Genomic DNA, 144,179 nt, shown 5'->3' with positions numbered 1-144,179 from the left:
TGAAATTATGCAACAATTTAAAGTTCAAAGAAAACTATTACAACGTCTTAAAAAGAGAACACAATGAAAAAATAACAGTAAATCTCTGTTTTGACTCTACTTTTCTTCTTAGCGTGATGAAAACATTGTGACACAAAGAATTTAAGCAAAAGATTATCTCCATGTCTCTCTACCCGGTGTATGGAAAGCTGGCTGGGGTGCCTGGGTGGCGCAGCTGGTTAGGGGATAAGCATCTGACTCTTGGTTTCTGCTCAGGTCTGTGATCTCCGGGTTGTGATCTTGGGGTCTTGGGATGGAGCCCCGCATGGGCTCCGTGCTCAAGGGGAGTCTGCTTGAGATTCTCTCCCTCTGCCTTTCCCCTTCTCACTCATGTTCTCTCTCAAATAAATAAATAATATATATATATTTATATATATAAAGAAAAGCTGAGTGTTACTGAGATTTTGGTAACTTTAATTATTTTAAGTGTTGTCTATTTAAGAGAATTGGGACTATCCGTGAAGGAAAGAAATTTGAGTCTTTTAAGACTCCATAGACAATTTCAGACTTCCAACAGCATAAATACCACAAGGCAGTGGTATCCCTCAAGTTTTTTTGAAAACTGGGTTAAAACTAGAGGCCCTTGCGTTCCTGCCGATAGCCTAACTTCATTGTTGTTATTGTTATTGTTCCTTACTGTTTTGTGTTGCCTAATATTCCATAAGTTATATGTATTATATATATCTTGGATGACAGCCTCCAGCAAACACTGTAGGCTCTGTGGAAATGGTAGAAGGATTATGTATGAGATCAAGAGTGGATTCCTGCTGAACTGAGCAGGGACTTTTGCACATACTGGAGGAACTGGGCGTGTGTTTAAGTAGAGGAGAACCTTGATGGGGTTAGGGTTGGCCTTCCTGTGGTATAACTCTGAGGGCACTGCAGACCAGTGGAGGGGGGTGCAAAAACGTCAACGAAAGAGGAAAAAACATTGTCGTTATGGTAAACCCCACATTCAGACAAGAAGAGGAAACACACTTTCCCTTTGTTTCCCCTTTTCTCACCACTTTGTGTTTGCTGCATTCTCTCCACGGCCATCTATTTCCAGACCTTAAGATAGGTCTATTTGAACTGTTCTTCTGCTATGTTATTTCAAATAGATGTTTAATATGCCGTAAAAATCTAAAAGTATATTAACCATTTGCACCAATTACTATAGCTCTTAAAAGATATTTATGTGGTTCTAAGCAACTGATTTAGAGCTAACTTTGGGAACAAAGACTGTAAACTAAGAAATGTGTTATGCATTTTTACTTTTGAATTAAAACAACTTTGATTTTTGCACATACTCAATTAGGTACAGCTACAGAAGAGGAAAACTGATCTTGGCTGGGAATTGGGAGTTTTGAGTCTCATGTATCCTTGGCAACAGCATTTGACTGAGTGTGTTCCCAGCAAGTCTTTGCCTTCCCCGTGCTTGATACAATAGGTCTAAGCAGCCTGTTCTTCCAGTCCTGACAAAGGTTCCTATTCAATTATTTAGCATTATTTCTATCCCAGTAGTTAAACCAACTTCATTCCTGCTATCCTTAATGTTCAACTTTGAGCTTTATTAGTTTTTCTGGGAAAGAAATAAAAGGTATAGCATCGATTTTCTAATTTTTTAAAGATTTAGTTATTATTTGAGAGAGAGAGAGAGGGCACACGCATGGGGTGGGGGCAGAGGGAGAAGGAGAGAATCTCAAGCAGACTCCTCACCGAGCGTGGAGCCCAAGTCGGGGCTGGGGACCCTCAGATCATGACCTGGGCTGAAACCAAGAGTTGGATGCTTAACCAACTATGCCACTCAGGTGCCCCCCCCCCCAATTTTCTATCTTAGCCAATCATGAGGATCCTTAAGAAGCTTGTTAAGACACAGCTCAGCAGCTTCCTACCTGAAGGTCTGGAGTGGACTTTCATTAGCTGGTATCCAAACACGTGATGAGCCTTATTCTGTTGTCCCTAATGTCTTTTCTTTTGGTAATCTTTTACCTAAGTTCTCTCCCTCCCACCCGCCATGACAAAGTTGTAAATGAAGCAAACGTTTGAAGAGAGGAAAGCAGCTAATATTTACCGATCACCTATTGTAACAAAAGCAATACTAGATACACTATTGTTTTCAATCCTCAAAACTCTTCTATCAGATTGTATGATTATCCGCATTTTCCCAGAAATGGGAGAGGGACTCAAGTAAGTTCATCATTTTGCTAAAGTTCTACTGATGGTGAGTGGCAGAGCTAGGATTTGAATTTAGATGCATGTGACTACTGATAAGTGTTGCTAAAATGCCATTTTCTGGGGAGCAATGTACATTCAGACCGTCTTTTCTTTCTGTGGTAGCAACAAAATAAACACATATGACAAGCTTGAAATTATGCAAGAACTGAGCATAAAATATTCACTATGCTTTATTTACCAGGGCAGGAAGAACGAAGACATCAAACTTTTTTTTTTTTTCTGATTAACCTTAAACTAGTTTACCACATTCATTGAGTTAAATTAGTTTCTAGAGTGTGGAATTACTTCTGATAATTACTATTGAATTTGAGTACCCTATGGCTTGCCAGATTTTCTTAAAAACAGAAAAAAGAATAAAGAGGCTATCCAGGGGCTCTGATACTGAACAACCTAAGAATCCCTCTAGTAGTTCTTTTCATATTTTACAAAATATATGAAACAAAGTAATGTAACTAGAAAGTGAGTGCCATGGATTGGGTGGTCAGAGACTCTCAGAGATCTGAGTGGCAAGAAGGAAGCAGCCATTCAACCCTCCAAACTTCTTTGGAGGTGGGAAGGTGGTTTCTCCACTTATTTCTTGGTCCTAAGTTCGATTGCTGTGACGGAGGGGCTGCTGTAATGGGACTGGTGACCTGAAATGCACAAATGAGTCTGTGAAAAGGAGAAAGGTGCTGTCTAATACCTTGGAGGTGTACTCCAAATTCTGAATTCTTACATTAATCTAAGAGACTGTGTTCTCTATGATAAAAAAGACAACCCAACTAAAAATAGGCAAAAATTTGAATAGACATTTCTTTAAAGATATACAAACGGTCAATAAACCACAAGAGGCTCAGCATCATTACCTATTAGGGAAATGTAAATCTAAACCATAATGAGATACCACTGCATACCCACTAGAAAGGCTATAATTAAAATAAAAAAGGAAAATAACAAGTGTTGGCAAAAATGTGGAGAAATTGGAATCCTTACACATTGCTGGTGGGAATGTAAAATGGCATAGTCACCAAAACAATGGGAAACAGTTTGATAATACCTCAGAAAGTTACATATAAGTTTTCATATGCTGTAACAATTCTACTCCTAGGCATAAACCAAATAGAATTGAAGACATATTTTCACACACCAACCCCCCCCCCCCAAAAAAAAACTGGTACACAAACATTTATAGCAGCATTATTCATATTACCTAATAAGTGGAAACTATCCAAATATCTGTCAACTGATGAATGGATTAAAAAATGTGGTACATCCATACAGGAGTGTATTACTCAATCATAACAAGAAATGAGATTCTGATATATTTATGGATGAACCTTAAAGACATTAAGCTTAGTAAAACAAGCCAGCCACAAAGACCTCTTATTGAATGATTTAATTTACATGGAACAGACAAGTCCAAAGAGAGATAAAATTGATTAGTGGTTGTCAGGGGCTGGGGCAGGGCTAGAAGCAGGGAGAAGAGGGAGGGTCTATTAACGGTTCAAGGATTTTTTGGGGGGGTGGTGAAAATGTCCTGGAATGAGTGGTGATGGTTGTACAACTCTATAAATATATTAAAAATAACTTCAAAATGGTGAATTTTATGGTTTGTGAATTATGTCTCAATAAGGAATATGTTTTAAAAAGTCTGTGTTACTCAGCTGAGATGTAAATATCGAGGTTGCCATCTATAAATCAAGTAACTGAGGTTTTTTTTTTTTTTTTTTTTTTTTTTTTTACCCGGAGGGGGTTTGTTGTTGTTGTTGTTGTTTTGAGAGAGGAAGAGAGAGCGTGGAGGGGCAGAGGGAGAAGAAGAAAGAGAATCCCAAGCAGGCTCTGTGCCCAGGGCAGAGCCCGACCTGGGGCTTGATCTCATATCTGAGATCACGGCCGGAGCTGAAACCAAGACTCAGATGCTTAATCAACTGAGCCCCCCAGGGACCCCCAGAATGTAATTGTTGAACAAGGAAGGTATCTATTTACACTAGCAACACGAGTAATTCAAATTTATTATTTGAAAGTTGTTAAAATAAGTTAAAGATAATTCATAAAGACATAGAACTTAAAAATCAAGGCACTCGACTTGGATTAAAGTTTTTTAGTCGTCCATTCCTGCCTCACTGTTACTTTAGGGAATATCGGCAAGCTCAGAACTAATCAGATCATCACACTGAGGAATAAATCGATTCACTGGGGAGTCTTCATCCTGATCTCTAAAGAGCAGGTGTACCAACACCAAAGAGGTCAGAGGTCAGTGCTCCTCTGAAGCTGGCTGGCTCAGGGAGAGGCAGGACTGACCCTGAAGGAACCTCATCATTCAAGAATACAAGGACTTGAGGAAGGAAGTATATATACCAAGGTGGTGAAACGCAATTTATGTGGCTTATTGGGGGGGGTTGTCTACTAGCTTGCTTTGTCCATAGGAGTAAGGACAGAGGAAGAAGAGGAACATGGGGGAGAGGCTGTGCTAGAGCGAGAAGGACTCCTTGAACGCCAGGATAGAGTGGAGACAACTAAGAGATGCCACTTTTATCCTGGACTTTCCCCAAGTCTGGGTGGAGTTGGATAATTTACGTCACTCTTTCTGTTCTAGGTTCCTGTTCTTTATAGAAAAAGAGGCATTGAAGTTGATTTCTATACCAGGTGTCTTATTTGGGTTAACGTCGTATTTCATGGATCACTGTACTGGTTCCCTATTACTGCTGTAACAAACGACCACGAATTCAGCGGCTTAAGGCGATATGAATTTATTATTTTACAGTTCTAGAGATCAGAAGGCTAAAATCAAGAGGCTTGATTTCTAGAGGCTTCAGGAGACAATCTGAGAATCTGTTTCCTTGCCTTTTTCAGCTTCCGGAGACTGTACATATTCTTTGGCTCATGGCTCCTTTCTCCATCGTCAAGGCACGTCCCTGCAACCACTGGTCCCGATGTGACATCGCCCATTTTTGACTTTGACTCTCCTGCCTCCCTCTGATTAGGGCCCTTGGGATGACACCAGGCCCACAGAGATCACCAAGGTAATCTTCCCATCTCAAGATCCTTAACCTCATCACATCTGCGAAGATTCTTTTGTCATTTAAGGCAATTTATTCACAGGCTCTGAAGGTTACAATTGGGACATCTCTAAAGGACCATTATTAAGCCTACCACAAGCACCTGTCAGTTTGTCGGAATCCCTAAAACACACAGATTTCGAATGAGTCCCTTTCTAGACCTCCAGGAGTGGGGTCCAGGAATATGCATTTTAAACAAGACTCTCCAAGCTTGTGAATCGTTGCTGTTGAGAAAGGCATGTCACTTAAGATTTTTGAGGTTGAGTAGAGGAGGGAAATGAGTAAAACAGTATTTTAACGTAAACGTTGAGCTCTTTAAAATCATGTGAGAGTTACGTGTGCTGAGGGCTACTGAATGTTGGTGTACAATTGCTTTTTTCTTTTTAGCAGAAAATTCTGCTTAGAACTTGGATCCAATTAAAACAAAAGGCAGTTGGTTGGATTAATTGTGAGAGCGTGGGCAAGCCTGCTTTTCTAGTCTCTGAACCACCTTAGTTACTAAACTCCTTTGCTCTTTGGGAGAATCCTGCTTCAGATCACCCGCATTCCTGGCGTTGCCTGCCAGCCGGGGAGCCTTTAAACCCCGTAGGGAGCTGAACGCAGACACGCATCGCGGCAGCTCCCACACACATGGAATCAGAACCAAGCCGGCATGTCCTTCCTTCTCCCGTCAGATCATTACTCTCTTTGCACTACTTTCCTTCCAGTTTCGCATGTGACAGAGGCTTTGGAGCCTTGCGGCTTCGAGTGAAAAACTCCCCATTTCATGGTTAGACAGTGGACGGAAGGAGTTTGCTTGTGCGAGATGGCTTTCCCGTCTTAACTCGATAGCTTCCTCCAGCATGAGTCCTTGGGATGAAACATACTGACCAAGACACCGAAGGGCTTTCTCCTGGGGGCAGATCCACAAAGCCCTAGCAGGTGGCTCGGGAGAGCCGTGTTTCTGCCCCTTCACATCTGATACGTCAGTGCTCAGCCCCTACCGTACATTGGAATCACTTGAGGGTCTTTCATTATTATTATTATTATTATTTAAAGATTTTATTTATTTATTTATTTCATAGAGAGTGCAAGCACGGCGGGGGGGGGGGGATGGCGGCAGAGGCAGGGGGAGAAGCAGACTCTCTGCTGAGCAGCGAGCCCGATGTGGGACTCGATTCCAGGACCCTGGGGTCATGCATGATCTGAACCTGAGGCAGATGCTTAACCGACTGAGCCACCCAGGTGCCCCTCACCTGAGGGTCTTAAAACAAATAATTCTTGGGACCTATTCCTCCTGGAGATTCTGATTTTATTGGTTTGAGAAAGATTCCTGGCATTAGTATTTTTAAAAACTCTCCAAATAATTCTAATGTGAAGCCAGGGTTCAAAACCACCAAATTAGGGCACCGTACATGGGTCCAGGTGAGGAAGTCGCTAATAGGTAGAGTCATTATTGTGTTTTTAAAAATGGAGTACAGTCAAGAATTCTACATTTAGTTGTATGCAAAGTTCATTCACTATGTTAAGTACATGGCACTCACTTCAGTGATAAGAACTAGGAGTGCTGGTAGACCTATTCTGAGGAGATTCCTAGGCAGAGCCTGGGCTTTGGAGACAGACTCAAGGTTGAATGACTTTTGGTTCTTCCAGTTACTACTAGGAAGTGTTGACCCCTTACCCTCCTAAGTTTCAATTTCCTCCTCTGTGGAATGTACATAATAATCCCTACTTACAAATTTGTTAAAAGGAATAAATAAGACTTAAATAAAGCCTCTGTCATATTAGTAAACACATGGTGAATATTATGGTCTCCCTTTTCATACGGAAAAGGATTTTGGGGCCAAAAAACCCCTCTGCTGCGTGTTTTTTCTAAGTAACACAGTTAACTAGCACACAGCCTGGGAGTAGAACTGATGACTTCTAGTTAGGATCTGGTTCTTTTGCAGAATCACTGTAATGTGGCTAATATATTATGTAGAAACAGTAACATCTTTCCCCTTAAGAGTTGCTTCTAGATGATTATTACCTGTAATGGCCCAAATAATCACGTCTCCTTCCCCTCCTCTTTCTTTAGCTGCATAATTAAATTTACAAGAGGCGGTTAGTGCAGGCCAAGGCACACCTTATGTGGCAATAACAATAATATGCTTTAGAGCAGATAATAAACACACTACTTCAAATGCGAGGACGCTGCTGAGGGTCGTTCCTCCCTGACCAGCCATAGGCGGCACAACTCACCGGGCTTAAATATGATTCCAGAACTGTGCTGTTCAGTACAGTAGTCCTAGTCTGACGAACATGTAGCTATTTCAATTAAAATTAAAAGGAATTAAATTAAAGAAATTTAAAAATTTACTCAGTTATACTGTCTACGCTTTAAGTGCTCAGTAGCCATATGTGACCAGGGCAGCTGCATTGAAGGGTATGGATTTGGAACATTTCCATCATCACAGAAAGTTCTATCGGTCAGTGCTGTGTGAGAGGCCCTACTCATTTCTTTGGATTTGCCATTGTATCTAAATTTGTGAATTGCTCTATTAATAACTGTTACTTACATAACAATAACATGAGAGAAAGAAAGGTGGGTGTGATACGAAAATAAGCTGAGAGGAAGAGGACAGGAAAATAGTTTGTCTTTCTAAATTGACATCTGGCGAGTGACAGTTCAAGCAAGAATAAACCGTCCCCTAGGCTTGTAAGCAGAAACACCCTGGCTAAAGAGTTCATTATGCTGATTCTGAAAGGCTGGGGATAGTACAGGGTCGGATACAAAGGTCTGGCCGCCAGTGTGCCTACTGGGCTCCCAGTGGGTTCCCGCTGCAGCTGTCACCATGGCAACACTCAAGCTAGAGGTGGGAGCCCTGACCGCAGCTGCTCTCACGCTGCTGCCCCACGCCTCCCAGCCATCCTGAGTGGCCCTACCCGCAGTCTCATTAATCACCGTGAAATCCCCAGAGAGCTCTATTTAAGCGCGACTTATTGCAGAAAAAAGTAGGACTCGGAAAGAAATTCAGATGTTAAACCTAATCGGCAAATACAATGTTAGGCCTCTTGCTGTTAACAAAAAAGAAAATCAAAGTATAAATTTTAAATTTTACTCTATCATGTTGCTGTATTTGATTCTCAGCTAGGAAGCACTGGCCCCTCTTTCTGTGTTGAGATCAAGTTCCTCATTTGGTGAACGCTATCGGTAGTTAGTGGGGCCGGTCACCAGTTTCCGTTCTTCCAAGCACGTAGTAGGAGGCATTACCCAACCCCTCCCCTTTCTTAATCATTACAGTACCTTCGTTGGGAATCAGGTAAGACGATAGAAAGTAAAATGCAATCCCCTTCTCGTATGATTTATTTTGACCAGTGCAGTGGCAGGGGAAGTGGGATGTGTTACTTCCAGCTAGAAACCTTAGAGAAGCAGCGCGTGACTAGCTACACTCCCTCCCGGAGGCCGCTGATGCAGAGCGTGGAGCCTTCCCCAGTCTCAGTACCCGGCGACGGCAGCCTAGCGCGGAGCGCCTCACCCAGTTCACATGGACCTGACTTGAGACCAGGTTTCAAACCATCGAGATTTAGAGGCTTGTTTGCCTCTAAACATAGCATACTTTCGAATCTTTTAATCAATACAGTGGATATGCTAAAATAAAAGTAAATAAAAATAAAACGGAAAGAGTGGGAATGTGTTAATTTCAAGAATATCCTTTCTATTGTAGGATCAGCTTAAATAAAATAATCAGTTTAAGGGTTTGGGTCCCCCCCCCCCCCCAGCCCATGCCAGTATTTTTCTGTCTTGCAAGCAAGCTTTGTTAATCTTGGCTTAGATCAAAGCAAAAAATTAGCCCTGTACTAGTGACTGAATTAGTCTTCTTAGCCTTCTTCTTCTCTTTTCTTTTCTTTTCTTTCTTTCTTGCTTTCTTCTTTCTTTCTTTCTTTTTTTTTTTTTTTAAGATTTTACCTATTTATTTGTCAGAGAGAGACAGAGAGCACACAAGCAAGGGGAGCAGCAGGCAGAGGGAGAAGCAGGCTCTCTGCTGAGCAAGGAGCTCCATCCCAGGATGCTGGGATCATGACCTGAGCCGTAGGCTGACGCCTAACCAACTGAGCCACCCAGGTGTCCCAGTCTTCTTAGATTTCTTGATGGCAAAATGTACATAAAAACTTCTGATGATACCTATATATAAAATTGTTTTTAAAAATTTTAATAAAATACACCGGTTCTTATATTCAAATAAATAGCCACATACAAAAACTATGAGAAAGGTAGCTGATAGATACTTAGTACCATTATCTGACATTTTTAATATCATTTGGGGGGGAATCCTGGGGAACAATTTGGAAGACATACATTTTATTCTTATTATTTTATTTTATTTCAGTAGGTTTCACACCCAGCATGGAGCCCATTGTGGGGCTTGAACTCCAACCCTGAGATCAAGACATGAGCTGAAATCAAGAGTCAGATGCTTAACCGGCTGAGCCACCCAGCACCCCTATTTTAATTATTTTAGATAAATGGTTTAACTTTACTAGTTCATCAGTGTTTCAACTTGTTTCTGAATGATGTGGATTTAAAAAAACGCCAAATAGATTTCTAAAGTATTAAGATTTGTCACAATTAAAGCTGTATTCCAATTTTTTTAAATGAAATTCAAGATAGCTTTGAACAATGGCAGCCTCCCTACCGTGTCTCCTCAAAAGAGGCAGCTTATTTAGAAATATCAATCCTGACGTGTGTCCGCGTGTGTGTTCACTGTGTATCTCATCTATTACCTCAAATAGATGTGATATAAAAGTTAAAAAAATTAAAAGGTTGAAAGCAGTCATAGTATTTTATAATCACAAATCCTGACACCGAACCCTTTAAACATCCACTAAAGCCAAATAACGAGAAAAATCAGAAAATAATTCTGCTGGATTTTATACATTCCGTGGCTGAGATTTTCCTTTGTTTACCCTGATACTCAGAAAAGAAAGTCTACTTTAGCAACTTTTTTTTTTCTTTTTTAAGTGCAGGCAACTTAGAAGTTAAGTAGGATGCCTCCGTGGTATGCCTTCTCACTCGTTCAGGATCTAGGACGTTCTGCCAGTTGGCCAGTAAGGGGAGCCATCACAAAGTAATTACAGACACGTGCCAACCTTTTCTCCTAGAATTCAAGTTTGTGAGGGGTTTTCTAATGTGTATCTTGTTCTGCAGTGAATTTTCTAGGTCACCACTGACCGTGCTGTTGAAACGGCAGGCCACCAGATAGTAAATGCTGCAGAAAAGCTCGGATGCTGCGCTGTTTCTTTGGAATCTCTCTTTCCCCATGTCCCATGCTGTTAGAAAAAGCTTCTATTACATAGGAGCCAGGCCAAAGGCTGTGATCTGAGTCCTGCTGCTGCTCTAATGTCTGCCCCTCCTCAGGTCTCTTTATTAACTCCTCTTGCCCCTCCAATAATAAATGGAAATTACATGTTTCTTTCAAGTCCACCTACCCACGCCTTTCAGGAAAAGCCATTTGTTCCCATGCACCTGGAGCTAATTCTCACTTCCTGCATCTTATCCACTGAGCCCACCTCCTGCCCGCTGCCTCCTCCCAGACTCCCCCTAGATGCCATTTTACCGCTTCTGGGGGTCTGAGCTGGTGTGCTTTGGGGCTTGCCCAAGATGAAAGACTTCAAGCTTTGAGTTTTTCCAGGTATGGTAGTTACTGTGTATTGTTTCACGAGGGCAAGCATTTGAGTGTGGCACCTAGCCAAGCATAGTTGTTTCAAGAAAAGTCAATAATGCATATTACAAACATGTTTTGGTGACCAAACACAGCCTCCCAGCTATAGGTCTCCCCTAGAAAAGTGAGGCAATTATCTCAATCAGTCAAGTGAAAAGGTCTATTTATGCTTCAATTCTCTGGCTAATTCAGGCAAAAGTAAAATTTTCATCTGAATGATCTCAGTAATTGGCTTGCTGCTTTGCTTTACCAGTGAAAACTTGACAAAGAAGCAGAGGCTGTTCCATACTGACAGCGTGGTGGTAATCATATAGGGAGCTGGTGCGTGGAAAACATTGATGAGAAAGTACCTTAGTGGAGACTTTGTTGAGAGAGTCCAACAAAAGAGCTCCTAACCATGGTACTGGTAAAGATATGTGTTCACCTTTTTCCATCTAAGTTCACAACTCTGTGTTGATCTCTTAACTGTTACATGACTTCACTTCTTCTTTTGATGTGACGGATGTGGAGATGTACCACCCAAATTCGTGCAGGGCAAACTCGTCTCTCTTCCAGGAATGGCCTCAGCCGCAGAGAGATATCTTGCTCAAAAGCATGACCTACCTGGGGTATTCACACCCAATGACTGCGCATGGTGGAGACATAAAGACCTGACATTGTCGGTTTTCTAGGGGACGACTCCAGTGGGCCATAGCGGCTCTGGAGCTCCCTGTGAGTTGGCCTGAGGCCTTGTCAGACTTGCAGCACAGTTCAACTTATCCCTCTGTCCAATTGCTTTTTCTCCTTGCTTCCACAGGTGTTGATACCTCAATAAATATCCTACATGTCCATCTCCATTTTAGTGTCGGCTTCTAGAAAACCCAGTCTGACGTTTGGTACTAGGAATGGTCCAGATAATCAGTTAATAAGAAGTTTTGGAGCTGCACTTACCACTTGGCTAGTAATGTGGATTCTCTTACTGATGGCATATGGAGCATGGACCTTTCCTGACCTAAAGTAGTAGGCCAATGGTGATGGTAGAACTCTAAAACAATAGAGGACAGGCGATGACGCATGAGTACTAAAACAAGGAGAATGCAAATATAATAAACAGCAAAGTTAGAGCGGCAGCCAAAGGGATCCTGACCCACAGTGAGTTATGGAAACAGCTAGTAGAGACTAATATGACTAGAGACAAAGTCAATGGACAGCCAACATGGGTACTTCTCAGTTTATACCAAGGCATACTTTCTCCATGGGGTGAAGGCAGAAGTGGACCCATTTAACATGATCTGCTGGGGAAATCTGTGCTTCCTACCCCACTACTCTGAAGGATCCACCAGATTAAATGTCCTAGTTGTCAGGACACACTTCTATCAGGGGCTCAAGATTCCCATAGAACTTAAGCGCCTGCTGCTGCCTGGGAATTGTGGGCAGGGAGAAGAGTCAGCATCCTGGTAGAGGCAATTGACCTCGATCATCAGTAAGAGATGGGGCTGATGTTACACGCTGGGAGCAAGAACAACCGCTTAGATGCCTCCTGGGTCTGGGTCATACCACCGGTCATACCATCAAGACTAACAGATGTGGTTGCTGAAGCAGAAGAGAATGTAGAATTTATAGTGAAAGAGGGCGATGATGGGTATCAGTTGTGGTTCATGACCGGCTAGGGTGGCAGGGGCTGGAGTGTACTCTACTCAGCAAACCCTTCCAAGTTTTCCAGAATTCTAAAAGGCCTGCTCCCTGAAATTTAAGTGAAGTAGTGGATCTGAGGGATGGAATGGGGAACACACGGAGCTATGCTACCTTCAAGGGTTTTTCTACAAGGAAGGATTCTCCCAGCTTCCGAGAGGGCTCCTCTGCTCTGGAGTGCCACGTTTCCCCAGAGCACCCCCTTCCCGGGGTGGACTACACACGAAGACTGGTCGTGGCTGGCTATAAAGGCCCAGCTGTCTTCAGCCCACCAAGGTCAGAGGAGCCATTTTTACTCCGGAGCACCCCCGGGGTGGGGGGTGGCCTGGTTGGGGCTCTGTGAGGTCTGCATCAGAGCTTGATTTCTCCCTCTTCCTGATCTGCTTCCTCCCGTTGGCTTCCATGGGTATTGAGCCCAAATAAAAAGCTAGCTAACCTGCATCTCAGCTTCTGCTGCTGGAGAACAGCCTGCACGACCGGCCTCACAAATGCTCAGTCCCCTCCATTCTACTCCTCGTTTTCTCCTCAAATAACTGACCTTTTCTTTGCCGGAATCACCCAGAGCCCTGTCCTCGCTGGTCTGGAGGGACCCTGCCTGTCTTGTGCATCACTGCGCCCTCACTCTCTAGCACTGAGCTCTGAACAGAGCAAGCCCTCAGCAATTATTATTATTTTTTGAAAGAATAGCGATTGCAATGGCTACAGAGATTTTTACTCTGGCATTCTCATCTTCCCAAACCGTCTCTGTACTGCAACTACTCTGATTCGTGATGTCTTGGGGATCTCCCTCTTTCCCTAAGGATACAAGTCAGATTCTTTGGACTAGCTCTCAGAGCTTTGCAGCATCTGAATTGATTCTCATCTGATTGCTCACTTGTTCCAAGGGTAAATCATCTGCTCTTAGCAACATCCCTCTGCTCTGCGTGACTTGGTCCTGACTCAGGCTCTCCTCGAGCTGATCCATAAAGTGGAATATGGAATGTCCCCTACCAGCTGAAACTCTCCCTCCCCTTGAATCTGACTTCTTCTCCTTCCTTTCAGACAGCCATCTTTCCCTCATCTGACTTCCTGTAAGTGCAGCCTTCAGTATCTCACTGCAAATATATCAGCAAACATCTTATGTGTCTACTATGTTCAGGGCTCTAAGCTGGATGCCGAGGCTATGGAGAGTAGAGACACATTTTCTGTTCTCAGGGAGTCCTGTAGAGGGAGTAGGTACATAAACAAGTGAGTGCAGCAGAAAGTAAAGGGAAATGTCCTCCCTGGCTCTGAAATAGCGGGTAATCCAGTTTCAGGAGAATCAGAAAGGCAACATAAAGGAAGAGATATTTGAGTTTTCTTTTGAAAAACAAGCAGATGGTTAGTAGAATTGTGCTGTCAGGACAGGGTTGTGGGGTGTGTGTTCTGGACAAGAGGGGCCTGCTGAACAGAGGCAGTGAAAAACGGAGTAGTGGACAAGGTCTAAGCTGTCTGTCTTGGGGGCAAAGGAGGACGTGCGAAGCAAAGAGAGAGCTTGATGAGCGAAAAGGATGGAAATGTTTGTTGTGCCCAGATCTTGGGCGATCTCGTAGGACACCCCAAAGAGTTTGGATTTTATCTTGTTGGCAGTGAGGAAGGCCTATCAGAGAAGGTATTTTAAGTGAGTGAGCAACATGATCGAATTTGAGTTATAGGTTGTTCACACAATCACGTATTATGATTGCACTTTCAAAAATATAAATCTAGTGTCGGAGAGTAAGAAAACCCATTGTTTGAGGACAGTGACTTGCATATAATAGGAGATGAGGAAGGATCCATTTTCTCTTTGCCAACAAAAAGTCACTTAATTCAGCATTACCAAGCAGGTAAGCATTTACATGCACTATGTGTGCACAAATATTCTAAACACCAAATCACACAGAGTCTGCTTTAAGCAAAGCCAAACAAAAATACTACTAATCAAGTGTATTACAGGATGCTACTTACAAGAGATTGGATTTGTCTTTATCAAAATATCTCCCCAAATTTCATTTGCATAGGGAATTCCTCTCTGGCCCTCACATTTGTTCACACGTCATTACTTGATGAAGGAGTTGAATAGTTGAAGAAAAATGTTAGCAGCGTCTCCACTTAGGGATCGATCATAATAAAGTTAACACCTCTTTGAGATGATAATGTAATAAGCCATTCACAGGAACTGGTTTCACACAACGTTTCAAAACTCTGTCTGTTACACAGAGGGAGGTATTCTTGTGTGTTTTGGTGTTTTGCGACAGCTCAGTATGTAAGAACAAAGGATTTACACAAAACGCAAAAGAATGCAACAGTAGATACAACTTAGAAACCGGTTTTACTCTGCTGCAAACAAATGGACAAGATATTGTACAATATATAATAAAAAGGACAGCATAATACAAGTGCCACTAATAAGAGAAACTTAAGGATAAGACTTAAAAATGCTTATTTGTGATTTATATATATACACACTGCAATAAAAAGCCACAATAAATACACGAATTTCCATGTCATTCATAATAAATACTGAAAATATAAATACAGAAGACTACATCTAATATGAATAAATTATTACAACATAAGATCCAGGTTAAGTTCTGTTGACTATTATTGTAGCTTATTTTATATACCCTTTGGCATCTTTGATGTTATAACTTATACACAAGAGAAATCAATCTAGAAACTGTGTGACACACAATATGATGGTTTAATGTAAAGCGATTGTATGTATGAACTGTTGTTTGCTTTTCTTCCCTTTCAACCTTTCTGAGCGATTAAATTGAACATAACAGTAAGAAAATGTCTATTGAAATACTGTTGAAATTGAGTAAAAGTAATAACAGAAATCAACTAAGAGATAAAACCAATCACAATGTCAAAAAACGTGACAGTGAGTTTATCTCACTGAGTTTTTAAATTACTTTTTTTGTCAGCAAAAAACAAACAAAAAAACAAAACCAAACCAAAACAAAAAAACACTCTCAAAAGACTTCCCTTGTGTAAAGACCATTCCCAATGTCCGAATGGTTCAACATAGACTGAAGGATAACACTCAAGTCCTTTGGATTCTTTGATCTACCATTACATTCAGCTCACTCGATTTCACCAGAATTTGCAAATGTTCCGAATTCTATGGCAGCTGGAAAGTGGAGACACAGTTGACATCTAAGACTATGATCAAGATAAAGATACTGCAAAAGGTGCCATTTGTCTATGCAACCAATTATACATATATATTTTAAATGGGGAAAATGCATTTTTGACCAATGTCAAATGACCTTTTCCTATCAAATTGATATACCCTGTGACATTGAGGGAAACACACTGAAATAACAAAGTGCCATTTTCTGCATTAACAGGCATTAACCAATACATATGTATTAATAGTTCTATCTTAAGAGGCTATTACACCAGAAATGCAATAAACTAAAATGAAAGCAGATCAACTTTACTAAGACACAATAAAGGCTGAGGTTCTTAGGAACAGAGTTGTAATCTACAGGTTTTTAATTTTTTAAACTATGTCTGTACTGTAAATGTCTAGCATTTATTTTACATCAAACACTTTTGAAACATGTTTCACAAACTACGCCTCAGACTTATTTCCATAGAAGTGTCTAGAGTCAATTAAAACATGGGCCAAATTATCCAACATTCTTTACATAAACATTCTATACCTTTTTTTTTTTTTTAAAGCAAAAAGGGTTATTTCCCCTAGTGTTATTTGTGGGGAACAACCGCACCGATGTGGCTGTCATTTCACAAGAGCATCCGAGTTGGGGAGATAAGCAGCTGTATCTAGATTGGAAAAAAATCCCATGGAGAAAGGAAACATTGATTTCAGGGGTGCTCCTCATCTTCCGGTTAGTTCTGACTCTGAGTTGGAAGCAACTCTGAGCAAACAGAAAATGCTCTGAAAGCTGCAGGGGGTGCTTGGGTCAAGTGATGTAATCAGGAAAAAAAAAAATCACCATCCTCCCAGACTCCCTTCGATTTCAGGCCTTGTCAAGATGACAAATTTTTAAATCATTCTGCTGATCCCTGAGAAGGCAGGCAGCCATTGTTTAAATAACACGGGGACAAAGGCTGGGATCAAATGGTGGCTGAGTAATTCTCTGGAGTCATTTAATTCCACAAAAGACTCTCCAAAACTAGTCACATCTTCCCCCAGAAGGAGTGGAAAAGCTTGAGATTCTCATTTGTCATTTTAGGGTAAAGAAAGATTCACGAGAAGGTACTTATTTAGAAGCAAGAAGGTAGAAAATGCTCACTTGATGTCACTGCAACTTCTCAGAAAATTGAGCAAGTCAAGTCACTTGATCCTAACTCTGATGTCTGTCACTGGGGATCTGAAACAGTCACCTTTCTTGACATTACCTCCTGACATTACAGCATTGGTGAACACAAACGAAAAAGAAGAAAAAAAAAAAACTACTGTCATATTTGTTGAAAGCAGGTTATGTTATTGAACGTGGTCTCAATACTCACATCTTTATTTTTTAAAAATCTGATTTCTTAGGAGACGTATGGAGTCATCAAATACAATAATCATCAAAGTAAGGGGAAACCCAATGTCCTTCGAGTCTGCCAGGACAATGGCCCAAATCACCACAACTGTTGCCAGGTGCCTAGCCCACAAAGACTGGCCAAGATATTTTCTTATTGTGAGAAAAACCTAACAGAACTGGATTGTGTTGCCAAGGAAACAGCTTTCCCTAGAGATGTTAAGAATAGATGGGTATCTATCCTGTTGGGCATGCCTGAATGACAGTCTTCCCCGGAGAGAGATGGATGAGGCGGATGACCTCTGGAGATCTCTTCTAGTCTCGGGACTATAAAATTTGAAGAATACACAAGAATCTCAAACTTTTCATTATTCACACACAGTTGGCCATTGTGAGTATCCGTGAAAAGATTAAACTAGTCTAAGATACCCGTTTGGCATGACTAGAGCCTAATGAATCACGATTCAGAGCATAACCTTTGGCAGGGGACCCTATTTAATTATGGTACAAAGGAAATGACTGTGCCAACTACTAAAATTTAAAGTCTATCAAGTTCAGATATTATTTGGGTATCATTAAAGCATCCAAGGATCAACACTTAATTAAAAAAACAATAACCTCTGGCAATTTATTTCTTAGGCTTAGATATTTAGGTTTTTCCCCTTTAGGGGAATTCAGATTTTGATTTTATTTACTTCCTTCCTTTCTTTTATATTTAAATAAAATTTCAAAAAATAAATAAGTAAAATTTCAAATTCCTTTGAATTTGTTTTAGAGGTGGGGGGCTTTCTTTACAGCTAAGGGGAAAAGCTTGCTGACCAACATTAAAAAGGAGAAGCAAAATAAAATTGGATAAATTATGTTACAAAGTTTAAAATTCTTATCTAATTTTTAATAGGTTTCCTATGTAGAGAAAACAGCAAAACCATATTTGGAAGACACATCCCTGATGAGGGGGTTTCTGGTCTTACATAGCATGGCTATAAGACTTGATAAAGATCTCTGGTGATAGAAGCGCTTAGATACTTTTTAAAGAGATATTTTCTAAGTCAATGTCCTTCCAAATATTCATCGATAAATAACTTTTAAGATACCCCCAAGCCAGATAAAAATATTAGAAGAAAGCAAAAGTAAAAAGAAAGGCATACCTAACAAAACAGTTATTCCAAAATTACCACTAAAACCTTTCAATCAGGCCACATAAATTCACGTAGACAAAGGCAAGGCTAATTTCTACCATAAATTTGTCTTTTTCTAAATTCGTCGAATCAATATACATTATCTTAAAATATTGAAATGGCCTCATACATGTCACCAAAATGAGAGTTACTGAACTGATTTGATTATCACCATGGTAATGAGTAATGTGAAGAAAGGAATGTCATCATCGGCACATTAAATGCAAGTATTGTCCAAAATAAATTCTATCATATTTCTTGAAACTTGAGTTCTGCCAGAAACTTATGAGATGAAATAAAATGACACACTAGAGTTGACTTTTCTTGAATTATAAGCAAGTGTAAAGTAGCAACTAAGAAGCAATTACCCTGTATAGTGATATATTTATCACGAGTGAAAGAAAGTAGTCAACAACATGACTTAAATCTTTGAAATTACTTCATTTTCCATGAATGTAACACGTACCTGTATTTACTAAAATTCCAGGCTGTGTATTAATTAGATTACAATAATTGCATATAGAGAATGAACTGGTTTAGGCTTTGAATCTGGTTGTATTCACCTTCCTGCTTCCAATAATTCTGTCTGAATTACTACTGTCAGAGATCAAAACCCAAGATATTCCATTTACTCTCCAGACAGCCCAAAGTTAGATTAACCGCAGGGCCACTCACCAGGTACAACCCAGGTCATATCAAGCTTTAAGTTTGAATTTCTAAGGAAGAAAATAAACAAAAAACCCCACCTGCATTGGTTGGTTGGAAGGGGGTCTCATAGTCTAGTTTGAAAGCTGAGAGGAGTTGAAGTAAAACTTAGAAGTGACTATATTAAAAAGTCACATTAAATATGCAGATTTGACAGGTAGAATATTAAAGAGCTCTTTTATTTCCGTATTCATCACTTTTGACAATAGTCTGTCAGTCACCTTAATATAAAATATGTTTAAATCTTAAAAATAGTTTCTTTAGTATGTTGGAGCTCCGTGTTTTTTTATTTTTTAAAGCCAAGCATCAGATGATTTTTAGAGAGTAAGACATAATCGATGTGGATGGTGGGCAGCAGATGTGAACACCAACTGGGCTCCGAGTTTCGACATTGTCACTGCCCCTTCTAGGTTTCGGGCTGCCATTTGTGAATCTAGTTTTTCCGGTGAAAATTCTAGTTGTTCAGCTCTGCTGAAACGTTACGGTTCCCAGGAGACACTACCACTTATTACGCATAGATTCCGTCCTCACCCCACCCTGTCACCTCCATAATTTTAGTGGGCTTTTTCGATTGCTGATATTCAGTTAAATTAAGTCAATTAAATTCTTTAATGCGACAGAAAACATCTGTTGGACTGTGCTATTTGTGCGAAGCTGTGACATGTGGCTTAGGCATTTAAGTTACTTGAGCACAAGTTAGCAGATCTCAGAATAATATAATCAGAAGTTGCAAATTTGTATTAGAACGGAGAGCGATTAAGGCTTTAAACTTCCCGTGTTGGTTGTGGTAAGGATATACAGATAGTTCTGGTTTCAAATTACACTCCAATCTTGCGTTTGAAAGTAAGAAGGTACTTCCCACTTAAATTTGGTATTTTATACACTGGCTACAGTAATAACACTCTAAACTCTCTGCGAGAGAATAAGGAGCAGATGCCATTTTTAAAGAGGAAGGTGAAGTCGTATTTGGGGAAGTGGAAGGCTTTGTGGCACTTTTTACAAAAGCAGTCTCTATCTGACTTCTGAGAATGTCCATTTTCCACTTGCTTGTTTGATGGTTTTGTAACCCCAGCGAAAAGTGAGGTGGCCCGAATGACCTCTGTTTTCTACAGGCTACAAGGCAATGCCTTTGGAACTTGAAACTATGGTTTTGCTAAATTTCTAGGCTGTTTGTTTATAAATAGAAGTAAGAGTGATTATGTTCCACATCATTGTTTCAAAGTTTTCCTGAAATGTTTCCTGGTTTATATGAGTCAACCAGCTTTGGAAACTATCTGGTAGGAGTTTGCTAGTATAAATTTAGCATCACTTGTATAGATCTAACACTGAAGAAGCAATTAGCTGAAAATCTCTTTTTCATTCGATTTGGTTCCCCTAGCTGAGTCTAGATTTAATTCAGAAATTTTGGATAGGGGGTAGAGGAAAAAAAGAGCATCCAGTGAACTCCATTAATTTAGGGAAAAGAAGTATCCTTTGAGTTACGGTTTGCATGTAATGAGACAAGAATTGATGTCGCTTTTTCTAAAATCATAACGTAAAATCACCAGTTAAAAGAATTAACAGTGAGTCTTGATTATTTCATGCTGCTCCTCCGTTAGAATCCCTTATAATTCCTTAGAGTGTGTAGTGTTTTATGTCCTCTTTTTACCACTTAGAAAACTTCCTCTAACAGAGTAGGTGTTCTATAAATATTTGTCGATAGAGTTGATACTTAGTAAATTCTAAATATCAAGACCAAAGAATTATAAACTTGTACAATATCAGAAGTTTAGTCAGAGAACCAATGATCTATCAATTTATAGGAAATAAATCATGATCTATTTCCCTGTTTTATGATATACCAAACCAGAATTTTGCCAAAACGTCATCTGTTAGAGTGTAAAAATATAAAGAACATAATCACTTATAATCTCTTTGCTTCTTGATTATTTTGTGGCCAGTGTTTCTGTAATTCATAGTGGTTTGTTTTTGTTTTTGTTTTGCGGGGGATGGGGGTTACTGCTGGGCTATAGATGATTGTGATTTTATGACTCGAATAACATTAATTTCACATTTTATATGTGGCTGGTACACTGGGAAAAATATAGTTTCATCACAAAGAAAAGATTGACTTTTAAAAAGTAACTATATTATTCAGCTAACAAAAGACATGAGTTGAACAAGTTTTACCTATGTCATAATAATCAATGATTAAACAATGGGGGGGATAACTTAAGTAAATCTCTTTCGTTGACTTCTTTCTCCCAAAGGAAACCTAGAATGACAAAGGAAGGGCAAGCTGCTCCAGCCACTTGACTTGCAAATTAATCTGCTCTGGATTATAACTGGGAATTAAGTCCAATAAAAAGTATAGGGCTGGTGCTGAAACAACAGGGACCAAAGCACGAAGCTTTGCCATTGGCAGTGAACGACTAAAAAGCCCTGTGTCAGAAAAAGACAATAATTTGGTTAAACTATGGGGGCAATACAACAGCTGCAGGTCCGGTGTCACTCTGTCTCAAAATAAAGATCTTAAGTATCCCAACTGGCTGCATCTCGCTTGATCCCCATTTTAAAAAGCTTAGAAAAACTGTAGCTCTCTCCTGGCATGTGGGCAGTTTTTGTTGAATAGAAGGGCTATTAACGGAAAAAAAGTCAGATGGAACACTGTGCTCTCTCAGTGTTTTTGGGAAAGGAAATAACAATGAAATGAATCCATCATTAATATTATTTGCAACTTTGACCCAACATTTTCAAACTATAGCTTTACACATTAACCCCTTTTCTAGACCTTCTTTTTTGATCATAAAACCCCATCAAATCCTAGGGTGGGGAAAAATACAGTATTTTTTATTGGCCATTGCCTAAAATCTGTCATTCTCCAGGGTGTGGTATACAGTATGTATGTGTGTGTGTGTGTGTGTGTGTGTGTGTGTGTGTGTGTGATGGGAGTGTTTTAATAGGTAATTTGTGTATGTAGTTTATGGGACACGTTTAGGAGTTAGGTTATATACATGAAAATTTGGAATGGAATTCATGCTTGGAAGGTTAATCCTTCTGTGCACAGTGACTTTCAACCCCAATTGGACAGATAGGGGAAAAGGCTCTGAAATTTTTTGTTTGCCTGTTTCTAGGCTAAGCATCCTTTTGGAAATGAAGCTACAAAACAGAGACCTAGCCGAACAAACAAGTAGGCTTCAACCTTCTTACAAAAATAAAGCTGGACCAAATTAAATATCTATCCTTTCAGAAACTGGACTGACATTCTACCCTTCAACTTTGCCCCAGCCAGAGTCGCTTCTGCCCCCCTCTGCCACAGTCTGGGTTCCAAGAATATGCTGACTGCTTCACGAGTAAATACTTCAAGGGCTTGTAGTGGTCCAGCAAATAGGGCACATGTGATTTTTTTCACATGCCTAAATGAAGGAACAGTAGCCTCTTGTCATTTTTCTTTGGGCCTGTGCTCTTTCGATTGTATTAGTAAGGGAAACAATTTTGGAAATCAAGCACTAGAAAGTGTAGCTTTGTAGACAACGGGACATATACTACGGAGATTTGAGCAAAACCCCGATCTGATTAACCCAAAGGGCTTATCCTTCAAGAGTCACATCCCTGCCCTCATCACTGCTACTTCCATAAGGACAAACCCAAAGCTCCTTTAATGTTAACATTAATGGTTATAAATTTGGCCCCCTGGAGGGGTAGAGATAGGGCAGAAACCAACTGCCAAGTAAACATGTGTTCCCCAAATCAAGTTTGAGTAGAGACTTTTCCACTGGAGGACTTTCTCGAGATCAAACATTTTTAAGTTCACTGAAATAAAATAGTATTTTTTTAAGGAATTGAGATCTACAATATATTTATATCCATATTTCTAAACACCTAAGTCTAAAAGACATAAAAATTAGCGATGCAGTCACTGAATAGCAAGGCATGTCCACATTTCAAAGAGGCATAAAATGTGAAATGATAGAACAACAGAAGGTCAAAAATATGAAACAGACTTAGCATAGTCATATTGCATTGGGGGGAAAAAGGCAGAACACACTACTTAGGTACCTAAATTAATGTACAGGAAAACGGGATCTTAGAAGTCCTCCGACGAACCAAGTGCAGATAACCTAAAGGTGGGGAGTGCATGTTTTAATTTCTATCTGTCCCCTTTAATAAGAGAACGTGAGGTAATTAGAGTATTCAATGCATTCTGGACTGTTCTGCTAATTGTCCCAGGCAAGAGAAATCAAAACGCTTCAGAAAAGTAAGGCCTAGTTGAGTATTTGGGTAGAGGCCCCCCCTTCAATCAGCTAGTCACTAAAAGGAAATCTCCTTATATACTCATTTTGTCGAGATGGATTGATCATGCTGTAGACAAGGCTGGTTGCTGAGGATGTGTTTCTTCCGGGTTTCCTCTGCCTCCTCTGCTTTTACCGAGTTAGGTCTTCAGAGTGGCGAAGGAAAATAGGTCATTTTTCCTTCATAAAGTATCATTGGATGATTCCTCTATATTAATTATATGAACCTTAAATAGTTGCAGATTAAAAAAAAAATTTTTTTTTTTTAATTTTTCATCTCAAAGAGTTCTCAGTCCCCACCCCTCACAAGGTACCATGAAGGGGCACTAAAGTGCATTTGGATGTAGGGGAGTAGAGTTTAAAGGTGCTGTCCAAGCTAAGAACCAAGATGATGCTGTTTAAAAAAGAAAGGCAATTCCTTCTACCTCCATCTCTGGAGTCAACTGAGGGAGGGCAATGACTAGACCCTCACCAGAGGATTGTCCTAACTCTTAACTTTAGAGAAAACTGTGTAAGGACCTGCACATATAGACTCATTTATTTGTCCAAAATAGCAAAAATAGGCCTATTTCACCCTTAAGAAAGTATTTGCAAATCTGATCAGTCATGATCATAAAAACGTGAATGGATTCCAGATGCAATCCGTGTGGGCATGCTCGGCGGGCTAACTATGCATCTTCAGCTTAAAAGAACATGTCGCTGTTCGTTTTCATCAAAACATGACTTCTAACTACCATAAACAAAACACACATGGAACGATTAAATCTTTTTCTTACAATAATTACTTTTACATTAAAAAGTCACCATCATCTTCAGATTTATCGAAAATTAGGACTCTAAATCTTATTATTTCCCAGTCTTAGTTAACAATCTTGCACAGGCCCGATAATCCAAAACTTGGAGCTCTGATCTACACAGCTTGGCAGGTTTCACACAGTTTGACAGGTAGGCAACTGTGAGATAGGCTTTTTTTAAAATTAGCATTTTTCTATCAAAACAGTCTGAAATCTTTTAAAATCCTCAAGAGACTGTATTTGTGCAATGCCACAGTCATGTAGCTAGAAAGGAGAAAACAAAATACAGTCTGGAAGATTCACCACAGTCCGGGGTTGCTTGGTCCTCAGTTTAAACCACCACGGGCCCAGGAAATCCAATTAAATACAGTGCTTTAAATACAAGAAGAGTTGGTCCTAGAAGAACTTCAGCTACTAAACAGGGACGGTCTCAACCACGGGTGATTTGATGCACTCTTCGTGCAATCTGCTCTTTTCTGCCAGACTCAAAGAATTTTCCGCCGGGTGCTCTGAAATGTGACTGTCACCATTCAACGTGGAGACAAACCCTTCCTGGGAGGGGCCTTTCAAGTACGAGTGGAATTCCACCTGGGGATGATTGGACCTGTGTTCGGAGTATAAGCTGTTGCAGGGCACACCGCTGTCGTTTTCCGCAGAGGAGCAGCAGACGATGACAGAGGGGTTGGCAGCTGGGTAGTGGGAGGCGCCGTAGGCCTCTTCGGCTTGGCGGGCATAGTCAACGAACTGCTCCGGGGTCATGGTGTAAGGCACCAGCGAGAGGGTACCGTTCTTCACAGGATCTCGTTCGGAATAGCTCTCAGAGATCTGGGTAGGCGTTCCTGGAATGTGGCTGTCGATTTGGTAATACAGAGTTGAAGAGTTGGCGTAAAAAGAAGCGTTTTTCGCGTGGCTCTCGTGGACGGCCGAGCCGTCGGAATAACAGAGGACGGAAGGGAGAGGGACGACTTCCGCATGGGTCCCCAACCCTTCCACGAAGCTGTCCCCTTTCTCGTCGTCGTCGTCGTCGTCCTCCTCCTCCTCTTCCTCCTCCTCCTCCTCTTCCTCCTCGTCATCTGACTCACTAGGCGCCAGGCTCTGCGTGCTGGAATCCGTGACTCCGCTGCAGAAGCTGCTGCCGTCCTCCTCCTCCTCCTCCTCCTCCTCGTCTCCTTGGCAGTCTAATTCCTCGGCCGACTGCAGGTGCAGCACGGCGGCCTGCGGCTCGGTCTCAATCTCGAAATTGTCTGCGATGGAATACTCCACGGAGTGCGCCACGGGGCCCATGGAGCTACTGTGAGCGCTTATCTCGCCGTGGCAGCCGTTCAGCGTGGGGATTTGCTGCTCTCGGTTTTTCTCCAGTTCAAGTTTCATTATTGTGTGCAAAAAGTGAGTCCGGACACGGATCGGATTAAATTCAATTCTACCTGCTGTGTTACTACATCCTTCTTTAGTGCAGCCACATGGGAAAGACATTCGATCCACCTTGGAAGGAAGAACACAGATTAGCCCCGTGGAACTCTTACAGACCAAAGAAAAATCCAGCACCTCTCCGCAACCCCTTTGAATCTGGGATCACTTCATCCCACTTTCGCCAGAACAAATGACAAGCACACTGCAAAGAAACGAAGAGGGGAAGTGAAGACTTCAAACGTTAGGAGTCAAACCTGGGTTTAAAACCTGTATTCAAAATAAAAATGAGTCACAGCTGTAAGTGTGGCATTTTAGTTCATTGACCCCTCCCCATGCTTTCTTCTTTCTCCATTCTCCCCTCCCCACCCCTCTCTCTGTCTGGCCTATTACTTTTGCACCCATCTTTTCAAAGTCGCTCCTTTCCCCAGACTCCCTGCACTTCCACTGCACGCAAGCTCACATGCCCAATTTTAAATGACACAAACTTACTGCTGCTATCCTTACCTGCTATTTTTAATCTGAATTAGATGACATTTTCCATACTAGCCGTCCCCCTCTTCTTGGCTTATTATAAAATGAACGTTTCTGCCTGACATGGCCAGATTGACAGCATTTAGTCTCATGCAGCCTGATAGTTCGTTTTTGTTGGTTTTTCTTCTCATTTGTTTGGGTCCCTGGTCTATGGTGCATGTATGTGTCCTGCAGGGCTGGGACAGTTGTGACCATTTTTTGACTCTGGCTGGGGGACCCATGCATTTAGGTTCTCGCTCTCCCCTGCCCCTCCCCACTCCAGGAGACTATAAGCTTCTTGAGGGAAAGGGATGTTCATGTCATCGATACCCCAGAATTAGAGCGATTGGGCTCTAGGGTGTTTGGGTTCATCAAGTGTCATGGGACTGACCTCGTCACTCGGGTGATAATAGGAGGAATTCTCGGCAATCCAAGGGCACTCCTAAGACATTTGCTAATTTCTACCAATTAACCTGTATGCAGACCAGAGCACGGGCACCCGGAAAGAACTTACCCTGCTTGCCACCTTATCCAGGCGCAGGGCATTTTCTCTGCCACAGAGGAGAAGCAGACTCCAGCAGTCATCCTGCTTTCAGTAAAAAGCAGTGGCAGAGGGCAGAGCCAGATCTATCACTGTTTTCTTACTCGTGGATCCCTTCTCTATTAATCCACTTAAGCAACTGTTTAGCAGATGAGAACTATCTTCTCTTTTGGCCTGCCTGAGTGGCCGTCCTTATTAAAAAAGGCAAGTTTCCTCATAAAATAATAACACCCTACTAATCATGGAGCATAAATCATATAGATGTATGGGGACTTGAGGATCATCTAGCCCCGAGGTTGGTAAACTCTTCCTTTCTTTCCTTTTCTTTCTTTTCTTTTTTTTTTTTTTTGGTAAAGGGCCAAAGAAGAACTATTTTAGGCTCTGTGGGCCCTACGGCGTTTCTGGCAAATACTCATTGCTGCTGTGAAAGCATGACAGCAGTCATAGACGACACGAAAACAGACAAACAAAGAGACGCAGAATGTCTGGGCTTTGCTAAAATGTTATTTACAGAAACAGGTGGCAGGCCAGATTTGTCCCTCGAACCACAGTTTGCCAACCGCTGATCCAGTCCAGCCCTTTCATTTTTGAGATAAGGAAACTGAGCCCAGAAAGCTTACCTGACTTGCCAATTTCACACAGCTGGCATAAAGCAGAGCCAGGAGTAGAACTCCATTTTCTTAAGTCCCAGTCTTGTCATTTTCCCACCAGTGCGTGCCACCTCTAACCTATCATCATTTTGTAACCCGTAGATGGATCAGAAAACACAAACTCCTATGTCAGAGATGTCACGATCTCTCTGAGTGCTTGTAAAAACCCACGATAAGCTGGTACAACAAATGGATCCAAGAGGAAATAATTCTGATGGACTAAGCTACAGCTAGGGTTGCCTCTCACATAATATTTTATATGTAACAGCGTATTATGTATACCCAGACATGTCCCGGACTTCATATTTCTCTTTTCTTGAACCATAGGTCTTGCCTTACTGCAAAGTTTCTTCCTGTGTGGGAGAAACTTCTTTCTCTGTCACATGTGGGGTGGTATATGAGGTCTCCTCTTTGGAGTCCTTGAAATCCAGGTCCTTACCTGACACTTAATGCCTGCCAGGCTGCAGGTACACGTTTCTGGATCACAGAACACTCGGCAGTCGCAGCCACAGTCCTCTCTCGACAGGCGGATGGCGCGGAGCTCGTGCTTTTCTTCCACATCAATCTTTTTCACCCCGGAGGCCCGCAGCAGTGCTCTTCTTTTTTTTGTCGGCAGCGGTTGTAGAAAGAAGTACTCGTCTACCTCTGTGTTGTCTAAATCAATATCATCATCGGAAATGTCATCCACGGTAAGAGTGCTAGCTTCTTCCGATTCTACTGTGCCATTCTTCGTCATCTAGAAACACAAAGCAGCAAACAGACTTAGCATCGGCAGGGTCTCCAATCCCTACTTTTACACTTGGAAGAATAAAACTATTATAAAAACATCATGTCCCCATAATCCAGAGTGATTGTGGGTCATATTGTTCCCTTTCATTTTTCTCTTCAGAGAAGTCACAGGAAAGGTAAAGGAAGGCATCCCAAATGATGGGCTTTCAAATGTACTGGTAACAGGAGACTTAATTGGAACTCTTAACCTCCTAATGTAAGGAGTTAGAGTTTTTAGCTCGTGCGATGTGAAAAAGGCCAAAGGTTACACATGCCCATCAGTGAAAGCTATCTTTAGACTCAGTTCGTGATGGGCAGCTCTGATGGTGGAATAAATGTGTCCTTGTTCAGAGGTGATAGCATCTTAGTGGAAACCACTGCCACCTAAATCAGCAAACATGTCCTTGAAATCACCACTCTGTCTTTTGTGGCGCTAGCAAAACCATGAACTAGGAAATAACATCGTGCTGCACTGTGCTATTGGGATTACAAACATGGTTACCCTACAGAACATTCCAAGAATGAGGGCTGGATATGAAGTAATCAGTCAGGTCAGTGTGCTCTCAGGAAGACAAGGAGCAGAGGGCAGTGCCGGCAGGCTCTGGCCAACAGACAACCGGAACAATAAACTCAGCCCTCGAAGGACTTCACGTGAACCCATGCCCAAAGCAATAGCCGCTGTGTCATAGCTCATGTGGACAGCGATGTCTCATCCGCTCATAACCATTCCGCTTCTATTTCTATTTCTGTTCTAAATTAATTTCATCCATCAGTAAACCCTGAATCAGTATTTCACTTCTTACCGTTATACCAGCGCGTAGTATGTTTCCTTCATAAAAAAGCACTTAAGAGACATTTTCTCTGACTATGAGTGAGAAACGTATCCTGAGAAGCAGCACAGGAATAAATGTAGAAACTCCATAAGGGCTTACTCTAAATATAGAAGCTATTTTGATTCTTTAATTTTTAAATTTGTGACTTCATAAACTTCATTAATTGTAATTATTACCATGCTATTTTAAAATTTTATTTATTTGAAAGAGAGAGAGAGTGGAGGCAGGAGGAGGCAGAGGCAGAGGGAGAAGCAGACTCCCCACTGAGCAGGGAGCCCCACATGGGGCTCGATCCCAGGACCACGAGATTATGACCTGAGATGAAGGCAGATGCTTAACCGGCTGAGCCACCCGGGTGCCCCCATGCTATTTTTCATCTGTTTATTTATTTTTTTTAAGATTTTATTTATTTGACAGGGAGAGAGGCAGCGAGAGAGGGAACACAAGCAGGGGGAGGGAGAAGCAGGCTTCCCACTGAGCAGGGAGACTGATGTGGGGCTCTATCCCAGAACGCTGGGATCATGACCTGAGCCGAGGGCAGACACTTAAGACTGAGCCACCCAGGCGCTGCTGTTTTTTCTCTTAACAACAGTTCAGTTATTCCACAGCTAAAATACTCAGACATCAGACTTCATTTTTTTATCTTTGTAGGAGAAAGTCCAACATTTAGACAAAAATATTTATTATTGACCAAAAACTGCAAACTGGAAAACTCTGAATACATTGGATAACAAATGGAAGACTGGTTGGTCTTTGCCCTCAAGAAGAGGAAACAATACAGTAGCAAGTGTATATTAAAATACATTACACAAAGCCTCTGAACTGCATTTTCAAAAGCCACTAAATTATATTTTTTGAATATTTCAGAGCTTAAATCTGTGTTCTTGCAACAATGGGCCTCCCCCATGATGGGGTTTTGCTTCTCAGTGGGATCTGCACTGCATTTCCTTTGTTGGCATTTCTTTATGCCATATTGGCTAAAATTTCCACATTTTTTGTGATGTCCACAACTAGGATGGTACTTTGATTGATTGTTTTTATCATTTTTGTTAATTCTTATTTGCTAATAGAAGCATAAGCATCTTTCTATCTGTGAAGATCTGATTTCCTAGGAAATTCAAGTGTGTAATAGTCTGCACGTACTCAATCCTCTGTGACCGGTAAAGCTGCATTAACAAATAGGAAGCATTACCCTTCCCATCTTGTCACCTTTGTGGCATTTAGATTTGTTGTCCTTAATTCTTGGCCTGTTTGTGAGCTGTGTGAAGGTCTGACTCCACAGCTCACGCAGAACACCCAGGACTTGGTGAGCATGATTCATTTTACTATTTCTTTCCTACTGAATCTCTGTGTTCTATATTTATCCCTCGTGCAACTGGTAACATCACAAAACAATGAAAAACCCTCCATTTTATATCAACAGGTCCTGATTTTTAAAAAAATAAGAATTGTTAGGGGAATATGAATTACCAGTTGGCATCTAAAAATTTTTTAAAAAGTTATCTCAAATAAAGTAGAGATGGTGCTTATTCCAAATATAAGTGCTCTTAGAAATACATTCTGTGACTCTTATTCCCATATATTTAAATTACAATAAACAATTTCATTTCAAGATAAAAGTTCAATTAAGAATCTAAAAACTCTTCACACAGAGCTACTGTTTTCACTCTTGTTTAGGACCCCGCAGGGGGCTTAATCTAGATTTCAAAATCTCACGTTAACATTGAGGTGATCTGTCAAGGTTTTCTCCTCACCTTCCCACAATCATCTTTGCCATTTCCTTTTTTTTTTAAAGTTTTATTTATTTATTTTATTTCAGAGAGAGAGAGAGAGAGAGAACAAGCAGGGGGAGGAGCAGAGGGAGAGAGAGAATTCCAAACAGATGCCCTGCTGAGCGCAGTGCCCCTTGTGGGGCTGGATCTCAGGACGCTGAGATCATGACTTGAGCTAAAACCAAGAGCGAGATGCTTAACCAACCAAGCTACCTAGGCACCCCTCATATGTGCCATTTCTAATGAAGATTGGAAATATCTGAGTTCATCCTAGTCAGTTGCCTTTTCTCCCCTTCCTCACAGTTTCTGGTGTGGTAGCCATTGAGAGATACTCTCTACCTTCCCAGCCCCTCCTGCGGTCTGTGCCCATTGGCTCCTTTAAAACCCAGGCCAAACCTACTATGTTTAAATGCTCTTTAAAATTGGTGTTATCCATAAATTATTTTCAAGAGCATCTTCTCATATTACAGCAATAGGGAAAAAGTCGGTGAGCTCCCTGTTTTGGGACATAACTCATGTCCATCACGCTCTCAAGATCTGGTGCAAGGAAACCAGACAGTCTTCAAGATTGCCTCACCTACTTTCCCTGACTTCTTTACTACCCATCTTCACAAGAATATTCATTTTGTACATTTCTTTCTCTACCACCCCCCCAGTTTTACTGAAACACAATTGACATATGACACTGTGTAAGCTTCAGGTGTACGTGTCGATTTAATGCACTTATATATTGCACAATGATTACCACCGTAGCATTAGCTGATATTGCCATCACATCGCATAATTACCACTGCTTTTTTGTGATGGGACCATTTCAGATGTACTCTCTGGGCAGCTTTCAACTGTGTACCACAGCACAGTGAGCCACAATCACCATGCTGTACCTGAGATTTCCAGAACATATTTGTCTTACAACTGGAAGTTTATAGCCTTTGACCAACATCTCCCTATTTCCCTTACTTTCCAGCTCCTGGCAACCACTATTCTACTCTCTATTTCTATGAGTTCTGCTTTTTTAGGTTCCACATATAAGTGCTATTATACCGCATTTGTCTTTCTCTGTCTGAGTTACTCCACTTAGCACAATGCCCTCAAGGTCCATCCATTTGTCGCAAATGGCAGGATTTCTCATGGCTGGGTAAGATTCCGTTGCATATATATAACATTTCTTTCTGTCAACAAGAGTGCTAACTTTAAATGTCTTTACTCTATCTCAAAATAGATTCATTGAATTTTCAGGCTTTAGTTCATCAGACACAGCCTCCTTATTTTATGCAGTAATGAGGCCCAGATTAATTTTGATCTCTCCAAAACACACGTATAGTACCTAATTCCCTGACCCCTATTTAGTAAGCTTTCCCCTGTACCTCAAGGTTCCAGGTTTCTGATGGTAGACAGTGCAGTGTTGGAATTCTTACATGGAATTAAACACAATACATCTAAAAACCTATTCTGTTTATTAAAAAAATGTATACAGAGTAACGAGCACATTCAAAGGAATGCTCCTTTTTGAGATACATACCTTAGAAAACAGTCTGGGACGTGGACCATCTAGTTCAGTGCTCTTTCCCCAAAGTAACGCTGCCTTCCCAAGAAGTGAAAAAAAACTTGCCAACATGTGGTTTAATTACACTGTGGTTAACTACCAAATAATGCTGGCCCTCAAGCCTGCTTTGTTTCTGTGCAAAGCATGTGTAAAAAGAGAGAGAGAGCTGGAAGGTGAAGATGAAAGGGAGGTGGGAGAGAGATGAGATGAGATTAACAATATTAATAAGAGCAGTTATGGACTCTGCATGCCTGGCGCTGCTCTAAGCACTTTACCTGCATTTAGCGCCAAAAAAATCTCATTAGGTAGATATATCATTATACCCATTTAACTGATGAGGAAACTGAGGCATGGTGGGGTGCTAAATAACTTGTCCAAGATCACAAGCAGTAAGGGTGGGCACCAAGTCACCATCTTAGATATCTGACTCCACAGCTGTGCTCTTAATTGCCATGATATTACATATATACACTATTTTTATGTATTAAAGTATATTGAATAGTCTTTGTGCTTACTTTGTATTTAAGCATTAGGTATGTCAGCGCACAAGATACAGGTATTAATCTCAATGGATTGGAGTAAAGAGATGAGGAATCTAGTAATTTTAATCCAGCTCATAGGGATTTTCTAGCTGAGAGTGAACACAGGCCACCCAGAGGGGGGCTGGTGGTGGGGTGAGGAGGGAAGACTTCTACATCTAAGCTTAACTCTGAAGATGGAGTAGCAGTGAGATGAACCAGTGGAGGCAGAAGGTGTTCTGCACTCAGCAACAATATAGTTTCAAAGGTCTGTGAAGGAACAGAGCGTGGTGCTTTGATAATGGCCTACAAATTATTCAGATGACTGGACTTGTACAGGATCACTTCCTGTCTTGGTCCATAGGCAAAGAACAAAGAGTAAATAAATTGTAGGCCTCTAGAGAGTAGCTCCAATGTTCTTCTGCCTTAGTCACCTTAGAGGTGACAAGTAATGACCTAACTCATGATTTGATTAAATGATCTTTATCTTTAGATTTATCCTGTGTGTGCATTTATTTATATTATATTGGAAGGATATCAAGGTCAAAAACTCTAGTGTGTGTGTGTGTGTGTGTGTGTGTGTGTACGTTTGCTTGCTTTGTTCCAGGAATGATAATTAAGATGAGACTTAGTTCTTGAGTCACTGTGTAAACTTGTCCAGACACATTCTACAATTGAAAGGACTATACTTTTCTTTAAATAGAAGTCAAACATCTTAATTTTGCAAATCTGTCTGATTTGTACAGGTAAGTATGAAGAAATAGTTCACAAGCCCAACAGAGTAAAACCCTTGCCCATTTAAAATACACTTGAAGAATGGGATACATTACTGTCAGAATCAGTGGAATGATTCTCAAACTGCTTCAGGTCAAGTACAGGGCAAGAGGGGCTCAAATAAAAGTCAGCATTCAATCCCCTGCCTTTTCTTTTCTTTTTTTTAAACCATGTCATGTGAGGATGAATTCCACCATAAATTCCAATGAGATGAAATTTTGGATGAATTAAGTACTTGAAAGAACTATTACAATACAAAGTGATTAATGTGAAGGAAACACTACTGAAAATGTGGATTGACTAAAATGCTAAAAGCAAGAAAACCCACAAAAATAAAAACACACCCTTTCAGCAGTTAAAAGGTATTCTTAGTAATAAAGTCTCTTGGTTATTACAAAGTTATTAACACATGTAAAAATGATAGTGGAAAGAAATGAGAATGTGAAAATAATTCAATTCCACAAACACTGGTTACTGTCTATTATAGTGATGATAATGATGTTGAGAATGACCCAAGCTGCCATATATTGAAAACCAGTCACTGGGCTCCATACTTTATATAAATTATCTCATCCAATTTGTACAACAATCTTATGAAATATTTTTTTAATAGTTGAGAAAATTAAAATTGAGCCTTGAGAAGATAATTTGCCAAAGTCTAGCTAGTGACTGTACTGAGAATCAAACTCAGGTCTATTTGACCTCAAAACTAAAGCCAGGCTCTTGAGATCAGTTGAGAGTAAGAATTCTTAGGGGAATAATAGAACCCTATACAGAAGGGGAAAAAAGGACATAGTTGCAGCTACAATCCAAGAGCTGATCCCAGCGCTATGGGGTAGCAGACAAAAGAGCAGTACAAGCTTCCTTAGACTTAGCTCATTCAGAAATGAGAAATATGATTCCGACACAGAGAAGTAGAGCTCAGAACAGAAGAAAACAGGAAGGAAGCTAAAGATAAATGACATTTCTTTGGGCACCTATTTTGTGAGCATGTGGTGGAAGACTTTCTAATGGAGATGGCAGCAGAAGAAACTGGTCCAAGTGATGGCTACCACTGCTGAACTTTCTCAGCCGACTTCTAACTCATTTACCCTGGCCTGCATTTAAGTAGTACAGTACACTGCCTAGTTTTGTAATAATATATTATTTTTGGTGATTAGCTTTATATATATCTCCCCCAACATAATGTGCACACATTGAGAACAGAGACCAAGTCTGTCTTGTTCACCACTGTATCTCCAGCACTTTGTTAATTGCAGTCTGATAGTCATTGATTAATAAATATTTTTGAATAAACGAATGAGTGAGTGAATGAGTGAATGAATGAATGCTTAATCCCTATGCTCTACCACCAGTCACTGTACTAGGTGTCAGGATTTACAGATGTATGACAGTTCTGCCATCTAAAGAACTTCCGGCCCAGTGGAGAGATGACCATGCAATAAATATGATATAGTGCAGTAAGGGCAACAAATTATACGTACAAGTTATAGAAGCAGCAGGGAGGAGGAAATGATAGACAAGTGAAAGCGTAGAGACAAGGATGCAAAGAAGAATTATTTAGTTTCTATTCTGATTCCTTGGTCTCTATCAAGGAGAAAAACCCTCAAACCAGAAAGGGAAGAACAGATATGTTAGTAAGGATTTACATATAAAAAAGAGGTGGGGAGACAGTGAGATAGTACTCAGCTGTTTTATGTAAGAATCCCCAGGTCCAGGCCATTCACGCTCTTGAGCAATGAAAAAGCTTGAAGCTATGGTTGCTCAGTCTAATATGTGTGAAGGTCTATGGAGAAAGGAATCAAAAGATGATCAAAATGGGAGTGAATTGTTCAAAAAAACTCCCCCTAATTCTAGGTAATATTCTAGAAAGGATTATTTAAACGGATGGTCTCTGTACATTTGAAGAAAGAGAGCAGTGACTACTGGAGTTATCGCTGAGCTCACTAAAGAGAGAATGTCCATTTGTCAAATTAAACTCTGTGTAGAACGTCAAGCTGTAAAACAGATAAAAGCGGGAGTAAGGTACAGAGGCCCAACCTCAGGAAATACAACGAGAAAACCACTGATCTAGTCAGGAGATTCTCAGACAAAATTTTTTATATTCTTCACATAGAAGGGCAAAATGCAAACTCATTCATAAGAGTATGGTTGGATACATGAATCTTTAGTTATTTGAACAGTTGAGAATGTCTCTAACAACAGTGACGCTCAGCTCTTTCGCATCAGCGGTGAGGCTGGGAAGGGGGTGTGGCACATACACCAACACGTCTCAGTGGAGGTCAGGGTGGCACCGTGAAAGGGAAAGTCCTCCTTTCCCCTTGAGGATCACTACTCTGAGAGGATATCCTGAACTTGACCCTGTCTTGTTAAATATAATTTTTAAATCATATCTTGGATGAAGACTAAGGGGTGGGCTCATCACATTTGAGGATGACAAGATCAGGTTTATTCAAAGTAAAGAACAAACTTTATTGATCACTTTCTGTATGTCATGTCCGGCACTAAGGAGGATTCTTGCCTGGAGATGGATAAAGTTTTAATTTATATGATGATGCTGATCTGATTGACCCGGGCTTTGTTTTGTTTGCTTGTTTTTGTTGTTGCTCTTTTACTTACTTACTTAATATGAACAAACAAATCGATCAAGGTCCAAAAAGCTACTGTACCTTTAGTGTATATTCAGGGATACAGCATCCACCACTTGGGAGGGGAAAATGTAACACATTCCTATATACTGGAAAGATCCCATCTGGAGTACAATGTCCAGACCAAACATCATATTTTGAGGTAGACATTAAGAAACAGCATTATATCCAGGGGAATCTAACCAGGGTGAAAAGTGCCTTAGGAGGATTAATTGGAAGAACTAAGGATGTGTAATCCTATAGAAAGAAACACATGGAGCCCGTATAACCCACTTGTCAAATATTGGCATATCCATCACCATTGCTTTCAAACACTTGGAGTTTGGAGAACAGGGGCAGGATTTATTCTGTGTGCCTAGAGCGCAGAATTAGGGTCAAAAGATAGAATTAGACGGCAGCATTCTGGTCAACGTAAAGAAGAACTTTCTAACAATTACAGCTGGATAAATAGCATTGGCTCTCTCCAAAAGCAATGTGCTCTGGGTCATCAAAGATGTGCAGCAAGGTTTTGTACTGGACATGGTTTTGTGCTATGAGTTGGGTAGACAATCCAGTCACAAATTCTCTCGCAAACAAAAGAAAAATATTCATATCCTTTTGATATTCAGTCAAATCTTATAGTCTAACTCTTCTGTTCATTAGTTGTTAATTGCAGGTGGCAAATTGGAACCAATTTAATTTTACCCTCAAAGAACCAGGAAGATTTGCTTGTTTTGTCAGCCTTTAAGAATTTCAACAACCTGAATTTATAATATATCTGTTGCTTCTGTACCACCACCAAAGTCACCAGAAAGGATGATAATATCAACATATAAGAAGTATAAACTTCCATATGTTCTGTTATCCTCCCTCTGATTTAGACCACCATTGCTTCTTTTAGTGGTGGCTATTAAGCCAAATGAATCCAACAGTGTGCTGGTAAATACTTAACAATGGTGTCTCTGGAAAAAAAAAAAAAAGTTCTAATATGTTGTGTTTGTCAAGTTCCATGGTGTGAATAATCTCATCATGGCTGATTTCAAGCTACCATTGGGAAGATACATGCCCAATACATTTTAATGAGCAACCTTTGTGAGCTGGGTCTAGCATAGCACTGGCTGCACTCCATAGTTTAATCAGGAAAATCAGTTCGATCGACTTCTCTTGAACCAGAGGATCAATGTATATTGCACAGGAGGAATGTAAATATTTGATTACATATGTTTAGTTGTTCCATTAAAATTAAAATACCAGCAATATTTTGAAAGAACATATTCTTCAATGCTTTGCGTTTGTGCAGGGCTAAAGCCCGGTCTCTCAGCCTCCATCACTATGGTTAGGTGTATTTTTTCTGTACTTGTCAAAATAGGTTGTGCAGATGACATGACAGGTATTTGGCAAATATCAAAGTTTTTCATTTGGTGTTGGAGCAGACCTCCATTTAGGGATACATTCTGGAAGCTCTGGCATTAACTATGCTCTTGAGCAATCTCTCCAGAGTCCAACAGAGAAGTTCTGCAGGGATAAATGGAGTTCAAAAATGCCATGACCAGCAGTCTCTGACCCATCTAATAAAGAACTATACAGTATGATGAAATAGTTAAAGACAAATCCAAAAATTTGGAAACTATAGATTTGAGATAATAACCTATGTCACCCATCTCTCACAAACCCCCAATCCTTCATATCTTCTTGAGCATTTGGGATATTTACCTAGAGGTTAGTAAATCACAAGACTGTTGAAAGGATATAAGGAACAGGGCTGGAGGGGAAGGTGGAGAATTATGTCGCATGAGTGAGTCATTAAGTGAATAAAGCACGACCATAAACATAAAATTTCAAGTGAAGAAAATTTAAATAGAGATTTTTAAAAGGTTGATCATTAAAGGAAGAGTTACCACCTGACAACTCTTGTTTTATGAAGAAAGAGAGCAAACAAGCAACCATCACTCAAGGAATACATACATGACTGAAAAATTGGGAAAACTATATAACTCTGGGAACTAATTTGAAATGGTACAAGAGTGGAGACAGACTCTTGATTTCAGAAAGGAGAAAAAGAACAATCAAGGTTGAAAAAACATTGAGAAAGAGAGCCAGTCAAAGCTGTGAAAGCTAAATTAAATTTCCTAGAACAAGGTAGTAGAATCCAGTAAGATATAACCCAGAGGCAATTGGAATGCCAAGGCTCTTTGGAACATAAATGGCTGCCTAATGCATTTTACAGATACATGCGAAATGGGAATAAAGGCTAATGTAATTGTTCAACAATGTGGTGCAGATGATGAAATCTAAGCACTTAATTTGGAAAAGAGTATAGTATTAAGACGACTGCCTTGATTACTGTGAAGAGTATGACATGTTTGAACGGGCTTGACAGGGAAAGCGGACTCTTCTCTGTAATTCAGAAATCTAAAGCTAGTTATTTCTTCTAGGAACAAGCATTTATTCATTCAGCTTTCTCTACTGATTGTTTTTTGACAACGTTTGGAACACCAGCACTACTAACAAAAAAGACACTTGAATCCCCAAATGGAATTGGATTTGTACTACACATCTAATTGCATATATTATTTCCCAATGTGTCTAACTCATAATTTGATTAAGAGATGGATTACTCAATAAGAAGCCATTTTATAATGAGAAACTAAATTCCTATCCTATTTTGTTTCCAAAATATTTATTATAAGGGAACATCAAGAAGTGGGTAGTGTATGTCTCTGTTTATAAGCTTTCACTAGGAAGGCCCCATCAGAAGGGATGCCATTGCATAAGTGGGTTTTCTATTTGGAACCTACAGAAACACCCTTCAAAGACTTGGAGGCACAGTGGAAAGAGAAACTTCTCCTTACTGTTCTAGGCTGTTGGTTCTCAAATAAGTAAAAGGAAACCACTCGGTTCCGTGTCCAGTGAGTTTTCTGTAGTGTTGTATCTGGTCTCCGTGGGGAGGGCTTTGGAAGGTGTTTGTCTTGTCAGATGCTGCCTTCTCTCTTCTTACTCAATAGATAGTTCACTGCCACTCACAGAGGACCACCTCCAGTCAAAGCCAAAGTGGAGAAGTTTGTAACACTCCTTGCTTTCCTCTTTTGACCCCTCTCTCTGCCAGTGACACTCCTGCTGCCCCAGTCAAAATAATGGAATCAAGTTAGCTATGTTTATTTTATTCCTTATTCTAGAGGTATTAATATTTCAAGACAAATGTTACATTAAAAGTGAAATTTCAATTATCCAAGTGATTATTTTTGGATAGCTAATGTTTTTGGATAGCTAAGTTTAGATTTTGGATAGCTAAACCTTAGACAAGTATAGTCAATGATATTTTAAAAATCATAAAAGTTAATATACTAGAGGAATTGTAATTAAAATATACAACTCTTTTTTCATTTGGCCTTCTTGGATTTTTTTTTTTTTTTTTAGCAAACTGGTCCACATTGCTGTGATCTTTTAAGTTTGTGTGATATCTTTCTAAGTTTTTAAATATTTTCAGTACAGCGAGGCTAAGATCAGATAGCCTTAGAATCCCATTATCTTTTTGCTTGGTATTCATTTGAAAGGAGCAATGATATCCAAATGTCTTCTGTTTATATCTTCACCAACAGGGAAAGTTGCATGTTTTCACTTATCAGTGACAAACTAAGCCATGACACCCACTCGAATGACTGCCTCTCCAACTTCCAACACTAAGCACAATAAAAAAAAAAAAAAAGATGAATCAATAGGAGAATGCTTTTTTGGGCTCTTCTTCTCTTCTTCAGCTTATTAAAGAAAAAGCATAAAAGTAGCTGAATACAAATTATAGTATCGTAATATATTACTGCCTGATATGGAAGGTTCCTATAGGTGTGCGGTTCTTCCTAACATTCATCACATGTATAATGTGCCTCAAAGTTCACCACAATAAATCTTTTGGTTCTCAGATAGAATTATAGTCTCCCAGCTGTTAAAAACCACTGCACACAGTACCAAACCCCAGAAAGGTACGACTCCCTATAGGTACAGAGATTGTCTTTCCCAATGCCTAGGGGGGATAATCAATTAATTTTAGAATAGGAAGTAACAGGATAATATAACCAGTTTTCTATTGAGTGAGTCAGTGTTTAACATCATTGTGCTTCTTTTTCTTCAGCACACATGGTCTCATAATTTACCTATCCCACTGGGTCTTTGTTAAGATTAAATTGAATAAAGTTTACAGAATGCCTGGCAAATAAAAAATCACTTAATGAATGGCAGCCATTCCTATTGTTCTGCCAATATTTGAGTTTGGAGAATGACTTTATTCTTTGAGTAGAGCGTAGAGCTGGTTTAGAGTGGGTTAGAAAGGCAGAGGGTGGATTTCGGAAGCAAATCTAAGAATAATTATTAAGTTAAGCTATATGCAAAGCAATCATGAAAAACAACAATAAGAGTGGATTGCTACCAAAAAAATTTTAAGAGACTTCCAATGACATTTGTCAAAAATACACCAAAAGAAATATGAGACATGCTCTAGGCTAGGTTGTGCCTAGCTTAATTTAAGCAACTGCCTTCTTATATGGTTGGGAACAAGGCAGATACATAAATTGCAAGATACATAAAAACAAGGTATTTTAAAACACACAGCACACCTCTGCTGCCTGACTTTATACTGGGAACTAAATTTAGAGGTAACACAGGTGTGTTTATTGGTGCTTTAGCTATTTAGTAAGAGGCTCTTTATGTTAAGTATCCTGAATTACCTAAAAAACATTTCCTTTTTCAGTAGATAATGATGGGAGAGCATTTCCTATATATTAAGAGGCTGATGGATCAGTACAGATTTAAAGACTGTCTTTGGATGATGAAAAACATTTTCTGAGCTGTGTTTCTCTCCACTTCATCTCTCATGTGGCCTGGACACCTCCTTGACATCTCTTTAGTAACTCAAAAGGCTCTCCAAAATCAGTTATGTTCAAAAATAATCTCATTATCTATCCCTTCCCTTCCAATCCCAGGCCTAACCTGCTCCTTTTCCTGAATTCCTTGCCATAGCCTCCTCAGAGATAAAGGTATCATTACCCACAACCTGTTCAGTGTTATAAGCCAGAAGTTTAGGAGTCATTGTTGACCATACCTCTCCTTTCCTTTCAAATCCAGCCTGTCATCAGGAACTGTTGATTTTACTTCCTAAACTTGTCCCTCTGTCCATTTCTCTTCATCCCCCCCTCCCCTACCATCGTCTGTCTAACTTCCCATCATCTCTCTCCTGGTTTACTGTGGTAGCTTCTTAACTGGTCTAACACTGTATGCTCCTCTACCAGCATGGCGGCTCTTACCCCAAAATTATTCTCACATCATAGCATGAACCCGATTATATTATTCCACCCCATGCTCAAACTCTTGGATGACTTTTGAGGTTCTTAGGAGGAAGAGAAAAAAAAATGCCTTAACATGATCTACAAACCCCATCCTGCCTTCTTCACATATAATCTACTTCATGAATCACCTATTCTTTTTGTCTCTGCTCCAGCCACCCTAGCCCTTGTGTGCTCACTGTGCTTCCCCTAGCACAAGGCAGTTCTGGCTCTTCCCACTACCTGAACCACTCCTGCCAACCCTTTGGCTTAGTTATCTGTTCAAATTTCAGTTCAGTCATCATTTCCTTGAGGAAACCTTCCTTCACCTCTGGACCATACCAGTGTTCTGTTTCATACTTTCATAGCCCCTTGCAACTCTCGTTTATAGCACCTAATGAAGCTATGATTTGATTTTGTCTACATGATTGATATTTTTCTTTCCTATTACTAAGAAAGTTCCAGGAGACAGGGACCACATTTTGATACCAGTTGGCCCAACCCAAGCATAGGGTCTATGACCTGGAAGTACTCAATAACAAATATTTACTGAATGAATAAATAAATGATGTCAGGTGAGTTTTCCACATTGCTTTCAGTGAAGACACTTTACTGTTTTTGCTTAAAAGAAAAAAAAAAAAAAGCCTTAGCAGGCAGTCTGTTGTGTAAAATGTCCAGTTTGGTCAAATGTGAAAATGGTTAATTCAACCAAATCAAAGTAAGGATATGAAGTTTTGCAAAAAGTAAGTTCCTAAAGCTTTTTTTACCTTTAGCTTTAAAGAGTTCAGCTTTTCCTCCCTGAGGTGTTCTCTCAACATCTCCCGGTGGAGCCGCTCTTGTTCTCTTGCAAATTCACCAAGAGTGTACTGGCGCACGCTGTTATGGCGGCTGGACATGCCCAAGGTGCTGCCCCCTTGACTGGGCACACTCGTGAAGCCTTGCCTCCTGGTGAAGTAGTACACGGTGACACAACTGAAATGCACATTCTTTGTCCTTAGCCTCTTCTCTCTTTTGAGGATGGAGGAAGCTGAAAGAGAAGGAACAATTCAGTGAACACCCAGGGCAGCAGTTTTCAGATGAGGTGAAGAATTAGAAAGTGCCATTTGATGATATTGAATCTACGGTCAACCCTTTTTGACTAGGAGACACAAAAAATGTTATATCTGAGAGCTGGCGCAGATTTCTATTTCCTTTCTTAAATTTTCTTCTAGCTGTAGTGGAGTAGACTTTTAAGTCCTCTATAATTGCAGTCTAAGCAAACATATAGGAAAGTTGCCAATAGTCTATGAGTCAGTGGCAGGGTTTAATTTTATTTCCCCTAACGTCTTAAGTTTTGGCTTAATGGTTTTCACATGAGTGGCATCATACTCTGATCAGAAAAGACACACTACAGACTCTTATATTCTGGATCTTATTTTGGTATCGAGGGCACTTGGCATAGAAAAATGTCTATTTACAAATTTTAGAAATTTTCAAAAAGCAATAAAAACTCACAAAAAAGGCTCAGTGGCACTGTTTAGATATTTTTACAATCTAAATATAACAAAGCTTTCATCTGATAAGAACCACACTTAAATAGCATTACAGACAGTGAGATTTTAATACAAGTATACACTGAGACAATTGAAGATGGTCATGAAATACGTCAGAACCTTTATTATTAGTTACAGGGACACCAAGATGCATTGAACATCCTGGAAGTTTGAAATACACGCTGTAGTTGAGGAAAAGAGAGCCACACATTATAAACATGAAATTTTTGGAGTTGGAAGACATGCTAGACATCATCTAACCCAGTTCTTCTATTTTATAAAGTAGTCCAGACTTGCAGGATTTGAGTGGGTTTTTTCAACACAGGTAGTTAGTGGCAAAGCTAAACTTAAACCTAAGAGCCCCCAATCTGATGCCGTATTATATGACGCTTCTCCATTGGGGAAGGTAAAGTACCCCGAATTGAGGAGAATGCTCTTATGGGTCATTTTTCCCACCACTGCCACCAGTATGTTGAAGTTCTAGCCCTCAATACCCCAGGCTGTAACCTTATTAGGGAACAAAGTCTTTATACAAATGATTAGTTGAGATGAGGTTGTTAGGGTGGGTCCTAATCCAGTACAACTGGTGTCCATATAAAAAGGGAAAATTTAAACACACATGCATAGAAGGATGATGTAAAGAGACAAAGGGAGAAGTCCATGTGAAGACAGAAACAGATTGGGAGTGTGCTGCAGAAAGCTATGCAATGCCTAGGGCTACCAGAACCTGGAAATGCAAGGAAAGCTACAGCTTTCCAAGAGAGCACGGTTCTGCTAACGTGTTGATTACAATCTAGTCTCCAGAACTGTGGGATAAGAAATTTCTGTGGTGCTAAGCCACTGAGTTAGTGGTACTTTGTTTCTAAACTAACATGCATGTTCAAGTAGAAAAACAGAAACAATAAATAGAGGAAAAATCCTTGGATAGCAACAAGTAATATAAGCTAACATTTATGGAGAGCTTCCCAAGTGCTGCATCATGTAAAGAATTTTACATGAATCATCTCATTTTATCCTTACATCTCCTTGGGTTGGTATTACCCATGTCTCCATTTAAGGAAACCAAGTCATCAAAAGTTAAATAACATTGTCAAAGTCACGTAACCAGTAGTGAAGCTGGAATTCATTATTCCAGGATGCAGGCTCTTAACCACCATGTCACAGAGAGAGCTGAAGCCCCCCTAAGGGAGTTGAACAAGGCTAAGACTTGGGGTTATACTCCTTCTGGTAGATGTCAACTGCTGCTGCCGTCAAAGAGGATTTTGATTTAGAGGGCTATATAAGCAATGAGAGAAAAGAAACTACAATACCACTTTGAATTTGTATAAGAATCTTCTTCCAAGTTCCTTTGTCTCATATCCCCCCACGTCACAAAGCATTCCAAACAAATACAGAGAGGGCTATTATGATTCATCTCATTTCATGAATTGGTTTATTCAATAACTATAAACCAAGGACCTACTATGTGCCAGGAACTTTCTAGATGATTGGATATATTGATGAAAAAAAGAGATGGTGATTCCTGCCCACATGCAGCTTCCATTTCCAGTGATGAGAAACTCAGAATGAACAGACTCAGAAGTTTACAGAGTTAAGAGAAATATGACATTTGGGCAAGAATTTCATTTTCCCAACTTCTTCTCTTCTCTACTGTTTTACTTCTCCAGAGGAGATTGCCAGAAAGTAAAGGCTTTCAAACATGTACACAATTTTCCCATTTTATTTATGTATATGTTCACTGCACATACTTGTACTCCTGGCAGCAGAGACAATTTTCAACTTTGATTTAAAAGCTCTGATCTGCTTCATAACGATATGTTTAAATCATCTCAAAACAGGGAAGAATTTGTCAAAATGTAAAAGATTACCATAGAAAGAAAAATTCAACAACCTGCCTAGTAATCTGCCACCCTATCAGACAAACTCATCCGTCACCACCTTATAGCAGGCAAGAGCCTCTGGTTTTGGGGTGATAAGCTTCAACCTTTTCACTCTTGATATCATAGAATGATGCCCTTAAGATATTGCCTTTCAAGGCCATGACTTTACAGTTTAAAAAAAAAAAAAGATTTTAATGAACTCATTTAAAATAATTATAAAAACCTCTCATGATTTTATTACTTATTTTTTAGACAATTCATGGTAGTCTAGACAAATTTTCTTTTTAACATTTATTTAGATTTGTACCTGTACTTTTAGATTATAAGAATTCTTCAATCTTCTGGATGAACCTATTGTGATATGAATCTACTATTTCCTAAAAAGTCAGATTACCTTTTCCCAAAAGACAGTTTAGAGAAAATTTTCTAAGGCTTTGAGGATAACGATAGTGGCATACTGTCGAGTCCCTTCCCCTGGGCTCTTGGCATTGCTAACATGGTCAAAGTGTGTTAGGATTGGATTGGTGTCAGTTCCTATCCACGAGGGTTTATAATTCAAACCTGTGCTTATCCTTGTCCTAGAATTTGCATATTATAAATAGCACCATAAGAACAATGACTGAAATGCCTATGGAATATATTCAAAAGGAAACCTTTGAAATACTATAAGATTATCCTTGTGGGAGATATTTTAAATGTGGCTTTCCTGAATATAGGAGCCACCCACGTCTCTCTTCTGATGATTGAATCGGAGCACTAGAATGTGCCTTTAAGGGCTATCTCCTGCCTCCAGGCCCCAATTTGACAAACATCACAAAATGAAGTCATAAAAAAGAGTCTGTGTTCTTCAAGCTTGGGAAAAGCAGGCCAAATTCACTCAGCACATCTGCCTTAGGGAATCTGAAACCTCTCTCATATGCCTACCTAGTAATCTGTGCCATTTGCAGAGGGATTGAACTCTACTTTGTGTCTCTATAGAGTTCACAATTTACTTTACCACTGTGAGGTCAAAGAGCAAGTAGAAAAAGGGTGAAGGTGTCTTTCACTACTTCTTTGAAAAAATTAGTCTATTTTCATACATGATACTAATTTTTCATGTCTTTCATTCCAATTTCTTTTATCCCATTCACAGTTACCACTCTGAAGTGGAAGTGTCTAAATGCAACAGTACTACGTATACTGCTCAGGACACAGTTCCTGAGAACACCATTGTGGTGCCATGGTTCCCATCAGGATCCACTGGTGTTACTGTAAAATGATCACATATTATGGAGATAATATCGAACTTGGTAAACTAAAGGCCTAAAGACCACAGAGTGACTGATGTTGGTTATACGCAGAATATAGCCTTGCTAAAATAATGCTTTAGAAGTGAATGGAGAAGAGAATTGAGAAACTGCCTAATTCACAATGCCAGGATAAGAATGTAAGTAGATAAAATAATCTGTGCCATAAATTATATAAAGAGTTCATGAGCAGAGTGGATTAGAAATGGAAGCCAAAAGCAAAAGTTGGACATGTGTTTCCAAGACCATCCAGAGAAGCCAGTGCTTTGATGAGACAAATATTCTGAATATTCTGATCCAATAGAGATGAATATATCAAGGTATCATAGTTGAATCAAAATAAGCTCTACGAAAATTCATCTGACTTTGCTCCACTTTCACCCTCATAAACCAACCTGTTCATACAACTTGGAATACATTTTCAGATCAACAAAACTCTCTAGTTGACTCATTAATTTGATCTCTTGCTGAAAATAATCAAATTTGTTTCAGATGTATAAGTCAGTCATTTCTGAATGTGGTTAGTATGTGTCATTCCGTCTGAGATTGTGTTCTCAGCATGCAAGAGACCATCCTGTGTCTGGGCCTGTAAAACTGAAGACCAGATCTCAGTCCACGGATGCCACATAGCGCAGCACTCTGGAGCAGCAAGCCAGTTACCCTCTCAAGGCACTTGTTCTTTTTAGTGTCAACAACTATCAGCAAGGCACTGGCATAGCCAGAAAGGCAGAGAGTGGTAAACAGAGCTATGTTTTTTGGCACTAAATTTAGTACATAGAATTTGAAAGTTTGTGGTCCAGTCTGATGTTGAACAAGGGACAAATTATGGAAAATATGAATTCTACCATTTGGGTCTCAAGTCAATAATATACTTCTCTCTCCTATGCACCATGCTCAAAAGGAAAATGTCAGATTATTTGTAAGTCTATATTTTATTTTTCATTTATTTGGGGGAAATTTAGCCTAAGCAAAATGAGATTACTGAAATTAACTTGTTTATCTGGTAAATCTTGGGCAATAAAAACTCTTGTTTTTTAAAACATACACACCAAATTAATCAGGGGCCCTGGAGGTGTGCATGCGGCTTTTACCTTTTGAAGAACAAATCAGGATCAAATCTGTTATGAAGTCATGAAGCCTAGTTTACAAACAGAAAATCCAGTTTCACCAGAAAGTATTTTGTATAAAAATTAACCTAATAGTTCAGCTATTACATCAATTTCCAAAGGTTAAAGTCATTAAGATTAAAACAAAGTATGTCCCTAATCTTTACAAGTGACTTCTGCAAATGGCCTGTGAACATATTCTCATGTCTTCTCCAGCTTGACATGATTGTCCAGGTTGACCCCTCTTGAGTAGGTGTCAACCACATGGTCTCAAATTCTAACCACAAGAGTGAAAACAGATCCAGCATCCAAGAAATACAGGAGTAGTTTCTTTGAAAACGAAGCCTAGTTTGCTATTAAAAGCAATCCTTCCTTGTTCTAATTCTCCCCTTTTATTCTTTTAAGTTATATCCTCAAGTTTCCTGAATATACTTGCCCCAGTCACATCTTTCATTATTTTGCCCAAGTAAGGTATTTAGGGCAGTAGTAAATCATTCTAGTGGGAGAAATTCCACAGGATTGATAATAAGGAAATATCTTGGGGCATGAGTGAATGAGAGGCAAGACAAAAATAAAGAGTAATTGGGGATATTTTCTTTCTGACCACAAACAAAATCCAAATTACCTTAAGGATGGAATGTAAAGCGATCTATTATCTATGGCTAAATTGTTATTGTGTACTCAGCATGTTATTTTATACTCAGTTACAAAGGGTAAAAAACGCATACACACAGTCACAAACAAAAGAAAGAGAAACTCCCAAACAACTAGACAGACAATACTGGGGTCTACCTAATATTTTAGAATTGAAGTGCTTTGCATTTCCAAAAAAGTAATCAGAATTGAGACAGAATCAATAAATGTAAGAAAATGTCAGAATCCTCCAAATAGATGGCAAATCAGGGTTCCCTCCCCCCTTGTATTACTGCCCTTTTACTCTGAAATAGCATTCAAAAACAAAAATCAAGGAGAAATAGCTCCCACTTACAGGGATGCTCGTGATGTCAAATCCAAGTTTGTATTTGGCTCCCTACAGTGTGAATGATAGCTCCAAATGCTTTTAAAATTGTAGCACATCTCTCTCCTGAGGCTCTAAATGTCACTCTTCCCCATCTCAAACCAACCAAACAACTGTGTGCTAGTAAAGGGGCAAACAGACTTGCACCATATAAAATATGATAAGAACCAGTCATCATTCTGATTTCAGTCCTTCTGTAGAGGAGGAATAGTTTTATAATTCTTAGGCAAGATTAGGTCATTTAATCATTTAGCTACACATATTTTCCATTTTAATATTAAGTTGAAAATATTCACAATGGATTGCCCTCAAGACTGATCAAGTCTATTGTGAATTGCAGCTTCTAAGTGAAAAAATTCAAGATGACACCCTTTTGTTTAAGTCACCAGTTTGCAAAAACAAAACAAAACAAAACCCTTCTCATCTAAGACTGTGTGCAGTAAGTATTCTATCAATTCTATCAAGATACGTCCAAATACTGCACATGCAATTAAACAAAACAAAATCAGCAAAAATAGAAATAATATAAAAAGATGACCCTTGAGGCTGGATGACTAAAGCTTTGTTTTGGATCATGAACATGCACGTCACGTCGTCATCCATTCACTCTGTCGGCTACGTCCACACAAGCAAGCGAGAGAAATGCACACAGGGGACGAACTCTCTCCTGAGCCTCTCCAGACAGCTCCAGCCCATGCAGCTCAGACGCTGCACGCTGGATTTGACATTATAGGGGTGCTTTAATAGCATAATCATCTATTTGCAATTCTCAGCTTAGAAAAAAAGAGAAGATTTACCACCCAAGGTTTTGATGTGAATTCAGAAAGCTGCATGCAAAAAATTAGTCTAAGTATAAACTTTGACCTCTCAGCTTTGATGTCATAAATAATTAAAATGATTAACTCCCAAAGAATGATCATTTTTCAGAACTAGCTATTTTTCATGCACACATTTCTATTTTATTAAAGATGTCCCCTGCACTTTCCCCTTAATTCTTGGGAATAAAAGAAAGGAGGGGGGAAGGAATCATTTGTTCTCATATGTATTAAGATAGAAGGACTAAATACTGTATTTTAAAGTTATAAAATTGAAATTGAAAAATTGAAGGGTCAAAAAAAATTTTTTTTGAAGAGTTTTTATTTATTTATTTAACAGAGAGAAAGACAGCCAGTGAGAGAGGGAACACAGCAGGGAGAGCGGAGAGGAAGCAGCAGGCTCCCAGCGGAGGAGCCCGATGCAGGGCTTGATCCCAGGACCCTGGGATCAGGCCCTGAGCCGAAGGCAGACGCTTAACAACTGAGCCACCCAGGCGCCCCGAAGGGTCAAAAATTTTAAAAAGAAATCATGTTCTCTTTTGTATAAAAAATCTTAATATATAATTGACGTAACATTGACCCTCATCCCACTTGTATTAATTTGGCATTCTACTGCAAATGTGTTATGACCGCAGAGTGCCCTAGCCATCACCAGAAAATGTGACTGATATTGGGGATGGTGAATTGCCAAACTAAAACAAATTTAGATCAAACAATAGATGAAATAAGACCACTAACGGAATGATTTACTGATTTTCATTCTAATTTTCCTTTTTTGTCAATTCATCCGTAAATTTACAGTGACTAGTATCATGAATTTTGCGGTTTGATGTGCAGTCTTCCTTCTGGTTCCATTTTGTCTTTATGTAAGGCATCATTTAAATAAAATTTATAAGTTCGAATCCTTCTATATAATATTCGAAACAAAATGTAATATGATAAGGTTTTGTTAAATCTAGGCCCTGCATTCCACTCACTTTTGCCCAGAGCAGACTGGAAATGGGGACGTTTTCTCCCCTGGTCCACATATTCATCTAGCCATCAGACACTGTTACTGGTTAGAGCTTTTTTAAAAAAATTTTGACCAGATCAATTCTTTTCTCTTTTCACATTATGTACATTTCCTTAGATAATACTAACGTTTTCCAAGGAACCTTGAAGATCTCTACAGAGTCCATGTTAAAATTTGCACGTGAAACATATGGAACATACATGGTTATGGAGGTATTTATTTGTCTTCACATTTTTATTTTATTTTATTTATTTTTTATTTTTTTAAAGATTTTATTTATTTATGTGACAGAGAGACAGCCAGCGAGAGAGGGAACACAGCAGGGGAGAGGGAGAGGAAGAAGCAGGCTCATAGCGGAAGAGCCCGATGTGGGACTCGATCCCGGAACGGCAGGATCACACCCTGAGCCGAAGGCAGACGCTTAACGACTGCGCTACCCAGGAGCCCCTGTCTTCCCATTTCTAAAGGATATTTCTTGATCGTAAGCATGTCATATTGCTCATGAATTAGAGAAAACATTATCCTGTCCTGGAACATGGAAAATAATACATTGTTAAATAATGTAATCAATTAAAAATCTGAATGCTAATAATTGCTAAGATCCATTGTACAGATTACATCCATGAGCATCTGCATTTCTCAGTTCCTCCATTAATATTTTCAGAATTATGTTTATCTACCTCCTAGGAATATTACCAGGAATAATTACCTTTGTAAAAAGCCTTAAGAATCACAGACGGAAAACATTACATATGCAGAGTACTACCTTGGTGATGCCGTTAAACTAAATAAAAAGAGTATTCCTTCATTATCAGTGAGAAAATAAGGACCACCTACTTCCCAGCTTGTTTCCTTAATTTCTCATATGTGCAATTAAATCCTAAAACTTCATGCTTAAGAAACCCATTTCACTACTACTAAAGTAGGAGCCATTTCTAAAATATATATACTTATACTCTCATTTTATTAAAATCTCAACGTGGATACCATCTTAAGACCATAGTGTTTCTTATTGGGGAAAAAGGTAGTCGTTACTACACATAAATAATCGTAGCTCTGGCTGCAGTCCAAGATGTAAGCACTTTCCTCAGCTGTCTCAGCAATTCTCCCGATGTCAAAGACACATTAAAATAAATGGGAACCATATGGCTCCGCAGCAGAATACCCGTACTCTAACAACCGAGAGGGCAATGCAATTCATTACCACCATCGGAGAAATATTTGGGGGACATGGAATATCTCAATGCAAAATAAAGCTGCATGAGGCAGGCCATTTGATTAAAATTCACACACAATGACAGAGGAGACATTTGCTGTTCTTCGGCTCTACTAACCTGTTCTGCCGCTTTTTACATTTTCTCAATACCAAGAGCCTCTCCTGTTAGAAGAATTAAACAGCACTTTCCACCTGCTCAATGACTTTCCCACACAGTATCTCATCTGGTCCAACAATACAGCCCCATCAAGCCTAATATATCATGATAATCCAGGTCAGAACGTCACCTAACAATAACGAAAAGCAAAATAAAACCAAACCTTCAAAAACAAGAGCGGCAAATCTTTTCTAACATCCAGTCATTCAGGAAAGCAACACTGAGTCAAAGGTTATACGTTGAACTTTGACCTTTGCCAGGAAAGATGAAATCTGGAAGCATTTTTTTTTAATACGTTAGACTAAAAAGCCTTTACTATTTTTATCCCAAGCAGAAATCCAAATCATCGAGAAACATAAAAGGAAGAAATTCATCAATGCTGTATTACCGGCTCCATATGTCAGAAATGTAAGTTTAAAAAAAGAGATGCAGGCCTGCAAAGTTGGGATGAAAGATGAGGTTGGGAATGCAGTGGGAGGGGGCAGCCGGGGTGTTTCCTGACTGTCAATGAGTGATTTGGGAGGGCTGTAAGCATTAAAAACAAAAAGAAATTTTTAACTATGATTTTTTTTCTATAAATGTACATATTTTTTGATTGAGCATATGCTTGAGGTTTTTAATATTGCCCTTGTTGTATGTTACAATATTTTTTAAAAGTATGAATTGCTTTAGCATAATGTCTGGCATAGAATTATCAGCCAATATCTACTAGAAAAATAAAATTAAGACTCATCTCAAATGTCAACTCCAGAAAGCCTTTCACAGACCCTCTAAGAATGAGGTGAGTGCTTTTCTACACATTTCCAGATCATCCTTGCCTTGGTGCTGGTAGGATAAGTGTGTGTTTCTACTCTACTGCCAGCTTTGGACGTAGAGTACAAGGACTATATCTCACTCCCTGGGGAACGCTCAGCATACAACACACCAACACACTGCTGGGCGCCTAGGACTTCCTTGATTAGTGTTTGTTTAGCTAAATTAGATGAATGAATAACTGAACTCTGGGCTAAGCACATATATACATTTACTAAATATGATTTCCTTAATTTTAAATGGTAAGGTGACATTTAACAGCTTTCCCCTGAAGCTCCAGGGTCAACACATCTTCCTTCCTTCCTTCCTTCTAGTCACTTCATTTTCCTGGGCTACTTTTCAGTGAAAAAAATTTTTGTATTGGAGAGAGGACACATTGCTCTCATGGCTTGAGGGTACACATAACTTTTGTATGAGAAACCATTTGAAATACACTATATTTTACATATCAGAAGATCTAACATAACAAACCAACTCTGGCATCATAATAAACCTCTGAACAATCCATCAATTAATGTGCTTGTAAATTCAACTCTAAAAAGCACAAGTAGTTGGTAGGGGGAAGAGTTACCTGAGTATTATAAAATGATTTTGAAAGAGAAATCCTGCTGATAAAATATCAGTAATTAATATGACCTCCAGCAAAAACATGACTGAAATTCCTGCCTTTAGCAGTCCCTTAGTGAAAGATCTACTAAATGATTCTCTCTTAGTATTTAAATTGTCATCTTTGCCTCAGAGCAGTGACTGCCCTGTAAAAATAGAATCATATTGCTGAAGATTTATTAATTTCCTATGAAATTTTATAATATATAGTCATATTGTAAGACAGATAATTTTTCTTTTTGGTGGGAGTGGAGATGAGACATAAGTAAAAGAGGCCCAGATGACTTCCTGAGACAAGGAGCAGAAATAAGCAAGGAGAAGTCTAAATTTCTATTGAAATATAAAAGCAAGACAGAACCGAAACAATATGGGCTAGAATAGAAGTGGAATGAAGGCAGAAATCTGTCATGTGTGGGACTGATTTTACACTAAAGCTAGAAAGTTTTCCTGTTGATGTTTCATGGATGGGGGCAAAAGACACGAGACTCCTGGGTCCAAAACAAAGTTTACTGTTCATAGCACAGCAAACGGCATGAGCATCATGTTTCTGTTGGTAGTCCTTGTCCCCCAAATTGTCCAGAAGCAATATGGAGAGACCAGAGAAATGCTACACATAGGAGGTCTGCATTATACCAAAGGCATAACGAGCCTGAGAACCCACTGGTTTTTAGCATGCAACAATCAGTCCTGTTCTTTGTCTCAGGAGGATACATAACCTCATCCCTCAAGGTTGCTTCCTACAAACCCAATGCTGAGAAATGGCCCTGGGAAAAGGGGTCAGGGCAGTGCATCCCTGACATCCTCAGAAAGACACATAAGAATGCAAAAACCTTTGGAGGAGTGTTTCCCAACAGAATTTTTATTTATTTTGTTCATTCATATATCCTAAGCACCTGGAATAGGGTTTGGCATACAGTAGATATTCAGTACATAGCTGTTTAATGAATGAGTGGGATTTATTGATGGGCTTCTACTCTTATTAAACACTGTAATTCTTGTGAAATGATCACTTCACAGGCATGCATATTGTAACTACCACTTAGTATGCAAAAGCAATATTCACAACACACGAAGAAACAATCTTTCCTGCAAAGTGTCTATGAACTAAAGAGTTCCTTGAAGAATGTTTAGTGAGGTATTTTTATTCCTATGAAGTAGGGCATTTTTTCCCTAGGTCTCTTCATAGCTCACGCATACTTCCCTTTGTAAATATCTTGTCAAAGGAGAGAATCAATCCAAAGATCTTTAGAACAATTTTGGCAGCTCCCAGGAGTGGTATCAGCTACAACATTACTATCACATCTATGTGGCATGTAGGGACATATATATATATTTCCCCCCCTTAGGTATTCTCAGGTATCTCCTGTGTGCATAGCAATCCCAAAGGATCCATATTTGCCCTTTTCTATGCTACTCTTATGACATGTGGGTTATTTGTTACAAGAAATATATTTTGTTTTTCCAAAGCCAAATGTAATCTCAGGTTTGGACTGTATAAAGAAGGAGGGAAAGAATAAAGAGGTTCCTTTTCCTTCTACATTTTAAGAGTTTATATTTCTTGGGATGGAAATAAAAACCGAGCAGAGTAATGAGCATACCATATTTTATAAAAGCAGGATTCGACCTCTTCTACCTTTAAAGAGCATCACTTCTCAAAGACTTCTGTTTTGTCATCTGGAGCAAACTCAAATTCCAAAACCTGGTTCTCAGCATTCTCCACTGACCAGTCCCTCTGATTTTGTTCTCAAATACATAGTCTTCAGTGTCTTTATGTCCAATTTTTAAGTGACTTACACCAGCAAAATATTCATCATTGACCCCTCCAGAGACCATGGCACTCACCAAAGGGGCTCTTGGAGTTTTGAGTTGGAGAAGAAAAAAGTGAGAAGCAGAATCCATTTAGGACCAACCCTGTCTTGGCCCCCAGACTTCTGGCCTTTGGTGAAGGATTCAGGAAGGATAACACGGGATGTTTTTTGAGTGTGTGAATAATCTTGGGAGAATTGAGGGACTACTATTATTCCCAGATGGTAGCGGATATAATTACTTTCCTTCAACAGTTACTCCTTTTTCTTTAGTAAGTTATTGGAATTGAGACAGACTGGAGGAGGCCGGAGGTAGCTCTGAACAACGAATTCTCTGGGGAAGGGAGGTGCAACAATCCAGGGGTGCCCCGGGGCAGCTTGGGGGTATTGGGGAAAGATGAAAGAGGACTCGGTGAACCTGTGGTCTAGTTTAAAACTGCATGAAATCCATTACTACAGCAATATAATTTCCATAATTTATACATAAAATAAGGATATTGGTATACATGCCAATTGTGCTGACAGAGGTATGGGACCACAAAAATTTGGAAAACTACTAGTACACAAGACGCTAAGCTGACTAAAAGACAAACTTGACTACTTTGAAGGTATTGCACCTATCAGTGAAGTTTTATTTGTATGTTTACCATGTGCCAAAGACATTTCTCATTGCTTCATAGGTATTAATTCATTGAATCCCCAAATCAATGCAATCATGGTTTGAATGGTAGAACTGTATTAATTTTATAAAGAAAGGTGAGGTCCAGAGAGGTTAAGTAATTGACCAAATTCACGGCTGGTAGCAGAGCAGCCTGATTTGAATGCAAACAGTGTCAGTCCATAGCTCAAGCTGTTAATCTTGACAGTATCCTGCCTCCCTTTCTTAGTTCTAGAATGGGCTAATACTCTTTCTTACATTCCATGAACACCTGCTCCCAGGACACACAAAATCCAGAATTATGGCAATGATAATCTAACTGCATTATTAAGAAAACAGGAAGAGAGAAAGCAAGTTGCCTGTGCCTTACAAGCAGTTAGAAGCAGCATTAGTAGTAAACCATTGTGAACCTCTGTTGTTTTACTACCAGACCACTAGTGGCCTGGAGCCATAAATCCTAAAGACACAGGCTTTGGAATCAGACACACCAGTAGGTTCACTGCCACCTTGGGTCAGTGGCTTAACCCCTGTTTCCTTGTCTGGAATCTCCCAGGCCTATCGTGAAGCAGCAGAGCTTATAAACATGAACACTGCAGCCAAAGCACTTAGTTCAAACCCTGGGTCTGTCATTTACTTGCCGTGTGACCTTGGGCAAGTTACTTGCTCTTTCTACACCTCCTGTTATAAAAAGGTGTTCATAATAATACCTACTGCATAGTGTTAGTATAAGAATTATAAATTAATATTTATAAAGTGTTAAACAATGTTTGGTGCATAGTGCTATATAAGTGTTTGTTAAATAAAAATAAAGAAATCAATAAATCATTCATATAATTTGGGTCCACATAAATCATTTATATAAAGCAGTAGAGTGTCTGAAATAGAATGATCAATATGTGTGAACTATTTATTGGCAGGGACTGGTCCCACATGACTAGGACTTTACAAGAAAAATGTTTTATTCTGTACTTTAAATGTACAACATTCTGTACTTTAAAAAACTTTTTTTAGGGAGGTTTTTGTATCCATTTTGGTACATTTTGGGCATTGAGTATCTGAAAGATAATTGATATGTGTGTGTGTGTGTGTGTGTGTACTGCAAATATATACTATATATATATAATTTCATATATATATATATATATATATGAAATTTTGCAAAATCCTAGGGTTGTAACTGTGAATAAGGGATAAAATGTATCCTTAAGAGACATTTAGTCTAAGGAGGATATGTTAATATTGATTTTATGGAGAAGAAATGGAGGGTCCGAGCGGTTCTCACCAAGGTCGCAAGCTGGGAAATGAGGCTCACATTCATCTCTGTCTGCCTTCACGTGGGAGCCCTTCGCCTTTCCCTGTGGGCTGTTTCTCTCCAGGTGTCAGCATATTGACTTTGCCAGTCTCAGTTTTGCACTTTCCTTGCTTTAGGTATGGCAATTCCTGACTATATTTCAAAATTATAGGACTTAAAGGACACTTTCTTTTACTCATTCCCTTTAAAATGAATTGATTTGTATTCATCTGTCCATTCACTCGTTTCTTTACTCACCCATATGTCTCACCATTTGCCTGTGGCCAGACTGCTAAGAAATGAAGAGACAGTCAATCCTCATTATTCATGGATTCTGCATTTGTAAATTTGCCTACTCGCCAAGACTTATTTGTAACCCCCAAATCAGTATTTGTGGCACTTTCATGGTCATTCATGGACAGGTCCAGAGCAGTGAAAAACTGAACTAGCCTCCCATTCCCAGATGAGGCCGAACAAGGTGACCACCCACCTTCTTGTTTTAGCTCTCCTAGTGTAGAAAGCATCCTTTAGGTGGTATGTTTAGTGCCATATTATTTGCACTTTTGGGCCTTTTATTGGTCATTTTGCTGTTTAAAATGGCCCCACGGCGTGGTGTTAAAGTGAATGCTGCCTCATGTTCCCAAGCATGAGAAGGCTGTGATATGTCTTCTTGGGAAAATAGATGTGTTAGATAAGCTTTGTTCAACCATGAGTCACAGCGCTGTTGGCCACAAGTATAATGTTAATCAATCAACAATATATATTAAATAAGGTGTCTTCAAGACAGAAATATACTCAACAAGGTATGTATTGATCAGTGGGTGAAAACATTATGACCAGAAGCTCCCAGAAACCGAACCCTATATTTCCCCTAGGAGTAGTGGTTCAGTATTTGCTAATTTAGTGTTCACTGTAACTTTATAGAACATAACCACTCTGATAATGAGAATCAGTTGTATGTACTCTTCCTCTTCGTGGGCCATTTTTCTAACGATTGATTGATGAGTGACGTTAATAAATTGAAAGGTGACATAAAATGATATTCAAGTGTTTAAAACATATAAAGTATTCAACCTCACTGATAAATAAATAAAAATCAAAACAATAATAAAATTCGAGCTTCTCCCATCTACTTAGTAAATAATACAGAATTATAATAATCTTAAATTATGGCAATAGTACAAAGAGATGAGTACTTTTCTATATTACTCTACAACATTTTCAGAAAGCAGCTTCTCAATATATGCCAAGAACCTTCAAAAATCTTCACCTTTTTTGAATAAAAACAATTCTGAATCTAGGAATAAGCCTCAAGGATATAATCAGAGCTTTAGAAAATTATTTATATCCAAGCATGTCCATTGTTAAGTTATGCATAATAATGACAAATCGAAAACCATCTAAATGCTCGACACTGTAGAAATGGTTAAGATGAGGTTCTATCTATATGAAGAAATATTTTCATAGCAATAAAATAAATAAAATTTTACAGATTTTTTTTTTTAACAATACTAGATAATGCCTGCTATAGTGTCCAGGGGAAAAAAAAGCAGATTAAAAAAAAATTGCTGAACAATATGTAGCAACTATCTAATACACAAAGGAAATATTAGGACAGTATACTAAAATGCTAATATTGGTTGTTTCAGAGTGATAGGATTATATATGTATTTTTAATTCTGCTTCTTTACACTGTTTTGAATTTCCCAACTTTTATACAATTAACATCACAAAAAGTCAAAAGTTTTCAGACTTAAAGCTCTCCATTTTGTATTTTAAGAAACATTTCTATAGGGGCACCTGGGTGGCTCAGTCGTTAAGCATCTGCCTTGGGCCTAGGGCATGATCCGAGGGTTCTGGGATCGAGCCCCACATTGGGCTCCATGCTCTGCTGGGAGCCTGCTTCTTCCTCTCCCACTCCCCCTGCTTGTGTACCCTCTCTCGCTGGCTGTGTCTCTCTCTCTGTCAAATAAATAAATAAAATCTTAAAAAAAAAAAAAGAAAAAGAAACATTTCTATAGCTCTCTGAACATAAGACAATAAAGTTGTTTAATACATTTGCCAAGTGGTATTACTATAAACGAGTCATCTTATACCTTAGCACTTATGACCATGTTTCCCATTTTCAAAATTCCATTAAACATGGGTATGAGCACTGATATATATAGAATTCCATAAAGTATGTTCAAGAGCCTAAACCACTCCATAATGGCTATTACGAATGTGTCATTCCTTGCCTGTCCTATCATGACCAACTGTAAGTACTAATTCTGAGCCAATGAGAATGAGCCTGGAAATATATTAATAGCTCCATCTCCATTACCATGCCAGGTACACAATTAGCCGTTCTTTTTCTCACAGCATACTCACATCCACTGGATAGTAGCATTTCTGCTAAATCTGTATATAAAGACCCAGACAGTTCAAAGAGGGTAAGAGCACTAGTCTCTTTTACCCCTCTCATCCTACACAGGACTTGGTCTTGTTCCTTAATTCCAAGCTATTTTATGAGTTCCTGCTATAGCTTTGTTGAATCATCCTAAAATCACAGCTTTGTGACCTATTTCTTTCATCCAGCCATACTTCCTTCCATACTTCTCTTCACCATATCAGACATTTTACCTAAACAAAGCAAAACAAAACAAAACAAAAAAAACAACAAAAAAAACCCCTAGAAAACTGGCCTAGATCAGAACCCACAATGCCATAACACCTGTAGCGTTGTGAATAGGACTGCTGGTTGTTTTCCATGGGGGTGAACCCAGGAACTGTCCTCAGTCCCAATCCACCCAAATTTCTGTGTGCTCTGTTCCAGCACTGATAAAAACCCCCAAAGCATTTTAATCTAATGAGTAACTAATGCTTAATACTCTAATCTTCAAAAAACTAAGGAAAAAAATGTAACAGTATTATTAGTGTGATGGAATTTTGGAATGGGTGGGAAAATATCCACAAGATGTAAGTTTTCTAAAATTTAAATATGTATGTGGCTTATATATACAGGTATCACATATTTATGTTTTACAGTCATACACCCATTTATGATAAGTATATCTGCTTGATGTGCTAATTTGGTTCTTGTGACACCAAGGTTATATACGGTGATAGCGGTCACCTACCTGTCTTGCACATCAATGGTATTAGTTATGAGAACTTAATGGGAGAGAGGTATCTAAATAACACAAAAACATCAACTTTACTGGGAAAACATCACAAGACACATCTTACTGATGAAATTAGAAAAATTGTCCTCATACACAGTTCTCTAAAAACACAGATTATCTTTCTGTTATTCACTCTTTTAAAGAGCTCTTCACCTACACATTCTTAATTTATGCATTCAATTATGAATGCATGCATTCATATTTATTCATTCACTGAATAAATATCTATTAAGCACCTATAACCCAAGCAATTTCTAAGTGGCTTCTGCATAAATTTGTCAATCTGCTTACATATGCGTTCGTCACTGGCCATAGCTGATAAGAACAAGAAAGTTCATTTGACCCAACAGAAGACATTGTTGCTCTTAATGTTAATAGGAATTCTATTAAAACAATGTCATGTGTTTACATAGATTCAGGAAACAGAGTAACAACAAAAACCCGCATTTTTTTACCCCAAGTCCACTACTTCCCATGTTGTATTTGGATATGTGCTTTTGGGAGCAGAAGCTGGAGGGAGCAAGAGGGCTTTGCATAATGGAAGGAAGTGACTTGCAGCTCTCAGGGCAGCAATTCGGGAGGGAAAAGAGAACGGCTATGAGCGAGAAAGAGTGGAGTCATGGAGATAGGAGAAGGTTGCATGTTATATCGTGCAATGATTACCCATGACTCTGAAATCAATTTTCAATTCTACAGAATCACGTAATTCTGGTCCGCAATCCTGATGAGCTGCACTGGGCCATGACCACAACATCTAGATGGCTACTATCATCTAACCAGCCTAGACTAGTCGTACTATTAGGTAAACAAGACAGTATTGTCTCATATGTAAATAATATACGAATACAATTAGGGATTTAAAATAGGCATTTGTCCTGTGTGTACGAACATTCTATGATGCCATGTTCTTACCTGAGAACAAATCACTCACTTGCCCTTTCTCACTTACTCTTTCTTTCTGCCTCACCAAACACCAGCCCTCTTATTAAAGCAGCTGATTATCCCCGAGAGTCAAGTCTCAAATGTGCCTCTGAGAATGCATTTCTGAAGACTTTGGAATTTAAAATTTCCACTTAAAATTCCCTCTTTTCCTGGGAGGAAAACAGTGGCAGGCTTTTGTCGACCAAGATGAATTAAAATGTCCTGTGTAGCATTGGGGTCCATTTTCGATGTCTATGGAGAGAAAAGAATGAGTTTCACCAGGTTCTGCCCACTCATCTCCACTGTGATCACAGTAAGCTTTTCAAGCAGAAGAGGATGACCTCATGGGCACTCCGGGGGCCCCGCCTGGCTGCACTGCTTTGGCAGCTCTCCCACTGATCAGATGTGCTGCCACCGGGCTTCTCAGTGTGTACAGTAATTCACAGGGGGAGAGCATTCAGCTCCCTCGGCTGAGAACACCAAGACAGGAGGTCCAGGCGGCTCCTCCCCCAGCTCCAGCTTAAGTCCTGGGACGGCCCTCCTCAGGACGCAGGGCCTGAATCCAACAGCCTGCTGGGCCTAGAACACCTGGGGACCGTTAGCACTCCGGGGCATACCAAGATTGAGCAGCACATGGCTCTGGACAAGATTACAATAAAGAACACAGAAGCACATAAAATAGCAAGGCCACCATAACAGTGTTAGAACGGCTTTTCTCCACAGGTTGGGTTAGTGTTCTTTCCACACCCTAGAGTGCAATCATTGTCACCTAACAGGTAGGTCTCTTCACGACGTTGTGAGCAAGGAACACGCTTCACTGGTCTCTATATTCTTGGCACCTCACACAAGACCTAGCTACTTCTTCGGGAAATCAGTGTTTTTACTCACAGAGCCATCGCTAACCTCCCTGTGGGGGAGAGCCACCTGCCTGTCCTTTCCTCCATTCCTTCCACCCATCTATTCCTTTCCCTCTTCTATTTTTTGTCAGAGTCCATATTCCTGCTTGATATTATGTATCAGTCTCTTATCCGTCTTGACCATCAATATATATGCTTTGTAAGAACAGGGCCCTTGTCAATCTTACCACTGTATATCTTTGGTGAATGCTTGCAGAGGACGATCTGTTTATACTTCACTTACTAGTTCAATTAACAGATATTTACTGAGCCCCTACTATGTGTCAGGCACTATTCTCAGCACTGAGGAAATGAGCAAAGACATAAGACCTGATATTCAACAGGAAATAGGTGAACAGGCTAGTTTGGTTTTAAGTTTAAATCTTGCAACCGGGAGACTCGATTTTATTCTGTACTCAGTGGGGAGTCTTGGGAAGCTAGTGAGCTGGGGGGATTGGAGTTATTGTGTGGAAAACAAAGAAAAGCATTAGAATGTTGAATAAAGCAAGACCGAGGAAGCTGCAAATCTCCGAAGGGATTGCTTTCTTTTTTTAATTAAAAAAGAATATCTGAACATTTCCCATGCAGGTTCATAAGAACTCCTGGAAAAATAACAAGGTCAAAATATTATTAATGGCAGAGTTTGAGGCTTTGTGATAGGCCATTACATTCTTTCTTAAAGATAGAGACTCAAAACCTGCTGGCTGCAGGACGTTAACGCTCCTATTCCAACACGGTTATGGGTGATTTAAATGATAAAAAGAAACAATAAAGGACAGTCCTGACTGCCTTGCTTTGAACAATATTATTGCACTATCAGTCCTTTGGAGTAGGGCATCCCTAAGTTTAAATCGCTTGATGGTATTATCTGGTAAGGAGTGGGATGAATGCTTTAAGAGACATTAAGCAAGCTTAACCACGGAATCAATGTCTGGCTCACTCAGGTAGTCCTTTTCCTAAGTTTAAGGTGATAGGGGCATTTGCATTAAGTATGACATAAAATCGTTCAAATATTACAGAATATATCAAAAAAGGGAAGGAAACTAACACGTTTCACATATCTACCACAGTGCAAAGCGTTTTTCGAGTTTTGTTTCATTAATTCTTGCCACAGCCCTACAAATAAGATAAAGGATTTCTATTCTACAGATGCAAAGTGGAAATTGACAGCTGGTAAGTCGCTTAGTTTAGTTGTTGTTCAACCAATCTTGAGAGTGCAAAGTTCTGATAAAAACGGGAGCGAAACAAAGATGTGGGTGAACCACGGAGTAGGCCAAAATTATACTTGTTAATATCTCATGAAAGAATATTCATTTAATCCAAGGTTTTTCTTTATGAATCAAAATGGGATATTCTGATGAAGAACTTATAAAAATATAAATGATTTAGATTTGTTGATCTTTATTTTTTTTTTTTAAAGATTTTATTTATTTATTTGACAGGATAGAGACAGCCAGCGAGAGAGGGAACACAAGCAGGGGGAGTGGGAGAGGAAGAAGCAGGCTCATAGCGGAGGAGCCCGATGTGGGACTCGATCCCATAACGCCGGATCACGCCCTGAGCCGAAGGCAGACGCTTAACCGCTGTGCCACCCAGGCGCCCCTAGATTTGTTGATCTTTAGATATAGATTTAAGAAATGTAGATGTAAGGCTGCAAGGTCCCATTGCAGGGATAGACTATTAATGACGAGAGAGACAACATTTGATTTATTTCACTTTTTTTTCTTAAAAGGATGACAGCTTTGCAACATTGATAAGAAAATAAAAAATAACATTTCCTCACTGAATTTGGAATTAACACCTAGGTTGTATTCTAAGCACTCATGAGATGTTTAATGGTTTTCTGTTATCATTAGTGTATGATGGTGGCATTTCATTTTGTCTCTAGGCCTGGCCACACAGCACAGAAACTGTGAAAGTACCACAAGCAAGTCTCGAGGTGATGCTTTAAATGCCAACAGTATTTGAACCCAGCCCTTTGAAACAGGTTCATACATATTTTATTGCAGGGGTCAACAAACTTTGTCTATAAAGGGCCAGATGGTAAGCATTTTGGTTGTGTGGGCCATTCGGTCTCTTGCAACTATTCGCTCTGCCATTCTAGTGCAAGAGCAGCCACGGACCATATGTGCGATATGTAAACGAGTGAGAGTAGTTGCATTCTAATAAAACTTTACTTACAAACAGGATGACAGGATGGGTTTGGCCTGCAAGGGTTGTTGTTCTGCTGAAAGCTATAAAATGGATTATTGCTATAAAAATAGAATCCAAACACCATGACATATTCTGGTTGTCTAATTACTGATTTGTGTAGCTTATCTGTTTCCTCATCTGCTAGCTAGGCGGAGCTCTTTTGGGCCATGGAGGGCATCTTGCTTTTCTTTCATGCCTCTAATCCATTAAGAGCAGGCAAGCTGGGCAGTGGCAAAGGGCTTCGATAGGGGCATCCATCATGGGTTACAGAAATATCACTGGAATAAATAAAAGATATGTGCCAGTAAACCTGGATTTCCCCAGAAAACTGGCAACTTATAAATTGGCCTTGTTCCCACCAAAGTTAACAGCTCCCATGAGTGAGAATATAAAAAGACTTCCCTGGCATCACTCATCTCTGTTGTGGATACACATGGCGGCGGGCACAGCGCGCTGCTCCTTGCCGTGCTGGGCAGAAGCACCGCATTCTCGCACAGATGCTGCCCCCGGCCCGAGTCCGCTGCCTCAAGTCGCAGTCGCTGGGAGCTGAAATTCTCATCGTGCACGACACATGGTGTAACTGCTGTTTATTGGGAACATGTGATTTATTTTATCATTTAAATTTAAAACCCTCTTCTATGCCTCCTCAGAAGTTATCTGGTACAGAAAATGGCAATAGCAAGGCAATTACAATTAAGTTATAATGTTACCTAATGTTTAGTGCAGGTAATAAATCTCTCATTTTGAACATAATGAAAAAGGTACACAAATAATTGAAAACCCTGGCCCTAATAAGAAAACGTTGAACAAATAGTTAGCCTCCCTGGGGCATTCACGTGTCCTGGTATGTCCCTGGGTAGGCTTTTAATAAATGTTTGTTGAGTGAATGAGGGCAGTGGGCCTTTGCTCCACCAGCTCCAAAGAACTCAAGGGCTGATTTAGAACATGTTGAGTATAAGCAATTTTATGATAGGAGAAATAAAAGAATTTCTGATAAAATTCCCACGAGGAGAGCTATACAAGGTCAGTCTTTCCTCAAGTGGTGTAAAGGTTTACAACAGTGAGAGATATATTCATGTACAGAGTAAACATAAAGTGTCTATTTTTTATCTGGGAGAGGAGATGCAGTGAGAGACCCTGGAACCCCAGGCCAAACAGCTGTTGGTGTGCAGCTGAAGGGCCAAAGCTCCAGGACAGGCTGCCATGGGTACCCAAAACGTATCCGCCGCTCACTGGAGTTCATGCCCTGCGGAGGTCAGAGGGGCAGGGGACAGACAGGAGAAAATACGGTGGACTTCAAAGTGATTAAGGAGAAGGCAGGAAAGTCAATAAAGCCGGGTGAATAAACAGTTGGAGGAAGGGAGTCACATTTAGGTGTAGAAGAAACAAGAATCACAATTATAAATGCCGTCTTAGAAAAATGAAAAGACCAATTCAAAATACGTATGCATGCTTTTAGGATTAATACATTGTTCACTAAGAATACTAGAATTTAATTTTTCAGGCAAAAGAGGAGACAAAAAGGAGCTTTTTTATTTCTTCAAAAATCAAAGAACAGGCACCCTTGGGTGGTGTGCCCCAGGTCTTATTTTAGTCTACATACAGAAACTATGATTAAGCTTTTGTAGAGTCTGTTGAGATTCTTTGAAAGCAAGCTTGTTTTAAACAATCAAATTCACCTGACTACAAAAGGAATAGCTGCGACCTTTCTTTTAAGTGGTTGAGAACGGAACCACAGGAAATCAGCTTGGGGTCCTCTAGATCTGAGAGAAGAAATGGTTTGCTGAATGCTGCAGGCAGGGCATCCAGGGATAAAAGAGGAAATCAATGAGAGGTAGAATGCAAAATGAAGATAAATAAAGAAGAAAACTTTTAAAGGAAAGAAAAGAGGGTGATCGAATAGGATTAATGCAGGGCCACTGCTTCAGGTTTCCACAAACAGTAATTCGATGGTCCTGGAGTTTAATGTTTACTAATCAGAGATGAACATGTCACTTGGTTGAATATTTCACGAGCGATGCTGAAGGGAGAAGACGACACTCTGCCTCGGATTCTGCCCTCTCTCATGACTTGACAAGTAAGCGAACGACCTTGGACAAGTCACATATCTGCGGTGTTTCAGCAGCTTCACAGAGATAGGGAGAGCATATGTGCCCTCCGGAATTCATAGCTTTTTTTTTTTTTTTAAGATTTTATTTATTTATACGACAGAGAGAGAGACAGCCAGCGAGAGAGGGAACACAAAGCAGGGGGAGTGGGAGAGGAAGAAGCAGGCTCCCAGCAGAGGAGCCTGATGTGGGGCCCGATCCCAGGACTCTGGGATCACGCCTGAGCCAAAGGCAGACGCTTAATGACTGAGCCACCCAGGCGCCCCTGGAATTCATAGCATTTTGAAGGAAAATCCCAGGAAAATCCTTTCGTTATCTGTGTGAATGAGGTGCATGAACCAGGAGCTAGTAAGTACAGAAAGAAATTGATACGTGGTGGCACATGGTAAACCAAGAGGACAAGAGAAGAAGAGGGGGTAAAGGGAATAAAATGTGTTGCGAGAATAAAGTAGATCAGAAAGAGTAGTATGTTTGTGGTCGGGGGATAGGGACATATCAGGAGCACATCCCCCAGGGCTGAATGGTAATGCAAGTCTACTAAACAAGAATAGGAGTCACCCCTTGGAAATCTAATAAAATGATGCCAGAGTAGCAGAAAACATTTTGAGGCTATTCTATGGAATAGGCTGAGGCTAGCAGGCATTCAACAACGGCTCCAAGAGAATCTGTTAGATCGTTAGCCGGTTTCAGCAAGCATTGTAAGGCATCGACAGCCCCAGTGCAATTTGCTGGGGCAAGTGTAATAGGGCGCTGGAGAGGGAGGGTCTACAGAAGACAGGGCCCAAGTGGCAGCTGTTTATTGACTGTGCACTTGGGTGGGGGTGTGTGTGTGGAATTGCACCACCTCTCAGATCATAGTTTTTCATCCATGGATGAACAAGTGTCACACCCTGATCATGTCCCTGGGTGGGAGGATAAATAAAGATATTTATTCAATTGTATTTACTCATGGGTGGGGTAATATTTGTGAAAACTAAGTAAGGTCATATGACAGGAGGAAGAAAGTGTTACTTACTGGAAAGTTTTCTTTTAGGTAGAAAGTGCTTCTAACTAACAAAAGAGGGCACCAAAAACATAGTTTGTGTGTGGTTCAAGTAATCAGTGCAATGTGAAGGGAAAAGTGGGGTTTCAAAGGAAAGAGAATATCAGCGCATTCTTTTTCAAAAGAGGCAGAGAAAGCTGTTTCAAACGACCGGCACAGAGCACTTCTCAGTAAAGCTGGGCTATACCTACTTCAAGGGTCCAGAGTGAAAGAGAACAGAACTCAGGAGAAGAGGGTGGTGAGAAGTGGTGGCACATTGATAAGTGTGGCTTGTGGCTATAATGGAAAAGGCAGCTAGAGCAAAAGGGCTTGAAGGGGAAATGGCAAACAATTTCAGGTGGTGGGAAGCCAAACAAACTAGCTCACTAGACACAATGGGGAAATCAAGAAAATGAAAGGAAAATTATTACACCCTGCCGAAGAGAGGCGATTGGTGGGCTTGTGTCACAGGTAAAGGTCTTCTCGGCCCTGGAGTGGAAGGAAAATATCCAGGGGGAACATCAAATCCAGTTCAATGGTTCCCACAAGATCTCAGGGTGGTCAACTACTGGGCGGGAAAAAGACTCATTAATAGAAGAGCCGGGGTCACCAGCAGGGGACAGAAGAGAACAGTGAGATGGGAGGCGAAGGGGTTCAGAGGAAGCCCTGAAGGAATAACCTTCTCTAAAGTGCAGGAAAGCATAAAGCCACAAAAACACCCATGTATCACATGGGGAAGGAGGAAGCCGGCGACAGGCCTGCATGATGGTGAAGGAAGTATGGCTAGAGAAGGGAAAAAGAATCTGTTCATTGTGTTCATGGGGAAATGGGATGTAATTGAGGGCACGGAGTGGGTATTTTCTCTGGCATGAGGCTAATGTAAATAACTCTGTTAAAAAGCATGGAAGGAGCAATCGCTTTCACCTGCGGGAGAGACTCGTTCACACTGTGGTGAAGCCACTTGGTCACTCGGTACGAAGAGAGAGCAGCAGGGTGGAAGGTGGCAGAACACGAGCCGCAGCAGCAGGCCCTCTGGGCTGACCTGTTTGGAAGCTGGTAACAGACCCTGCGTGTCAGAGCAATGAGGCAAAACAGTAGGTTTTTAAACGTGTTCAGCTCTCAAATATGCTTCGGACAAGGAATATTAAGTGTTAGCAATCCATGGAAACTTTGAAGGGACAAAGAAGACATTAATGTGCCTGAAATATACCAATTTATATATACTGTAAAGATAAACTTAATCATCAACAAACTTTTGAGTTAGTTACTATTAAATTCAGCCTTTAGGTTTTTGCACTTTTCCTTTTGCCTACAATATTCTTATCTCCGATATCCATGTGGCTCCCCCCTTACTTACTTTGCATCTCTGCCTAAGTTTCAGCTTCCTGGAAAAGCCTTTTCTTACCCTTTCTTCCCATGTCTTATTTTTCTTTAGGACACTTAACAACTACACGATATGTATTCTTACTCTATGTCTCCCCACTAACACCTTGGTTCTGTGAGAACAGAGTAGCAGTCTTATTCGCTGCCATACTCTAAATGCCCAGAACAGGGGCTGGCAAAAAAGAGGGGCTCAGTGAAGATTTATTGAACAAAAGAATGGATCACTGGCCCCATTTTGCTGGTGAGGAAATGAACTCAGAAGTGTAGTTATTTGCCTAGGATACAACCAAAATGATGGAATCAGGATTCGAAATTGGATCTTTCACACGGTCGCATTGTTTCAATTATTCTGCATGACATCTCTGAAAACATGATGTGACAAATGTGTCCAAAGGGCAGTGTGACATAGTGTTGGCTCCAGGGTCACAATGGGATTTCCATCCTGGCTCAGCCACTATTTAGTTTCTCACCTTCTTGAGACTTCATAACCTCCCTGTGCCTGTTTCCTCTTTGTAAAATGAGACTATCTCCCCCACCGGGTTGTGGAGATTAACAAGTATAACAGCTGGCACCTAAGAGAATCCTAGTGAATGGTAGGTGACGCCACTGGAGTGGACAGAATAAATAAAGGAATGAGGTGTCAGGAAAAAGGAGGAAATATGGAGAGGCAGGGGAAGGAAAGGTGAGAACTTTGGCTTTCCAAAGTATATTTGGCTTTCCTTGAAGGCTGTGGGACGAACAGAAGGAGTCTTAGTTAAGAGAAGAAAACCCAGGCAGCTTTTGTGAAGAGAAAGGAGCTCGAAGGGGAAATTTATGAGGCGCCTGTTTAACAATGGATAAGAGCAGCTGGCCAGCAAGGCACTGTGCAGGTGCCATGGTACCTCAAAATGGACGAACCCTTAAAAGTTGTGGTTACATAGAATGAATGAGTCTAGGCAGCTAATGTACAGCATGGTGACTCTAATAATGCTGTAATACTACTAATAATACTGTGTCACAAACTGGAAATTCACTGAGAGAGTAGATTTCAGGTGCTGTCACTACCACCCCCCAACACACATGCACACAGACACACATACACACAACAAATGGTAACGATGTGGAGATGGGTGTTAATTAGCTTGATTGTAGTAATCATTATATAACTTAAACATTTTTGTTAAAAAATAATAATGAAACATGTATCTTGATCCTTCATGGTAAATGAAGAAAATCAAGGTTAATTTTAAAAAATTTATTCTTAGAAATATATATATATATATATATCGAAAATTGTACATTTTTGAAATGTTGATTTTATGTGAATTTTGCCTCAAAGAAAAAAATTCAAGGAGAAAAAAATGGTTGAAACCACAGAACATTTGTAGTAATTTAAATCCCTGGAAGTGAGGAAATTGTAAGCTTACATCAAAGGAAAAAAAAAAAAAAAGACTGACTTTGGAGAAGGTTTTAGGAAGAAAAAAGGACCAGCCTGATGGAAGCTCTCCGTGGTGATTCTATAGAGCAGGCCCTGGAGCCTTTGTTCCTTCCCCTGGGGGGCCCCACAGAACCAGGGTAGGGCGTACATATTCAGAATCCAAACCTGGGCCTATGTTTTGATAAAGATTATTTTACCCTTTAGCTTCTGAATATATATGGAAAAGCTTAAAATAAATAAAAATAATACAATTCCTTTATTAAAAATTCAAAATTATGTAAATTAAGGGCTAATTTCCTTCTTTCCCCCCAAAATGGCAGGATGGTTTTCCTGAATCTTCTTTATGGTCCAGGATGAAAGAAGACCACAAGGTAACTGAGCAGGACTGATAGGACAGGGTAGCTGGGACTCTTGTTACTACGTGTAGGGATCGCGGGAGGCAGGGGACAATCCAGAGAAGAACAGAAAAATGAAGCTGACAGACCTCCCGTGCTGCTGGGACAAGAAGAGCCAGAGGAAGCCAGACAAGGAGATAGCTGTCTTTGTGGAGAGAAGGAGACACGCAATAGTCACCCTACTTGAGGTTGCTTGAAAAGGGAAGAGAAGAGCATTAGAAAAAGCAATGGCAGGGGACAAAAAGCTTAGACAACAGCCACCTAGAAGTAGAATCCAAGTCTCAGTAGTGGAAATTCAGGAGGAAGGGAAAGAGCCCGTTTGTGACTGCACGTCCTCAGAATATTGGAGGGCTGAAGTCTCTGCTGCATAGGGACATCAAAGAACCAATAAATGTAAATGCAGTACAAAAGCCTATTGTATCAGAAGGCACAGAGACTCTTCAGAGGCAGAGTACCAATAGATTTAAAGACCGGAGGTTTGAGTTGGAAAGGAAAGTAGAATGTATGAGTGTACATTGGCATAGACACTGGTAGTTCTTTCCCCAACATCTTGACTTCTCTAGTCATACCATTTTAAGCTAGTCACCCAGTAAGTAGGGTCATGAAGTGACTAGATTCTGACCAGTATGTACAAGTAAAAAATAGTGTGTGCAATTTTGGATCTTGTTTTTAAAGGTCGTGTCTTTCCCCTATCTTTTTTCTTACCCTCTCCTCACTGGCAGGAATGTGAATAATGGTGGGGGGGCACCCTATAGCAATCCTAAACACAACATGGAAACTGCGCAGTAAGCATGGTGGATCAAGAGGACAGAAGTAACGTGAGTTCCTCAAACCAGGGAGCCGCCATATGGCAGTGGGCTGTTTCTGAGTAGACTCTTATGTTTAGAGAGAAGTACAACTTCCATTTTGGTTAAGCTACATAAGCTTAAGTGTAAGCTATATTCTAGAACATAGCTAAAACTACTATTATTTTGTTATAGCAACCAAACTAATACATAGATACCAAAGAAAAAGTGATTTAAATATATGCCTCTCTTTAATACATTATGTTTTTAAAGTACTTATTTTGACTCTTACAGAAAAGTACAGACCCAGAACTAATCCGTCAAGAGATCTATAAAGCCAAATGAGAATTAGGGAGGCTTTGCTGGATGGTAACATGGTGGAAAAAGACACATACGAAGGAAGGGAAATGGGTTGGTAGAACTTAAAATATTCACTGGCAAGCAAGAAGAATTTTTTAAATTCAATTTGAGAACTTCTCTTTTCTGACTGCCACCATAACTTCAGAAATCATTTCTTAATGTGGAAAATACAGCAGAAATATAGCAAGAGATGTATTAGAAAGGAGACATTTCAAAGTAGAATCGAAAGAGCAGCACAAAGAGGGAAGTTCTGCCTGCCTTTGAGAGTTGTACGAGTAGGGGGACGTGTTAAATGAGCTGAAGAAAATTCTCTTAAGTAGTAAAGCCGAAGGCTCTGAAGGACAAACTAAGCATTCTCGTCTGTAGAAACGTTCAATATCACACACAGGTAGAAATATCAAGTGGGAAGGCAAAATGTCAAGTGGGAAGGCAAGGAACAAATGAGGCGAAAATAGAGGAAGCAAGACAAAGTGTGTGTGAGGTGTCTGTTAGACGCACACATACAGGTAAGAAGACAAAATGTGGAAAGACTGTTTAAAACAGATTGATATTTTTTCAATGATATAAATTGTATTAAGACCAAGAAAAGACAGAGAGGGGCAATGACGAGACCTTCGCTCCAAGTTCACTCTGACACAGAAACGACATGATTTGCCATTAAAGAACACAAAAAAGTTCATTCAAACATCCCTCATCTGTAAGATTTTCTCAGTCTGCATCCCTTTCAAACAGTAACACACTCTGCTTCTGTGCTGTTTCAGATTTTCTCTTGTTTTTACCAACTCATTTTCTGCTCTGCTGAAAACCGTTTGCGTCTTCTTTTCCCATCAGTAAAACGGGGAGTTCCTGAAGGGCCGGGCCATGTTTTATTTCTTTGTGTCTTCCATTCTTAGCATATCAAATGGAAGAATACTTGAGGAAAATCATGCCTGCTGGAAGGAAAGTGAGATGAAAAGCCAGGGAAGAAAGCCGGAGTTGGCGTCAATGGTATTTCAAAAAAAGGACCGAAGGAAGCGAGCAGAACACAAATAATAATATTTTGGTAGGACGCCTGCAGTCAGAGCTGCAAAGAACAGCTGTGGTCCGACAAGACTCAGCATAACACCCAGGACTACAATGATCCAAGACTGCTTACCAAGAACTGCTATCTCTTTAGTTTGCTTTCTGGTTTCCAGCCTAAAATGTATCATACTGTGACTGTACCTTTATGTTCTTTTACAATGAGGAAAGAAATTAAAATAAGGTAAAAAAGTGAGGTTATGATGTGGTGGTCATTTCTCTTATAAAGTGTAAATATGAAGAGAAGCAGAGTAGAAAGAGGTCAGTTAAAGAACTGATCATTATATATATATATAATGTTTATATTATGCATATTTATCATAATAAATAATATGTATTTCCCATCAGTAAAACGGGGAGTTTTATCATATGTGTGTATCTCATGTACACACATGTGAAAGGATGAAATTGGGGGATGGTAATCAAAATTTGAGGCCATTTAATCCATAGGCAACATTGACATTCTGGTTGTAGAAAGAAATTATAACGTAATATCCTTCAGGTAAGTTCCTTCTGTGAATATATGTGAGCATCCATTGAATGAGGAGGCACCTTATAAAAACCAAAAGTAAGATTTCAGCCACTGCAATTATAGGATACCAATACTAACAGTACCCACTATGGGCTAACATTACAGAATATTACAGGAAAGCAGTCACAATTTATCAAGGGCATGCTTACAATATTTCACAAATTCTATGGTATATTTAAAAACTTTTCTGCTTTATTAACCTACACAATTCTTAAAATAACATTTATGTAGTGTTAATTTGATCAAAGTAATCTTCTAGGAAGTGACAGAGACATCTCTGACAAACTAGTAAGTGCTGAATCGTCTAGCTTATGAACCCCACTGGACATATCCTTATTTCTGATTAAATTGTATTTTAATATCCAGAGCAATGGTTTTTCAATGTTTTCAAAACTTAGACTCCCTTTTATAATCAAAATTACCATTCTCCCACATTATCTTTTATTTTTATTTTTTTAAAGATTTTATTTATTTATTTGTCAGAGAGAGAGAGAGAGAGAGAGAACACAAGCAGGGGGAGTAGCTGGCAGAGGGAGAAGCAGGCTCCCCAGTGAGCAGAGAGCCTGATGTGGGACTTGATCCCAGGACCCTGGGATCATGACCTGAGCTAAAGGCAGACACTTAACTGACTGAGCCACCCAGGTGTCCCCCACATTATCTTTTAATTGAAACATACATGAAAAGAAAAGCCACTTTGGACTCGTCATTATTTTAAATGAATATGTCTTATTTAACTACATATAACAACATTTGTATAGATTTCCAAAAAAATTAGAAAATTAAAAATATTTATTCACTTTCTAGATAATGTTTCATTTTTTCCCTTTTTTTTGAACAGAAGATGATCAGATAATTTTTGTTTTGTTTTGTTTTTTTAAAGATTTTATTTATTTATTTGACAGAGATAGAGACAGCCAGCGAGAGGGAACACAAGCAAGTGGAGTGGGAGAGGAAGAAGCAGGCTCCCAGCGGAGGAGCCTGATGTGGGGCTCGAACCCAGAACGCCGGGATCACGCCCTGAGCCAAAGGCAGACGCTTAACGACTGAGCCACCCAGGCGCCCCACCTTAGATAATTTTTGGAAGGCTTATATAGGCACAACTCTGGCTCTATCAAATTGATCAAAAAGAAAAACTGTAAAACTTTGAATTGCTTATATGGTTTATTCTGTAACATTTATAGAAAACCATATTACCAGTAATTATTAACTCCAAAGCTGCCTCTAATTCAACTTTAAAAAAATTTTTGCAATAAAATATTTTTGCTTATGTGATTTACAGTTGACCTTTAAACAACGTAGTTGTTTTGAACTACACACATCTACTTATACATGGATTTTTCTTATAAATACAGTACAGTTCTGCAAATGTATTTCCTCTTCCTTATGATTTTAATAACTTCTTTTCTCTAGTTTATTTTATTGTAATAATACAGTATATAATACATATGACATACAAAATATGTGCTAATCAACTGCATGCTATCAGTAAAGCTTCCGGTCAACAGTAAGCTATTAGTAATTAAGTTTTTGGGGAGTCAAGTTACATGCGGAGTTTCAACTGACAGAGGGTCAGCACCCCTAACCTTCATATTGTTCAAAGGTCCACTGTATAAAATCCGAAGAAATAAGAGAAAAAAGAGTGCATTTCCTTTGGGTGCCCCCTTCAAATATATGTCCTTCATTTGAGAATTTTTCTTTGATTTCCAATCCTTACTCTTAGGAAGAGGCTATTCTTCCAACCAGAGTAATAAGTTTAGCTTAATTAATAATTAAATGAATGACTTCACTATTAAGCTTTAAAGAAGTCTTTAAACTCTTTATCCTTAGAATTTCTAAGTCCTCCTGACTTTGGTGGTTATATAGCAATCCAGCATCTTTATCAGATTGATCTAGTAGGGAAATACCTTAGGTCTAAATGACCTCGGTAGGATCTGCCAGCAAATAAATTCTAGGAAACAAGGCAAGAATTTCTGAGCCTCCAACTCTTTTCTTTTTGATAATGCTTTCCACATTGTGTGTGCAGAACTTCATAATTGATTTAAAAAGACATGTTCTCTCTTGATATTTCTGCCACTTTCTAGATTTTGCCAGCAGCTATGACGTACAATATGGGTGCATGGGTGGGGGCGGTCACACGTGGCTGACAACAACCTAACTCACCACAAAGCACTGTTGCTCCCTAGGCTCACTACGAATGTAATGAAATTATTGTGGTAGCAAAAAGAGCCCATGTGATTCCATACTTGTAATCTGCAGATTACGATTTGAGTCAAAAAAAAGTTTTAGATAGGAAGAAAAAAATACCGTGTCATTTTAATTTCACAATTCAACAAATAGAAAATCAGGATATAGAAGAGGGGATTTTCCTATAATAAATCTCTCATCTACTCTGTATTCTCCTAGGAACAATTTTGGGTAAAATTATAAATTAGACGAGATTTGACTTTAGTTCTCTTTTCTTGTTCTTTTTCTTGATTTTATTGTAGTTCTATTATTCAGATACACAGAGCACTACTGGGACCCCATACACCTTCTGTTAGAAATAGTCACTCACTACCTTGGCTGTGCCTGATAGTTTTGTGACTGTAAAGTGCTAATATTAACCATCTCAAAAGAAAGAATGAAAAATGTGGGTCTAAATAAAAAGGAATGTGTTCTTAACATGTTGTAACATTTTTGGATAGCCTCCCAAACACACAGCATATAAATAATAACATTCATAAGGACGTTCTAGCTTAATCTCGCTATATACTTCTTTTCCTAATTTCTAATACATTACCACATCATTCTTGAAGTCCAACTCAAAATTTGGTTCTCCTAATAAACCCTTTATATAAAAAAAATCTCAGAGGATTTCCCGGCCCTGTGACAGCTATTATTCTAGCACTCTATAATCCTTCCACGTATATAATTTACTCTGTATGGGCTGTGGACAGGAGGAAGAGGTGAATGAATAGCAAAGATTTCCTAATGCCAGCTACACAATTATATAACTAGTATAATCTGTGTAAATGGCAATTTGTTTCGTTCTTGGTTCATACTGTCTTCTTGCTATGATTGCTCCCAAACAGCAAGGGTGCCTAACTTTGTGAATTTCATAGAGTCCAATTAAATGACAGTACCATTTGGGTGTGAATGTTAGCTAATGTTGATGACAATGACAGCTTTGTTAATAAGATAATACACTTCAATTTCCAAGAGGGGGGAAAAAAGACACTCATAGCTTTTCAAGCAACTGCCTGAAGGCAGCATAGCAAAAAGACCCGCCACAACTGTATTGAAAAGTCACAGATGGAATATTTTTGTTGATCTTTTGGGACTATGCATCTGTATACAAAAATCATCCAGCACACGCATTTTGAATCGTGTTTTTCTGTTACTGTGTTTTCATTTACTTATTTATCTTCTAGCCAGTTTCTACAGTATTGAAGAATAGACATTGTAGCTATCTGATCAGAATTAGGGTTAACCTGTACCAGTGGAAGAACCAGACAGTCTGGGATTGAGCTTGATACTAACATTCAAATTCTAACTAACTGAGTTAATTGACCACAAATCAGACAAAACCTTGCTGCAGAAGAGGACGGGAAACAGTTGAGAAACATAAAAGCAAAGCTGGATTTTTTTTGAAATACTTAAATGCAAAATATCTACAAATTATCACCCGAATTATTTTTTCATTTCATTGTGATGAATGGCATTTAATTCATTTCCCCTCCAAATTCTTATAGTTTAAAGAATTTGTAATGAGTTAGTATTTACAAAAGTTGACAAAATATTTTGTCAGTTAGAAAACACTAAAATTTTATACCCAGGACATTCAAAACAATAAAAGTGCAGAAAAATTTAAAAACACACAAAAAACTGGTGATTTCAAATATAATCATATAGCAAGCATTCTGGAATATGTTTAAACAACTGGCTACCCCTAAAAATGCATATATTTATTATAAATTTTACTCATATAAAGAATGCATAGCCCATGGTTTATAAATAATAATAAAATATAAATACTTTTGATTGTAATTCCATTTAATTAATTGGTTCTCATGGATTTAACTGTCAATTGATTTTTTTCTTAATTTATGTATCTATCACCAACCTCTGGTTGCAATTGACAGATAAGGGTAGCTTAGTTATAAATATTAGTTGACATTTGCATTTAAGTAAATGAGTAAAGGAAAATGAAGCATTGAAGACATGTCGAGACAGCTCATTCATCCATGACATGAATGACTTCTTTGCTAGGTAGGATAATTTTTGACTATTAGAAGACTATTTCTTTCATCTTTTACACTATGTACAATGCAAAAGCTAGAGAAATGACATAATTTTAATTTGTATTCACATTTTATCTCATTGCTTTCTTAAGCCTACACAACCTACAAAACAATAATAAATTGATCATTCTGATGTGTGGTGTCTGCCAATTTCTCTGGTGCAAATACCCACACCATGGTTGAAAAATTAAGTTAATATAATTTTATGTCAATGTAATTTTTATGGGAATGATTCTAAGTACAAAATAAGCCTGGAAACAAAGCGAAAGAGCTATTCGATATATGTAAAACAACCTTTTTGGAATTTCACTGTTTTGATGGTTATAACTGATATTTTCACCAACATATCCTTAAACATTTGAAAAAATGAATGCAAGTCATATAGTACTCTCACTCTTCTTTAGATATGCATAGTTCTATTATTCAGCAACTCTAAGGTAATTAATTTTGATACTCTATACAAAATATGACTTTGAAAATTGGAGAACAAACTGATTTTCTTTTCCCCCTCAAATTCTTATAGTTTTAAGAATTTGTAATGAGTTAATATTTACAAAAGTTGACAAAATATTTTGTCAGTTAAAAAACACTAGAATTTTATACCTAGGGCATTCAAAACAACCAAGAAAAACAAAAAAAAATAATGTTTTCAAGAAGTGCAAATAACATTTAACACTTTGGCAAGCATCTTGTGGTTTTATAAATATTTCCTAGACAATATGAAGGTGATCGTTATAAAAAAAAGTTAAAGGCAAGAGCAAATACATTACATTATAGATTTTTTTTTACTTTTTTCAGCAATACAAATCAAAGCTGTACGACAAAGACTTTTTAAATGAAATCATATGACAATGATTTTATTTTCTACTTAGAAAATTAAATCACACTCCTACAGATTTCTACAAAGCCTAGATTAAGCCTAGATTAAGAACTGCATATCAGGGGCGCCTGGGTGGCACAGCGGTTAAGCCTCTGCCTTCGGCTCAGGGCATGATCCCAGCGTTATGGGATCGAGCCCCACATCAGGCTCCTCCGCTATGAGCCTGCTTCTTCCTCTCCCACTCCCCCTGCTTGTGCTCCCACTCTCGCTGGCTGTCTCTATCTCTGTCGAATAAATAAATAAAAATCTTAAAAAAAAAAAAAAAGAACTGCATATCAGAGATGAAGAGAAGTTTCCATAAGAAGGTGTATGTGTAAGATGTCAAGCCCCAGAATGAGGCTGGCCAGGGCTGGAATCTGGTTCCACCCCTTACTAACAGGAGGACTCTGGAAAAGTCACTAACCTTCTCTGAACTCCTGTTTTACCATCTGTATAATTAGGATTAAAAGTAATAGGCATTTCCTAGGATTGCTGTAACACTTCAGTACATTAATGCACGTGAAGTGTAGTAGTAAATATTTTTTAAAACCTCACATTTCTTTTACCATTTCAAAAAAGGCCCACCCTTCTTAGGAGGTAGCAGTAGATTTTGTCTCTTACCTGGAAACTTTGAGAGATGCTAACTGGAGCAGTAATGACTGGTATTATAATGCATATGTTTATTTACGACCCAAGTGCTTGCTATCTGTGCTGTGTGCTTGAGCAAGCACTGCCCTCCATCCTGCAATGGTTTCCCCATTATTACCCCTTCTCTTCCCTAATCCCATGTTCTGAGTATGTAAGTATACATCTTCAGTCCAATCGACTGCATTATCTTCTCTCCCCCTCTTTGTCTCCCTCCCTCCTTTCTTCCCTCTGCTTGACTTTTAAGTCTCAAGTTACTATCCATTTCTTCTAGTAAATTGTCCTTGATAACTGGTATAGAAAAAATTCCAGAAAGACTTGTGCCAACGCTTATTTCTCTGTCCTGATATTTACACAAAAGTCATGCTTTATTGATGTTCTGATGGTGCCTAGAGTTTAGGAGAATAAGTCCAAAAGACATCGAACACTTGCTGTGACTATTTCCCATAAATTCTATCTTGGAGTGCACTCATAAAAGCTCTCACATGTTTCCATTAAGATGGTCTAGAGAAGAGCTCCGCAAATGGCTGATGCTAATGAACCCATAGATGTTTTTAAAGCCTGATGTGGTCAATCAAAGGGGAGGCAGCTGCCAAGACGCCCCCCTTCCTGCAGCTGTGAAGCACTTCCCGCAGGGAAGTTGGGCCTGGCTGGGAGGTGCCACAATGCCCAGTCTTACCCCCTCAGTCATAACAATGTCAGCATCTCTTTCTCCCTCACTGCTCGGAAAGACACTAAGTGATTTAGCTTCAGAAAAATCGAAGCAGGCAAAGTTCTAACGACCATGGCATTTGAATACAAAGGTTTATGATACCAGTGCAAAAAGCTGTATGCATGCAAGAATTAGTAAGCAAATCGAGCTTATTCTCTTTGAACTCAACCCATACACTTATTTACTGAGCTTCTCTCATTTCAAATGGAATCTCTGTGCTGTTTGAGTAATTACCAGTAGACTTTACTATATTTTCTGAATTGGATACAAACTGTCAGGAGATGTTTTCAGAAGTCTGGAAAGTGATGCTAGCATGAGACAGACTGATAATGCTGTTTTCAACATTAATTACAGGAAACAACAGTATAAAGGACAGGATTCAGAGTCAGAATGATGCAGAGATCAGAAGCTTATCAGCTTTGTAATTCTGGGCACCTACTTAAAATCAGCATCAGATGCTTCATAAGTCGTGCTAATGAAGTAAGAGAACGCACATAAAATGTGAGTGCAGTTCCTACCACTAACATTCAATGACAGTTCAATAAATGCCAGCTATTACTGCTAGGATTATTATTCTGAATCCTTACAATTTTTTAGGACTAATGCTAGCAAGAATGGTGAGTATACGCTGGAAATTCTTCCTTCTGCAGCAGCTTGTGATTGAATCTCATGATGCCCCCTGAATAATGTTCCACTACCTAGACCAGGAGTAGCAAATTCGTAGATGGTAAACTGAAAATAGCCTGAAGAAGTATTTCACTGGATTACATAGATTTCTTCTTCTTATTATTAAATATAAAGCCTTTTAGGAAGGCATATTCTAGGTCCACCATGCCCTCTTGTCATATACCTGGCTTCCTTCTCATAGTTACATGACTTGCTTGGATCGGAAGATCCAGGATTTACATCTGCAATCTAGATCTTTCCAGACGTCTCTCCCACTCTATCAAAAACGTAACCGAAATATGTCTCTTTCCTCTGGAGACCCTACTGTCTATATAGGTAGTTTTCCACAATAACTATTAATAAAATTTGTGTTGGGGTGCCTGGCTCAGGGTGCCTGGTGCGGCTCAGTTGGTTAAGCATCTGCCCTCGGCTCAGCTCATGATCCCAGGGTCCTGGGATTGAGTCCCACATCTGGCATCTGGCTCTCCGTTCGGTGGGGAGCCTGCTTCTTCCTCTGCCTCTGCCTGATGCTCTGTCTGCTTGTGCTCTCTCTCTCTAATAAATAAAATCTTTAAAAACAAAAAATAAATAAATAAAATTTGTGTTGTCCCTCATTGGAATCATCATTAGCATAGCTAATACTGCTTGGGCATTTACTAAATATCAAGTACAGTATAAAGCAATATTCACTCATTTTAGCCACCATCAAACTTACAATGTAGGTAGTATTGTTTTCTATCAGTATTTATAGATGAGGAAGCCAAATATCAGAGATATTATGTTATTTGCTTCTGAGTAGAGAATCTTGGATGAGAATCTAGGAAATTTCAGTCCAGACACCACATTTTAAACTACTAGATAGGCCATGTATATGTAGATTTTAATATCGTCATCCCAAAGGGATTACATTCATGATGAAATTTTCAGTCACGTGGTAGAAGATATTTTAGGACAGAAATGCCTCTTAAAATATACTGTCTAAACGCCTGCACAATCTGTTCACAGTCAGGGTTGACCTCACCAGTATTAAAACACAATTAGCACATAAATGAGACAAATGTGGATATTCAGTTATAAATAATATTTCATGATATCAAATGACTATGCATTTTAAAAATGTTCCAGATAAATCATTTCTGCTAATCCTTCACCCTTTTGTGACTTTCTTTAGAAATTTTCGGTTAGAATATTCCTTTGTGGTAATGAGATGTTCCAAAGTCTTCACTTACACATTTCAGCCAAGGACAGCTTTGAAAATAATTTTTAAAAATCATTAAGCACATGAATATTCGATTTATTTCTCCAATATTTCTCTACCAACAGACCAACATATAAAATTCCTTACTCTAAATATCATTATTTATTTTTACTCGGTCCTATATTATTAAACTGTCTTTTTTATAGTTCTAATATACTCTGCTTTGAGCATATTATCTACTCAATCAAGACATCCCAAAACAAATCAATTAAAATAATTCACATGATTTTCACTTCTTTATGTGGAAACTACAAGCTAAAATCACCAAATGGGGGGCGCCCATTTGGTGTCGTTAAGCGCCTGCCTTCGGCCCAGGGTGTGATTCCAGGGTCCTGGGATCGAGTCCCACATCAGGCTCCCTGCTCCACTGGGAGCCCACTTCTTCCTCTCCCACTCCCCCTGCTTGTGTTCCCTCTCTCGCTGGCTGTCTCTTTCTCTGTCAAATAAATAAATAAAATCTTTTTAAAAAATAAAATAAAATAAAATAAAATAAAATAAAATAAAATAACCAAATGGAATATTCTATTGGACCTGTATGTAGGTATTCCAATGGTACACAGCATAAACATTGAAAACACAAAGATATCCTTAAATATGATATAAATAACTCAAGCATAAAGGATTATCAGTAGCATATTATATTCAGAGGGAAGGAGGATTACCTGAAACTTATGCAAATTTCCATACTTTGAAAATGAACCTATTCTCACATTTTCCAAATGAAAAAACACGTTAAATGATTTAACTATAGTCAGAGCTACTTGTAACAGAACTAAAACTAGATTGAGGATCTCGTGGCTCCTTGGTTGTGGATTTTCCAATTATAACAAACGAGGAATTTCTAAGAGTCCCATTTTCACAAATTTAACTGATGCACTAGGGAAAGAAAAATCACAGCAAACCTAAATATCTTTCCTCTCAATGGCTCCCAAACACAAGCAACTACTTCACGGATGATCAGCTAAAGAAACAATATTCTACCTTAACACCATGGAGGGGGAAAGGTCATGGGGACGTACTGTATATATAGTGCAACAGTGCATAGTGTATTTTATAAGCACAAGAAGCAATTTCCAATGGGAATTTTTCTAAATGTCACTGTGCATCCTAGAGCCTAACACCTAGGGAAGATATGGCTCCCTACTTTTTAGGACTCAGGTAGTGAATTATGTGAAGGGATTTCAGGGAAATATTTGGCAATATCACTTGGCTATCACTGTGGACAAGATGAAGACTGACTCTCAATGAATATATTAAATTTAGTTCTACTTAATGGCCTAATTTGGCCTGGAAGTTTCTAATGTCTTACAGGGCTCTTCTGCCTTTTCCTAATAGGAATGCAATGTTAAAACAAAACAGGTACACAAATATAAACAAATGTAAAAATACACAAGTATAAACAAATAAACTGGGGCACCTGGCTGGCTTAGTTGGTTAAACATCCGACTCTTGATTTCGGCTAAGGTCATGATCTCAGGGTTGCAAGACTGGGCTTCATGCTGGACATGGAGCCTGCTTGGGATTCTTTCTCTTCCTTTGCCCTTCCCCCCACTGGCACTTGTGCGCTCATGCTCTCTCTCTCTCTCTCCCCCCCCCCCAACCAAACCAAAACAAATACACTATAAAATAGTTGCAAATTGTGATATGTACTGTGAAGGAAAAAAAGGGGAGCTGAGAAAGAAAATGATGGGAAAGAGAATGGTGGGGTAATCCATAGACTTTAATCTCTAGTGAAAGGTATGTAGAACTTACTAAAAATTATAAAAGAATCCAAACTTCCAGAAATAATATGTACTTACTATCCATATTTAACGAATGTTAATATTATACCATATCTACTTCAGATTGCTACTTTTAAGATATGGACAAAAGTGAGAAAGTACAGATAAGGACCTACCACCCATTTTTATACTTTCCATCTCTACAGGTACCATTCCTCACATTGCTGTGTACCATTGTTTCCTATGCATCCTTTTACTTCTATAAAATATAGTGTTGCTCCGTGTATTTTCATTATGTAAGTGTGTCATATAGAGTTTTGCAGCTTGGGTATGTCACTCAACAATACATACATGTAAACTTGACTGTTCGGTTCAATGTTATCCAATTTATCAACATATGAGCAAACTACAATTATCCAATCCTATACTGAAGCTCTGTTAATCTTTCTTTTAACTTTCACTACGGTGTTTTCCAAGTAATTGAACCATCTGATACTCACAGTGGCATTATGAGAGTTCCTTCTTCAGCACATGCTTGTCAATACATAATATTGTTAAACTTTAAAATGTTGCCAATCTGATGTTATGATACATGTGATATGTTGTCTTCTTTCAATTTTAATTTCCCTAATTATTAACAGAACTGAACATTTCTTCATGATTGTACTAGCTTTTTTCTGTGTATTATCTGTTCATATTCTATAACTATTTTTTTATTGCATTGACCCTTTATTTTTGTAGGAGTTCCTTTTATATTCAAATACTAATTTCTTGTCAGTTAATGAATTGCAGATATTTTTTTCCAGTCTGTAGCTCATCTTTTCACTTTCTTGATGGCATAATTGATCATATAAAGAAGTTTAATGTATTCAAATATATTTTCTTATGCTTTGTCTTTTTTGCATCATATCTGACATAAAGATATTTTCCTATTTTTTTCTACAAGTTTTATAGTTTTCATTTATTTTTTTACATTTAGGTATTTAGTCCATTGGGAATTAATAATTAATTAATCATGTATGGTATGAGGTAGGGATCTAATTTTATGTTGTTTTTTTAGAGAGAGTGAACACGCGTGTACGTGAGCTGGGGGGGGAACGGACAGAGGGAGGAGGAGAGAAAGAATCTTAAGCGGGCTGAGCACAGAGCTTGAAGAGGGGCTGGATCTCATGACTCTGAGATCATGATCTGAGTCAAAATCAAGAGTCGATGCTCGACCCACTGAGTCTCCCAGGCACCCCACTAATTTTATCTTTTTTAATGTGACTGGCCAGTTTTTTTTTTTTTTTTTAAGATTTTATTTATTTACTTGACAGAAATACAGAGATAGAGACAGCCAGCAAGAGAGGGAACACAAGCAGGGGGAGTGGGAGAGGAAGAAGCAGGCTTCCAGTGGAGGAGCCTGATATGGGGCTCGATCCCAGAACGCCAGGATCACGCCCTGAGCCGAAGGCAGACGCTTAACGACTGAGCCACCCAGGCGCCCCGTGACCAGTTGTTAAAAGGTCATTTATTCATAAGAACTAGAATGATCAGTAGGGGAAGAAAGGGATAAAGAAAGGGGGGGTAATCAGAAGGGGGAATGAAACATGAGAGACTATGGACTATGAGAAACAAACTGAGGGCTACAGAGGGGAGGGGGGTGGGGGAATGGGATAGACCGGTGATGGGTAGTAAGGAGGGCACATATTGCATGGTGCACTGGGTGTTATACACAACTAATGAATCATCGAGCCTTACATCGAAAACCGGGGATGTACTGTATGGTGACTAACATAATATAATAAAAAATCATTATTAATAAAAAAAAAAAAAGGTCATTTATTAGAGCAGTCCCTTCTTTCCTAACTCATCTGCAGTGTCCTCTGTCACATACCAAGTTACCATTTCAATGTGGGTCTGTTTCTAAGCTCTCTATTTATTCCATGTGCAGTCTGTCTGAGCTAATTTTATGTGTTTTAACTATTCTAGCATTTGAAATATTGAAATATGTAAGGGTCAGTATGCTTTCCCTTTTCCTTATTTTCTTTCAAAATTTTACTTGGTCATTTTTTAACCTTTGACTCTTTCACAGTAATTTTAGGATAAGTTGGATCTACATATTTTTAAAATGTATTATGTAAAGTGTTAATTATATAAAAATAAAGAGTAATATATATATTTTTTCAATCTCATTTTCTCTCTCTCACTCTCTTTTTTTTCCCCCTGGGTTTTTTGAAGGTAACTCCAAGATATCTATCATTTTTTCCTGTAAAACTTCCATATACTAAGAGATGAGGACTTTGGACCTGCCTACTTTGGATGGGTGATCAGGGACAGCTCCAGGAAAGAACCGAGATTTAAGCTGAACCTGAAATATAAAGGGTCAGTCATGCAAAGACTGTTCCAGGCAGGATCTTAGGGCAAGAAATGTTTGTTACATTATACCCGAAACGAATATTACACTGTATGCTAGCTAACTGGAATTTAAATAAAAACATAAAAAAGAAAACCTGAGTCAAGATCAGTGTGACCGAATTTTGGAGATGGAGGGAAGGGGAAGGAGGGAGGTTGGGAAGGAGAGCAAAGGCTCAATCATGGGGCTGTACAGGGTTTCGGAGGCCACAGAAATGAGTACATCTGAAAGCAACTTAAGGATTTGAGTAGGAAAGTGATGAGAGCCAATGGACTCCTGCATAGAGATAAGACTGGGGTTCCCACACAAGAGGAAGCAGAAAACAGCTGGAAGGCTCCTGTAGGAGTCCAGGAGAGAGAGGAAAATCAGACGTGCTTGGGTGGCAATACGAATGGAGGGAAGTGGACAGATTTGAGACCTATTTATATAACACACGGCTGGGGGAGGAAAAGCAAATAAGGAAACAATAACAGAATTTTTGATCAGCTGGAATAAAGAGCTAAATCGAGTGTTACTGTTTATTAAGGCTAAATCTGAGGTCCTGCTGCTGAATTTAAACCAAATCAAACAACAACTAAACGGACTGTATTTATATAATGTTAGTGATCTGACTTGGTAATGCCTTTTTTTTTCTGAGCTGATGCAAAGGATGGTGAAGGTGAAAGCAACTTGGATTCCCTCAAGTGTGTTATACAGCTACTGCATAAAGAGCTGCACAGCATCCAATTAAACAGTGATGTTTCTGCCTGGGAAAGCTATATATAAGCAAATGAAACCAGAAAGGTACATGTTAGGAATGCATAATTACAGCAGGGCCCTATTTAAAACACAGTTCACCATTACATGTATTTGGATATAATAACTGTTAAATCAGGATCCTGATATATCACAATGACACCCATCAAAATCATAAATTACAGAGTTAGCTTGTAAATTGGTATTTATTCCCACTGATGTCCATGCCCTTATAAAGTCCTACAATAAATGCATTCTTTTTTTTTCTTTGTACGGTTTAGTTGTACTAAAAAAAGACCACCCTTTACAAAGCTAACCATTACTTATCAAGTATTTAACAGTAATTGAACTTGCACCAGTCTAAGTCCTGAGTAGAACACAAGCGGAAGCTCTGTAAATCTCCAGAAAAGATAAGGTGAAGGCACTAATAACTACAATGGGAAACAGAATTCGGCAGCGCTGGAGACGTGCTTCAGTGTGATCAGACTGCGTGTCCACAGAAGCTGAATCACGTCTCATGTGCTTTTAGAGTTCTAGCTCCTACTACTTGTGCAGTGAATGGCAAACAGCACACGCTTAATAAGCATCCATTCCTTCATCCATTTACGCAAATGTTCTTTAAGTGCTTACTACAAGCTGGGCATACCAAGACCTAGTTCCTGCCTTTGATGAGCTTATACCCATTCCTTCAAAACTCATTTTGAGTGCCCTGCTTAAAGGGAGAAGGGCAAATATTGAAGGCAGGGTCCACCATGCTGCGTACGAGGTAGGAGGTGGAGTGAGGCGAGTCTGACGTGCTCCGTGCTGTGAGATGGGAGAGAAAGCCAGATGGGGGGGGTGGAGGTGGTGGTTAGCAGGAGGGCAGCATGGCAACCATGAGTGCTGAGTCTGAAAACACAGTTTTGCTATTTTCTTTAAAACTTCTTTCAAGTTTTCAGATATTTGAGTAAAAAGGGAATATGGAGTGAAGAATACAGGAGGAAAATGGTGAAGAGTTCTGGACTCCAAATTAAAAAACCAAAAACCAAAAAAAACCCAGAAATAATGGAGCAAATGGTCAAGGGCAGAAAGATATATAAAAACAAGAGGTGGGTGCTATATTGGGGAAAACAAGAGGATGAAGGAAAAAAAGTGGTTGGGGAGGAAGGACATGGAAGGAAAGGGGTTGTTCTCTGAGTTTGGAACACTGAAATTTGATTTTTTTTGGTGGTAGGGCTATTCTAGTTTGTAACAATATTCTGGGTGAGGCTGTGGACATAAGCAGCTGAATGGAATGGAGGGAAATGACAGAACTAGGATACAAATAAACACTTCAGAATAGAGGTGGTCAAGGAAACACGAGATCAATAGTTCAATGAGCCCTCACATGGCTACTGACATCATGGTTTGTGGGGAGATACTGGGATGGAAAGAAGACACAAAACCACAGCCAAGGTTTTTGAATGTTGGTGAAATACCAGAAAATTCAGGTAAAGAGCAGAGTAAAATGAGAGACTCATAAATTCATGGAGAAAGAAATATTTGATGTGAACCTTAAAGCAGGTATCGAACTTCATAGAGACTGGGAGACAGAGAAGACATTTCAGCCTGAAGGATGGTCTAGGGAAGTCCAGAGGAAGCAGCAATGGAGACACCATCTCCAACTCATCATACTGGATCTCTCAGATCTCTCAGATGAGATGATCTGAAAACAATTCATTGCATTGGAATTGGACTTTATAGTGGATTCAAATGAGTATTTTCTAAATGGACCACTAACTCATATCTTCCTCCACTCCAAATTATATCCCATATCCCCATATCTCCAACCAACTGAATACCTAATGATGCAACTGGTCCATGTCTGGTGTTCAGATAGGGACACTGACCTAGTATATCTGCAACTGGTTCTAGGCCTACCCTGACAAAGGCCATGCTAATTGGCATTCTTTAACATAAGGGGATGCAGAGGGTCTGGAGATCTCTTAATTTAATAGTAGCTTTTCTTGACTTACGCAGCCTACCTTTTCTTACTTGGCCTCAGCTCTAACTTGAGATGCTATGTTTGATCCTTGTTCTTAGAACCATATTATCACAGAGTAGAAAGGAGATTTTGAGGGTCATGTGATTCTACCTCCTGCTTAATCAAAGACTTCCCTTAAAACTCCTGTGTTGGGTTTCTGCCTGAACACTCCTCCATTGTTTGAAAAATCAAAGGTTCAGAGGTAGATTGCTACATTTATCTTTGGCACAGTAAGCTCTCAAAGTAAACCACAGTGCTGGGTAGACATGATCTACCCCTGTATTTCTAAGTTGTATTTACTACTTGTAGTCTATCATTCTGTCATGTTTGAAAGCATCTACCCCAGAGCCTGGAACATAAGACACACTCTATTTGTCGGAACTGAATCTAAATCTTCAATGCATTTTAACTGCTTGGGTAAGAGAACAGGTATGTTTTAGTCATACTTCCAGTACAAAGTTTCATGGCAAAATTTGTCTTCTGTGAATTCTTTATCTCTAATCCCATTAAGAAATGTGCAGTCAGTGGGAGGGAAATGACATTGGAGAAACAGTCTATTTGGGTGCACATGGTAGCGTACTTATGCCCTGTGTGGGTTCAGGGAGAAAGGGGAGGGAAATAAGAAAGAAAAGAAAGAGGGAGGGAGGGAAACATTATAATCTTAGCTCTTGGGTAAATTAGGGATACATCTCCGAATGGTAATTTCTACTTTTATAAAATGGTTACGATAATAACTTCTAATCACACAACAATTTGGGGATATCAAATGAACTCAAGAATGTGAAAGTGTTTACTCAATTAGAAAATAGTATCCCTATGTGAGACATCGACTACTTGCTTTCACGCGCAGTTTAGATCTATCCTTTTACCTCTCGATATTTCACTTCCTAAATACTGTACGTTTATTTGTAAAACACTCTGTTTCAGGAAAAATAATGTGTTCCTTTTGGGAGGATGTTTCATCACACAGCTTCTCATTACTTGTGTGAAGTGCCAAGAACCTTGAGAGGGCAGAAAAAAAAATCCCTCCTCTCTAGCTTCTTGCAGCTTTCCTTTCGACAACGCTCGAGTACAGGCTGATTGGCTATAGAGCCACAGGGATTTGATGAAACAAAGCGTTCTACAGCAGTACAGAATCCAGATGCTTCTATCTCAAGGGAAGTACAAGATATGACCTTCGTTGATCGCTGGTAAGCATGCTGGTTGCCTAGCAAAACTCAGAAGTCCATGGAAAAAGGCATAATTCCCTTATTGATTTATATTTTGAAGCTTTTATTATCATAATGTGATGTGCTGCAAATTGAGTATCTTTACAGAAAGCTTAGAATAGCATGGAATTTTTTACTACCATAGCTGCTGACACGTACCAAACAATCTTATCAATGCCTGTATCTGTGATGACAACAAAATGTTATGTTACACAATATGTTAATGCCTATAAAGCACTGAGTACATGGGATATTTTTAATTTGAAAGATGAGCTCATGATGGGTGAGATTTAAATAACCACATTTAAAAAACTCTCAATGTGAAACTAAATTTGGTTTCTTAATGCTTCACAAATTTGATAGTCATCAAAAATCCTTCTCTACTCTAAGACAGGTTTTTTTGGAAAGTAGAGATACATATTAAAGAAACAGGATTCACCAACGATAATGTTCCTAAAAGTTTATATCCATAGATTTACATGCAAATAAGACCACTGCCACTAAGTACATACTTTAATGGAGATGGAAAAAAAATTTTTTCTAAAAACTTGTACGTGAACTTTTGGACAAGTGAATAATCTGAAATACATTTTTAGAATCAAGAAAGCCTTTCAACTACCCCTCTCACATTTGTTAACATGCTCAGGTCTTTCATACAATAAATATTCTAGGTAGAATTTTTATCTCTTGATTCTGTGCTTTTTCTTCCCACTTTTTCCTCCCTTCTCTATAATATGAATATGGTGAACTAAGCAGACTATTTAATGAAAAGGGCACTTTTTAATTAATCATTTCATTATCTTTCAAAATTAATACAGTTAAATCAGCAATTTAGTAAACTAACACATCACCAACTACCACTGATCATAAATGATGAGCTGAAACATTTTAACCACTTCTTTTTTTAAATATGTATTTTAATTTTTTTAAGATTTTACTTTTAAGTAATCTCTACACCTGATGTTTAGGGCTCGAACTCACAACCCTGAGATCATGCTTTGCATGCTTTACTGACTGAGCCAGCCTGGCGCCCCCATTTTGATGACTTGTTGGACATCATAAAATAGGTCTATTTTCTTTGATAGGAAAAATCATTTCTATTAGACATAACTTATAAAAGCTCTTACTAGTTAAACACTGTATTGCATTATTTAGCTGACCATGCCATTGCAATCTGCTGTCCACATACATGAACACAATTTGAACTACAGTCATCATTTTAGTTTAAATTTAAAACTTATTTGTTGTGGGAGACAAAAAAATATCAACAGAAATGAAAATTAATAAGTATGAAATTCATCCATCTTTTTAATGCCTCAAAAAATCAAATCATTTTCAGTGTTTAGGGTGCCATACCATTCCTTGCATTTATGCATATGTAGATTTTACCTGACAGTATAGGTAAGATTTTGTCTTTGGTTTTTCTTAACATTATCTCATGAGCATTTTACATAATTGTCCTAAGGTCTTCATAACTATCGTGAAAACATATTGTGTAAATCCCCGTAACTTAAGGGAGCATTTCCCTGCTCTGAGACATGTTATCTTTCTCTTCCCCACCTCCAACCCCATTTTTTTTAGCCCCCATATTTTGGTACTACCACTAACTACCAACATTTTCACTTATGCAGTTTCCCCCTTGTTTTTGATGTTGCTCCCCTTCAGGTAAATTATCTGAAGTACAGACTTATAGATATGAATATTATTATGGCTCTTATATTAACCAAGTGCTTTCTAAATTTCACTGCCATCAGTCACAATGTATGTACCTATGATTTATACTGTGACTTCACCAGCACTTATGTATCAGTAGTTTTTATTGGAAAGAGGAGTGCTAATTTCACAGAGATGAAATTTCTGTGATTTCATACAAATGGAATCTCATTAGTATTATTTTAATCTGCATTGTTATTATTACTGTTAAATGCTTTCAAATGTTTGCTAATCATAGTTCCTATTGTGTAGATTGCCTTTGGGGGTTATCTGAAAAATTTACATGTGTTTTTTATTAAATTAAATATAATAAATAATATATTTATTATAAGTATTTTGCAATGTGACTTTTTTTTGTTACTTCAAAGCTCAGGTAATGATCCTAGCAAATGTCTGATAAATAAGTGATATTCCCATAATTTGATTTTTAAAAATTATCTATTTAATCCATCTGGAATGTATTTTAGCATATGTTGTGAGATATGTATCTAAATTACTTCTTTTTCAAACTCCAACACCACGTTTATTAAATACTTCTTCCTTTTGCCATTGCTCTGTAATGCTCTATTCTCATACATTAAACTCTTATATGTAACATGTTGAGATTTTTCTATACTTTCCTAGATCTAGCAGAGTATCAAGAAAGATAAATCATATAATTTTCTATTATGATTTGAGATCTGGACTAGATTTTCAACATTTATAGTTTCTTTTAAGAAATATACCTTTATTCACATTAGCTTATTTTTCCAAATAGATTTTTAGCATTCTATTGCCTTCTGAGAAAATGGCCTTAAGGATTTTGTTGACATTATACTCACGTATAAATTAATGTGGAAAGCTTTGATAACTTTATCTTTATATCCAGAAACATAACTTATCTCTTTACTAATTCATCTAATTCTTTTATAATTCACAATGAACAACATTTTAAAGATATTCCCAATATTATACAATTAAGAGGAAGCATGAGGTAATGGAAAAAGCGAAGACTATGGAGTGAGACACACACATACACCTATGTACTTAAGCTCAAATGGTGTGTGATCTTGGGCAAGATACTTAGCCTCTGAGCCTCAGGTATTTCCTCTTAAACGGAAGGTAGTGGTACTTCCAGAATTGATGAAAAGAGTAGGGCTAACGTATATAAAGCTATTAGAGCATTTATGTATCCAAGAAATGTTAGCTATGATCATAATTTCCAATATAAATGTGCTTAGTACTTAACATTTTACCAAGTTGTTTCATGTATATTATCTCACTTGTTCTGTTGATCTTCAGGAAACTCATAGGATGATCATGTCGTTGCTAATATCACTATTAATATTAAGACCAAATAGGGACACGTGTATTTCCTTTTAAATCAAAAACACAAGCTCACCTCATATCATCATGACATATGTAAATGTATTTGTAGATCTCCTACATTACACAATAACCTTGTCCCTGAATATTTTATGGTTTTTTTTATCTGCTATGATCATTGTAATTGCCCTTTCATTATGTTTTCTATTAGTTTTGCCTGTTTAAAGCAATGCTTTTGATTTTAGTATGTTTGTTTCATACTCAACAGTTTTATTAAGATCCTTATCACCCCTTTAAGACTATTGTTAATTCTTTTGGTTTTCTGGGTTGTCACATTTCCAAAATAAATTCTATGTTCTAGAATCATATATTAATAAAATTAGCCACTTAATTGAAAAATGGAAACACTAGGATTAGTTATCTACCATGGTATCATGATAGAGTAAAATCTTCCTGTTGGAAACACAAATTTAAGAAGATCTTTTAGCTATTATTAATCAGTTTCTTTTAGCTTATAGATTGTATTACTCTAAGAATTTTTTCTAATCAGTCCTGCAATCTTCACAATACCCTTCATGATAGGAAGGGCTAACGTTACAGTGTGGCAGAAAAAGGAATCAATGAGAAGGCATACATCTCTTTTTTTCTTTGTGGGCTTTACATATTATTCTTGGGATGAAGGCTAAAACAACGGGGAGAAAGAAGTATAAACTGCATGCACTTGCACACTTGGGAGAGTTTTGCAGCTTTCTCGTCTCTTCATGCATGGCTGGCAAGCTCATTCGCATCATAACCTAGACCTTCCACACCCAAACGCATCCATTTTCTCCTCCCGGAATATCATTTCAGCTGTGGGACTTGTCTTTCCCCATCTACTCTCAGTAGGGTGCTTCCTTAAAATTGATGATAATAAAAAACGATTGTTTTCATTGAGTCAGTTGATTAACAGTATCAAATAACCCAGTGCCAAAAGCAATCCAAATAGAAGGATCTACTGCTACCTCAAAGAGATTTCATTTTTACCTAATCCTGTCTTGTTTTTAGATCAATTACAAAAACAAAACTAGTACTAAGGGTTTAAAAAAAAATGACCAAGATGATGCAATTATTTCCACTGCAGAACCAGACAACCAGCTTCAGGTATGGTTTCTGTACTCACGGGGAAAATGATTAGAAGTGGACGGATTGACACTGTCCCCACTGTCAGCGCTTTCGCTGCTGGAAACTTCATCATCTGATTCCCGCACAGAGGAACAGGGTGAGGAGCCGTCAACTTCTTCAAACTTCCTCTTTAAAATTCCACTCATAGCTGCAGCGCTGTCACATGTACCTGTAACAGGAACGGGAGCAACGAAGCATTGAAATATTTGACCGCTAGATGTGTAGCCAAGGTCTCCAGAGTCATTTTTATGTGGTTTTTTAAAACATGAGCTGAGCCTTTCCCTTGAAAGGATCACTAAGCAGTTTTATTAATTTTTTAAATATTTTCAAATTAACAAAATTAAATACGAGCAATTGACCATTTGGTTACCAAAATGTATCATTTTGTTAGAGATACAGTTCATTTTAATGTAATATCTCTATTCCTTTTTTGTTGGCAAATTGAGAAAATCCACCTGAGTCCATGAAGTTCTGTAATGAAAAAATGCCAATGTCCCCCAGAGTCCTAAATGATTCCTGCCTTATACAAAATTCATCTGGAAGAGACACAGATACGTATGTGAAAACTTCAGAGTCGAGTTTTAAAATGCAAGAACCTAATTAGCTGAACACAAGAAGACTACGAAATCAGTTCTAAATTTTAGGTAGTTTCCATCTCAATACTGCAATAAGATGTGTTGCCAGGACGTCTGGTTACTGAAGCCCTTGCCACTGTTTCAGAAACTTCCTAAGGCTATTTACCTGAGAGACAGCGCTGAGTGGGAAGGGGAAAGGGTGGGAGTAGTTTCTCCTAAATGCTTTCTCTAGGATGAATGGTCTTTCTTCTCTCCTTGGGCTGCCCTTTCTCCACGTTCCCAATTTACCTTGATGTATGCACAGTCAGCTAAAGAACATAAACTTTCCTTGCAGTGTAAGGATATTTCGGGGAATAACCTATATATAAATTAGCTTAGCTATATATGTACATGGTCTTACATTGCTAAATTAGGTTAAGTTCGCTCAAAGTATTACTACATGGATTCCATGGATTCCTTCTTCCATCTCATTTATGTCAGCGGATTTTAACTCTCATTTTAGTTCGTGAAACCATTCTGTCCTTTTCCTGCCAGAGTGTAGCCATCAGTCCTATTGCTCGAGAGGAAGCAAGACTTAAAACTATTCTAGATACTGCCCTCAGACACGTCTGAAATCACCCCCTCGCTGTGCAGATCACACAGCAAGCAGCATGTCCGGGTCCCTGCCAGCTGAGCCAGCTCCTCAAGGTCTCACTCTGTAGTTTTTTAAGTGGGCTCCTTGGAGTAGCAGCATCAGCATCACCTGGGAGGGAAACTGCGAGAAACGCAAATTCTCAGGCCCCCCTTCAGATCTACTGGATCAGAAACTCCCAGGAGGCAGTGCCTAGCACTCTGCATACTCAAATTGGAGGACCACTTGTCTGATTTCTAGTCTGCTCTCCAGCAGCTCCCTTCCTGGGTTCTTCCTTCTCCTTGGGGGTGTCCGCATACCAGCCCTAGAGTGACATAACCCAGGACTCAAAACCTACTCAAAATCTCTTCTTTCGCCATCCCTTGTGTGATTTCTAGTAAAACTAAATATAGTACTAGTTGTCTCAAAAGTATTTATCATTTACTTCAGTTTACTCATCTAATTACATGTTGAGTAACTGGCATGTATAAGCTTGATTCCTCGGGTGGAGTAGGTGATAGAAAAGGGAGTAGAACACGTTACCTGCCCTTAAGGAGCAAACACCCACTATGCAGGCTCCATCCAACTGAGAGTACTCCCACATTCATGTTCTACTGCCTTGTTTCACTAACCCATGTTTTTTGCACAACTTACATTAGCAATGGAGATATCCGATAGTCATAAGAAGATATTGCACTGTCCACTCTCTGAGAATAAAATCTGACTCTGATTTTATCACTATTCAAATTAGCATATTATTTTCTCTATCTTAAAGAGTGTGAAATGCATAAAATGTTCATGCATATCTGAGCAGGGCAAGAGAAAAAAAGATATTTTAAGTAAAGTTCTTGAAATAAAAGTAGGACAGGATATAAATTTTAAAATGGTTCACTTCAAACAAGATGCAAAGTAATTCATGAGGGAGAGACTCCAAGACACAAAGTAATACAAGATGGAAACCCATGTTAAAAAGTACATTTTTATAATAAGGTACTGCAATGGGAACAGTTACAAACCATATCCTTAGGCTCCATTTCCCTGTCCCATCTCTCCCAGCTTCTTTAGGAAAGGCAGATTTCTCAAGAACCGAGGACATTCAATTGAACCACAGGGAACCATGTGCCAATATGGTAAAAAGTGGTACTTGGTACTCTTCTCCCCAGGAATGAGAGGGGAAATTTTTGGAGGGATGATAAGGAAATTGAAAAGTCTCTCTTTCTTTCTGCTATTATATTTGGGACCGGCAAGCAACAGAGTTGAAGGTTAGATACAATTTTTGTCTACATCTTTGAGACTGAAAGAGCCTGAGCTCGACACAGCTCAAAGGAAAGAAGAAACGTCTGACCACTAGTTTGGGATTAGTATGTAAGTTGGAAATTAAAAATTCAAATACTTACAGAGGGGCATAACTTTAACATACACCCATGATGCTGGTTAGGTGCTGAACTTAACCAGTATTGTTAAGCGCAGCAAGCAAGCATACCACTTGTTTAGTTGCATTGCCTTTAAAAAATACTACGTGAGTGTCAGAAGATGTCACATGAAATTAGGAGGTTCAAATGACCCCTTGCGCACAGGAATGTAACCCCTTATCTAAACCCAATGGTAGGGTGCTAAAAAGAGCCTGTGGTTTTCTCCTATATCATCTACACTATCTCACTAGGGAGGAAAAGAATACGAGAATTTAGGGGGAAGGCCCTGTTAATAAGAGTTGTGTATACCTGGTTTGCTTGTACCCTGTGCTGGTTCCCTCAGAATTCAAGGATAATACATGGCTAGTTAGGTACAGATGCAAGTGAGTAGAATGAACGCCTGTCTTATGGCTGCCATGGCTCCTTAAATATCCACTTATCATATTTTTGTTCCTAAAGATGAGGCGTAATTAAACTTCATGGATGTGAAGCCAATGAAAAAGTGGTCAACATTTCAAATTGGCTTTATATAGCATCAAAGCCCAAAGAACAGAAGATAAATCTGGACAGGCATTAATTTGTTCTAAATATGAGAAGCTGAAAGTCTAAGCCTCAATAACAGCCATTTTAACACAGCTACTGTTTTCCAATTCATGAAACATATGCTAGTCAAGAGCATCACCATTTCTCATTTGGACTAGGACAAGAGCTTCCTAATTATTCTCTCCCATCCACTACTGTTTGCTTTCGATGTGTTTTCCAGGTTGCAGGCAGAATGACAAATCTAAAATGCAAATCTGATCATGTCAGACTATAGCTTAAAACTCTTAAGTGGCTTTGGATTGTCTTAGGATGAGTCCAAAATCCTCAAAATGGCTTATAAAGTCTTTAACAATCTACCTTGGCTAACCTCTTCATCTTCATTTTGAGCCACTATCTTGTGGTCACTATTTTAGCTCTAATAATCTTTCAGTTTCTCCAACCTGCCATTTCCCTCTGGCCTCCAGTCCTTTTGATATACCGTTCCTTCCAATCTCCTTTTTAATTTCTTTTCCCATAGCACTACCACCTTCTAAATCCATGTTATTTATTTATGTATTTCGATGTTTATTGCTTACTGTGTTCATCCCCTGCTAAGAGATACAAGGGCAGGGATCTTTGTCTTCTTTACCGATGTACCAAGGTCTAGAACAGTGCCTTATAGATGATAAGTGCTTTATAAATAGGTGCTTAATAAATGTCTGTTGATGAATGAATAAAACCCTTCCATTTCTATACTTTAATTACTTTACCAGTGATGTTTTCTCTGCTAGACTGAAAACTCCATGAAACAAAATCATGTTCATCTCATTCACCACTCTATCCCTCCTGACTAACAAAATATCTGGCATTTTTTTATTGAGAATCAAAATGAAAGATGAAATTGACCTCAAAACGTCATACAATTTTTTTTTTTGCTTGCAAGCAACCCAAAAGCAAATTCTAGCTAACTTAAGCACACAGACATCTGTTGGAAAAATACTGAACTAGTTCATGCAATCTAAGATCGAGCTGAAATCCAAAATTAAAGGAATGCAAGAACAAGAACATCTTCTAGGATTAGGACTGTAGAAATTCCTTGATCTTTCCTCTAGAGCACCACCATTACCAGGTTTAAGCCCAGCAACTTCTCTCAATGTCTCACAGTTCAAGTTTAATGTTCCAAAAAGTAAGTAACCTTTTAGGCCATCTTGAGTCAGAGGTCAACCCTTTGATCATTCAACTGCATGGCCAGAAGGCAAAGAGGACTCAATTAGGTACTACTCCAGAGAATCTCACTCAGAGGCCTCAATAAGTTCAACTGCATTTCAAAACCAATGTTTTCCCTTGTCTAACACTGATTTTTCTTATTTTTTCATTTATTAATATAGTCTACAAATTCACCATTTGGACAGCTTCCCCTCTCTCTGCACCCTCATGCCCTTTCTAGTTTAATTAATCATCACTTTGTTATAAAACTCTAATAAGCATCTTGTGGTCTTAGATGTCCACTATTCTTGACTAACATATACTATTGCTCTCAAATTTTTATTAGATGTAATCACTGCTCAGAAGCCTCTGAGCACATTTAATGAAAAAGTCGTAAAGAAGTATAAATGTTTTCAAATCTCTCCACAAAAGAAAAAAAATGCCGATGAACTACACTAGATGTTCTATGGTTATAAGTGCAATTCTTTTGTTTAATGTATTTTTGGAAAAAATATCAGAAGCCAGAAGGATGCAGACTGAAGTAAGTGGGAGAGTTTCGTTAAGAATGCCAAATCAAGAAGCTGGATAGAAATGTACATTTTAATGCATTTGGAAGAATGACTAAAGCTAACTTTGGGTATTTGTTGGAATCTTGTTCATATCACTCTCTTCTGACAGCGTAAAAATTTCATAGCTTTCATAGGTAGCTCATTGAGTTCTTACTATTCCACTTATATTCATCTAATGTTTAATCCCGTTTTCTCCTTTTATTCTGTCCTGATTTCATAATGCTTTGCTATGTATTGTAAGGAAATTACCACAGAAAATATGCCTTAATATCATCAGTCCCCAAATTCCTAGGAGTGGGTGATCTGATTTGCAGAACCACTTCAGGCTTGCCAGGTTTAGCAAATAAAAATATAGGACACCCACTTACATTTTGCATTTTAGATTAAAAAAAATCACCTCCAAGATATATTTGTACTTAAATATTGTTGTTTATCTGAAATTGAAATGTAACTGGGCATCCTGCATTTCTGCTGACAACCCTAAGGGGTGCTCTTAGCTCTTGAGGAGAAAGAAGAATGACTATGAAATGAACAAAAACATCTAAATAAGAAATGCCATCCACCAACTGGAGCTGCCATACGTGAATATTTCTTTACCAATCCGATGAAACTCCGTAAGTAAAACTTGAAAGGTCATTAGTGGAAATCATGAGTTTATCAAACAATTGAAAAAAGGTGAGGAGATGGGTGGTGGTTAAAAGGTTAAGGGCAGGCCTGGCCTATCACTGGTACAGGAAGAAATGAATTTAAAAGGAAGTAATTTTGGCATGGCAAGAATTTACTTCTATGAGAATGAGGAGGTCTTTTTAGTGAGATGCTGTCTCTTCCCTGGCCTGATGGGGGAAAAAAAAAAGAGCGGTGAGCTGTGAGTTCCCAGCTCATCTGACCTGGTAGGTCCTTACTGCATGGAGGCTGCTGAGACCAGAAGCCTTACGTGGTACTCTTTTAGGGAAAAAGGGATGCACTTGGTACCCCTATGTTCACTTTTTCCTGGGGTCCTGGATTTATCCTTCGCATTGCTTCCTTGCTAGTTTTGTAGTTATCCGAAGTAAGGCACATCTTTAACTGCAAGGGTCATTCACAAGGACACTTGGTGTCTTGGTGATGTGGCATACAACAAGGGGCATGTTACCGTGCATTACAACACGACAGGGAGGACATTTCTTCCTGTTTTATCAAAGAACAAAAATCATCTCTTTTACAATCTCATCCAATTCTTTCTAAGCACAAAAAGCTAAGAAACTATGATAAAATTCTACCCCAATGACTTTGGTAAGGTGAGGCTTCTGGCTTCCATCAGGGATGGGCCTGGGGCCCAGGAAGCACCAGTGTGAGGATTAAGCTGCATAGAAAAAGAAGCTTACTTTCCTTTACTTTCTCTCAGAGTGGAAAGCAGTTTTGATGTTTCCTCTGGTTGCTTCACCAAATTAAAGATGATCTGAGCAGCACTGCAAACAGGTTGACGAAAATACTGGTGTGTGGCTCATCTGTGATAGCAGGTGGGAAAAGCCTCTTTGGCAAAAGCAAGATTATTCACAATGTCACACTTCATCAGCCAGACTGTTACTGGGCCAGATAGAGGATGAAGAGGACAGTTGCTCAATTAATGGTGTATAGGTTTTATTCCAATATTTAAGAAAGCAGAGCTTAGCTAAGAAAAATCATACTGTGTTATTTTGAATTCTTTGGTGGGCTATCTTTATTTATCTAGATGTGTTCCTAACTATCAGGATATGATTTTAATCAAGTTAATTTGCATAAAATCCTTTTCATCCCCAATTTTTTTCAAACCATGAGTCTGAGTAATCTGTAATCTATGACGTTCTGCCCTAACACTGACATTATTACTGCCCTGACACTGTTCTGTTAATCAAATGCTGATTATGGACTAAAGTCTCTGCTGAATAAGAAAATCATTGTTTTAAGAAGTTGGCATCAGATGTTATACCTTGAACACTTACCACTCCATAGGTTCTGGAACTATGCATTTCTCTTATTAAAAAAAAAAAAAAAAAAGAGGGGATATCTTCTTCCACAATACTAGGACCATTTCTGCTTTAACCCATTTGGCAAGAAATGAACTTATCTGCCGCCAAGAGGATAGGGATTTGGCAACAATTTCACAAGGTAAAATCCTGCAAGGTGTTTCCATGGGGCACCACCAATGTGAAAAATGCTGCTGGTGGCTTGCCAATATGGGAAGCACAAGTTGGCCAAATACACCTCTCTTGCCCAGGTGCCTGCTTAAGCCAAGAACCCTGGGGGCACTCCTGTCTAATGAATATTTTTGTTGGAGAAATGATTGCAGGGTTCCCCAATTATATATGAATTCCTTGTGCCAGAGTTGCCTGTGACCTTGAGTTAAAGGTCTGAGTTATTTTATGTGCTTTGGATCTCAAAACGTTTGCAGCCTGCTGATTTGCAGCTTGAGAATTTGATGAAAGAAATGAATGCTTTCTCCAGAAAAAAAGTGCACATAAGCACAAATGCACGCCATCTATCCATGGACTCTGTGGTTAAGAATCTCTGCTCTGCTGACTGATACCATTTCTCCAGCTTTGGTGGATATCCAGAACCTGGAGAAATTATTCATTGTGAAGACATTAGCTCCAAGTATGAAAGAAGTTTGAGAATCTGTTGCCTCCTCTTCCTTTTCCCACCAGGGTCCTCCACTCCCGAGGGCTGGGGTCCTTCCAGGTCTCTCAGTTCCTTCTGCCATCTGTGCCAAGGGGCCTACTGAATCTCAAGGGGACATTCCATATCAATTTTAGGGGTTCCTTTCTTCACTGTTCTCTCAGCTGTCACCTACCACTCTAAAACAACCAACCCAAACTGACCTCCTCTGGTACTTTGTGGCTTGGTGTATGGGTCTAGGTTGCAGGACAATTTCCCCAAAACAGTGTCTGTCTTTCCTAAAAGGTAGTTCGATTGCCTTGGTCCATTTATAATACCAGTCAGCTTTTAGTGAGCACCTACTATGGGCTAACCCTTTGTACCTATTCTCTCTATGCAATTGTCCTCCCAATCCTGCAAGGTAATTTTAAAGAAGGAAACAGAGATTTCAGAAATCTAGATCATTTGCCTAAGAGGTCTGATCCAAACTTACTCTGAAAAGAATTCCGTGACCAGCAGCACGCTGTAGGTTAAGTGACCTCTCCATAGTCACAGCTCGTGGTGCCTATCAAAGTGTATCATAATTGGTGGCTTACCTGCCATTTTCCCACACTTGACTGTAAGGTTCCTCACGGACTGAATATGTACTCCAGCGCTTGCTCAGTAAATGAATGGTCATCAATTTGGAGTCTAATCCTGGATCAGCTACTAACAAGTGGCCTAATTTTAAGTAAGAGGATTACCCCCTTGGGTCTCAATTTCCATTTCGGTCAAAATAAGGGACAGACACAACTGGTAAGAACAGGCTCTGATGCAATGCATTCCCCACTGCCTGGCAGTAAATGATAAGAGCCATGGCCTCCATCAAAGGGGGGGGTGCCTCCTAATTGTCTATAACCGCTTTCTTCACTGTATGCAAATGCCAAGGGCTAAATTGACTTAGCTTTGCTGATAAAGGCCTTGCTGATGAATGGCTCCTCCACCATTACTAATGGTAATGACTCTATCTGGCTGGGGGGACCCCAACAAGCTTTCCATATTACCAACCTTAAGATTAGTACCAATATAAGAAAGACAGAACTTGGTTTTTAATACCTCTTAACCCTAAACATTGATCACTAGTTGGTATTTTGCAAGATGGTATACTAGAATACATGTGAACTAGAAGCCCAAGTCCTTCCCTAAAGTTAACTTCCAGGTTAACTCTTTTACTTAGCAAGAGCAGAGAAAACTAACCAAGAACACGATAAGGCTTTTAAAACTGTTGAAAATTGATCAAGTGCCCATTGTAAGCCTATTTTTCCTACTCTAAGAAAAGTGCCAATGAAAAATTTATTTTATGTGCTTGTTATTAAGACTAAAGAACAGTACTTAGCCTAATTCCTTGGGCGAATAGCAAGACTTACTGCATTAAGGGGGAAAAAAAGACCTCACCTACGTGGAAGAATTTAGAATTATGACTGCAACACGAAACACATTTTTTTTTTCTCCTTAGCACTTAAGAAGTTTCTCTTCAGTCTTTTAGAAAGCTTCTGATTAAATAATAGAGTAGACTAGCCAGCGTAGATCCAAGGGTATTTAAGGGATATGATATCCTTTCCCTTCAGAAGAATCATCAGAATAGTCCAAAGGGAAAGGAACCTTGAACACATTTTCCTCATCAAGTACTCTGAAGTGGACATCAGAGTAATATACAGCCATGCTTTACAACCATACCCGTCCAAGCACTGTGATCCTGCCAAAGATACTGTGCAAAAAATACAGGAGATTTTACAAATTGGAATAAGTAGTAAAAAGTACTTTGGACCTTCTTTAAAATAAATCGTCACCTTAGACAAGATCTAGATTTTTACTACCTAAGGCACAGAACAAGTTATTCAACCTGCAGCTAATATTGCATTAAGGAGCAATTAGTAAAAATAATATAGAGTGTAAGATTAAATACCTGGGTTTTCAAGTCTCCATGAAGATTCGATCTGCACAGATTAAAACTGGTTCACAAGAGAAGTCACATCAAACTCATACAATCTCCTAAAAGGTGGAAACTCCCTATTTAGAGAAGTTCCACCATTCAGCCAAGTTTTACAAAAGCAAGACTCATGATCCTCCTCCCCACCAATTTATCTAACATTTGTTATCCCTGTATATTTATCAAAAAGCCCTTCTAGGAATGCTACTGAATTTCTTTTGAAAAATCTTATGATTACATCAATTGATATAATATTTCTAAACATCCTTCTTGTCTAGAGGAACTTTAAAACAGCAAACCTGTGACAGATTGTTTCATGATTCAGAGAAATTAGCCCTTATAACTCATTAGTTAGAATCAGACTCTTTATGCTGCTTTATAGCATTGGATCAACGAACATTTCTTGGGCATCTACTATGTGCCAGGCGCTCTCTATAACTGAGAAGTTCATAGTCTGTAGATGAGACAGAACTCTGGATGGAGCAGAAATGAATGACTAACACCTTAGTTGTAGTCAACATAGAAATGGAAAAAAAGTAGAGCAAAGGCACGTAGATGAAGATTTTTAAAGCAATAAAGGATATAAAATGAGAGCTCATGAAAGTACATATTGCCACAACATATGTGAGGATTTTTGTGGAGATTGTGCTTCCAGTTGGCAAGATTCAAGGTATCTATGAAGCCACATATAGTTTGAACTTTGATGACTGTGGTGACTGCCTTCTCTACTTGCCGCATCTGAATAGAAGATGGTACTAGGGAGGTATGACTTCCAATAAACTGCTCATGAGTTTCTATTTTTGGAAAACAGGTCTTTTCTTCATCTGCTGAAATCTAAGATGTTTCATCAAGAGTCTCTGTAACTACAGGCTTAAGCTGAACTTGCCTTATCAGCACCAGAGAATCAACCCCTACGGGTTGAAAAATAGCAATATTAGCTATCATTGATAAGGTTTTTATTATGTGCCGGGCACACATCATGCCTTTTCATTTTCATAAAAACCATAGAGATGATGTACCCCACTGTGCAGATGAAGATGAGGCTTACAGATTTCAAGGATCATGTCCAAGGCCACATGGATTCTACATGGCAGACCATGTCTTGGAAGTGACACAGGGTTGGAACATAAACCTTAGCTCCTAACCACTCTCCTACTCAGCTTCTTCACACTCTTCTTCATACTTTGGACTCACATATCCAAGACACTACATAGTAAAGGCATTTACCTAACAAGAAAACAACATAATATTTTGCTAGTTGTTTGGTTGTTCGGGAATTGCCCTAAATTTATAAGGCACTATTGTACTAAACAAAATTACCCAGGTTTGTTGAGGTAGTTCTTGGGCTCTTTAAAATGCAAACAGGCAAAAGAAGACCATAATAGGAAGCTTTTTCCCCCCAATACTCTGAACTAGCTTTCATTCCTATATAGTATCTTTTGACACTAAGTTCATGGAACCAACATTCCTTCACATCTTCAAAGCTCTTCAGAGTGTATAAGACCACCTATTGACCTAATGGAAATGGGAAGGATGACAGTAACTCCAAAGTCTCTGAGAACAGTTAACACTCAAAACCAAAAAACAAAAAAACAAAAACAAAACTTGCTTCACATGCACCAAAAGATGTACCATATAAACATACAAAGCCTTTTGTCATCAACAGCTGTGACCACTTTAGAATGAACCAATGCACGGCGTGCTGAAGTGACACTGTGGTCAAGAAACCAGTTTCTGGCAGAGCGCTATTTGTAGTTACGTTTGCTTTCTCTGAGAGACTGCAGATAATAAGATGTAAACACTTAACACCTCGTGAATGCACTTTAACTTCCATTTAGCTATGGCTTTACTCAGCATGACCATAGATAAAGATGGCAGTAAACAATTATTGGAGCTTAATGAACATTTTAAAAAATAAGTACCGAGGCCTTCCCTCTACTTGTGAGTTTTGAAATCATTGTTTATTTTCAGGGATACCATTTAATTTAATTGTATGATTTTTCTGCACTCAGTTTATTTCCCTTCTCAAATCTCAGCCTCATGTTGTTCTTTGTTATTGTCAGAACCTGGTGAGTTGTTTTGAATAGAACAGTTTTCCCCCTCCTGTAGGGCGATGTTACTGCATAAGAACGCTGCAGTGTTTTTTATAATAAACTTGTGAACTAAGAACCCTGGCCTGTTAGCATGGCATTAGCTACCTTGTATATCTTAACACATACATCGTATTAGTGACTTTTCAAAGAAATGAAGATTGATGGCTTAGCTCTCTTACTTTTTTTGTATGTGATTAGGGAAAATGCACACACACACACACACACATGCACACACGACTAAATACATTTCTGCATCAAAATGTGGATCTATAAACTTGCATGGAGACAAAAGATTATTCAAGCAACAGCTCTTCCTAACTAGCATGACGGTAGGAGGTAGTGAATCTCAGAGCCCCAGGATTTGAGAATGAAATAGACCACAACCTCCGAAGTTGGTAAGAATAGGTATACGACACCAATGTTTAGTCAAATGCCATTAAAAAAATTGGTCTGTATGTTTTCTTTGGTATTTCTGTTAGAGATTCCTCATTTCCCTATTAGACAAAGCAGTTTCAAGTTCCTGTTGATGGTATAATATGCCAGATTCTCATTGTAGTAACAAGAACTAGAGTTCAAACATGGTTTTCAATATCCTGAACATAAGAAAAACTAAGATAAATTTTATTTTTTATGTCCCTGTGCTTACAATACTGTGTACGTGCATATACCAGAAGTTCAGTACATAGAAAAAGTATGGAGGATGTTTATCTCTCTCCCTTTGCCACCAAAACCTAAAAGATTTAGAACTTAATGTAAAACAGAGTGCATAAACTTGATATTTAAATTGTTTTCAGATAAAGAGCAATGATTAACTGTATTAAAAAATAATAAGTAGTAACATGAGAAAAGAGTAAAATTATAAAAAGCATATAACATATATAAAAAGCATATACAACTGTATGCCAAAAACACATAATAGCAACACCATTTGGTGTTGGGGAACAGCTGGGGAGCAGTTTCTTCTTTTCTAATAAGTCCAGTGTAATGGTGGGAATAATGATTCTTATGCCATGAAAAGCCTAAAAACTGATTTCTACTTGTTCAACAAAGCAGAATGATAGGTTCTATATTTTGCTTCCCTGAAAGCAATTAGTATTTTAAAACACTGGCCATTAAAGGTATAAACTTCACCTATTTGGAAAATTGGTTTATTTAGTGTGGATTATTTCCCAACTGTTCTAGACAAAGTATTACTATAGCATTGCCATGCACTAATAATATGGAATAAAAGTAAGTCTTTAAAAATCACTTTACAATCTTATTATACTTTTCAATAAAATGAATATAATTCTATTTACATTCCAGAATAGGTGACTAAAATTGCATTCATTTATTTTGCTTGTTTCCTAAGAAATGCCAGGTTAAAAGGAAGAAAGAAATGTGATTGTTTTGAATACTCAATTATTTTGAGCTTTTTCTTTTTATATATTATAAGCCATTTTGCTCTTATTTCTATTTTATAGGCACTGGAAGTTCAGTAGAAGGACATATACAGTGATAATACAACCTAAAACCTACACATGTGATTTTAAGATGACAACAGTTATTTGTAGATTTTAGACTATGTTCCATACTGCTAGACTGAGTAAAACATATTTGCCCTAAAATCTTTTCCAAGCTTACAATATGGTCTCTGGTTTTGAGTGATGACAAAGACAGACTGGTAATCAGAAAGCAGGAAATTAATTTTTGAAAAATCATTAAAGATTCCTTTGAAATCTGATATAACACCATTTCTTCAAGTACACTAACTGCATATTCTTCAATTATTTGTTTTTATATTACTCTATTTACTCTTCTACGTTACAATTTTGATTTGACTGTATTGACACAAACACATTTTTTCTATATACATTTAAATATTCAGTCCGTGAACCTACTATGTCCATGCTGCTGAGATTTGTATGGAAGTCGTGTGCTCAAACTAATGCAAAAAGACTTCAAAGTTTTGACTGAATTTGCATAGAGACATAAATTATCCAGGATATTCAAAGCCATAAATTTGCTGCAGGACATATATAGCTCTCTTGTGGCTTACGGAAGCACAATTCTCTTTATTTCACATTTGTCTATTAGCAGGTTTTCTCCAAGAACCAGGTCTCTTCTTTGGCCCATACTGTTTTTATTTCTATATTCAGAATATGCTAACTGGTACTGGTTGCGTTTAAAAGTTAACAGTACTGGACTGCCTAAATGAAATGTAAGCTGGCCTCTTTCCTCCTCCCTGTGCTCTGCCTAGAACACACACAGAGGTTAGTAGACCCGAACTATGGGCATGACCTGAGGCAAAAGTAAAATAAAAATTTTTGTGTTTCAAAATTGTTGGATTAAATATGGTTGACCATAAGAAAGATTTTATTTGGCTGTGTATGTATATAAATATATATCATATATATTATAATATACAATGTATATAAAATGTATCTATACATATTTATTTGATGATATATCATTTACACACACACACACACACACACACACATTTATTTATATATACATAAAACAAAAGTCTACAAATATGTTGTTTGGGCCAGAAGACAGCATATTCCGTTCAACATAAGAAGGAAATTAATTAAAATATACCCCTTTAGCTGCAGTCATTACTGAAAGTTTCAAAAGAGAAAGAGTTTAGAAGAAAATGGCAGTTTTTGCATTTTTAAAAAACTCACACAAAACATGAATTCCTTTTCCTAAATTAATCTCAGGATTCATGATAAATGTCATAATGTCCCCACAAAGTGATAAAGGGTAAGAATCTGTCCCTAAATGACTACCACAAAGGGATTTCATAAATATTTGAAATAACTGTCCTTCACTTTTTTTAACAGCTATCCTCCTGTTTTGGTCCACCCTCTACCCACCCCACTCCCCATTTTTAAATAAAAGATATTGTTGCCAAACTACTAAGCCTTAATCATTATAATAAAATTAACGCCCTCTTTTCAGTGCAAAGAAAGTAATTAAGTTTATCTAAATATGTATTAGCTCTTTGTATGTAAGCTTCATAGAATTCATTTTAAAATCTTATGCAAATAAAAAAGCATAAAGCAGTAATTTCATGACTAAACATTATTTTGTCTCTTCATCTTTCCAACATAAATTTTCATACACATACAACCTGTAATATAGACAGATGCACACTTGATGCAAATTAGATAACATTTTTCCCCATCAACATTTTAACTGCTGAATTGATATATTTAAAAATTTTAATGATATGGATAAACGCAGTCTGATCATGCTGCTTTAATTAAGTTTATTTAAAAATACGTTTTGGAAATAAAAAAGCAATATGAACAATAAAAGTGAGTACACATTTGTTTGGTACAGGTCAGACTTTACTATGATGCAATCACACATTTTACCAAAGTGTGATATTTAGTGCTTGGAAAAAGAAGACTTTTGTCCTGCCTGTGACATTTATGAGAATCACTTTACAATCCAGACTTAACTGAAAGGAAAAGTCATAGGAAGTTGAACATGTTGAGTTCAAAATGGCATTGTCTAAAAAGTCCCAAAGAAAATTAGTAACAACTAGAAAAATTAAAGAAGCATTTTAAAAATATAACCCCCAAATAAGAAATTCTTCCTTTGATGCAGTGCTTAGCAATAAAATATAGAATGAACACCATCAGAAGCGAAACCCTCTCTTAAAATGAAATGAAAATACAACTTAATAAAACTGTCCTTATGGTGTCTTGTGGGATATGAACAAAGAATTCCATTATTTAATTCCAGATATCTCACAAGAATCTTAGACTATGAACCCAGGTCTAATTTAAAATACATTTTTTTAAATATGAAAAATCCCATAAAAGTTGTAAGTCTTGATATTTATTTATCTAGATGTCTCAACCCAGACATCTCTCTGCCATCAAAAACTTTCCAAAAAAGAGAATTATTTAGAAGCCCAAATTCAGTGTTTTCCTCACATGAAATTATTCCATTGGAACAAAACATCCATGTTTCAAATTGAAAAAAAAATTAGAAAGATTTAATAAACTAGTTAAGGGAAGCTGAAAACTGAGAACACCCTGCCAATTTCCACAATGAATTAAAATAACCAGTCCTCATCAGTGCCTTTTATAGAAATAAAATTAGGCGCATCACGAAATCTGTCACCGTACCTGCGTGCACTTTAAACGACTACGGCACACAACGCTGTAAAATCTTCACTCTGAGAAATAAAGCACACTTCATTTAACTGCTGCAAAACACTGCTGCAGAGAAGCCCAGTGCATTTTTTTCTGGGCAACTGATCCAGCCTTCCACCAGCCCTGTGACCTTTGAACTCCCTTCTGCCCCCCCCCCACCCCCACCCCCCCCTCGCTTCTGCAGTCAAAGCCTCAGAGCTGGTCTCATTTGCATAAGGCTCAGGCAGCCCTCCAGCAGCTGAAACGGAATGCTGGGTAAGGAAGTGTGGAACCGCAGTTGTGCCTGAATACCTGAATCACCGGAGGGATGGAACAGGCGACGGGGAGTGGGCACGGACTTCTCTGCGCTGCCAGCATCACAGACCCCATTTCTATTAATGGATAAGTGTTTTTAACTCTTTGTTTTAGAGTCCTGCTTTTCCCCCCTCCTCCCCACCAAAAGAAGCTGTCAGCAGCAACTATGGTAACCAAGGAAACCCAAATAGTCAAATACTTCATTTAAATACATGTGGAAAACCAATTTAAAAATTTCATTAACTTCTCTTGTTTTTGAAACACAGCTATTTTCTTTCCCATTGGCATACATATTGCCTGCATAATCAGGGACATGGGGTATTTTGTGTTGTGGTGGTGGTGGTGGTTTAAACAGCATTTTACAAGCATAAATATCTTTTAGTTACTATACAAATACGTGAAGTCACTATAGTAATTCTATAAAATGTTAAATGTGCCCTAGTGTCTTAAAGACAAGCATCGTAAATGGAGTCCAAGAAATTAATTGTTAAGAATTTATCTCCCAAGATGCCTTTCAAACCATACAGCAGTAAAAATGTAGAGCAAAGTTAAACTATGTATTGAAATTTAAAGATTCATGTAGCAGTAATGCTTGTCTGTCTTTGGCAAAGATGTTCGGTGTTGTGCTATAATTTGCTAGAGTTATTTCTTCCCTTGTCTTCCTACACACAGCAATCTCTCTATTTAAAACATAAACTTCTCTATTGCTCATAAACCTAAGAAGTGGTTATTTTCTAGATACAGAAGGTCATGTGTGTACATATTTTTATAAATATACATGAAGGCACACATTCTTCTCTAAATGGTGAGTCAATGGAAATATGCATCATCACAAAATTAATCCATTCTTCTTTTGAAAATTAAGCTAATTTGTTTTTCTCCATTAGTGAGTGAATGGTATCTATAAAATAAAAGGTTTTATGAAATATTTTCCACCTATCAAAAGATACATAAAGTGAAAAATAAAAGGCACACAACCAATTAATATAGATATATATTACTGTAGTTAAATATAAAATGCATTGCTCTAATAGGAGCATTATTAATGTTTCAAAATTTTCTTATTTAAAAATTTTTCATTTAAATAATTAAATATGCCAAACCTTCCTCTTGCAGTGTATAGAAAGACATCAATAAAATCTGAATGATATATCATCAATTTATAAGACATGTAAACTATTGCAATACAGGATTTTTTAACACTGGAGAAATAAATTTGAAGCTTTTTTATTTGAGCTATTTATTAGTAGTATTCTGATTAATATTATTTCTGCCTATATAGAAGATTAGAAATCATTGGATGCATTTTTTCTTACCCATAAATTTTTAAATAGGATAAATAACTTTTCAGTTTACTATAATCATATAAACATTTCTCTATCACATCTGACTACAGCAACAATTTAATCACATTGGGTCAATTCAAGTGCATCTTTCATATTACACACTGCAAATATCCTGCAAAGTTTTTGTTTAAGGGAAAACACACATTAGCCCATCCTAATTTAAATCCAATCAAACACAAGGAAGTGTTGGAGTAATTTATAAAATCACTGACCTGTTCAAATAGCTGTAGTCTTAGTCCTTGCACTCTTTATTCATTAGAATCCAAAATAAATTGATTACCATTTTATAATATGTGTCAGCATCACCGAAGGCACTGTTCTTCCTGGTTCAGCGGAATCTTCTTAAATTTGCCAGCCCTGTGTTTTATTGCTGGTACCGTATGCTTTATTGTTCAGCGACAAGAGCTTCACTCTGCACAAAGACTCATTACCTACTGCTTGCTGCACGGCATCAGACTCACTGAGGCTGCCTATATGTGATCACATGGGAGTTTTGTCTGAGAAAGCCAGGCATGCCACTGACTTCACTGTGTCTATGGATATTTTTATCAGCTGAGGTCTGCTAGGAGGAAGGAATAACAGATTATGAAGCTGCTCTAAGTCATTAATGCAGCCCGACTTATGGAAATCCTTTCACAAGATTTTTTTTATTATTATTATGGAAAACGTTTGAGCAGGCATTCAAAAGAAGTTAACTAGATTTTATTTTAATAAGGGGCTGAATAATAATTTAAGGAAAGGGAACTAGCAAAAAGCGGTTTTCTACCTTCTGCTTTCTGAAAGTACTTTTGTATAAATGTTATTAAAGAGCCTTGCTCAACTGAATGATTTGACATTATGTTTTAACCTTTAGATTGCTGGGGTTTCTTTTTCTTGGAGGAGGTTATTTTCTAAAAGGATAAGTGGCTGTTTCCCTCAAAATCTCCTCAATGAAAAATCTCAATCACTAATAGATACTACAGATGAATAAAAATAGAGTTATTCTAATTACTTTTGATAAAGTAGATAAGAGGGTGAGTCTCTTATTGATGTATATAAATGAGGTAGGTGATTAATTTATCTTCTCAAAAGATGACACATTCCTAGAACAGCTGACTTAAAAGAACAATGAAGATTTCAATTTAAAGATCTAAAGGACATGTGGTTCATATTAATTCTTAAAATCGCAGTAACTTATTCTAGACAGCTAACCTCAATAAAGCATATGGTTTACCTTATCTGATTTCAGTGTTAACAAGTAGTTTCAGAGCTGACTATTTAACATTTACAGGAATTTTCTGCTCTGTAGATATTAAGTTAATATCTATACACACATGTGTGTGTACATATGTGTCTACGTATGTACAAATATATATCGTCAGATTATCATTCTAAAAATGATTTTAATAATTAAATAATTGCCTAAAATTATTTCTTCACATTTGAAAATGGATTGTGGATTTCCAAATGAAAAAGCTATTTAGTTATTGGATTTTGATGAAAAAAATCGATTCTTATCTCTTTAATAATCTGTCTACACTGAATTGGTAATTGAAAGCTTGTTGCTTTTTAATCTCAATTGAAATTTTATGACAAACACATGCAAAGCGCAACAAAGAGCACAGAAGGAAAAGACAGAAGCACCATAAATGAAGACCAGAAAATAAATTTTCTGTATAGACATACAGTACATTTTAATGGTGTTTGTAAATAATTCAGTGATCTTAAAAATAGTAAACAGATATACCTGCTCAAGCCTTCCATTAATAAGAAATTATTTTCTGGAAACAACTACAACTTAAAATTTTTGGTGTCAATTGAAATTTTTTAAAAAATAATTTTAAGCCATACTAGGAAAGTGTAGCTAAATAGCCCAGTCCCTAAACACAATGACTAACATCGTTCTTTACAATATTTTTTTGTTGGGTTAACATTGATTTAAAATGTTTTATGACTTAAATAATGCCTTTTGGTGGGCTTTTCTTAACACTGAAAACTATTCAGATATGTTTTAAATGCCACCTTTTAATGCATTTGTTCCAAAATGCTCATGTTCATTTTTTCCCTCTGCACACAAGAGCTATGCTAAAGCTACAAAACCTTGGGGCATTAAAAGAAAAAGGGAAACAAAGTGCTCATGAATTATAGGGTGCCTCTAGGTTTTTAAAGATATGTACATTCTAGCTAATATCTTTGATGATGTCATCATGTTAATGTACAAGGAAATAAACAAAAGGCAGCCATTTTTCTTTTACTGCATCACTTCAAAAACAGTGAAATAAAATGGTTGCCAAATGGAAGGAAAGCATCAGCAGAAAACCAAATTACTTCCAAATTCTTGGGAGAGGGAGGGCAAGGGGTGTGAAATGGGAAATAAAACTACATGTATGTGAAGTTTGAATGAATGCATGTAAAGAAATAATTTACAATAGGGAAAATAAAATAGACACAAGGAATATAGAAATAGCTAGCAATTAAAGCAAATACCAGTAAAATAAAGAGTTCCCATGGAAAAACTATAGTCTATAAGCTTAATATATTAAATGTAAAAGCCTACCAAGTCCATTAATATTTTTGAAAAAAAGGTATTTAAAGGTGGACAACAGAGCTAGAAAGATCTGGAAAAGGACAGAATGATCACGAAATAGTAATAATCTTTCCAGGTCTGCTATTGTCTTAAATGACCTTGGTCATTTGGTGAATTACTCTAGCATCTAATGCTTTAGTTTTTAAGTCTGCAAAACAGGAACAGCAAAGTCTTTGGAAAGCATGTCATGGAAATATATAGCAATATTTTTATAGTTCAGTTCTCTAAATTGGATTTAACCAAGCATTGTCGACTAATATTAATAAAATAAGAAAAGGTGATATAAAGTCCTAATGATTGTTTAAGAGCATTTTTAAATATGTTATCCGAATAGCTGGGACAAACAGGACTTTTGGAAGCAAGAGGTGATTTTTTCCCCTAATACATGCAGAAAAAAATAGAAATAAATTTAGTAACTAATTTGAAACAACACTCATAAAATTGTCTCAGGATTAAGGCAAATTACAAAATATACCCATCTTTCCAATCAAAACTCTGGAACTCTCTGTCAGTGACATGGCAGGAGAATTGCAGCAGAGCATCTGATTCTCACATTACACAATGAACAATGGTGCCTCTGCTTATGTAACAGTTTCATCAGCCAAGAATTCTTAAAATTTGAAATTAACAGAGAAACACAAGATCACAACTTAAAGGAGTAAATTCCACCCAAGATTAAAAGGATGTCTTAATTTACTTTGTTACACTAAAAACTGTGAATTGAAAAAAGATATTTGTTTCTTACTATTGACTCTTATTAGCTGGGTTTTTCTCTAATGAGAAAGACTCATCATGGAATCATTTCATCTTCTCCCCCCCCTTTTCTACAAAATCACCAGAGCTTATCAGAAGTAATCCAAAATGTGTGCTATCCAGCTCATGCAGTAATTTGGGCAGACACATGCTAAATGGATGATCCTCTGAACATTCTACTGCATGAAGGAAGATGGAGGAGAGTTACTTATACTATCACCCATGTTTCCTGGAACTGTGTTAATTGGCATGAATACCAGCACCTCCTGTTGAATTTACCCTTGATCAGGTGGGATTTTCTTGCTACATTTCATCCTCCTTTACAACACATTCAGAGAAGTCAATAAGTTGCCCATGTCAGCCTCAAAATCCAAAACTAATTCAATTCAATTCAACAAAACTTTATTGAGAGGTTACCATGAACCAAGCTCTGAAACAGTTGCTAGGGATATAAAAAATAAAACATACACTGTTTCTAACAAGATTATAGTCTCTCTAGCTAAAAAATAAATAAATAAATAATTAGATAATTAAATAAATAAGAAGAAATAAATTGCTGAGCATGTTATGGGAGGGTAAGTAAAGTATGGACATGTTTTTCAAAGTCTGAATATTTTATCGACTTAACATGCATTTTATGTACAATCGATATAATTTCTACATTTTCAATATTGTTTCCTAAAATAAGAAAATCATTACTGTAATTAAAAATCGTTTATCAAATACACACACACACACACACACACGTACATAATGGCTGCGAATTCTATGCTATACTTCTAATCAAGAGGCTGAATCTAATTTCACTCACCTTTATTCTAAGCTAGTCTTAATGATTTGCTTAACCAGGAGAGGCTGTAAAATTGATGTTTTGGAAATTTCAAAGCGAGGTGCTAAGAAATGTTGCCATTTCCACGTGAACCTCTTGAACACCCTCTCCAGGAGCCTTGACTGCCACGATAAGAGGACTGACTACCGTAAGACTGCCAGGGTGAAGCCGCATATAGGCTCTCTGGTCAACACTTTCAGCTGAGCCCACAATTTTAGCCATTCCTGATGCCTGACACATGTATAAAGTGCTATCTTGGACCCTTCAAACCTACTCAGCCACCAAATGGATACCAAAAAATGATCCTGGTTGTCAGTATGTGGAAAAGAATCACTTAGCGGAGCTTTTGTCAAATTTTAGTCCTTTGGAATTCATGAGATATAATAAAATGGTTGCTGTTTTAAGCCACTAAGTGTTGTGGTAGTTACTTGGCAATTACTAACTAGAACATATTGACACGTATGACAGAGACCATACAATAAACCTGAAGTACATGAGACTACAATCTGATACACATATTCAATGAAAGCAAGGGATTTCATTCAATAAAATGAACGGACCAAATGGGTGTATTAAAAGGAAATACAACTTGGGAGGGCGAAAAAAGAGAAGCGAAAACATTCAAGGAATGTTCAAAGCAAAGGACTGAGTTATCTAAGAAGATTGTTCTGCAGGAACAGGCTTTCTGAATGAATAGGAAAGAAACTGCACAACTAACAGAGAGAAAAGGAATTCCCATTTGCAAAATGGTACTTGGGGGAAAAGCCCAGAAACCAGAGCAAGAGCTTAACTAACTATGAGAGGAACTTTGAGGAATTTGTTACCACAGGCAAGTGATGTGAGGTTGCAAGAGAAAAGGGAAGTCTAATGATCTTTCCGGGAGTGCTCTGAAGCTTGAGAGGAGGAGATCTTTGCAACATTGATGCTGAGAAGTGACCAAGGCGTAAGAAAAGAGGTGTGGTCAAAGTGGCAAAGAAGGCAACTCTGACAATGGAGAAGGGGCTAGACCATGGGGCGCGGAGGCAGCAGCAGGAAGGCTGATGAAGAGGAGATGGGAAGAAATGATGAACATCTGACCTAAAGGTACTGAGTGAGGAATGAGAAGAAAGGAATTCGTCATGAAGAAAGAAGGAATTTAAAATTGGTTGGATGAGCCAATCTCTGATCTTTTGTAGCTTAAAAGTCAATGGTTCTATGAATCAGTTACCAATTATATACAAGTAGAGAACATTAAATTGGTTTTGTTAGACAGATTTAGTAATTTCACAGGTATTTCTGTTCGTATTGGCCCAGTTTGTCAACCTCCAGATATTGTGAAAAACTGTTCTTATCAAATATTGTTAATGTTCTATTTGGGAGGCTGCAAAAGACTGAAACAGGACCTTCACTAAATAAAGTACGCAGAAGACAGCACTTATGGTTCTTCCTGTTGTCTGATTCCTAAGTTAGGAAAACACTGTAGGGAAAAGACAAATATGCCCTAGTTCTGTAAAGATTAAGAAAAAACAAACAAACGGTAATTTTGGAGAATGTGAACTAAAACAACACATACACACACCTTCACTTACCAAAGTAAACAAGCCTGTTGGAAGTCTTATCCTTTTGAATCTTTATTCCATCTGGATATTAGGCTACCAAAGTAGCAGATGTTAAGTGGCCAGTGAATGGCCACTCAGAATGATGCAGGTTAAATAGTAGGAATAACCCTATAATTGCTGCTACTGCACATACAATATGTACATAAATCAGGGAACATGGCTGTAAAGAAGTCTTTATGCAAAGTGACCCAGAGAAGAAAGTACCAGATTTCCCCCACTCTTCAGTTTCTTTATCACTGCAAAGGCATTAAAAAACAGCATTTATCAAGAGAAAAGAGTAAATGAAGCAAACCTCCTCCCTGAGAACACAAAGAATACATTTATTTCTTAGTAACCATCAAAGTTAATTACAATGATTTCTTCTTATGCTGAATTAGATGTCTAACCTGGGACAAAAAATATAGAGTCAAACAGCATATGCAAAAATCAAACATGAACTGAGCGGGTAAAAAAAGAAAAAAGAATAATTTAATAGGACTGGCAGCTTTTCCTTGTCAATGAGAAGGTCGCACCACAACTAAAAGGGCTGCGTTGGGGATAAGGCACACAAAAAAGTTTCCTATATTTTATTTCATCCGGAATTGGCTGATAGACTGAATCTGCTTTGACTTCGATAATAGAGTCAGATAGAAACAGCTTTGGCATATTATTTACCTGGGTTTGTTCATTCGTTCGTTCGTTCATTCATTCATTCATACAGTTTTTCATTTCACATTCACTGAGTACTATATGCTCAGAACCTGGTTCAGTGGATAGTTTAAAGAGATGAGTAAGTCACCGTCTACAAATTAAGTGGCTCTCCATCTAGAGGAGAAACAGATATAAAAAGTTATAGCATACTGGGAAAAGTTCTATAATTGAAGAATATGTAACAACATCAAGACAGGAGTGAATAATACTGTATAAAAATAGCTAAAAGTTATCAAGCACTTACTAAGATGAAAGTGCTTTACTGTACATGTATTAATTAACTCATATGGCCATTGTAAAAGCCTATGAAATAGCTACTTTTACCATCTGTACTTCATGGATGATACAATTGAGGCCCAGACTGGTTAAATGACTTGCCAATGTGACAATCAGTATCCAAACCCAGGGAGTGTGGCTTTAATACAGTGTGGTTCTGGGAGCATGGATCCTAAGGCAGTCGTGGTGGTCTTCACAGAAGGGGAGACATGGGAAATAAATCTTAAGGGATGAGTAGAAGTTCTTTTGTGGAAAAAGAGAAGCGTACTCTAGGCAGAAGTGCTGGAATATATAGCTTCTGAGGCATGACTAACGCATGTATGAAGGAAAGTAAAAATTTCACCATGAGAATGATAAGGTTATTTGATCTTCATGGGATTGTGCATTTGGGATGCTGGGATGTTTGGAACTCACCTTGGCATCAGTTTGTACTCACAGGGGATATTTAAGTGGCTTGCTTGTGATTTATTAGGTAGCTTTGGAGAACGAATTGGAGAGAGGGCCTAGAAGAAGGGAGACCAAACGAGGCTGTTGAAATATCCCAGAAAACAGTTACAAAGCTATGAATGAAGACAGTGGCACCCCTGGGAACTGAGAGGAAACATATTGAGAAAGTAAATCAACAGATATTTAGGCTGGAAATGAGGGAGAACCCTGAATCCAGGAATTTTAATTTGGGAGACAGCATGGATGAGGACACCACTAGCCATAGTTAGAAATAGCAAAAGAAGCTTAGATGTGAAGCCATCCAGTAGTAAACATGGAAGGCCTAGTGCACCAGGCAAGAGTATAAAGTTTTAAGAATATAAAGATGCCATTTTGACCCCTGCGTGCTCAATGCCTGCCAGAGGCGCTCACAGACAAAACCTATTACCCAAATGCACAATTCCCTCCATCACAGATAACTTGTGAGAGTATAGAATTTCTCTCAGTGGCCTGATTAAAGGTTAAAAGAGAACAAAGAGTGACTTTTCCACAATAAAACTTCAAATCTGGAATACCATCAACTGAACTTAATTTTGGTGGTTATATATATATATATATATATATATATATATATATATATATATATATATATATATAACTATATAAAAGTGTTCTGTGCAGATTAAAATCATGATCCAGATCACAAAATCCACCTCCATGCTTTCTATTAATCATACAACATGAAGAAATAAATTAGATTTCTCCTTTAGGCAAATGTTTTAATGAGCTTAATCCTGTGGCTTGCTATTAATGCTAGTGACTGGCTTCTTTGAAATGGGGCATGCATTTTCTTTCTTGTTCATATAGTCAGCTTCCTATTTAGTATTCATTATTCATGTCTATTTTTATCAAAGAGCACGATTACATGAAACCATGATCCAAGCATGTTTGGCTCTAATTTTTATCTGTGGAGGGAAGAAAATTATACACCCTTACTATACTGGAATATGATTGTTATGTATATATGTGATCATAGTATATACATGTCCCTTCATATTAGAAGGTGGTACTACTTAATTTGGGTGGTCAGGCTAAAGGACAGATATTCTTTTCACACCTGTTTTCATTTAGAAGATCAACATGGCATTGGGGGAAAAAAAGCCATCAGCCTTGTAAATAAACTAGTAAAAACAAGTTTTGATCATAGTCTCAAGAAACTCTCTCTAGATATTCTAAGAATTTCTTATTCAATAGCAAACTGTGTGGGATTAAGAATAGAGAGAAGTGTAGACACATTTTATTTGAATATTATGATCTGTAATAACTTTAGTTGACAACCATGGATACTGCAGCAACTACTCCTCTTAGGAGGCCATAGCATGACTGGGATCTTTGCCTCTTTAATTACTGATGCTTATCTATGGAACATGCAATTATGATGACTGAGAAAATAATTGAGCATCATATGGCTACTGTTTTCCGGCCATTCACAATGAGGTGACTTTAACCTTGTCTGTATATGTTTGTTACATTGTATTTATATAGTGTTTCTCTGACCTAGGAAGGTGATAGGGACATTAGTCCACTTCCAACTTACTCTAATTTACTATGTTCTGTGGCCACAATGGAGCCAGGTAGTAGCAATAAATTTATGGTTTAATGGACTACAGAGAAAATAAGGCTTTTAAAGACAACGATATTTCAAGATAGCACACTTAGAATAATTAAAGCTTGAAATCATCTAAATATACTTAATATAGGTTTAGTAATGTGGCGGAATTTGAGACAGCCATTAAAATCAGCCATTAAAATCAGAATCATATGATTATATAAAAAGAATAAAAATGTGCACAAAATTAGTGAAAAAATTTACCAGAAATACTATTGTGACTAAGATGTATGGAAAAAGACTGGAGAGGAACTAAAGGTCTTAAGGGAGTATGTGTGACTATAAAGCACTATGCACACTTTTGATTTCAATATTTTAAATATATTTAAGCATAAAGTAATTGAAAAAATAGAATCAAAATCATAAAAATAGTCATCTCTTGGACATTGAGTAATAGGTGATTTTGATTTTTGATTTTGGCTTTTTAAATATTTCACGAATGTTCTTTTTTCTGTTACTAATAATAAAATGTAAAATTTAATAATTTTAGAATTGTTATATTGAATCTAATTATGGTAAAATTAGTTTAATAATAAGAAAAGCATTTAAAAATAAGAATATTGTTCAAATGATTTCAACTGCTGTACGTTTAAGCTTTTAGATAGCAGGAAAATTGAACTCTGTCTCCATATTCTACCCTCAGGCTGGATTTAGTGCTTGATGCCATCCTGTCTATGAGGCTCCCTTAAGACATGATTGTTTTTGATTGATGAACAGATATCTTTCCAACACTTTCTTCAAGCAACCACACACTGTGTTTTTTTTTTTTTTCTAAATTCACTTTTGAGGCACTGCAAGGAGGTTCACATATCTACTCCCGCCCTCTGTCTAAGTGGCAATGGACCCAAAGGGGTGATTGCAGGTGGCACAATGAGGTGTCAGTGAGTAACCTTACTTCTGACCCAGCTGCTGAGCCCTGCATTGTGGTGAATTATTTTACTTGCCTGGAGGAAAGAGATTATATTATAACAAAATTAGTTAGGGCACTAGAAGGACCTGATACATGTTTAAAATGGAGCACTGGGTGTGCTACGCAAACAATGAATCAGGGAACACTACAAAACTAATGATGTACCGTATGGTGACTAACATACCATAATAAAAAATTTTAAGAAAAGAAATAAAAGTAAATAAATAAAATGGAGAAAGAGCTTGAGAATTAAGAGAAAAAAAAATCTGTAGCTGGGTATTATGTTGTTCAGTAGAAATTTAACAACAGAAAAAGTGGAAGGCCTGGAGTGAAACGCTGAATTGAGAAAATATTGGAGTCTTCATACTAAGTCTTGACTTGGAGAGTGCCTGCGATGCCAAAGTCCAGCAACTGAACTCTTGCTTTCTTGCTCTCACGGAGAGACATGACGCTCAGACATCTGAGCCCAAACATACTGTCAATGAATCCGGATACAGTTATTAACTGTCTATTGGCAAGAACCAACCATAATAGCATCTGAGAGTGTTTTTCAGGCAACAATGTGAGGGGCAACTTTTAACCTGCATTAACCAATTAATCTTTGGCTGTAAATGGGAGAATTTGGAATAGAAGCCCATTCACAGTCCACAGCACAGTATTAATTGTAAGAAGGACTCTGATTACACTCTCTTTCTCCCTTCATCAGTTGAACTCTGAGTTCCTCTTAAAGACTCAGTTCAAAGTGCCATCCTAAAGCCTATCTCCATATCCTTTGCATGCGGGGGAGAAAGAAGTCATTCCTTTCTCTCTCTTCCATGTTTATTAGTCTACTACACGTTATATAACGTCATACTGTATCAAGGTGTTTGCATTCTAGAAAGATACAATAAACTGGGATCTCAAAGGTAAAGGCTCTGTCCTATTCATATTTATATCCTTAGAGCCTGCTGCAAGACTTTTACATTAGAGATGCTCAGTGCTGTTGAACAAATTCTTGTGAATGTGTTTTTAGAATATGAAGTGTACACAGGCCCTTAGAAAGCTGTCTTTAGAATGTCTGATAATGCTGGTAACATGCAGGCTGTTATTCAGAGAACAGAATTATTGTTTAACACTAGTTTCCAGTTTGTGTTTTTGGAGTTTGTCTAAATTAAAAAAAAAAAAAAGATGAAAAGCTGGAGATCTTGCAAAATCCGCACCCCCCACCCCAAACAGTTAAGAAAATTGGATCAGAGAGGGTATCTGTCTGATTTATCTCCTCTTTTAGCCATTCCACAGCTGGTAACACATTTTCAACTTTGTTAAAAATTTCTCCTACTGATAAAACTTCTTGAGCCTTTTTCTCAAATATCAATCATCATTACTATTCCTCTTGCCGATAGTTTTTCTCTCTTCCCTTCTTTTCCTTCAAATACAGAAAAGATGTGCTTCGCACTTACTTTGCACACACTTATTTACCCAACACAGTCTCTTTGAAGTCATAGGTAGATTTCTTTTAGAGTACAGACACGTACACAGCAAGATGTATTAAGGCTTTGCTAATGAGCCTTCGCAAACATTTTCATATTTTGTATCAACACATCTGCCAATATGTAAGACATTTTAAGAATACTATTTCTGTCCACAGAGGCTTCTGTCGATTCATGACATGTGTTAAATAAAACTATGTAAGGTAGACTAAAATGGCCATGTGTTAATATTACATATAGAAGAACTTTTCATTTGTATTCATTCAGCATTAATTTCACTGGACCTCAATAGTCATTAACATAAGAAATACTTGTTCAGACATTGATTGATAATGAGAAGCCCCTCTCCCCCATCAAACCTACAACAGATGGACCAGAAAGAAAAAGGGTTTACAAAGTAGAAATTCCTTCCTAAGTTTTTGTCTATCACAACTGTCTATCCTTTCCTCTTCAGGCAAGGGACATACTGTGCTGTGGAAAATAGTAAGATTTCAATTTAGCTGTGGGGAATTTCACAGGACAAAAGAGATTTTAATGTGGCCTATATTGCACCAATTTTATAAACATTGGCATTAAATTCATAGAAGAGAGAGTAAATGTAATTTTATAGTATTTGCAGAGAAAATAAAATCCAAATGAGCAGTCCATTTTTGGATTCTGTGACTATATTGCCAAAATTGAAATGACTTTTTGTAGAGTATCGAGAACACAGAACAAACAGAAGAATTATTACTGAATTGATAAAGTAAGAAATTATTCTTGGAGAGGAAGAAAAAAGATCTCAACCATTCTCTCTTTATAAGTCCAATTTCATATGGCCTTTCAGGGGGTTTGTGCTACTTACTTTGAATTTGTTCAACCTTTGGAAGGACTTGAATTTTCTCCTGAGATGTTTGAAACGTTTTTTTTTTTCATCATTAAGTGCCACGCGCAAGTAGAAAGATCACTTGTAACTTTATCCCGCTTTACCAACAGAAAAAGTAAGGCATAAATATTTCAAGTGGCCATTTTCTTAGCTTAGAGAAATGCTTTTTTCACTCAAGTACTCTAGCTTTTTATTATTTAACTGCAGGAATGTATTTGACAAGTGATAGTCCTTAGTAACTAATATAAGGAATTAAAGTATTTCTTTTTATATGTTAGATGAATGGATAGTGTTTAAAGGGATGTTTCTTGGCCTTAAACACACTGTGCCAAAGTCGACAGCTAAATATAAAAATAATAGCATTTTTTGGTCTCTTGAATGTTTTAGCTCCAGTGAACCAAACCACATCATGAACTCTAGTGAAACAAATAGCTTAGAAATTAAAGACAGATCACTCAAAAACTAGATCTACAAGCCAAGTCCATAAAGGGACAATCTGGTTCACCATATGGACGTGCATTTCTTATCTGATCAAATAGTTCACCAAATTATACATAAATATTTTGAGCTTTGCTTTTAGATAGTACTTTATCACCTGATTACTGTATTGCTTTCCTTATCACGAAAAACAGAATGACTTGAGTAACTAAAGCTCAGTTTAGTAGCAAAGGCTACAATATGGCAGTCAGACTTCTGGTGGTTTGGTGGCTGCTCAGAGGAGATGGGAAAGCTGTGGAGCAGTCAGAATCATTCATCAAGAACCCCGAGGGAAAAGGTAGCATACACCTTGGGTTGGCTGTAGAGTAACATGACAGAAGAGGATACAGGAAAAGAGATAAGTTGATAAGCATTGTTCGCAGATGGTTATGAAAAGTGTGGTTGAGGGGAGTTGTAACTTACGAGGAGTTGTAACTATCTGGTACTCTTACTACACAGTTCAGGATCATGGGTCATTTTCAAAATGGCTTTACAGAAGTCACTGAACAATGTCTTCTGCCTCTAGAAGGAGTACATCTAAACTATTTAAATTTGATATTCCTATTCAAAAAATATCATTAGGAAAAAATTCCATTCCCTCCACCATTTAACAACGGGGATATTTCCAGGTGAAATGATAAAAGGGTTTGTGAGCTTCTCAACTATAACCTTTAGTCCTTGGATTAAGGATAAATAAAAAATGGTCCATTCGTTTTTTAAAAGTATGACATAAAGAGTAATTCCATAATACAGGACAAATAGGACAATATAAAGATGACTTAAAAACACAAATTCAATATTTTTCCTATTAGTTCTTACAGATCTCTTAATTTAGTTATATTCCCTTAAATTCTAATGTGCCAAAGCTAAATGGTGGCAATAGAACCTGATTTTTCTCATTAGTACAATGATTAGTTCTATTTTATATCCCTTTTCTTTACTCATGGATGACTCTGGGACATCTTCCAAAGAATAGTCTGCTAATAAATTATGTTCAGTTCATTTTTTTAAAAAAGTCAGCTTTCCAACATTTATCTTGGTCTAATGCATTTAAATGTTGCTCAGTTAGAAAGCCTAAAATAAGATATTTAGTAAAAAGCATGTACAACTGACGACCACATCCTGTTTTTCCTAGCCTTTATTTATGAAGAGTTTAATACCATTTAGAACAAGTGATCTTCGTAGTACACCTCTATCAGTAGAAATCAATAGTTGACAGACTATATTTTTATTGCTGTTTTCTCTCACCTTCATAGATCTCTCACAAGCACTGCTTTTTTTTTCTGGTACCAGAGTGATTTATTGAAGAAAGTGGCAAAGAAACAAAATTTTGTATATGTTGAAAATAATGCAATCAGAAAGAAGAAAATAACACTCCTTATATTCCAATTCCCATATGAATTAACAGGCAACATATTTTGCTTTCTTTTTCTTTACACATTTTCTTCATTCTCTCTCTCTTAACAGCTTCTGACACATCGCTTTCCTGTAAGTTGGTGCTGTACTATAGATGAGCTAGTCTGTAGATCAGAGACTATGGTATGGGAGTATGGAAATGTGCTTGATACTATTAGGTTGCCTGCATAGATACATTCTCTGTCTTTGAGCGCTACAGTGCTATCATCAGTCACTTTGGAGTATTCCTTTCAGCAATCTATGCCTTACTAGAAGATTAATGATAAGAATGATCATGGCAAGATGAATAACATTATAGGTCATCACAAGTATAACTCCCCTTGGAGATGCAAAGATTTATTGAAGGGATTAAAGAATATTAGATAACTGAGTGCTTGAAAAATTAATTTTTCCATTCATAATAGATGAATAGGGAAAACCACTGAGATTCTTAAATACATGATATTATTTTTTTAATTTGATGCTTATTAATTTATTGAGTTGTAACTGACATATAACACTGTATAAGGTTTACAACTATGTTGGTTTGATACATTTATCTATTGTGATATGATTACCACTGTCATGCTATTACTTTTTAAGTAAACAAGAGTGATCTGGTGATATGGGTGATTGGGGTGAAATATGTATATTCATGTGAACACATATGTATATGTGTGTGTGCGTACATTTATGTCGTAATAAAACTAAACTCAAGCTGGTCATCTGGACTGTTCTTGTGCTTTCAAATAATTCTTCATTAGCAAATTTAAGTACTTCTCAGGTCCAGGCTGGCAATATATTTGTATGAGCAGGTGTGAGACTGTGAATTGTGAATGCGTAGTGTATAGCCAAGAGTGTTAAAATTCAAACTCTTAAAACTCCAAATGCTGGCTAAATAAAATAACTAAGGGTTGCCATATATTGTACTCTGTAATAATTTTCCCCCTTAACTTTTTCAACTCTCCTGTGGTCCTTTTTTTTGTTGTTGTTTGTTTGTTTGTTTTTTTACATTGTTAGTAGCTTCATAAATACTATTTTTATTGTTTTAGTCTCAAAGTCCCTTAGTGATACATGGAACTATTCAGGCTGAAAAAAAAGGGGGGAAACAGGCCAAATTTAATAAGAATATTAATTCTCTGACTATATTGCCTCCATTTAGCGAACTGGAAATTAACTAAGAAGCCAGCTTCCATGCTCTTCACACCTCTAAACATAACATCAAACTTTAATAAATGTGGGCCCAGATAGTAAGAGAATTAAATGCAAGGCCCTAAGGGCAGAGGTTTCTAGGAATGCGCTTATAACAGAGTTTCACCTGGGATTCAATTAAATATTTAGTGAGCACGGCTGAAAGGAAAGCACTGTGCCGAACGCTGTGGGGGAGACAGATGAACACGACACAGTTTTTGTCCTCCAGAATGTCATGGTCAATGGCAGCCAACACACTTAACTTGGAGTGTGGGGTGGTTGTGGTGTGCTCCCTCCTCTCTCTCCTCTTGCTACAAACCTGTTTGTATTTGCACAGTCCTCTCACCCTTTCCCCACTTCGCAGGATCAAGTATCCTTTTTCCTGTTTGAGGCCAATACCACTTTGTGTGCCTTGATCCCATCTTCCTTTCTCTTCTTGAAAATACTATAAATCAGTAGTCAACAAGTCTTCTCTGTAATAGACCAGATAGTAAATATTTTAGGCTTTTGCAAGACATATGGCGGCTGTCACAACTACTCAACTCTGTTGCTATAATGTAAAAGCAGATGTAGACAATATGTAAACACGTGGATGTGTCCATGTTCCAATAAAACTTTATATATGGACACCAAAATTTGAATTCCATGAAATTGTTGTGTGTTGTGAAATGTTCTTATTTTTGTTGTTTCAATCACTTAAGAGCCCTTCTTTGAGGGCCATATAAAAAGAGGTAGTGGCCGAATTTAGCCCGCAGCGTTAGTTTGCTGACTTCTGCTGTAAAAGATTGCCATTCCTTTTTTCTGTTTTCTTCCCCTTAGCCTATAATCAAGGGAATATTTAAAATATTTAGCAGGAACTATAGGCATTGACTAATGACTCTGGGTTCTGACCATTCAGAATAGAGAAACCAGCCAACCAGATCCGGTACCAGCCATAAAAACTAGCGGGTAGAGGTGCCTGGGTGGCACAGTGGGTTAAGCATCCAACTCTTTGCTTTGGTTCAGGTCGTGATCTCAGGCTCGTGAGACTGAACCCCACATCGGACTCCATGCTCAGCACAGAGTCTGCTTGTATTCTCTCTCCCTCACCCTCTGCCCCTCCCTGCTCCCCATATGCTCGTGCTCTCTCTCTCTCACTCCCTCTCTCTCTCAAAAAAATAAATCTTTAAGAAAAAAAAAATTAGTGGGTAAACTTGGTGTAAACATCAGCCCAGATCATAGGTTTCTTACCTCATTCAAAGAACAAAACTCTTCTTGCATTGTCATCTTGATATTGCCCCCCTTCTCTCCTCTTTATAGCCAGTGTTTTGAAAATTATTCTAATTTAAAATCTCTCAATCCATTCTTTAATAAGGTATGTGCTCCCACCATTCCTTTAAAATTGACCTTTCCAGAAGAAACTTTCCCCTTATTTTTTCCCCTTATTTTCTCCTTTTGAAAATATTCTACTCTTGTCACTTGCATTAAATTCCCCTAGTTATCTTCTACCTTCTGACTTTTGATTCTTGACTGCCATGGCAGCTCCCCCCATCCAGCCCTCTTTCCTGCAACCCTTCCCAAGTGGTATTTCCCTAGCATTCCCAACCCACTGCTTCCTGTACCCTGTTCTTGCCTTGCCAGCCTGATCTATTTTCAGGATGTGATTTTTCACTTTTTTGCAGGTGACCTTCATGTCTATGTATCTGATCTTGACATCTCACTAGATAGTCAGACTCATTTCACCACTTGGATTTCCCTGAGGCGTCTCAAAGTCAGTGTTTCCAACAATGAACCTGTACTATTACCACCAGACATCTTTCTCTTACCTCCTGTGTCTTAGTCCAGGAATACCACTGCTGCTGAAGTCAAGAAACCTGGAATCACCCTCAACGCTTTCCTGCCGTCACTCCTAGTTCTACTTAATTAGGTATTAAGAATAACTGGCTTTCCTTCCAAATATTTCTTTCTTCTGCCTCTCAGCGGCATCCCTACTGCTGCTGTCCGAGGCCAGCACTTCTTTGCTTAACTGGACTACTGCTCTAGTCTAGTTTCTGGTTCCCCCCCCCCTTTCACACTGCCACCAGGTGGGCAATCTAAAACAAATGTCATCAAGAAACTCCCCTAAGGAACTCCTGAGTGACTCGCTGTCACGGTACTTAGCATGGCACCAAGACTCTTCACCACTTGGACTCTTCTTTCTGCTTCAGGCTTATCTTCTACCAAATCCTCTGTGTGTGTGTGTGTGTGTGTGTGTGTGTGTGTGTGTGTATTATTATTATCCCCCAGGAATAGAGAACTGAACATAAAATGCAACTACGTATCTTGTGTCTTTGTACATGCTATTCCTATCACCTAGAATATTTCTTTTCTTCATTTAGCTAATGCTTACTCATTTATTAAGATTCAGCCTCTGAATTTGCAAGAGCCTTTCTTCACTGTTTCTATTTGCTTACCAAATTGTATTGAAGATATAACTTCTCTCTTTTGTAACTGTCTCAGCTTCATCATTATTGAGTAAACAAGGTAGGGTTTGTCGTTGCCACTCCAGCTTCTCCTCCAGTATCTGGTAATCAGGTCGAAGTGAAGAACACTTGGCAAGCCACAGGAGTCAGACTGCCTGGGTTCCAATCCCAGCAGCAAGCATACTTGCTTTATGGTTTTGAGCTTACATTTTCTAAGCCTCATCTTTAAACTGGAAACTAAATTCATTCTTGAGAAAATACTTATTAAACATGTACTATGTTCCAGGCATTCTTCTAGACACAAATTTTTTTTTCACCTTCTAGGAACGTTCATTCTAGTGGAAGTAGGTGATGAAAGAGACAAAATACGTGTGTAAAAATAAAAAAACTAAATAAAATATCTAATACGTTTTATGGTGGTAAGGGCACAAGGGATGGGGAGTAAAGTGAAACACAGGAAGTGATTGGCAAACTCTAAATAGAGTGATTAGAGAAACCCTCACTCGGTGATATTTGAGCAAAGACCTGAAGGAAGCAAGGAAATGAGCCAGGAGAATAGGGTGAAGAAAATTCCAGAAAGAAATAGTAATGGCAAAGGCTTTGCCATGTTCCAGGAATAACATGGAAGCAAAATGTTGGAGCAAGGGAGGGAGGAAGAGGAGACAAGATCAGGGATTTGGGCAAGGTGGTGAGGGAGTAAGAAGGATAGGAGACAGTGCTATCATTTGTAGTCCATTCTAAGGACTTTGATTTTAATTCCATGTGAAATAAAGAGTAACTGGAGGGTCTTGAGCAAAGGAATGAATGATCTGATTAGGATTAAAGATGATTCTGGCTGCGGTTATTGAAAATACACTGTAGCAGAGCAAGGGTTGAAATAAGGACAAGTTAGGAGGCCATTACTGTAATCTGGATGAAGGATGATGGTGGCTTGGATCAGCTGAAGATAGTCAAACATGGTTTATTCTGAATATATTTTAGAGTCGAGTCAAAAGAATTTGCTGGATGTTGAGTGAGAGAAAAGAGAGGAGACAACTTAACTCCAAGGATTCTTGCTTGTGCAGTTTCAAGGAGGGCGTTAGCACTTTGTGCTGGGAAAGCCTGCAAAAGTTTTCCAAAGGATGGGTAAGTTCAGGTTCAGCTGAATTAACTTTGAGATGTCTATTATCTGTTGAAGTGGAGAAGTCAAACAGCAGCTCTATTTATCTATATGAGATGAAGTTCATGGAAGGATTTGAAGCTAAATATAAAAATTTTCCATTGAACAAACATTTAAAGCCTCTGGACTGTAAACAGAGAAGAGAGATAGTCTGTGGACTGAGCCCTATGCACTTCAATGTGTAGTGACTGGGGAAATGAGGAAGAACCAGTAAAGGAAACTGAGAAGGGGCAGGAAAACTGGTAAGAGGAAACCAGGAAACTGTGGTTTCCTGCCAGCAAAGTAAAGAAGGTTTTAAAAAAGGTGGGGGGGAGGGGGACAATGTGCTGGAGGGTGTGATCACTTCCATCAAAAGCTACTGATGGGTCAAGTAAGTGGAAGACTGAGAATTTGCAATTAGATTTGGAAACATGGAGGGCAATGTGACCCTGGCAAGCTGTTTTGATAAAGTGATAGGGGCAATGCCCGACCAGAAAGTGTCAATAGCTCCTTTAAGGAGTTTTGCTGAGTGGGTGGATAGAAATGAGGCAGCAGGTGGAAGGTAATGTGGGAGAAAAGATACTTTTCACTTTTAAAGAAAAAAGTATACTCAGATGCTGATAGAGATGATATAGTAGAGAGAGCTATTGATAATATAGATAGCAGAGAGGGGTATCTACTGGAGAAATATCTTTGAGTAAGCAACAAGGAATGAGATCTAGTACACGAGTTGAGTATCTGGTCTTGAATAGAAACTTAAACAGTTCATCCATAATGACAAATAGAAGGTAGAGATACGGGTGGGTGGGGAGAGAACCTATGAAAATTCTCTTCTGTTTCTATCTTTTCAGCGAAATAGGAAACAAGATCATAAGCTGACCTTCAAAATGGTGAAGAAGTGTTAAAGTTTTGTTGTAAGAAGAGAGAATCTGGATAGGAAGTAACTGGGTGGACCTGGAAAATAAGATAGGATTAGTGGCTACTGACAAAGCTCAGTTGAAATTAGTAGTTATTAATTTAAATATTTTAATAAATAGTTGCATATTTTTTTCCAGCCATGTTCAGCTAGAAACAGGTATGAAATAGGCAGAGTGTGAACTTGGGCTGGGGTCATGCCAGCAAAAGAGGTAGGCAAAAGGAGTTGAGGGTAAATTTAAGAAAGTAATTACAATGATGGACTATGGAATCTGGTTTATTTCAGGAAGAAAGGAAGGCGTGAATGGAAAGGTGGTGGGATCGATGCATGGTAGGTCCTAATGGGGCTGAAGATTTATAAGAATCAGATTACTAGAAGGAAGGAGCTAGAAAGATAGGAATTAGTGGTATGCCTCCTTGAGATTGAGATCACAGAAGGATTGCAGTAATTGGTTACAAAAAGTTGTATAGTTTGTACACATAAGAAAAGTAAAAGATAACACTATTGGAGAAGGTAGTCATAAAGCTGCTACTGGATATCATCTACATGGGTTTTCATATAATCCAAGAATTATGAAGGCATGATGTTAGGGAGAGTAACTGAGATAAGTACTACAATCTTCAGGGAAGGAAGGAGTGATATGGAGCCTGTAGATAACTCTGTAGGAAGATAATGATAGTTTGTACCTTTCAGGTTGCTGCAGATGAAAGGAGATATGAACATTAACTGATTAACAGAGTAACCAGTCCATGGTGAACTCAATAAATACCAACTTTTATTATCCTACCTTGTCCGTAGCTGACAACTATGTTGCCAACACCGAAGCATGGCTCTCCTTAATACTGACTGACAAGATGAGCTTTGTGTTGTAACTGATGTTTGGTTTTCTATCCAGATTACTGATCAAGATGGCTGCAAGGGTCTGTAGTAAGTAATTCCTCTGATGGGACTATTTGAGTATACAATCTTATATTAACTAGGAATTCCACATAATTATGATTTACGTATTTACAAGCAAAGATATAGCCTTTTCCTCTTTTAATTAAATTTTCCTTGAGTGACCCTGCCCAAAATGCTTATAAACCAAAGATGTGGGGCAAGGGGCATGATCAGAGATTTTATGTGAGAATACTGGCTTTCCCAGTAAAGTGAATTTTCCATACTTTGGAAGATAATATTCTTTATAAAGTCTTCATAAACGAAGGATATAGGCTCTCTTACTGATTTATTATCATGTCATGAGAATTAATAGGCTAGACTCTTCATTGGAAATAAACATGATTGCTTTTTCACATTTTTCATATTTATTGAATTTTTGTGACTGTTCAAATACTCTTGAAGATTTCCCTCTATGTATCTGGCTCATTTGATGACAGGTTGACGTTATAGCTTAAACTTTAAACTTGTAGGGGGTTCTGAGCTATTCTTTTTGGAATTATCTACATATTCTTGTTTTCTACTAGATGCAGAGTGGTAACCCTGTATCTTATGATATAGTCGCAGTTTATAAACCAGCACTTTAGTAAGCATAATTTTTACTTTGTTATGAAGTGCTACCAGTTAGATTCCTCTGGAAATACAACTTTGTTCTGCTCCCAGGTTTCTATTTGAACAATGAACAGCTAGATTTAGAAAGAACTAGTTATTATCAAGATCTGCAGGGGCTTTTGAAACTGACTTCTGCCATTGCTGGATACACAAGAGAGTTTTTAATTCATAATTTCTCCATCTCCTCTTGTGATTTAGCACTTATGGACAACAGAGAAAAGAAAGATGAGGGGCAAACGGACAGACAGCAGGAGTTCCCTCTCTTCTCTTCGGTATTAGAGGAGAGTAAAAGATTTGGGGGGAAATAGATAAGGCACTATGGAAATAAGGTGTGAAGAGTACTTCATTTTCTCTTGGTAGGATCTTTCAAAACGTCTGTTTCAATATTCTTTTGTAGAGTTTGTATCGGGTGGGGACGACAGGTAACAGTATGTCTATCCTCAGGCTCTGAGTGGAGATGAACTGACTACAGGTATTAGCTTGAACTAGTAAGTGTGAAACAAGAGCTTTCACACTCCGTGTGGGAATGACCTTGGGATTACGTTTAAAGCTCAGGCAGATCTGGAATCAATGAGTGGTAGCACAGGAAGGAAGTGTAAAAGCTATCTAGCTCTGAAAACAAATGATAGAGAAGGGTAAGAGAAGGTAGACCTGCAAGAGTGACGTTAGAGGTAAAGGGAAACAGGTCTTCAGGAGGTGAGGTAGAAAAAGCAAGATTGTGTGATAAAAGGAAAAATGCAGGAAAACTGTGTTTGAGGAAAACCTGACCTCTGCTGCTTTATCAAACAGTTGTTTTGGTCAGAACCCTGTATGCAGTGCAGAACAACAAATGAAAAAACATAATTTCCCTCAGAGTGATGGTGGCCTCCCAAGCCAGCCAGCCAGTGAACAAGGGCTGGAGATCGAGGGAGAAAGTAGGACAGGTAGGAATGGGGAAGATTCAGAATAGATTGGGCTGGATTTCTCCAGTGGAAATGTAGCTACATTAATCTAAATATAGAAACGTAAAAGAATTTGTGCCTTGACAGTGATCTAGAAAACAAGGATGGATGAATCTTCATTTCTCCTCAGCAAATGTAGCCTTTTTTGGCTTGTTCTGTTGTCAACAGGAACAATATAAGCACATTTTAGTTCACATTTATGTGAAACATAAAGCAAGTTAGAACAGCTAGAATTTATCTGTCCCAGGAAGACAATGACTCTTAGCTAATTCTAAACTGTTGGCACTTAATTGAGCTGTTAATACCATCCCCACTCTACTCAAAATAAATTGTCCATTTTGTTCCCCTTGATATGCTTTCTCCTACAGGACCATGTCATAATTCATCCACAAGCTCACAGATATATTAAATTGCTCTCTAAAATAAGGTGTTATTTTCAATAACATTCTACAATATCAGAGTAACATTTTGCCTTCTTTCAGTTGGCTTGCATTTCTTTTTTTCTCTTTTCTGTTTTTGTTCGTGTATTGCCAGTGACATTTGAAAATTTGGTGGTTTTTTTTTTTGTTGTTAATGTCCTTGTTTTTGCCCTCAAATCATTAACAATAATCAGCATGGTCCGGGAAAAATGTTTATCACTTTACTACAGGTTGAATTCCTTGCTAAGGCTAAGATTATTTAGCCAGATCTTAGAATACTCCCAGTCCTACACATGTAATAACAATTTTATTGCTAAAGATTTGATATGTTTCCCACTCTAAAATATTAGGATACTTCAGTGAGGAGCCACAGACTACAGGAAAACCATGGGCCAGGCTGAACTTTATTTTTCTTTTCTTTTTCCTCTACACATTTCCAAGGTCATTTTGATGATTATCTCTAGACGTCAATACAAATGTGAAAAGACACATCATCTGTACCATATGGACTACAGAAAAACTGAAAACTCCTTCAGGCGGCCATAACAATGAATCTTCATTGTACTCTAGGGCCTATGTGGCCTTGTAGGGGGTTTTAATGGGTAGAGAAAAAGACGGTCTCTAGCTCCTTGTCATGCTAGATTGTGTCATATTCCCCACCCCTTTGATTCTTCCCAATTTGAGTGCTAGTGAAGAGATGTGTCTTTCAGCAATTTTGCAAAAATTTAAATGGAATAACATAGAAGCAAAATGTAACATCTCTTTAAGAACAATAATGTTATATGTGACTGAGAGCTACCACATTTAAGCTTAAATTAAGGTTGACTAAGTAACTAGGGTATATTTCTCAAGTAAAGAATTGACTGAACCCCAGCACTATCTATGTTAGAGACGCCAAGTTCTCTATTAGCCTAGTTTCATAAGCAGACAATAGCTATTACCTTGGATCAGTGGACTATAGATGCAAGCTTTCAAATTGGTCACATAAGTTTAAATTTACATTTATTACCCTGACTTTCAACCCTCCCAATTAAACGAGCAGATTTTAGTTTTGAGTCGTGGAAACACTATCATATTTTCACACTGAAAAAACTGACAATCATTTCTGGTCCTTAGCCTACTTGTAGGGTTCCAAGATGGAGACTTCATAACAATGCTTTCTTGATTAGCACAGATTATAAATGGAAACATCTTCACAATAGGAAACACCAGCTCAAAATTATTTCTTCAAGGCCTTTCAGGCAATCTCAGTATAACTAAGAGTAGATTAAGTAGTCAAATTCAAAAACCAAGAATGCAAAAGTAGTTTCCCTTAAGTAAGCCATAAAAGTCTTTACTACTTAAAAAAAAAAATCATAGACATTACCTCAGTAAAACAATTTTTGAAAAGTTAAAAGGATAGAAAAGTAAGCAGTAGGAAAATATTTTTAAAAGCTAATTCCCCTTTTATTTAGACTGGAACAGAAATTCCTAACAGAGTAGTTCTGAAAAATGCCACAAATATGGATTATATTAATTGTCGACATCATTCTGGCTAACCCTTCTATTTAGAGACTACCCTGTCCACAATAGCTGCTTCACAGAAAGATTAAGATATCATGATTCAGTATGTCACTCTCATGTCAATAGAAACAAGAACAACAACGAAACCAGAGGCTACTTGCAGGTTTTATGTGCTTGTTCATATTTATGTGTCTCTTAATTTTGAGGACACAAGTGATTTCAAAACAGTTTAGACTTCCTTTGCTTGAAAATAATAAACGTTATGACCTAGTGAAGCTCTTAAGTTTTATGATACAATACTTAAAAACAAATCTTCTTTGCCATCTTAGGGATAAGACAGACTTTTGGTTATGAATAAAAGAGGTGAAAATAACATCATTTCCTGTATAAATCTAGTTAGAAGATAAATACAGTTAGAGTAGTTTGGATAATTCAAAGTCAGATCAAATTTATTGGGCACTTCCTCATATGCCAAGCTGTATTGTCATTTAATTCACAGAGTATCCTGGAGAGGTATGTGTTACTAATCTCATTTTACAACTGAGGAGGAATGAAGCCATTTTTAATGCTGTAAATGGCAGAAATGGGACTCCAATCATGTCTTCAAACCCCAAGGCTGTGCATTATCCATGAAACTTCAGGAAAAGCAAAATTCTGGATTAGTTATTGTCAGTGCATATTTTGAGGGAATTTGTACCTCACTCTTGTTTAAGTAGGCTTTCTATATGAGTCTGAATGCCAAAATAATAAGGCAGGTTTTAAGGAAGCAATTTAGCAAACCAAAAAATCACCAAAGGCAGGGTACAGCAGAAACTGTTGAGTTTCACATAATTTCTATGTATTTGCATGCTTCACCATGACTGTGCATTATTTTCACAATAAAAACAAAATAAATTTAAATTTAAAATAGTCCTTCAGATTTCGAAGCAATATGTGTAATCTTTTGTCACTTTTGTAAAATGGTGTATTACAAAACCATGTGAAGCATAGATAGATGTTAACCCAAACATTACTAGTGGCTACCCTTGTTGTTATTGTAAGTGGTTTTAACATTTTTCTTAATGGTATTATTAATAGTTTTTAAATTTTCTGCACACCTGGATCTTTTTTTCTTACCATTATCATAATTTACTTTTATAGTCAAGAAAAGATTCCACAAAAAGAAATACTTTCTGTTTCGAAAATAATGACCCGGACATAAATACTATTATTTTCTGGGTGAAATTCAGGTACCTTCTAGAATATTTCAGTAAAAACTAAAAGAAGATCACTGAGAAGCTGGGCATACTTTGAATTCTATTCAGGTACTTCATAAAGAAAAGAAATACCAACTGCCAATACATATATGAAAGGATGTTCAACCTCTCCAATAATCAGAAAAATGCAAATTAAAACCCAGACACCCAAAACAACAACAAACCTCAGACACCAATAACACACACACACACCAGATTGGCAGATTTTAAGACTGATAATATCCAGTGTTGACAAAGGGCTATGATAGCAGGCTTCTGCCTACATTGTTGAGGACACAGTTCTTTTGTTCAGTAATTTGGCATTATTTGTCAAAATTTTCAAATGACCCAAACTTTCCAATTAGTAATTTTAGATCTAGGAACATATTCTTTGGATAGACATAGGTGCTTGTTGTAGCACTATTTGTAATAGTGAAATTCTGAAAAGACTCTCAAATGTCCTTCCATATAGAAATAATTAAATGAGTAATGACACATTCACGATATGATGTAGTCTGCAGGTGTTAACATGACTGTGGTTCATCGGTATGTTCCAAAGAAGTGAATACTAATGTATTGGATTTTTTTTAACTGTATACAGAAAAAGGCTTAAGAGGACACATGGTCAGCATGGACTGGGCTTACCAATTAGGAGGGGAGTAAATCAGAGGGAGATATGGAGGAACCGTTTATTTTTTGCTTAATATTTTTAATGTTATTAGAAAAGATCCTTACAATGCTTATAAATGTACCTCAAATTTTTTAAAAAATCAGAACATAGCTAAAATTGACTTAAGTTCTGTACTTTTTTCTCAGTGAGCTGGAATTCCACTTTTGAAAAAAGCACAGGTAATTCATTTTCTGCATTGTAGTTTTCCAGGGTCCCAAATTATGGATGGATTTCAATACTACAAGCTGCTTCTCTTTCCCCACCTCCCCTTGGGTGATAAAGATAGGTACCTACCATAAAACACAATCTGGCCATACATTATGTTATTTGAGGACAATGCTCTGAACTCATTCAAATGTGCTTCTGCATTTCTTAAAAGGCTAATAATTTAAAATAGTCCTTAAGCCAGGATAAAACAGCCAATTCTGAGCTTTGGTGGTGAAGAAACTGCCTAGAATGAGTCTGATTTGAAGAAAACATCACATTAGGCATTTGGGTAATATTTTTATGCAGGGTACCATCATTGCAATAAACAGATCTGTGAAGTAAGGGATTGAGTGAAAAGAGCAGGGAGTCAGGCAGACCCAGAGTGAGTCCGGTCTTCAATTCACATTGTGATGTCAGGCAAGTTACTTAACATCTGTGATCCTCAGTTCCGTCATCTGTAAAATGGAGCTGATTATAATATTTTACTACATAAATGTAAACCCCTACCACATTGTTGGCATCCAATGCATATTACTTAATTTTGGCTCACAATTATACAGTATTTAGCAAATCGCCTAAGGTAGACAATTTTTCACATATTACACTTCACTTGAAATCATCAATCATAGATTCCTGGATCCATTGATCTCTTTAAGACTAATAATGCTCATTCTTTCATTTAAAAAGTAATAAATGTTAGGTTAATTTTAAGAAATACAGGAAAAAGAGAAGAAAAGAAAATATCTCCTTCATCTAATGAGTCAATTGGAAAATATTTATTAAGTACCTATTTAATGTGCCAGGACCCATGCTTGGCACCAGACACACAGAGTAGATCAAAAGATTTGGTCACCATCCTCATGGCCACTGTTTAAGAGCTAAAAAATTGGATCATTTTCATTTAAGTATGCTGTTATCTTTTTGATTAAAAAAATAACAACTTTCTCCTGACACCATCTCCCCTCCAGTTACTGTCACTTTCTTTGTTCCCTTTTGTGGCACAATTCCTTGAAATAATTATCTATGCACACACTAAATCTTCTCTACCCATTCTCTCTTAAACCCTCCTAAATCGGGCTTTAATCCCACCAGCACACTAAAACTGCTCTCATCAAAGCCATCAGTAGTCTCCATGATGCTGAACACAACAGCCAATTCTTAATCTGCCTTTTACTTGACCCGTCAGAAGCAATTAACAGAACCAATCACTTCTTTCTCATTGATGCACATTCTTCACTTGCGACCCATGGAGCCACATCTTTTGGGTTTCAATCCTACTTCACTGATTGGTCTTTCTCAGTTTCCTCTGGTGGTACTACTCTTCTCTCCCACATCTTAATTAAATTCGAGAGGGTCAGATCTGAAATGCTGGCTCTTGTTTTAATTTATATTTACTGCCTTTGTGATCTCATGCTTCCTCAGGGTTTTACATGTCGTCTATAGTCTGAAGATTCCCAGGCCCATATATTGTGTCCAGACTGTTCCAAACTCCATGCCCTGATATCTAGCTTCCCGTCTCAAAATCTTCACTTGAATATGTAACAGATTTATTTATTTATTTGTTGGTTGGTTGGTTGGTTGGTTGGTTTATAGAGGGATAGAGAGAAAGAGAGGAGTAGGAGGGGCAGAGGGAGAGGGAGAGAGAAAATCCCAAACAGATTCCATACCTAGCGCAGAGCCCAAAGGAGGTTCCATCTCATGACCCTGAGGTCATGACCTGAGCCAAAAATCAAGATTTTGATGTTTAACTGACTAAACTGCCCAGGCGCCCCTAACAGATATTTTAAATTCACTATATCCTCACCTGAACTTCTGATTTTCTGCTCAGTCTTGTTATCTATGACCTTCTCTATGTCTACTGATCATATTTTACTCCCAGTTGCTCCATTATCTTGCTCTCTTCTCTTTTTTTAGCACCTGCAAACCGTCAATAAATCCCATTGGAACTGCCTTCAAACCATATCCAAAATTAGACCCCTTTTTCGCCTCCACTGCTATCACCCAGTCTAAAATGCCTAAAAGGGCTCCATGTTCTGCCCTTCTTCTCTTGTACAGGAAAATTTTAACATAGCAGCCTGGAGGATCCTTTTAAATCAAATCTCTAAGTCAGATGATGCCACCCTCTTCTCCAAACCCTTCATGGGCTCCTACATTTACTCAGAGTAGTAAAGTCTTTCATTAGCCAAAAGGGCCTACATGTAAACAAAGCCCTTCCACTGCTCTGACTCTACCGCCTTCAACTCTTCCCTTAGTCTTTCTTCATCACCTCAGCCACTCAAACCCTCCCTGCTGTACTGTGGTTACGGGAGCTTCCTCCCCCCGAGTGCCTCCATTCTGGCTGGCCCCTCTGCCTAGAACATCGATGCTTCAGGTAACCCTGGCCTACCTCCTCCACTTCTTTCCATTTTTTCCCTTTCAGGAAAGCCTAAACTATCTATTTTATTTAATACTACAATCTGCTCCCTATTCTGTAGTTCAGATCCCATTTCCCCAGTTCTATTTTTCTTTGTCCATATCACTTCCTAACATACTATATGCTTTTATAGAGTATGTACACATGATATGTATATATAATTTAGAAATGTAACATAATATTACATTAGTTGCTAATTGTGTGTCTTCTTTCACTAGAAAATAAGCTCCTAGAAGGCAGATACTTCAATCTCTTTTATTCACTGATGTGTTTAAGGTCCTAGAATAGTACCTTGCACAAAGTAAGTAGAAGCTTCATCAATATTTATTCAATGAATGATTTAAAATTACTGATGTTATTGCAAGTTTAAAATAGGCTAAATCCTACTATTTTTTTTCAAAGATTTTATTTATTTATTTGACAGAGATAGAGACAGCCAGGGAGAGAGGGAACACAAGCAGGGGGAGTGGGAGAGGAAGAAGCAGGCTCCCAGTGGAAGAGCCCAATGTGGGGCTCGATCCCAGAACACTGGGATCACGCCCTGAGCCGAAGGCAGACGCTTAAGGACTGCGCCACCCAGGCGCCCCTAAATCCTACTATTTTGATCAACTTCTACCTTCATTAGAAGAATCATTAGAAGAATCAACACAATCCTGAACAGAATGAAAATAATTGAATTCAATGACTGAGAAGTCTCTGTCCCTCCTCCAGGTAAATTAGCTTTTTTTTTTTTTAATAAACAGAAAATAATATATTTGACCTTTTTAAGCTATAACTAAATGATATTGAAAATGTTGTAATAATTGCACATGCAAAGGTGCCTGGCTAGCTCAGTTGGTAGGGCATGTGACTCTTGATCTCGGGGTCATGAGTTCAAGCCCCACGTTGGACGTACAGTTTACTTAAAAAAAAAAAAAATAACTGCACATCCAGTTTCAAATTTTGATTAAAATATAATTTAAATGTTCACAAGATCTTAAGTAAATCATTTCAACCAATTCTTATTTCTATCTTTACTAGCTCAGTATAATTAATTTGTATGCCTTTTGAGACAAGCATTTTATTTTATTAATTCAAAAAAGCTAACCAATTAGATAAATATTTCATTAACAAAAGGTTAACAAATATAAGAATATTTGTTATATATAAGGCATAGCTGACCTAAATCATCTTTGCATCTTGCGGGGTGTGTCATTTGGGCTGGATGCCCCACAGTGCTCCAGATGTGTAATACGAACCTGTGCTATAAAATGGACAGAAAGGTACCACCCATTATGTGGTAGGCAGACCACCAATTTTAAGGTCATCCTGAAATAGCTAAAGACAAAGGAGAGAGATCTTAAGACAATCTCTATAATGCTCACGAGTCACTGAAAGCCCAAATTCTAGAAGCTATGTGAAAAGCCTTCAGGTAGAGAATAAGGCAAAAGGACTTCTGCTTTATAAACTATAATCTCCAATATATGAGTTACACAATAAGTAAAAGAACCTGACAATCCTTCCTCACGGTCTAAAACACTCCATGGGGTAGAAAGCATGTGATTACCTACCAGGCAATGAGGTAGAGAGAGACCAGAAGTTCCAGATAAGGATTGAGGTAGAATTTGAATTCTGAACAGCAATTGACCCTTCAGATGGATATTTAAGCAAAAGAAGTTGATTGTTTGATGGAATATGAAATACTCCAAATTCAAGCAGTCCGGCCAATATATATGTTATTATTTGACATTTTCTTTGGAAAGGCACACTTTTCAGAGAAAACCCTGCCATATAAAATTATTAGGCTTTTTAAGATATATGCAAAATGTTCCTGGGATGCTATTTCTAGATGCACAAATTACACTAATATCCAGAAACTACGTTAAAGATAACTACAGAAGGACTGTCAAACTACCAAGCACAGAAAATGGACTGTCTCTTCTAGGCAGGACCAGGCAGCTAAATTCTCCCTCTGAGTTACAGAATCCAGAGTTCAGGTTTAGAGATTTAGACTAATTAGGTAATTCAGAATACAGCAAGAATCCTGTAGGAACAAGCCAGCAGGGATTGCTGTGGAAAACAAAGAACTGGTGTGATAAAACTGGAAAGATCAATGAGGTGTCTTGTGGAATAGAGGGGGAAGTCTGTATGTCTCCAGAGCTTAGTGAGCAAAGAATGGTAGGGAGAAACTGACTTTGCCATTAAGCATTCAAAGGAGATAAGGAAGAGGATGCTTGCCTAGCAGCAGAACAGAGGGCAAGGTTATAGGTATTAATTATTGTTCCCATAAAATTAAGATACTTTTAAATGCAAAAAATAAAGACTTTCTGGGTATCAAGTAAAAGACTTCCAAATAGAGGACCAGATAAAATTTATAAGCTTCTGTCTCAGAGAGAATATCAACTCATCCAATATTGTTTACACTGGTGGAAACGTTAAACACTAGGCTACAAACTAAAATTAAAACACTACCAGTACACTGAATTTAACAATAAAGACAGGGAGTAATTTGCCAAGGCAAGCCAGTGAAGCAAATAATATAAACAAGTTCAACAGCCTATTCAATGCATTTTTGAGCAAAAAAGAGAGGGAGCACTGGTTGCCTGCCGACACCTTGCCTCGGTGAAACAATGCACTCTTCTCTCCAGGAATAGTAATAGGTTAGAGGTTTGGACTGGAGAGGATTGTAATTTCATGTTGTTTTATTAGGGATGGGCTACAGGTCAATTACTTCTGGCATTTCATCCTTTGGGTTTTTTGGCATATTACCAACAACTCTGGATATCTCTCAAGTTCAAGGATTAGGCTTCACCTGCAGATTTATTCTGATTTCTAGCACCTTTGGTTTTAAGATAAAAAAGATCTTTACAACTTGTCCCGACATAGTCACTAACAAACATCCTCAGCCAAGAATGAGTCTCAAATAAAAATAAATTCTTAGATATTAAATTAATTTTTAAAATTTATGCCATTTTGATATCAATTATTGCTGATATTGTCTACTTCTTTCTTATTGTTAACCATGTCTCTGGCAGGGAACCACTTGGAGTGCAATAGAAATCTATGTTAGTTCAAGCAACAAGATTATATAAAGGAAGCCGTGGAAAATAAATTTAAAAATCATCATCAAAATGCATTTATTAAACATCTTGTTATACATTAGCTGTGCAAGTCACGCTGTAAGTTACAGAAAAGAACAAAGCATTTGTCCTCTTGGAGTTCTTAATCAAAGACATCTAGAAGGAGCTATGTAAAAATGCTCAATATATATAAGCATCAGGAAAAATAATTAAATATTGGACAAACAGGTGAGGCTTTTATATAATGTCAGGTGAAATGTCAGCTTATTTAAGAGTGGGGGAAAAGTGGGGGTATACATGACTAGGAAGAAAAATAAAGTAGGTTAGCTATGAAAATTCTATCCTAGTTGAGCAGGGTGAAAGAAAAAGCAAATTATTGTCTTTTCCTGCCTACCAGGGGAGGCAAGTTGGACTTAACATGAAACCACAGAGTAAAAACAGTGCATATTGATCTGATGGTTTTACCAAAAACACTTTGGAGAAAATGCTTTGAGTAATCAAATCATCCTATTGTTTTATAATCAATGTAAATATGTCATGGAGTTGAATGCAAAGAGTTGCATGAATTCTAAAGAAAAAGGACAAGACTCAAAGAAAACTTAAGCCTGACATGGTTGCTAAAATAACATTTTACTTTCTCAACCTCTACCCCACAATAGCTCATGTTTGCTATAGTCCATCATTATGAAAAGTTCTTTTAACAAATGTGGGGAAAACCCCAAATATATTTGGGGTGATTTTAAAGTAAGAAGTGGCAGAAATGTTACACATAGCAGTTCCTGCTATTTGAGAATTTGCTAAGGCAGGTACCTAGCAATGGTGACAGATGCTAGATCCTTCATAAATGAGGAGTATGTCCCTAAAATAGTATTCACAAATGTATTGTCACATTCCAGAAAATATGTCAAGACTCAGTGTAAAGAGAAGCCGTTTCATTATTCTTTAATTAAGGGGAAGGGGACACTTCAACTGAAGCAAAGAAATAGAATATCTGTTTCTATTCCTGGAGACTATTATGAAAAACATGGAAGAAATGTCAAGGCAAGATACTAGGGAAGAATGCCGTTGAAAATGGCAATGATCCATTTCAAAAGCAATTCCAGAAAATGGTTCTTAAAGCTACATGGAAGTAATGAAAGACTGGACATGGTCCTCCTTCCTAAGAGTTATAGAAGAACAGGGGGTTCTGCGTGGCTCAGTCAGTTAAGCAACTGCCTTCGGCTCAGATCATGATCCCAGCCTCCTGGGATCGAGCCCCACATCGGGCTCCCTGTTCAGTGGGGAGCCTGTTTCTTCTCCCTCTGCCTCTGCTTCTCCCCCTGCTTGTGCTCTCTCTCTCTGTAGCAAATGAATAAATAAAATCTTTAAAAACGAGTTCTAGAGGAACAGATAGAATGGAAGTGTGGGCTGTGGTAAGTCGTAGAGAACACAAGGATAATTATGAAGAGTATGGGAAAGTAGAGGCAGCATACATGATCTTCAAAGCAGACAGAATGCTAGTGAGAGGGATGAAAGTATCACTGGAAATTAGAATCCCAGAGTCTCAAAATGGCCTGCCCCACTTTCCTCCTACTGGTTTGGGGGAAATAGCACAATTAGAGGCAGAATGGTATATAATGATAATAATAATAAAAGAAATTAAACAATGCACCATGGGAATCCCAAATAGGGAGAGCTTAATTAACTAGATTTCTCTCAGGGGTATTTGTATTTAGACATTGCTATAGCATCAAATGGAAGCTTCTGCCCCTTTAAGGAACTGTGGTCAC

At 38.1% G+C, this 144,179-nt stretch overlaps 1 protein-coding gene across 1 annotated transcript; it reads right to left on the bottom strand.

Annotated features, from left to right (window-relative positions):
- Nucleotides 1-22,961: 22,961 nt before the first annotated feature.
- On the bottom strand, nt 22,962-93,619 carry CSRNP3 (cysteine and serine rich nuclear protein 3). Its single transcript, XM_026492640.4, has 4 exons — nt 93,442-93,619; nt 42,122-42,381; nt 27,644-27,940; nt 22,962-25,575 (listed from the first exon to the last, which is right to left on the bottom strand). The coding sequence occupies exons 1-4, from the start codon at nt 93,587-93,589 to the stop codon at nt 24,508-24,510; spliced, it is 1,773 nt and encodes a 590-aa protein (XP_026348425.2). The 5' UTR covers nt 93,590-93,619; the 3' UTR covers nt 22,962-24,507.
- Between the last annotated feature and the right edge of the window lie 50,560 nt (nt 93,620-144,179).

Source organism: Ursus arctos, unplaced genomic scaffold, assembly GCF_023065955.2.
Source record: "Ursus arctos isolate Adak ecotype North America unplaced genomic scaffold, UrsArc2.0 scaffold_1, whole genome shotgun sequence".
NCBI classification, from domain to species: domain Eukaryota; kingdom Metazoa; phylum Chordata; class Mammalia; order Carnivora; family Ursidae; genus Ursus; species Ursus arctos.
Note: the sequence above shows the minus strand (reverse complement) of the source record. Positions and strands in the feature narration are given on the sequence as shown.

What these genes read in the sequence shown, in the direction of transcription:
- CSRNP3 (XM_026492640.4), bottom strand. Translation starts at nt 93,589, where the DNA reads ATGAGTGGAATTTTAAAGAGGAAGTTTGAAGAAGTTGACGGCTCCTCA. An exon ending in CACTTCTAATCATTTTCCCC is followed by an intron (nt 42,382 to 93,441) that starts GTGAGTACAGAA and finishes CTTCTCTTTCAG; the next exon opens with CTTCCTCCATCCTCAAAAGA. An exon ending in TGGCAGGCATTAAGTGTCAG is followed by an intron (nt 25,576 to 27,643) that starts GTAAGGACCTGG and finishes CTTCCTTCCAAG; the next exon opens with GTGGATCGAATGTCTTTCCC.